Below are 143,896 nucleotides of genomic sequence, written 5' to 3'. Positions count from 1 at the left end.
ATTGGGAATCGAAACCAGGTCTTCGGCATGACGAGCGAACGCTTTAACCACTAGGCTACCCGACCGCCCCAGGTTTCAGTGTAGTCAATATATGCGAGCTTGTATAGGTGAGTCTGTAAACGGCGCTTAAAGATCTGGAAAGTTGGGAAAACCTTTTGTCCAAGGGGGAGACTGTTCCACTTACTTGCAGTGGAAAGATAACAGCACGGACGCTGGTTTGGGTCTGATAGATACTGTCAGTTTTAAGTGACTGGTTTAGTTCTAGGCATAAATGTGAGGCAGACATTTTAAAAGCACGCCACACTACTTCCCATGTTGCTTCAGTGTAAATGTCTATCAAATACAGAGAAAGTTTGACAGGAACTATTTTGAAAATTTGAAGTGCAATATATGATACTATAAATATACATCAGAAAATATTTTCCTCTGGCTGTAGAAACACTGTTCACTGGGTTTGTATGATTGTATCACCTTACAGAATTCACTCAAACAGTTCTCCAGCATGTTGGTCTCATGACATCAGTCTAGTGGCATATTACGTCAAATATTATTTAACCAGCATGAATTGTTGACAGAATCAATAGTAAAATCTACTAATTTCAACATCAGCACAGACTTAAACATGTGCTAAAAACTTTTTAAAGTTTCACAATGGACAAGGCTCTAAAAGTACATGCTGCTCTACTTTCTGTTTAAGTCAAGGGAGATAATCTGAAAAAAAACTCTTTCAAAACTGTTGTTACGACACTGGAGTAGTTCAAGTCCATACATGTACCGCTTATAACATGTAAACTTATATTTTTAATATAAACATTCCACTTTCGCTGTGTCATACTTTTTTAACCATCATTCAACGACCCACCCACCTTAAAATAAATGACCAGTCAATTCATCATTCCAGTTCCATCAGGGTGGCCGGAGCATCGTCCACGGAATAAACAAACAAGTGGTGATCGTAAACAACTGAGTCACTCTCAATGTTTGATTATCCATCCGGGTACTAACCAAGTATTGCTGTGAGTGTCGGGCAACAAACATCTTTTCATGAAAATTGTGTGATTGGCGGTTGTTTCTGGTGGGGCAAGACATGCTTACCCGATTCGCGAACACCTGGTGTCATCACTGATTTTCAGTGATTCTTGCACATGATTTTCACTTCTATTTACATTTTGCGCGGAATGAAATCTTTTTAGTAGGGTAATCGAGACGGGTGACGTGCAAGGTTTTCTTACAATCTAAACCGAAAGTAACTCCATTTCGACCTGGATTAGAGTAGATTCCCAGCACTCGATGTGACTAAACTGACCAGTTTCACGCAGTGGGAGATTATTTCTGTAAAACAATAGACCTCTACAGTTTGTGGAACGATTGAATGTTCCAGCAGAATGCTACATACCTCTGTCTCACTGTAGCGTAACACTCCAACTTACCCTGTGTCTCAATAGCCGTCTCTCCACCCGCGACAGTGTGACTTTGTGACGCAATGCGGGCTGGGACAGGTTTGCTGATACGCTAGGTAACAAGTCAAAAAAGCCATACGTCAAACCGGAAAGATCAAAACGGCAAAGTCAAATGTAATTCTTATCATGCATATACAAATAATACCTATATTAATACTAATATTACATAAAACTGGTATGCGCTGGTATACTCTGACCCGAACAAAAACACATTTTATAACCTGTGCTGATATGTATTACACTCACTCACTCATTGAAATAATCCCCTTACTCTCTCACTACTCTCACTCACTCTCACACTACTCTCACTCACTCACTCATTGACATAATCCACTTACTCTCTCACTACTCTCACACATTGTTATAATCCATTCACGCCCACTCTCCACTCTACTCTCAATCACTCACTCCACTCTTATTCACTCGCTCATTCACTCCACTCATTTATTCCCCTATTTGCCTCTGGCAGTCATGGAGTAGCGATATTACATGCACTCACTGTAAACTGTAGAACACACTTAAGACCCCGTCCCATATAGTTCCTACAAAACGTTTTAATCGACATGTTATTTTGTTGACAGAATGAGGCACACACTTTGATTAGGAGACAAAAGGCAATTGGAAGGAATATTGTCATAACGACCGTTTTGGGACAGCCTTTGTCTGAATAATCAAAGGCTAATTACCCTGTAGCCATGACATGTATAGAATCACTTGCTTGCCATAATTTTAAGATGTCGATCCCGATTTTGTTTCATATTGACTGTCCGCCAGTCATGGGCTTTTATTACTTAAGTAATGACTTCCCACGTTCATACAGTTTGGCCCTCACTCTCTGAAGGTTCACACTCCAATGAACTCACCCAAAGTGAAAGTCAATTCTTATTATTTTTTATATCACTATTTCATACCCCGAGGCATGTGGCGCCAGATCTATAGTGTGACTTAATAGTTTACACTGACAGCCATACACCAACCAGCTGTATTGTGCAATATAATAGTTCCCCACAAAAGAGAGGTGACTCTGACAGAAGAACATATGTTGTAGTTTGTTTACAACAAATGTATTTAAATACTATCATCATTGGGTGAGAAAGGCCTGTTAAGAACTACCTCAGTCTTAGATCTACATCAAGTAAAAGAAGTCAAAATGGCACACACAATAAATGTGACGGGAGATATTTTCGAAGTTGCTCATGAACTTGTGGCGGTTACATGTGTTAACCATCATTGATCAGTTGGCCGATCATGGAAATGTGATTATAGAGACGTGTCAGATAGATACTAGGGTAAATTCATAGATTGCTGTCGACTGTAACTGTTAGTCTCGACACGATACTTCGATGCTAATGTGTTCTACGTTTTGTTCACAAGGATTGGTCATAGCGAGGATAGTCATTAACAATCATGCAGACAAAGTGTCTAACGTTACTCAGTGTATACCAAAACGCTGAGTGCAGGATTAAAGGGTCTTAATGTTCAGAAAGAACGCTTTTTTGTATTCATGCAAAATAATTTTCAGAGTTTTCCCCACGAATGTGGAAGTAGTCCGTTAGGGTTTATGTCACTTCAAGAATATAGCCTCGTGAAAAACGTCATGTGACCGGCCTCTCCTCCTATAGAAATGCTGTATATCGATATTACATAAGGATACACAAACGCTTCTGTTATAATGTCATTCTCAAACTAATCGAAGCTAAAGTCTCAGTGCCTCTCATAGAATAAGCTGTTGTCCTATTGCTATTCTCTAAAGTCTCAGTGCCTCTCATAGAATAAGCTATTGTCCTATTGCTATTCTCTAAAGTCTCAGTGCCTCTCATAGAAGAAGCTATTGTCCTATTGCTGTTCTCTAAAGTCTCAGTGCCTCTCATAGAAGAAGCTATTGTCATATTACTTTTCTCTAAAGTCACTGAGATTGAATACAAAGTGCCAGTGAGTGAGTTGGATTTAACGCCACTTGTAACAGTATATCGCGGCGTGTCAGTTTAATATGGGAGGAAAGCTCGACGGATGCAGGTCTCAGACGTTTACCACTTCGGTGAAACCCACGAGCACGGGTATGATGCTGACAAACCTAGAAACATAATGGGGGCGAACCGGGATTTGAATTCACAATCATAGGTTCCTGGCGTGCCCAAGGGACGCAACTCTGCACAGCGAATCGCGGTGCCTTAGACGACTGGGTCACCCGTGCCCCTTCAAACTACCAGAGACACCCCCACCCCTATTTATGATATAATGTCAAATGATTTGCACCATGCTTGTTAACTTAAAAACACACACACATGGAAACCACTGTCTAATCATCAATGGAATTTATGGAATATATGAGCAGGTAGACAAGGCACTGAGCTGACTAAAAGTACTTCCTGCTTGGTGACCTCATTTGCATATTCATCGGATCGTGATACCACGTTTATCGTATTGGTTGATCACATCAACGTCACTGTCTGGCATCTGACAACCAGGGTCTGTAATGTCTCGATGGTGTAAATCAATAGCCCGTGTGCCACAGAGTCATGTAATGTATATTATGTACTTCAGATTGGACATTCCTTCTACTTGCTCATGCCTTCAGTGGCTTCACACAGCGCGGGTATAACAATTACACTATCTCAAGTAACAAAGTCATGTATACTTGGAACGCATACTCAAGTGTCACGCACATTCACTCACGTAATGTGTAATTTTTATGTGTAAGGTGTAGTGAAACAAGAGAAACACCCGCAACACCTAAAGTACATTCAGAGATAAACCTTGGACACGACAATAGACGCCCAATCACCAGCCCCGCCTGAAAGTAGCATGAATAACCATGTATAGAAACCGGCACGTATTGAAAACGTATTGAAAGGTATTTAACTCACGAGTCCTTATGTATAATGTTAATGATAGGAGTCTATGGATACGTCGGGTCAACCACTGACAGTGACAGTCTCCGAACTCACGACAAGCTGAGTGTAACGGATATGGTATCTATATCCAACAACCAGCAGTGATACAACCATTGTTTACATCACCTTGATCTATTGTCGTCTTCGTGTTTGAGGCAGAACGTCACAGTCGTACGACCTTTGGATGATATAGTATTTAACTGACCAATACTGATAGTCTTATAATTTTGTTCACATTTTGAATTCAAAACCAACCAGACAGAATCCATTTGTTTTGTTCTACAAAGGAGTGCTTGGTGAGAGTCCATTGGTAATTGATTCGGCTCACTCCCAGATTGGGTTAGAGTAGATTCGATGTGACTATATACTGACCAGTCTCACACGTACAGTGGGTGGTTATTTCTGAAAAACAGTCGACCTCCACAGTTTGAGGTCCAGCAGAATGCTACATATCTCTGTCTACCTGTATGTCCTTGTAGTGTGAGCAGGGCAGTAATGTATCTAGCGGCTGTTGGGTGTGTTGTGAGTAGAGCTGTAATGTGTATAGCAGCTATTGGTTGCGTTAGAAGCAAAGAAGTAATGCATCTAGCGGCTATTGGTTATGTCTAGCAGTTACATTTCCAGTAGGCTATTGGATGTGTTGTGAGTAAGGCGGCAAAGTATCTAGTGGCTTTCGGATGTGTTGTGAGTTGGGCAGTAATGCATATAGCGGCTATTGGATGTCTTGTGAGTGAGGCAATAATGTATGTAGCGGCAATTGGACATGTTGTGAGCAGGACAATAATCTATATAGTATATGTTATTGGATTGGTTGTGGATAGGACAGTAATGTATCTAGCGGATGTGTTGTGAGTAGGGCAGTAATATATCTAGTGGCTATTGGTTATGTTGAGATCAAGGCAGTTATATATCTAGTAGTCTAATGGATGTGTTGTGAGTAATGCAGTAATGTATCTAGAGGCTATTGGCTATGTTAAGATTAGGGCAGTTATATATCTAGTAGTCTAATGGATGTGTTGTGAGTAATGCAGTAATGTATCTAGAGGCTATTGGTTATGTTGAGATCAGGGTAGTTATATATCTAGTAGGCTATTGGATGTGTTGTGAGTAATGCAGTAATGTATCTAGAGGCTATTGGCTATGTTAAGATTAGGGCAGTTATATTTCTAGTAGTCTAATGGATGTGTTGTGAATAATGCAGTAATGTATCTAGAGGCTATTGGTTATGTTAAGATTAGGGCAGTTATATATCTAGTAGGCTATTGGATGTGTTGTGATCAGAGCAGTAATGTATATAGTGTAAGCTATTGGATGTGTTGTGAGTAGGGCAATGATGTATCTAGCCGCTGATGGATGTGTTCTGATTTGGGCAGTAATCTATCTAGTGGCTATTGGATGTGTTGTGAGCAGGACAGAAATGTATCTAGTGGCTATTGGTTATGTTAAGATTAGGGCAGTTATATATCTAGTAGGCTATTGGATGTGTTGTGAGCAGAGCAGTAATGTATATAGTATAAGCTATTGGATGTGTTGTGAGTAGGGCAATGATGTATCTAGCCGCTGATGGATGTGTTCTGATATGGGCAGTAATGCATCTAGTGGCTATTGGATGTGTTGTGAGCAGGACAGTAATGTATCTAGTGGCTATTGAATGTGTTGTGAGTAGCGCAGTAATGCATCTAGTGGCTATTGGATGTGTTGTGAGCAGGGCAGTAATGTATCTATATTGGTTGTGTTGTGAGCAGGACAGTAATGTATCCAGTGGCTATTGAATGTGCTGTGAGTAAGGCAGTAATGTATCTAGTGGCTATTGGATGTGTTGTGAGCAGGGCAGTAATGTATCTATATTGGGTGTGTTGTGAGCAGGACAGTAATGTATCTAGTGGCTATTGGGTGTGTTGTGAGCAGGACAGTGATGTATCTAGCGGCTATTGAATGTGTTGTGAGCATGACAGTAATGTATCTATATTGGATGTGTTGTGAGCAGGACAGTAATGTATCTAGTGGCTATTGAATGTGTTGTGAGTAGGGCAGTAATGCATCTAGTGCCTATTGAATGTGTTGTGAGTAGGGCAGTTATGTATCTAGTGGCTATTGGATGTGTTGTGACCAGGACAGTAATGTATCTAGTGGCTATTTAATGTGTTGTGAGTAGGGCAGTAATGTATCTAGCGGCTATTGAATGTGTTGTGAGTAGCGCAGTAATGCATCTAGTGGCTATGGGATGTGTTGTGAGCAGGACAGTAATGTATCTAGCGGCTATTGGATGTGTTGTGAGCAGAGCAGTAATGTATCTAGTCGCTATAGGATGTGTTGTGAGCAGGACAGTAATGTATCTAGTGGCTATTGGATGTGTTGTGAGCAGGGCAGTAATGTATCTAGTCGCTATTGGATGTGTTGTGAGCAGGGCAGTAATGTATCTAGAGGCTATTGGATGTGTTGGGAGCAGGACAGTAATGCATCTAGCGGCTATTGGATGTGTTGTGAGCAGGAGAGTAATGTATCTAGCGGCTATTGGATGTGTTGTGAGCAGGACAGTAATACATCTAGCGGCTATTGGATGTGTTGTGAGCACAGCAGTAATGTATCTAGCGGCTATTGGATGTGTTGTGAGCAGGACAGTAATGCATGTAGCGGCTATTGGATGTGTTGCGAGCATGACAGTAATATATCTAGTTGGCTATTGGGTGTGTTGTGAGCAGGTCTGCAATGTTTGCAGCGGCTATTGGATGTGTTGTGAGCACGACAGTAATGTATCTAGCGGCTATTGGATTTGTTGTGAGCAGGGCAGTGATAGATGAATGATGTACACTTGTCAATAACAGATGGAGGCTGAGGTTTTTGTTTGCATAAAATTTTGATCTGAATTTCTAAAAATACAACCCCCGGGCACCCCTCTAGAAATCAAATAAATGACTGAGTGAGTTGTGTCAACGCCGCTTTGAACAGGATTCCATTTATATCACGGCGTGTCAGCTTTCTGTGGAAGGGAAGTCCGAAGTGGTGCAGATCTAGGAAATTTACCGAGACTGTGAAGCCAACGATCACGTATATGGGTATGGTGCTGACAGACCTAGAATAAAACCGGAGATTCGCAACCACAACCATAGGTTTCTCGCTTCCCCAAGGGACGCAACTCTGCACAGCCACCTGTGCTCCCTGTACGGAATATATCCGTGTGTCCATATATATAAACACTAAGACATTAACATACCTTAATGACTGGTGTAGACATTCTGATGTGTTTTTTACCACAAACAACAATACTTAACACCATATCATTGTCCGTACTTGTACGTGTATACATAGTGTATGGCCATCAACACGGGGATCATCGAGAAGCTCTGCGGAGATACATGGACGTACCCCAGTCAGCAACATTTCAGTGATATCAGCCTGTACACAAACAGTCGAATACAGGACATGCAGACCACAGGCTGGCAGCAATAACACCGGTCCACGTGTGTCTTGGGCTCTATCACAAGAAAAAATACCCATATATACAAAATACACAATTTTGTATATTTGGTATTTCCAAAATATACAATTTTGTACAGTTGGTATTTCCAAAACTATACAATTTTTGTACATATGGTTAGATTGTACCACTGCTTCATTCAATTTCTTCACCCCTTATAGAAGGTTTCACATAATATGTGGTTGCAAAGTTTACTAATGATACTGAACAGTATTATTATTGCATGTGACAATAATGCTTTAATACTATTTTCATTAAGACAACTATATGATGTTATGAAATAATTTGTATTTCGTTATGTTTTACATAAGAAATAGAATATTGTACAGATCTTAATAACAGTTTGATCAATATAAAATGCGTACGCCAGCTGTTTATGATCTATATATACAAGTAGTTGAAAGTAGTTTGAAACATTGATGTTTATCGTTTCAAAGCTCTGTTCTCCAGCTCAGTTCATCTTTGTTTACGAGAACGTTTTTAATATGGGCAATTATCAAGCAAGTGATGTTGTGCATCCACAGATCTTATCCTCTCTCAATACTCCAACTTCTAAATTCCTCGCAAAGAAGATAATGATACTTGTTTTGAATCTTGCCATCGTACTAAAATATTCTTCGCACAATTTTCAAGAAACAATGTAATATTAATATCATATTACGCCATCAACATATGTTGTGCAATATTTGAGAGGTTGGCGCCTGTCGGGATGGTGTGAGATGCTAAAACTGTTCTTGTATAGTCTAGTATCCTTTGGCTAATGACAGCTACCACTGTTTATTCCCATTCAAGTTGCTAACGGTGTTTCATCTAAACAGTATTATGGGAACAGAAATTAAACATTACTTCATTCGTTTTGCTACCATTTTTGAATATATGTCCATGAGATTACATGTAATCTGTTCATTTTTCCGTATTTTTATTACGGAACTTATAGCTTTGTGTGGCATAAACGATCAAATAGTAAGATGACTACAATTAAAGGGCATTAATAACGAGAGGCTGTTCACATATATGTACATCATATATGTATCACGCGAATCATTTCTGATTTTACTCGACGTAAGACCTAGAAACGTTATAACCTACTTCCGGCGCAGCGGTTCAAGATGTTGGCGCTATCTAGATTGGGTCCCTGACACATGCAGCTCTATTTGATGGGTGTATTGTACTTAATAAGCTGAACTTTTATAAATCTATTTTTTGCAAATATATACTAGTCACTCCAACTAATCATTGTTACTAAAATATATAGGATTGTTGTCGATAACGTGTCCATTCGTATGTCTGTTTTACGTCTGTTCTACTAATTATTGACACTAAGAAACTCGTACAATTTTTTAAATCGTTACTAAACGTTTTGTACTTGTCTACATCTTAATTGAAAAGTGGGAGAAAAGTTGCTTACTGTATTTTGCGGCCTTTGATGGTTCTGATGATCAAGATGACAACGTCAAAATCGTAGTAATCAGGAGTCGATGAGGATTCAGGAGTTTTTGAATTGATGCAGAATCAAGGTTCATCCCTTCCTTACTTACTTACTTACTTACTTTGGAGATTTAACGTGCGCTTTCCGACTGATGCGTATTTCGCACACGGGCCGGTCAGGCCATTTAATGTGTTTCCGAAAGGGGCGAAAGTGGTCTGTGCAACCCAAGAGGGGGGTTTAGGGGTTGCTTATATAGAATTTGGGAATTTTGAGATTTGGAATAGATGCCGATGGGATTGGGGAGGAGAACTAAGGGAGCTGGGTATGGTGGATGTTTGTTTGTTTATGTGATTTTGATTTGGTAGGTTATTGTGTTTTTAATGCGTTTTATTAGTTCCGTTTTTATTAAGAATACGCCAAGGCCTTGAAGTTTTCTAGTTTATTTTGTGGGTTTAGTATTGCTTCTAGAGTTAGAGACTTGTTTAGATTGAGGGTGGTTTGTAATGCGGTTCGATGTGTTAGGTAGCGTGTGCAGTGGATGAGTGCGTGTTCTGGGGTTTCTGGTTGTTTGCAGTGTGGGCAGTTACCTGTAGGGTGTTTTTTTTAATATTTTAGGTGGTTATTTAGGTTGGTGTGTCCTGTTTGGAGTTTAGTGATTACTCTGTCGATTTTTTTGGATGGATGGAGAATTTTTGGTTTGGTTAGTGGTTTGCTGAGCACTTTTTTGATTTGGCTATTTGAGTTTAGATATAGGTTATGCCATTTTTTGGTTATTTTTTGCTTATTTACACTTTTAATTTCTGATTTTGAGATGGGTAAGTTTAAGCTTATTTCTGGGATTTTGAGGGATAGTTTAGCTGCTTTATCGGCGTTTTCATTACCGTATATTCCTACGTGGGCGGGTATCCACAAGAAGGTTATTTGTTTGCCTGCCTTAGTTAGGTCGTTGGAGCTTTTAAGTATTTGATTTATTAATTTAGGTCGGTTTTTGGTATTTTTGTTTTGGAGGGCTTGCAGTCCACTTAGGGAGTCGGTAAGTATTAGGATTTTTTTGTGTTGTTTGGATTCTTCATTATGGAGGGCTGAGGCCATGCCCATTAGTTCTGCCGTGAATATTGATTGGTTGTTTGTGAGTCGGAAGGATTGTGTGATTTTAGTTGGTTGTGTGGTATGGACTCCGAAACCTGTGTGTTTGGAGGTCGGATCTGAGGATCCGTCCGTGTAAATGTGACACCAATTTGGCCAATTTTCGTGTATGTATGCTAGTGTGGTAGTTTTAGCTATGTTTGGGTCGGTTTGTTTATTTATTTGGCTAGCTAGTGTTGTGTCTATTTTGGGTATTTTAAGTTTAGGGGTGAAGATATTTGATTGTTTGCAGTTTTGTTTAAGATTTTTAATTTGGTGTTCATTTAGGTAGTTTGTTATTCTTTGGGATATTGGGGTAAGTAAGGGGTGTTTACGAGCTAGAGCTTGGTTTTTGGGGCTGATGTTTTGGTTTATTAAGTTTTGGATGAGAGGGTTTGATTGGGACGCGGCCCAGAAATTTAAGCTTAGCTGTTCCCTGCGTAGACTTAGTGGCATTTCTCCTGTTAAGGCCTGAAGTGAGGTGTAAGAGGTGCCATGTTGGGTGCGTGTAATTAGTTTGAGAGCCTGATATTGTATTGAGTCAAGTTTTTTAGATAGAGAGTTGTTAAGGGTGTTGTATATGGCGCAGCCGTAGTCTTGTTTTGATCTAATTAGTGATATGTAGAGAGAGAGGAGGGTATCTTTGGATGCTCCCGAGTTAGAGCCAGTTAGGCATCTTAGGGTGTTTAGGTCTTTACTGCATTTAGTTGTTAGGTTTTGGATGTGAGCATCCCAGGTGAGATGTTCATCGAAAATAAGTCCTAAGAATTTGGTTTGTTTTTGAAATTTGATTGTTTGATTGTTTAGCTGGAGGATTGGGGAGGCGGGTTTCATGTTTTTATGTTTGAATACTATTCCTGTTGTTTTTTCTGAGTTAAGGGAGAAGCCCCATTTGTCAGCCCATTGTTGTATTTTATTAAGATATTTTTGGAGTAAATTTTGGACCATGTTCATGCTTTTAGTGCGGATCCAGATGGCTCCATCATCCGCGAATTTTGATGTGTTTACTTTAGGGGGTAGGCCCTCGAATAGATCGTTTATCATTATATTGAAGAGGGTGGGGCTGAGGATACTTCCCTGTGGAGTACCATTTTCTAGGGGACATTGGTCCGATAGAGTTTGGTCTATACCCACCGTTATTTTACGATTGTTTAGGAAGTCCTGGATGTAGTTTATTATCTGACCTTTGAGTCCTATTTTTTTAAGTTTTTGTATTAGCCCATCGTGCAATACCATGTCGAAAGCTTTAGAGAAGTCTAAGAAGATGCCTGTGGTATATTGTTTATTTAGTTGTCCTGTCTTAATATCTTGTTCTAGTCGGGCGAGGTTATCTAGGGTTGAGCGGCCAGGAGTGAAACCGCTTTGATCATGGGTTTATGATGTTATTTTGGGTTAAGTAATGTTGTAATCTATTTTTAGCCATTGATTCCATTACTTTACATAAGTTTGAAGTTAGGGATATTGGTCTATATGAGTTAGCTTGATTAGCTGGTTTATTAGGTTTAGGGATTGGTATGACTAGGGCCTGTTTCCAGGGAGTAGGAACCTGTCCGTTTAGGTAGATGAGATTTTATAGTTTGAGTAGTGCCTGGAGTAGTTTTAGGGGGAGTTTTGTAATTATTTGGTAAGAAGTTAGGTCTAATCCTGGGGCTGTGCCCTTTTTCCTGTTTTGGATTACGTAGAGGAGCTCCTCCATTGTGTAGGGTTGATTTATTTCTAGATTGTTATTGTTTGGTTCTTTTGTGGGTTTGTTTTCTGTTTTAAGTTTATCTTGGAATTTTTTACTGAAGTTGGTGTTACTGCTAACGGCCGAAAAGTGGTTGGCGAGATTATTTGCTTTTTGGGCGGGGTTGGTTGAGTTGTCAATGTTAGGGGTTTTTTTATGTCGTTTTAAGCCTCTGATGGCGTGGATTTTGCGCCAGACCATTCTGGCATCTGTACGGTTATTTATACCTTCGCAGAATTTTTTCCAGTCTCTACTTTTGGCTATTTGGACTAGTTTTTGAACCTGGTGGTTTAGTTCGTTGGCTATGCTTAAATATTTGTAGTCGCGTTTTGCTTTATTGAAGGCTGATTTACGTTTTCGTCTAGTCTGTTCTATTTCCTCATTCCACCATGGTACTGTCGGTTTGCCTGTCTTAGATGTTTTGAAGGGGATGGAGGTTTTGGCTGCGTTTATTACATAGTCTGTTAGGTTTTTACAATAGGTTTCTGGATAATTATTTTCTATTTCGTTTAAGTTAGCTTCGTTGCAGATATCTTGGAATTGGTCCCAGTTAGCTTTATTGTAATGGAATTTTGGTTCTTGGTTTTCTGTTTGGATTGGTACGTTTGTATTTCCTATGGTTATGTTTATGGGGAAGTGGTCACTACCTAGCGGGACGTCGTGCACTTCCCATTGAGTACTTTGGGCTAGATCTGCGGTGCATATGGTTAGGTCGATAGCCGACATTTTTTGGTTTATCTTATCGTACCTCGTGGGTTGGTTGCTATTAAGGAGTACTAGGTCGTTTGTTTCTATCCATTCGGAGATTAATTTGCCATGATTATCTATTTTATCATCTAGACTCCATGTATGATCGTAAGCGTTAAAGTCTCCTAGGAATATAGTAGATTTATCGCTTATTTGGAGTAGTTTGTTTAGATCCTCAGGTTGGACTTTTTGTTCCGCCCAGTGGTAAATATTTATGATGTTTATGTTTCGGTTATTTAATGTGATTTTAATGCCATTGGCTTCTAGGTTTGGCGTGTCTATTTTTATTTCTTCGTAATTTATATCTTCCCTGATAAATATGATTAGTCCTCCTGCGGCTCTTCTTGTTTTCGGTTTAGCTCTGTCAGTTCTAACTGAGTTGTAGTTAGGTAGTGTGAATTTGGATTTTTTTGAGAATTTGGTTTCCTGTATACAAGCAATGTGAGGGCCTTTATTTAGTTTAAATTTAGTTTTTAGTTCATGGCCGTGGGAGGTGAGTCCGTTGGCGTTCCACTGAAAAATATTTAGTCCTTCGAATATTGGGTTCGGGTGATTGGTGATTTAGTTTTTAGTTTTTATTTTATTCGGTGAGTTCTTTTAGATGGAGGTTAAAGAGGAAGAAGGGAAGATCGGTTAATTTTAGATTGAAAGCTACTTTGTAGAAGGATTTCATGCTAGCTTTTGGTGAGTTTTGACTATGCATGTATTCTAGGAGTAAGGTGAGGTTATTTAGGTTTTGGGTGTTGGCTGGTTGGGGAGTTTGGTTTGTTTTAGTTGGAGTAGTGTCTATTGTTTCCTCAGTAGTGGAGAAATCTTCGTCATCGGTTAGATTAGGTTTAGCTGATTGAGTTTCCATGGGGGAGGCATGTGATGTGGAGGATTGTGAAGGTGTTTGTGGGATGGGTGTAGCTGATGATTTCTTAGTGTTTGTGTTTTGTTGTTGTGCTTGCTTGTGGGAGAGTGTTGTTACCATATGGGCTGTAGGGTGCTTGGATGAGGGTCGTGTTGTGGTGGTCATTTTGAGGTTTGTTTTGCATGCGGGGGTTGATGTTTTGGCTATGTGAGATGTGGGAGGGTTCGTGGTTGGTTGAGTGGCTGCTTGTATGTGTGAGGTGGGTGCGGTTTCTCGGTAGGGGGCCCAGACAGAGCTGCCGGTTATGGGTGTGGTGTTTGTTTGTGGGATGGTGTTTGGGTGTGGTGTAGGGAGGAGTGGTTTAGATGCTGGTGTAGCAAATTTTCGTGTTTGGATTTTAGCCGGGTCTATGTTTATGTGTTTGTTGGCCTGCTGGGTGAGTGTGTGTCTGTATGGGCATTGGTTTGAGAGTGAAGTGTGTTGGGTGGATTTGCAGTGGATGCACCAGGGTGTGCATGTGCCTGGGCAGTCTGTTTGTGCCCATTTTTTACATTTAGTTTTACGGTATGTGCATTGGGAGGCAGTGTAGTTGTATTTGAGGCACTTTGTACATTGCTTAACCTGCTTTATATAGGGTTTGACTTCCAAGTTGGTGTGGGCTCCGAAGGATATGTGTTTGGGGGCTTCAGGGAATTTAGCGGTCTTTTTGAAGTTGATTATGACAATGGAGGTTGGAACCGTTTTTCCGTTTCTAGTTGAGGTTATTCTACGCGTGCTGGTGATTAGGGGTTGAGGGTTTTGGTCTTGGTTTATGTTAGCCTCTAGAGAGTATAATTGTAAGTCCTCAGTTGTTTCCCTTGGGTTAACCCTAATTACGCCTCGTGTATATTGTTGCCAATTAGGTGTTTGTTTGATTACTGTGACGTGGAATATTTGAGTTATTTTATTTGCTGCGTTGTAAGATTCTCGGTTAGGGAAGATTATCTGGTATCCTTTGTTGCCTTTTTTAATATTGTTGTAATTTATTTTTTCTCTTTTAAACCAAAGTCCTATTTTATCATCCCTTCCGACCCGTTGGGGGTTATTATAGGCCTAATAGTGCACCACGTGATTTATGTCCAGGCCCCCGTGACATGCAGTTGTCATGTGACATGTTATTAACTAATTGAATTGCAAAAACAATTCCGACAGCAAATAACCGCATCAACAACAACAATGCGTGGATGCAAAGAAAGAAACCATTTTAAACCCCTTTCTGTATATTTGTATTTGTATTCCTTTCTGAAACTATCATTCTACAAACAGTTGTGTTCACCGCCCATTGTGATACTTCTACTTAAGAAAATAAAAAAGGATCTTTATTTAGTCATTTGACATGCGTTCATTGTAAACAAAGATTAGTGTGAAAGGATTACTAAGTTTGTCATCCAGTATAATGCACTTCCTCGATTAGCATAATTAGAACAGAGTTTGTAATTAGTCATATCCTGACTTCAGTTAACCAAGGCAGCTACATCAGTTGTGATTTATGAATTTGTGGAATCTTAATAAATAAACGACCGCCTGTCGCAAAATTGCATTCGAACATTGAACACCCACAGTCGCAGATTTTCCTTTCGTACATTTGAGGGTGAACGTGAACGAAGCTGTGCAAGATGCTTTACAGCGATTTGTTTTCAGAACACATATTGAGCTCAAGTAAGTTTATTAATGATGATATTTTCATTCATTCATAGATATGGCGATCATGAGCGCTGACACTATATGTATTCGCAATAGAACATTTGGAAGACTAGACACAAATTGAGTCACAATATGACAACATCAAATCAAAGAATTTGTTTAATGCAACATTTGAAATTGTACATGATTATAAAATACATGAGTGTCGCTACGTCTCATGTCAAATACATCAATGAATTATTTATAAAAAAAAATAATTTAATATTACTATGACTTTATAGCTAAAATTATGGAGTCTTGCATGTCGAGCCAACAAACTATAGTACATATTATTCACCTTGGAATTTCTGTTTACTGTGCTTGCGTTGGGGTCCACCCAATTCCCAAAATGGACAGTTCCAAATACTACTGCGTAAAATATCAATGCCGATTTGGAGAAAATTACCAAATGAATGAATGCAAGTAAAACTTAATCCAGGGAAAAAGAAAACTGTACAATATCACGTCAAAGTGTGCCCAAGTGCAAAACCTAATCTTAAAATGAAAGGACTTTGGTATTAATATTTCAGTCAGATTCTGATATTGGCGAGTTAAAGAGGAAAGCCCTATGATTAATTGTCTTAAATACCTTTCTGGTGTCCACCGCCGTGAACCATACTCACTCACTCAGATAAATAACCCTTTTTACATGAACAAGCATATATATATTGCCAATATTTTGCTCCCATGTTTTGGATAATTGTACCAAAGAACAAGAATTAATCCTAGAATGTCTACACATAAATTCATTACGGACGCTGAAATAATGCCGATGAGACGTTAATTTTTACCTCGCCCACACACTGATTACGGACTATTTGTGGGGCGATAAGAGGTACAAGCCACGAGAGAATGTACAGTGAGACCAACGTAGCCATTACACCTTTTTACAAGATGGAAAACATCTTTGCTGTTAGTGATTACATATAAAGAAATCTAACCACTTCACAGGCTATACGTTGTAGAACTGAATGCTAGGCCAAGTCATTCCTACCTGATACCATTAATAATTGGAATAGTTACCGGAAAAAGAGGATTATTAAACTTGGTCAATGTTATATTCAGTTAAGCCATGATACCAGATTTTGTCACTTTAAACTTCCATCGGCTTAAAAAACACATCTCAGATAAAACATCATGCATGCTCTTGTGGCTGTCACAATGGTACACTGCATTAATTTTTTCACATGCCCCAACTATAATATATTAAGAAACGATTCTATTCTAAAGGTTAAGTGAGTTTCTAATCAGTGGTTTATTGGAAACAATTTGAACAGTGCCTAATTTAGCTATTTTGAAATCGGCCATGTACATCCGACGTTCTGGGTGGATTTGCACATATATAATAACTAGTAGTAAGACTTAATACATAGTTTGAGACTCGTATTAAGTATTAAACAGTTAAATAGCTTTTCTTAGGAAACCCCTTTCCATCAACCGCACTGTTGACCTACCTTTTTTGCTCTGTTTTGATGTATTGATGTATTATTTAATACAATATGTATATCTCCCCTCATCCCAATGTTAATAAAAGGAAGCTCGGTGGGGACTTTTGGGATATAAGAAATGAATACAGACTGCCATATTGTCTGAATGTCTTAACAATCACCGGGTGTGACCACGTAGACAGGATATCATTAGGGTTTCTCATAAATACTCCATGAGCATGCTTGGTATTGTAGCTTGGGGATATTAAATGTAAGTTTGTTATCAGAGGAGATTGATAGTGAACTTTTAGTACCAGTTAGATATGATATCTATATGACTTCTTTCTGTTTGTCAAAGGATTAAGGGTATATGTGTGGGTAATCCTTCCACGCTGATGAAAGAAAGTCACTCTACTAGTTCATGTAATCTACGTCAAATAAGATCAGAAACACATGCATTATTACAACATACTCAGGGTACCAATAACAACGAAATGTACAAATTAACAAACATGATCAATATTATTATTACATGTTAATGCCATGTATGTAAATATAGCTATATAAACATATGTTTAATTTTTCAGCTTGTGTGAAGTCGTCCATAAATACAAGAAAACTTATATTTTCCCAAAATTATATTACCCTCAAAAGGGCAATTATATTCATGTTACATTTTTTCAGTCTTTTTTTAAAATTCGAATTACGTAATATTTATGTTACTTTGATTTTATTAGACCCATGTTGTTGTTACAGACCCAGGGATTGACTAGGTTCATTACATGTCATAAAAGTGCCAGGACATAATGTGGTGGCAATACATTCTCTAATTAACGGGCACGGGGACGGGCAATTTGGGTTTGTCCTCAGGGAATGTGTTATGCAATTTGTGTATTCACGAAATAACATTCAACAAATTATGTACATGGTCCTGTGATGTAGGATTGATGCATTCGTACTTCTTCTAAATAAATGAATTGCATTTTTTTTCTTAACCGTGTGCGAAATACGCATAATGTCGGAAAGCGCAAGTTAAATACTGACTTCATCCCAAAATAAATCACAAACCCTCTCTTATAATTTGTATATTATTCTATATTTTAATTATGTAAATCACGTTCCTGTCACTTTTAATGTAGAATACGTTAGTCACTCAACCAATTCCATTATTATTTTCCCAAAGATCAAAGATTAAAGCAGTTATCAAGATTTATTTTCCATATCTTTAGAAATACTTAATCTCTACATTGAAACTGCCATCATGATGTATTATTATTATTATTATTATTGATGTACAAATGGTTTGCACCCAACCATGCGCGTGCCAAATTATACAGCGTCAAGCTTTTAGAGCGCCAACTAAGTTTTCCAAAATAGAAATTAAGCCAAATGAATATATATCAAGTTGCCTTTTGCTAGAACATATGCATGCTGTTGTGTTTTTTCAAGGTAATCTTCGTTCTCTCATTGATAACAATATTAAAAGAACAAGAATTATAAAATATAATACGGGAATATATTACACACCTTATTTACGCATCCGGTTGCTCATAATACAATTTTCCCAAGGACCAGCGTTTTACAAAACGCGATTTTACGCGTTTCCGCCGAGATTTCACATTATAACAATGTATATCTACTACAATGAAACCGACAGCTCAGAACAAACCAAATTCAACACTTTTAAGTAGTGATAAAATAGTTTTCATCCTCTGTGCAATCCACTCTGTTGGCATATGTGCACGAGAGCATGTTAAAAAACACATCGCGGCCTCCCCGTAAAACGAATCCAAGCTCAAACACTTTCAATACAGAAGTTACCGCCAATGCAATCACCCCCGACAGCTAATCCTCTCAGTGCATTTGACCATAAAGTCTTCTCACATACCAAGCACCCCGCCAGGAAAAGTACCAGACGCCTCAACCGCCCACCCGTCAATATCATTGCAAGGACAGTATGTACTCCCGCTGACAGTGTGGAGTACTAATTAAACATTCCAGTAATGTTACCCGCCACTATATATGTTTTTTGTAACTTCTGATACTATTTTGCACACACAAAACAATTATAGAGCAATACATAGCAATTATCCTCCTTTACCAACATATACAGAGAAACACAGTGCTCAACTTAAAACACTTCCATTTGCACATATATAATAATTATACACAAATACATAATAATTATCTCCCTTTACCAATATATACAAAGAAAACACAATATTTTCGTAGTATTTTTTAAAAATAATCTTTGATAATATTTTGTAGATGATTTTTCCAAGGACTACCGTTTTACAAAACGCGATTTTACGCGTTTCCGCCGAGATTTCACATTATAACAATGTATATCTACTACAATGAAACCGACAGCTCAGAACAAACCAAATTCAACACTTTTAAGTAGTGATAAAATAGTTTTCATCCTCTGTGCAATCCACTCTGTTGGCATATGTGCACGAGAGCATGTTAAAAAACACATCGCGGCCTCCCCGTAAAACGAATCCAAGCTCAAACACTTTCAATACAGAAGTTACCGCCAATGCAATCACCCCCGACAGCTAATCCTCTCATTGCATTTGACCATAAAGACTACTCACATACCAAGCACCGCGCCAGGAAAAGTACCAGACGCCTCAACCGCCCACCCGTCAATATCATTGCAAGGACAGTATGTACTCCCGCTAACAGTGTGGAGTACTAATTAAACATTCCAGTAATGTTACCCGCCACTATATCAGATTTTTGTAACTTCTGATACTTTTTTTGCACATACAAAACAATTATAGAGCAATACATAGCAATTATCCTCCTTTACCAACATATACAAAGAAACACAGTGCTCAACACTTCAATTTGCACATATATAATAATTATACACAAATACATCATAATTATCTCCCTTTACCAATATATACAAAGAAAACAAATTTGGATACACCATATATACACATTTGTATATTTTTGTATATGTCGTATATACAAACTTGTATATTTTTGTATATATCATCATTCCAATCTTGTATATCCTTTGGAAATATCATCTTTCCAAAGGATATACAAGCTTGTATATATGGATTTTTTTTGCAGTGTATTAACAACAATCCTTGCACTCCACTTTCGCGATCGGCAGCAAAGAGATACAGTCAGTGTTACACGTTGTAACACTCAGTCACCACTATAACAGAGCATGACTGACTCCCTCGGCCTCCCTCATCACAAACTAGAGTTTTGTTTGTTGTTTAACGCCCAACTCAGCAATATTCCAGCTGTATGACGGCATTCTGTAAATAATCGGGTCTGGAACAGACAATCCAGTGATGGACATCATGAGAATCGATCCACGCAATTGGAATACGATTGGGATACGATGATACGATCAACCAAGTCAGTGAGCCTCCAGTGACTCCAGACTCGAGTATTTACGGACCGCCGTTATACGGCTGGGATGTTTCTGAGTGCGGGGTAATACAACAAACAAACTCACCAATGGGATATTAAAACGCGTATATCACTGACAGGTTTATTCAATATACATGAAATATGACTTTCACATTATTGATAGTGGTTATCCTATCAGTCTACAAATTGGTAAAGTTTGTAGGCATCAGTAAATGTAAGAAAAGATCAGATGAGATATATTATATGGTAGTGTCAGATATTGTACATAATATAAATATAACATTTAATTCAAACAATAAAACTCTACAAAATCCAGTCTGGTAAAGCTTAGGATACATTTCTTGAAACATGAATAAAACATATAGATTATATTAAAACCCACCTAAGCTTGAAATGTAGCGGCATAGTAAAATACACACATTTTCTGCAGTCATTAAATACATACTAAATGTTGATAGAGTACTTAGGTGGATGCCTTAAGCACCAGTAAAAGTATTATCAGCGAGAGTTACTGATAGTAACGCAAGAAAACGGTCTTGCTGGATAATGAGTGAGTGAGTGAGTGAATTGGGTTTAACGCCGCTTTTAACAGTATTCCAGTTATATGACGGCATGTCAGCTTAATGTATGAGGAAAGCCCGAAGTGATGCAGGCCTCAGACGTTTACCACTTCGGTGAAACCCACGAGCACGGGTATGGTGCTGACAAACCTAGAAACATAATTAGGGTGAACCTGGATTCGAACCCACAATCATAGGTTACTGGCGTGCAAGGCGCAACTCTGCACAGCGAATCTCGGCGCCTTAGACGACTGGGCCACCCGTGCCCCCTGATACATAATGAAAGTGAACGTGTAGCTATTTGAGTAAGTGCATTATTCAGGGTTCGTTTACTTTACCTTAGAGAACGTATGTTGTACCCTGTGGCGCCGAGATTTGATTGCGTAATTGCGTCCCTTAGACGTGATAGGCACCTACAGTTGTGGGTTTGAATCCCAGACTGGCCCTGATTAATGTTCAAGGTTTGTCAGCACCGTTTTCGAGCTCGTGGGTTTCTCCAAAGTTGTAAACATCTACGACCTGCATTAGTCTTGTCTTGTCCCAACATTTAACCGAAAATAGCCACTACAACTAATCTAATAATTCCTTATGTGCTTGTCATGCGTATGCGGAAACAAACGTTCGCTCGTCCTGCCGATGTCCCAGGTTCGGTTGGTCAATGTGCCCCCTTTGTGGTGAGGGTATTGCCCGAATACTGCTAAAAGCGGCGTATTATCATATTCACTCATTCACTGTAATCTACACGTATGTTCCTGCTGGTGTCAGTAGTACCACCTTGGGTCCCCAGAAGTCCGCCACCAGGATGTGTCCTGTGCTGGTAGTTGTGATACCAAGTGGTTCTATCAGTCTCCTCTCTCCTGAAGGGGTGTAGGTGAACACAGCCTCTCCCTCTGGTGTGATACAGTAGACAGAGTCTGTGCCAATATCTGACACCAGGATGTTGCCCCTGTCTGTAGCACAGAGGCAGCTTGGGTTACATATCAGGTTCTCCCCAGAGTTGAATCTACTGATTGACCTCATCACTCTCCCCGAAACATCCAGGATGTCAACACAGGGAGGATCCCAACAACCTGCTGCTAATGTTGAAGGACTCAAGGCTGTTAGGCATATGTACTTCTTCTTTGTTGTGACACGTGACTGTAGTACAAGGTCAGGGGTCACCCGTACTATTACAATCTCACCGTGTGACCAGAATGATACAGCTACCTGGTTGTCCCTCAGCCTCGTCACAGAGCTTGGCTTCCTTGCAAGATCCAGTTTACTGTGTCGTGATATGTTATTCTTTGTGAAGAAGGATTTCAGACATGTATTGTTGCGGTCAGTGACCACCGATATCTCCTCACCGTCCACAACCAGGACTGTGACGTCATATGAATCCAGCTGCGTGATGTCGCCATCGACCCTAATGACGACTGTCTTGTGTAACACTGGTCTGCACATGACGTCAAATGTGCCACACTGTATCTTACCAAGTCGCGTATCCATGACGTCAAAAACGTTCTGTTGAATTCTTCCAAGTTGTATATCCTTGTAGAATTTCCTCTCATCAATTTCACTCACAAATATAAGTTTTGAATCACGAACACTGTCTGTGAAAGTGACATCCCTGTCTGTTGCCTCCTTGATTGCCCCAGACCGACACACCTGGTAAATGTCAAACATGTCCGTCTCACTCCCAGACTTCAACACCTGGGTGATGTACTCTATGTATTGTTGATACATCTGCATGTCTATTTCCCCTGACTTTATCCGCCCCCTCAGGTGTCCAGAGTGCTTCTCTGTCATCTCATTCAGCTCCTCCAGCAGCTCTTTCTCCTTCTGTTTAATCACGTCCATGGCTTTCTGTGAGGCCTGTCTGATCTGTGACTTTATTTTGTCTTTGTTGTGGATGACTGCATCAATCTGTGATTTGTGTTGTTGAAGTGATCTGCCCATGTCGTCAAAGCGCTGTGTGATCAAGCCCCTATTGTGTGTAAGAACACTTCTCATCTCAGACATCATGGACTGAATAGTGACCACAGAGTCGCATTTCCTGTGGTATATGACACAGCACTTGTGGCATATTGCTTTATTACAGTCTTTGCAGCAGAAATCCATGACTTCGTTGTGTTCCGTGCACATCTGTCGTCTAGTGACCTTCACTGCTCAACCAAGGTCAGCAATCACGTGGTTTGACGTACCAGGAAGAGACGTATGCATCTTGACACATCTCTCACAGAGTAGCACATCACAGTCTTGACAGTAGGAGTTGGCCGGATGACTTTCTCCAAGATCCTGGCAGGGATGGCAGCGGTTTTCTATATCTGAACAAGTCATGGATAAATCTGTCACATCAAACGTGCAATGTTTAACACAATAATGAGATAATGTTTGATGGAATATATAAATGTACATTGGGAGATTCAAGTGTAAATGTTAATTCGGATCATTGTGCGGTTCATCTTACACAGTGCCCGGAAAGTACCTTGGGATAATCTACATGTATAGATTTCAAAACTGAAATGATAAAGATGTATTCAAGATAATCCTGATGAATATAGGTGACCCTTCAGTTTCTTCTTGATTACTTTGATCTACAATAAATAGTTTTCCATCACCATTTTAATGACGCATGAACGTGCATAGATTGAACCTGGTTTGGTATTATCTCGGTCATTCAGGATAGAGAACCTGCTGTATGACAGTGTCACATTCTATCTCCTATAAGATATTCTACTTGGGGTTCTTGGTTTCAGTGGAAACTGAATCGGTGACGTTGTAATTTAAAATAGACGTATAATATCGCTTTCAAGTTTATTGCACTTATATAGCGAGGTGCGTGCGGTCCAGTTTGATGGTACCATAACCCCGCGCACGCACAGTTCGCTTACTTTAAAGTCTACCAGTCCCTCTTTTATCCTTTTAATCTCTGCACCAGGCAGAGTGACAACTAATACCGCCTTTTACTTCTTTTGGTATGATGCGGCCAGGGATCTTACGCCCCTGGGAAGAATATTGTCATCTTTCGGTTTCTTCTAGATCACATTTACTTACCATGATCAGTATTTTTCCCACAGGCTAGAGTGTCCAGAAGTCCCTGTATGAGGAAACTGGGCTTGATCTGTTTCACCCACTCCTCCACTGGTCTGTCAGGCTGGGGAGCTCGCGTCATCTGACGACAGTAGGGACACGGGATGGACTTGGCTCTGATGGCGTCTTGTCTGGTTTTCAGGAATTCCCCCAGGCAGCCCTTACAGAAGGTGTGGCCACAGGTCAGAGTACAGGGGTCTTTGTACCCCTCCCTACATATGGAACAGGTCAAGAAGTTCTCATTCAGACTCTCCAGCTTTCTGGCGGCTGCCATCTGAAACAAAGGAATAACTGTTTAATATCATTCATGTATTTCAGGGACTGGCGTTTGAATGTTAATACATTTTTATTGTATGTAGTGCAGGTTTGGAATTATTGAATATCTGATAGTTATGACAATATAAGCTATCATTGACAGTAGTGACCAATCATTATGCATGTAAACAGCAACTGCATATTTAACACTGAACAAGTGACTTGAACATGTTGAAAGCAAGGCGGGTTCCTCTGTACTGTCCGTCCTACATACATGAGTTGGTGAGTTGTGGTTAACGCTCCTTTGTTCAGTGTTTCACTTAACTGTTTGATTGGCGTTCTAGGCGTTTTTACGCCGCTTTTAGCAATATTCCAGCAATATCACGGCAGGGGAAACCAGAAATGAGCTTCACACATTGTACCCATGTCGGGAATAGAATCCGGGTCTTCACCGTGACGAGCAAACACTTTAACCACTAGGCTACCCGACCGCCAGCAGCAGTTGGTGAGTAAAGAAGAAAACATACAACTTTATTTATAACAACTACTGCATTTAGCAACATTCGATGTTGATCCTTACACCGTTATCAAGATGGAGTGTACAGTATTCCAGTTACATCTGGGCGTGTCAGCTTAATGTGGGAGGAAAACCCGAAGTGACGCATGTCCAGGACGTTCACCACTTTGGTGAAACCCACGAGAGCTCTCATCACTGTCACTGCTAATTTCAACAACAACTATAGATCCACTGATTTCGCTGATATTAATTCTAACCTTTCAATATCAGTTTCTAAAACGTATCAGCTCTACCCTTTTCATTTCACATTTTAATTAGTGATTTTGTATTCTTTCATCAGACAAAAACAAATATCAACATGATCGAATTGAGCTAATTAAAAGATTAATAGTCGATTTCAAAATTGGTTGAAATTGAAGAGAACATTTTGATGGACTCTATTAATAAACATTAATATTAATAATCGTTCACATATGTTTCACATAACTCCACACGCATTATATGAATATTGTTTTATATTGTTGAATATTCCAGAAATATGAGGGCGGGGGAAGCCACATTGTACCGATATCGGGAATCGGATGCTGGTTTGGGTCTGATAGATTCTGTCAGTTTAAAGTGACTGGTTGAATATTAGGCATAAATGTGAGGCAGACATTTTAAAAGCACCCCACACTACATCCCATGTTGCTTCAGTGTAAATGTCTATCAAATACAGAGAAAGTTTGACAGGAACTAATTTGAAAATTTGAAGTGCAATATATGATACTATAAATATACATGAATAAATATTTTCCTCTGGCTGTAGAAACACTGTTCACTGGGTTTGTATGATTGTATCATGTTACAGAATTCACGCAAACAGTACTCCAGCATGTTGGTCTCATGACATCAGTCTAGCGGCGTATTACGTCAAATATTATGACAAACAGCATGAATTGTTGACAGAATTAATAGTAAAAGCTATTTATTTCAACACCCCCACAGAATTACACATATGCTAAATACTCTTCAAACTTTCACAACGGACAATGCTCTAAAAGTACATGCTGCTCTACTTTCTGTTTTTAAGTCAAGGGAGATAATCTGAAAGAAAACCTCTTTCAAAACTATTGTTGCCACACTGGAGTGGTTCAAGTCCATACATGTACCGGTTTTACATGTAAACTTATAATTTCAATAACATTCCATGTTTGCTATTTTTACATTTTTTGCGTCAATAAGAACTGAAAATAAAATTACATTAAATAATGGTCAAGTTTTTTAATTTATTTTTTTTTTAAAATAGAACTGAAAATTTTGCCTAAACCATACAGCTCTATATAATTGTGATATAATTGCGTCCCACGTCTTTTGCTGTGTCATACTTTCACAGCAAAAAAAATGCAGTTTCCGGTATCCGGATACCTGCCGGATACCACCGGACACTTACCCAAAACGCGTCCGGGTATCCAGTGGCAGATACCTTGCCGGATACCAGATCCGTGGTATCCGGCATGGACACCTCACCTGAAAGTATGCCACCTGGAATCTGGGTATCCGGCACCGGATACCTCACCGGATACCTCAATCTGGGTGTCCAAGGATCCGGCACCGGATACCAAGGATCCGGCACCGGATACCTCATTCTGAGTTTCCAAAAACATGTCACAATTTGGGGGTGCGTTTTGTTCAATTAAGTGTGAAACACCTAAATATATATTGGAAACTAACCATGAAAATTGAACATTGCTGAAGGTATCCGGCAGGTATCCGGCAGGTATCCGGATGCAATTTTTCGAGATGTCTTATTTCTGGTAAATAATGTTAGCCTGGGCATATCAGATATCTGTAGTAATATTCTGTGTCATTTTAGTTGTAAATATCCCCTTAAAGTTGAGATCTATGGGCATGTACTTTGGGAGAAGACCATTTTTTTCAATTTCATCTGTAATTCTTTTTAGATGTTAAGCTGTTTAATGAACAAACATCAGTTCTAATACATGTATGATGATATCCTTAAATTTCATGTTCAGACTTCCAGATTATTCTGAGTGAAAGTATAAACTCATCGACCGTGTGCTCACTTGGGCCTTTGGTCCTAGTGAGATGATAATATGATTATTTGTAAAGGTACAAGTACTTGTTATGAGCATACCAGCTTCATTTAAGTTTGAAACACAATATGCCTCACTCTGAGGGTGACATGTACCAGATTTCATCACACTACAGAGAGCTGTTCCTCAGTTACTGTGAACATTTTTACTGAAAGACATTGAAAGCTAATTTGACCTTCAATATCGGTTGCGACTATTTCAAAAACAATTGTAAAGTGCTTCATTCAGTGTAATATTGACAAACATATGACAATGATATACAACTATATGTATAAGAGTTATTTAGACTTCTGCAGGAAAAGGCACATTAGAGAACAAGAGTCATCAGAAAGATGACATATCCCCCCGGCAGCTGTCTGTAAAGTAACCACTAGTAAATGTGCAATTCTGTATGTAATGAGTCAACAGTTGAATGTTCTTTAAGAAGCATGCATTGTTTACCCACAAAAGATCCACCATGGTCGCATCCATATGAATGCCAAGTTTCGATCAAATACATTGAATGTTTTTCGAATTCTGCCCCAGAAATGAACCTCATCCCCAATTGAGTCTATATCCAACTTCATTCCATAAAAAAATAAAAATTAGAAAAATCCCAAAATTTGAAAGGCACCACTTCAGTATGTGCCTGATAGCTTTGCCAAGTTTCGATCAAATACACTGAATGGTTTTCGAATTCTTCCCCGGAAACGAACCCCATCCCCAATTGAGTCTATGTCCAACTTCATTCCATAAAAAAATTACTAAATAAAAATTAGAAAAATCCCAAAATATCAAAAGGCACCACTTCAGTATGTGCCTGATACCTTTGGCAAGTTTCGATCAAATACACTGAATAGTTTTCGAATTCTGCCCCGGAAACGAACCCCATCCTCAATTGAGTCTATGTCCAACTTCATTCCATAAAAATTTTTAAAAATAAAAATTAGAAAAATCCCAAAATATCAAAAGGCACCACTTCAGTATGTGCCTGATAAGAGTTGCCAAGTTTCGATCAAATACACTGAATGGTTTGGGAATCCTGCCCCGGAAAAGGAAATGATTACGGACGGACAGACAGGCTCATCGCTATATCCCCCGTATTATATGCCGGGGGGATAGAAAGTAAGTGTATGACCTGTTGCCAACTTCTATCCCTGCCCTAAGGAAGAGTTTGGCCATTAACAATTTTTTTGTCTGGCTGTGACATTGACCTTTAACATAGCAGATCAATGTGTTATTCCAAAGATGTCCAAGCAATGCATGGTTTCATACGATAACTGTGGCTATCAAACTGAGGCAAAATATTGGAAAATCCCCATTTTACACAGCTGGCTAAAGAAACAAACAACAAACAAATTATCAATTTCTTTTATTTATATGCATATATCACACATTGAACAGTGTTCACATAATGGTTCCTGATGCAGTATGCACTTTCCTCCTATTCTTCAATACTCATAACAGAGCGGGATAACTGTTCGCTTGAAAGCATCAGCAGACCATGCTCACCAGTTCTGAGTTACTTGCCCTCAAACATCCTTTTCCTTCTATATTGCCATGGAAAAACAGGAACCAGGATGAGGGGAGGCCAGATGGGCTCTATCCCTGTTTGTATGTGTTAGTAGAATTGTGAACATTCTATTTGGTGTTTGGGTCCACATTTATAGACAAGTAGTCGCAAACATCATTCCTTGCAAGTGATTACCACATGGCCAAAGACAATAAATTCTTCAACGTCCTTGAAGGGTCCCACTCCGACTTGGCATTGGTTGGTCTTCTCACATTAGCCTGACCACCCTTTGTGAGTGTGTCCCAGTGTCAATTGGCATACAACTTCTCGGTAGGCTCACATTGAAATAACAGGACTCTCCTCATCGCTGTCTGCCAATCACTTCGGATATCTGGAAGGGTCCTTCCAGACTGTCAACCTGTCATCCAGGTATCTCAAGCTGGACTTCAGTTTCTGCAAAATTATGTATAAAGATTGTAGCAAAAGAAAAGAATTGTTGCAACATGTACTTACAGATAAAAGGCAGCAAATTCACTTAATTTATCATCTTTGAGTTTTGTTATATACCAAACATTTGAGATATATATTGTTCCATGCTGATGAGTTGAAACAATCATTAACTGACATCTCTTAAAAATGTTCCTAGCAACCTATGCTTGCCATACATGCCAAAGTAATAGATGAGGTAGCAAGTGGGCTCATTGAAAGCTCGTCATCGTACCCAATAACGTGGGATGTTGTCATAACAGTCATCATCGGTGCGTCTGGATCGAGCTCATAACATTAATCTCTGGTTTGTCTAGTTGAGATTTGAGATTTGATTAATTTATAATCCTTGTCATTTAGCCGAACTATTGCTGGATGTGGTGTTAAATGAGTGAATTGGGTTTAACGCCTCTTTGAACAGTATTCCAGTTATATCACGGCATGTAAGCTTGATGTAGGAAGAAAGCCCGAAGTGATGCAGGTCTTACATGTTTACCACTTTGATGAAACCCACAAGCAAGTGTATGATGCTACCCTCGATTCAAACCCACGACCATCGGTTTCTGTCAAGCCCAAGAGATGCAACTATGCACAGCAAGTTGTGGTGCCTTTGATAATTAGGCCATCCATGCCAACAGGTGATAAAGAACAAGCAAACTAAAGAAATATTTGCAGAATAGCTACATGATGAACCAAACACAATAATTTCAAATATTTACCACTCACTGCTACTCTTCTCTTGTTCCTCATTGCTTCCCTTTTTCCATTGATGCTGTGCAGATGACTGACTCATTCATTCATCCAGACATTCTGCAAACATAAGTAGCATTCACATTACAGAAATGTCCAAACTGTACATGCTGTACATTGACTTCAATTGAAAAGGCCCCAGTTGAGTTTCCAACTTAGAACTGTCCTTATTAAAATATTTCATCCCAAACATTCAGAGATAAAACATAACCCCATATTTAACAACTGTCAAACAATTATTTGACAACAAAGCCAGGGTCATTCAACATACACTTTACATAGGGAATCACTTGTTGCAAAAAAGATCCTCGCCAAGGTCAGAGTCATTCCATGAAATATTGAATTATTAAGTTATGAAGCTTATACAAAACAAAGACATAACAGTGTAATTATAACAATATCCTAAGCGTAAAAAAAATAAAGTCTTTGGTGGCCATTATTGTAAATTATAATCTGTATTAGCATCCCACGAAAGTTTAGAGTTAATAATCGTTCCTAGATCATGTAGATCTTGGTATTTTTCTTCATTATCTATAAAAAAGCGGATCTAATTTGGATCATCTTGTTTTGACCACAAATCCATTACGCCCCTTATGCTAACAAACAGTTGACCATATTACTAAAAGAAGGACCCTTGGCGTTTACGGTAAAGTATGTAGAGCAGGAAAATATCTACATCAATCCGTTCCATAAGATCTCTGCACAGAAATCACAAGGTCTCGAAGCCCTGCTACGTACCTGGCAATGCCAATCGCCTTTCCAAATACTGTTGACTTCCGCGTTGCGGATGGCTGAGAGGAACTTCGGCCGGCATTTCCGTGGTGGAGGTGAATGAGAACAATGTATCGATACACGAGGTAAGCTTATCGTAATCAAGCATCACAGTGTATATCGATACACGAGGTTTGTTTACATCCATGTTCTAAAATGGCGCCTTGGACCGTAGAGGAATATGGGTAAAATGGCTTGTTCCGGGTTAACACTAAGCTGGGACCCCGTCTCTAATATCACGTTATTGTTTGGCGCAAGTTGACGACGCGCATAGGGAGCCGGGAACCAGGTTAACACGACATAAGCTGGTTCCCGGCTCTCTATGCGCGTCGTCAACTTGCGCCAAGTTATATTAGAGACGAGGCCCAGCTTATACACTGAACACGATCGGTCATTTCATCAAAACTGGCCAAATATTGAGATTGCAGCTGAGGTCATGCTGGCAGCTGAAGTGACACATTAAGGTAAGGAATATGTGAATATTACAATGATCACGTATTAAAGTAATTTACCACATGTAAGCCTGTCATATGTGACACAATAACTTTTATAGCCAACATGTAAGTAAATGTATAATTATATTTTTATATGACAAGTAGCCTGTCTATCATATGTTAGTATTTGCTTATGTATATAATGTAGAAATATGTTTTCTTTAACTGGATAATTTGTATGCTAATGTGACTCACTGTCTTATTTCATATACTCCCTGTACTCTGTGAGAATGATTAATAGCCTCAACATATTTTTCCAGATGTGAAGAATCAAGAACAGCTTTAATAACAGGGAAGTTTTGCATCAGAGATCATCGTGAAGTGGAAGATAAGACACTTTAAGGGTATGAACATTTTCACTTGAACTAGTTGAACAATAACCATGATGACAACTTTATCATGGGGGAATTTTTGGTGGTGGGGTAGCCTAGCGGTTGAAGCGTTCACTCTTCGTGCTGAAGACCCAGGTTTGATTCCTGCCACATAGCTGCGATATCGCTGAGTGTGGCGTTAAACATCAAACAAAGCTAACAGCCGCATACTTACTCACGTGGGGATTCCAGGTTGAAGTTAGTCCCCATCAACATGATCAACCTATGCTAGTTGTGAGAGATAACTTAATGGATCGGGTGATCAGGCTCGCTGACTTGGTTGATCCATGTCATTGTATCCCAATTGTGTGGATCGATGCTCATGATGTCAGTCACTGGATAGACTGGTCCAGACTTGATTATTTACAGACCGCCGTCATATAGCTGGAATATGGCTGAGTGCAGAGTTAAACAACAAACACCAACATGATTCTACAACCTGCTCTTGTGGATACCATTTTGAAGATCCTACACATAACTTCTTTTCGGGTCTTAACTATTGCAATATGTTCTACTACATGTGTTTTAAACATATTTTTTTTTCATAGTGAACTGGATTTGCAAACAAGCCGATGGCTTATCTAAATGATGCTGAAATACAAAATAAGTATTAATAAAATACTAATTCTATACTATTGCAAACTATCAGTTGAGCAATAATGTAATCATCTGATTATAAGTAGATAATGAAGGAGAAGTCCATATTGATTAAATCTACCAGATTCTGAGATAAATGCACGTATTGATTGATTTATTTCAATGTTTTCCTGTACATAATTTTCAACAATTCCATATAAAGCTTTCTTATATCATATCCATGCTGTATAATAATACCTATTATTTCTAATAATAGCATAATTTGGACACACAAATAAGTAATGAATGGTATTTTTATAACAGGTCCCACACATGCGGGATAGGTCATTTGACATGAATCAGTTTGATGTGAATTTAAATCACTACAAGCTGATCTGAGTCATGAAAGGATATGCCTTTGATTCTGTGAAAATGGAAATGCTAAAACATCTCCCAATATTAACCACTTGTTTTTGTATGTAAAATATTTTTGAACGATTACATCCATCTAATGATTGTTTGTATGTGTGATATGCCAGTAGAGGTATATGTGTACAGGCATGTGCATACGCGTAAAAAAATTATGTTTGTTTGGCTAGGTACCAGTATATGAATAGGTTGTTTTGTGCAACTTGTATATTAGCATCATTATAGTTTCAACAGACAGTTTATGTATATCAAATGTTAAATTTCTTTGTAGGGAGAATTGCATATCAAAACTGTCATTATTTTATTACTTATAAGTAGAACTTTTTAATTATCTGGCATGATACATTTCCTTGGTCCACAGAAACATGTTACCAGTAAACTGACTAGATAAGTAGCATAGCAGTCAGTGTGGTTGGAAACTAACTAAGCCGTCACTACTCAATTAAGTAATTAACAGACAATTGCAAGTGATAATACCCACCTGACACTAATTGCCGTAACGAGATGATAAACATCAACGGTGGGGCAGGCTTTGATCAAGTGTTCTGTAGAAGAGATTATGTCACTTGTTTTATGTTTATTTAGGATTAGCTACATCCCTTGATGCGACCAAGACCATACTTGAGATTATCAGACAGTTTGTCTGGATACAACCTGATGTCTCAACTGTACTTATTGGATTCTGCCTTGTAGCAAACTATGTGTGTGACAAGGACTTTGACCACTCTGTGCAGATGCATAACAATGCATAATGAACTTGGGGTATGATTCAATTATGTCACACAAGTCAAAGAGAGGTTCCACTGTATTTAGAAACAGACGATAGATGCAATACTGTGTAACTTTATAACAATCAAATGAGTACCGGTATTCAAATAGGAATACACATATATTTACAATTACCCTTGAAAAGTTCCAAACCAAATAGAACTACTTAAATTATGATTACACTTGACCAATATATTTGGCAGTTTTGGCCGTTATTGTTAATCTTAATTAAAGATAGGATAAATGATAAAAATATGATAATGCATATCACACACAAGTGTGTATTATACGCAAATAAATAAGTCTTGTATACATTGATTAATTGGAAAGGGTGCTAATTGGGATTGTTCACTAGGCAATATATTAGCAAATATTCCCGTGGGCGCTTATTAGAGCGAGGCGCTTATTACGTCCAATACGTTAGTTTTGTTTTTATGTATAAGAACCTATTTTATGCAATTTGCATTGCCTTGTTTACCTTTCCTTATGTTTTGATGTAATGCAAACATTTGAGAAAAATTCAGGTGAGCCTGCCTTATGGCACTACAGGAATTGTTTTCAGAAGATCAATTACAATTTTGTATTTTCTGTAAAATTTACTGTTTGCTATGGCTTTTTTACATTGGTTAACATGGTTTGGTTAACAGTTGCTTGATAAATTGTCATTACCTTACTCATTGAGAAACCAACTTTTTACCCTTTGTCAATATATATGTGTGTTTCTTATATTTTTAATAACAAGCTTTTAAAGATGTTATAAATTGTTTCAGGCACCTGGATTTCACAATGACACCAGATCAGACAAGTCATACAAAGGACTCTCCGGATGATGAATAATCCTCCCCAGAACAACTAACAGGTTCACCTCAGAAAGTGATGATTCTGAATGAATAATGCCACATCAGTGTGATTCTGTAGGTTGTTTTATTACGACATTAATCAAGTCTAAAGGAATTAATACCACAGCAGTGAGACTATGTTTATGTGGTGTACACTGACGCTGACTATACAAATCTGAATGACTTTTGTGGTTTACTGCACAATCATAATTGACTTTAGATATTCTTCCACCTTGAAATTCTTCTGAGATTTGACTAATTTGTTTATTTAGAAAATGGCATTGAAGCATCTGTTTCTGTTTTTGAATGTTCTTGCAAACACCTCTGGTTACTGAACCAATGAAATGTCATAAAATCAATAAATATGATTTTTTATCTTAACCATTTTTTTGTTTTGCTTCTTTAATGAAATATGATATTGATCATTCATAACATAGGTGCTAACATATATCAAATATACTAATGCCCTGAATGTTTTCCTACAATTAATACAGCTCACTGAACGAAGTTTTTAGTTCCATGTCAGTAGAAAAGTTACATTGATATTTTTATGTACCAGAACTTTATTAGGTGTTTTCTGTGGATGCCATTAGTCTTATGCACCCATTTGGGTTAATGATATTCTGTTTCGAACTTCAATGAAACTCGTCTGTCAAGATGTAACAAGTATTGATACAGTTCCAAAATAATCTTTTAATCTCACCAGGAACAAAGGCCCAAGTCAGCACATAGCCAATGACTTTCATTTTTTTGTCAGAGTGAGTATGGTGTTATGCCACTTTATGAGAAAAATTCAAACAATATCATGATGGGTGACACCAAGCAATGTACCGATGTGGTGAATCGAACGCTTCAACTACTAGGCTAGAACAAACTGGGAATATGAAGATGAAATGTAAGGATACCATCATACCAGGACTGAATGCTTTTCATTTAATACTCTGAACATCTAAATTGAAATATATATGAACTTGAAAAATGTTTTCACCAAAAGTACATGCCCATAGATCTCAACTTCAAGGGGATATTTACAACTAAAATAGCACATAATATTACTACAGCTATCTGCTATGCCCAGGCTAACATTATTTACTAGGAGAAAGACATCTCAAAAAATTGCATCCGGATACCTGCCGGATACCTGCCGGATACCTTCAGCAATGTTCAATTTTCATGGTTAGTTTCCAATATATTTTTAGGTGTTTCACACTTAATTGAACAAAATGCACCCCCCAAATTGTGACATGTTTTTGGAAACTCAGAATGAGGTATCCGGTGCCGGATCCCTGGACACCCAGATGGAGGTATCCGGTGAGGTATCCGGTGCCGGATACCCGGATTCCAGGTGACATACTTTCTGGTGAGGTGTCCATGCCGGATACCACAGATCTGGTATCCGGCAAGGTATCTGCCACCGGATACCCGGACGCGTTTTGGGTAAGTGTCCGGTGGTATCCGGCAGGTATCCGGATACCGGAAACTGCATTTTTTTTGCTGTGTTTCATAACCATCACTCAACGACCCACCCACCTTATAATAAATGACCAGTCCATTCATCATTCCGGTTCCATCAGTGTGGCCAGAGCATCGTCCACGGAATAAACAAACAAGTGGTGATCGTAAACAACTGAGTCACTGTCAATGTTTGATTATCCATCCGGGTACTAACCAAGTATTGCTGTGGGTGTCGGGCAACAAACATCTTTTCATGAAAATTGTGTGATTGGCGGTTGTTTCTGGTTGGGCAAGACATGCTTACCCGATTCGCAAACACCTGGTGTCATCACTGATTTTCAGTGATCCTTTCACATGATTTTCACTTCTACACGAATTCCGTATAACTGAAACTAGCTTCTTACTGGAAGAGTTACTTCCCTTCAATTATGCAACTCATGACAGATGACAGAGCAAACAGATATATCCACTCAATCTTTATTCAAGACATACACGTTTCAAAAAATCTGTCATGGAAGTTTGAACTTTACCACATTTTGAGGTTTGAATTTTAAACAATAATTCCAAATTGTCCAGATCGCCTGTGTTCCCGTAATATGTAATCAAGGTCTCTATACAAGCACAAGCTTCCTTGTGAGTGACTGTAGTGGGTTGGAGTGCGTGTCGCTTACGTTTCGCTGGTTCACAGGCCATACTCACAGTTTGAAGTCACAACTTTGACCTCTGACCTCCACATACGCCATATTTGTCGAATGGGATTACAATAAACAAGCTCGTCTCAAACGTAACTCAGTGTCACTTGGTTAATTGACTTCTCACGAATCAAAGGATTACCACCAGCGGAAGGATTACCACCAGCGGAAGTGTATTGTTCGGGTAAGTGAGACAATTTTGTGTGCATTTCAGTGTTTTGTGTATGAAAATGACCGTCCGGTTCCGGAAACTGAATTTCCGCATATACGGGTAAATTTATATAGTAATTATGTCGTTTTGAATGAAAATCGTCCGGGAACAGTTTCCGGGTATCTGAAGTCCGTATAAGCGGGGCATGACTGTATTTACATTTTACGCCGAATGGAATCTGTTTAGTCGGGTAATCGAGACGGGTGACGTGTAAAGTATTCTTACAATCTACACTGAAATTAACTCCATTTCGACCTGGGTTAGATAAGATTCCCAGCATTTGATGTGACTAAACTGACCAGTTTCACGCAGTGGGAGATATTTTTGTAAAACAATAGACCTCTCCAGTTGGAGGAACTATTGTATGTTCCAGCTGAATGCTACATACCTCTGTCTCACTGTAGTGTAACACTCCAACTTACCCTGTGTCTCAATAGCCGTCTCTCCACCCGCGACAGTGTGACGTAGTGACGCAATGCGGGCTGGGACGATTTGCTGATACGCTCGGGAACAAGTCAAAACAGCCTAACGTCAAACCGGAAAAAATCAAAACGGCCAAGTCAAATGTAATTCTTATCATGCACATACAAATAATACCTATATTGATACTAATATTACATAACACTGAGAAATGCGCTGGTATACTCTGACCCGAACAAAAACACATTTTATAACCTGTGCTGATATGTATTACACTCACTCACTCATTGAAATAATCCACTCTCTCACACTACTCTCTCTCACTCACTCATTGAAATAATCCACTCACTCTCACATTACTCTCACTCACTCACTCCACTCTCACTCACTCACTCATTGAAATAATACACTCTCTCACACTACTCGCACTCACTCACTCATTGAAATAATCCACTCACTCTCACATTACTCTCACTCACTCTCACACTACTCTCACTCACTCACTCCACTCTTACTCACTCACTCATTGAAATAATCTACTCACTCTCACATTACTCTCATACTACTCTCACTCACTCACTCGACTCTCACTCACTCACTCATTGTAATAATCCACTCACTCTCACACTACTCTCGCTCACTCACTCATTGAAACAATCCACTCACTCTCACACTACTCTCACTCACTCACTCTTTGAATTAATCCACTCACTCTAACACGTCTCTCATTCACTCACTCCACTCTCACACTTCTCTCTCTCTCACTCACTCATTGAAATAATCTACTCAATCTCACATTACTCTCATACTTCTCTCACTCACTCACTCGACTCTCACTCACTCACTCATTGAAATAATCCACTCACTCTCACATTACTCTCACTCACTCTCACACTACTCTCACTCACTCACTCCACTCTCACTCACTTACTCATTGAAATAATCCACTCACTCTCACATTACTCTCACTCACTCTCACACTACTCTCACTCACTCACTCCACTCTCACTCACTCACTCATTGAAATAATCCACTTACTCTTACATTACTCTCACTCACTCACTCATTGAAATAATCCATCACGCTCACTCTCCACTCTACTCTCAATAGCTCACTCCTCTCTCACTCACTCACTCATTCACTCCACTCATTTATTCCGCTAACTGCCCCGTCGTGATATTGCTGGAATATTGCTAAAAGCGGCGTAAAACGATACTCACTCACTCCGCTAGCTGGCTCTGGCAGTCATGGAGTAGCGATATTACATGCACTCACTGTAAACTGTAGAACACACTTAAGACCCCGCCCCATAAAGTTCCTACAAAACGTTTTAAGTGACATGTTATTTTGTTGACAGAATGAGGCACACACTTTGATTAGGAGACAAAAGGCAATTGGAAGGAATATTGTCATAACGACCGTTTTGGGACAGCCTTTGTCTGAATAATCAAAGGCTAATTTCCCTGTAGCCATGACATGTATAGAATCACTTGCTTGCCATAACTTTAAGATGTCGATCCCGATTTTGTTTCATATTGACTGTCCGCCAGTCGTGAGCTTTTTTTACTTAAGTAATGACTTCCCACGTTCATACAGTTTGGCCCTCACTCCATGAAGGTTCACACTCCAATGAACTCACCCAAAGTGAAAGTCAATTCTTATTATTTTTTTATATCACAATGTCATACCCCGAGGGATGTGGCGCCAGATCTATAGTGTGACTGAATAGTTTACACTGACAGCCATACAACAACCAGCTGTATTGTGCAATATAATAGTTCCCCACAAAAGAGAGGTGACTCTGACAGAAGAACATATGTTGTAGTTTGTTTACAACAAATGTATTTAAATACTATCATCATTGGGTGAGAAAGGCCTGTTAAGAACTACCTCAGTCTAAGATCTACATCAAGTAAAAGAAGTCAAAATGGCACACACGATAAATGTGACGGGAGATATTTTCGAAGTTGCTCATGAACCTGTGGCGGTTACATGTGTTAACCATCATTGGTCAGTTGGCCGATCATGGAAATGTGATTATAGAGACGTGTCAGATAGATACTAGGGTAAATTCATAGATTGCTGTCGACTGTAACTGTTAGTCTCGACACGATACTTCGATGCTAATGTGTTCTACGTTTTGTTCACAAGGATTGGTCATAGCGAGGAAAGTCATTAACAATCATGCAGACAAAGTGTCTAACGTTACTCAATGTATACCAAAACGCTGAGTGCAGGATTAAAGGGTCTTAATGTTCAGAAAGAACGCTTTTTTGGATTCATGCAAAAGAATTTTCAGAGTTTTCCCCACGAATGTGGAAGTTGTCCGTTAGGGTTTATGTCATTTCAAGAATATAGCCTCGTGAAAAACGTCATGTGACCGGCCTCTCCTCCTATAGAAATGATGTATACCGATATTACATAAGGATACACAAACGCTTCTGTTATAATGTCCTTCTCAAACTAATCGAAGCTAAAGTCTCAGTGCCTCTCATAGAAGAAGCTATTGTCCTATTGCTATTCTCTAAAGTCTCAGTGCCTCTCATAGAAGAAGCTATTGTCCTATTGCTATTCTCTAAAGTCTCAGTGCCTCTCATAGAAGAAGCTATTGTCCTATTGCTATTCTCTAAAGTCTCAGTGCCTCTCATAGAAGAAACTATTGTCATATTGCTATTCTCCTAAGTCACTGAGTTTGAATACAAAGTGCCAGTGAGTGAGTTGGATTTAACGCCACTTGTAACAGTATCTCGCGTCGTGTCAGCTTAATGTGGGAGGAAAGCTCGAAGTGATGCAGGTCTCAGACGTTTACCACTTCGGTGAAACCCACGAGCACGGGTATGATGCTGACAAACCTAGAAACATAATGGGGGCGAACCGGGATTCGAATCCACAATCATAGGTTCCTGGCGTGCCCAAGGTACGCAACTCTGCACAGCGAATCGCGGTGCCTTAGACAACTGGGTCACCCTTGCCCCTTCAAACTACCAGAGACACCCCCACCCCTATTTATGGTATAATGTCAAATGATTTGCACCATGCTTGTTAACTTAAAAAAACACACACATGGAAACCACTGTCTAATAATCAATGGAATTTATGGAATTTATGAACAGGTAGACAAGGCATTGAGCTGACTAAAGGTACTTCCTGCTTGGTGACCTCATTTGCATATTCATCGGATCGTGATACCACGTTTATCGTATTGGTTGATCACATCAACGTCACTGTCTGGCATCTGACAACCGTGGTCTGTAATGACCCCATGGTGTAATCAATAGCCCGTGTGCCACAGAGTCATGTAATGTATATTATGTACTTCAGATTGGACATTCCTTCTACTTGCTCATGCCTTCAGTGGCTTCACACAGCGTGGGTATAACAATTACACTATCTCAAGTAACAAAGTCATGTATACTTGGAACGCACACTCAAGTGTCACGCACATTCACTCACGTAATGTGTCATTGTAATGTGTAAGGTGTAGTGAAACAAGAGAAACACCCGCAACACCTAAAGTACATTCAGAGATAAACCTTGGACACGACAATAGACGCCCAATCACCAGCCCCGCCTGAAAGTAGCATAAATTACCATGTAGAGAAACCGGCACGTATTGAAAACGTATTGAAAGGTATTTAACTCACGAGTCCTTATGTATAATGTTAATGACAGAAGTCTATGGATACGTCGGGTCAACCACTGACAGTGACAGTCTCCGAACTCACGACAAGCTGAGTGTAACGGATGTGGTATCTATATCCAACAACCAGCAGTGATACAACCATTGTTCACATCACCTTGATCTATTGTCGTCTTCATGTTTGAGGCAGAACATCACAGTCGTACGACCTTTGGATGATATAGTATTTAACTGACCAATACCGATCGTCTTATAATTTTGTTCACATTTTGAATTCAAAACCAACCAGACACAGAATCCATTTGTTTTGTTCTACAAAGGAGTGCTTGGTGAGAGTCCATTGGTAATTGATTCGGCTCACTCCCAGATTGGGTTAGAGTAGATTCCCAGCACTCGATGTGACTATATACTGACCAGTTTCACACGTACAGTGGGTGGTTATTTCTTAAAAACAGTCGACCTCCACAGTTTGAGGTCCAGCAGAATGCTACATATCTCTGTCTACCTGTATGTCCTTGTAGTGTGAGAAAGGCAGTAATGTATCTAGCGGCTGTTGGGTGTGTTGTGAGTAGAGCTGTAATGTGTATAGCAGCTATTGGTTGTGTTAGAAGCAAAGAAGTAATGCATCTAGCGGCTATTGGTTATGTCTAGCAGTTACATTTCCAGTAGGCTATTGGATGTGTTGTGAGTAAGGCGGCAAAGTATCTAGTGGCTTTTGGATGTGTTGTGAGTTGGGCAGTAATGCATACATATATCGGCTATTGGATGTCTTGTGAGTGAGGCAATTATGTATGTAGCGGCAATTGGAAATGTTGTGAGCAGGACAATAATGTAAATAGTATATGCTATTGGATACGTTGTGAGCAGGTCAATAATCTATATAGTATATGTTATCGGATGGGTTGTGGATAGGACAGTAATGTATCTAGCGGATGTGTTGTGAGTAGGGCAGTAATATATATAGTGGCTATTGGTTATGTTGAGATCAAGGCAGTTATATATCTAGTAGTCTAATGGATTTGTTGTGAGTAATGCAGTAATGTATCTAGAGGCTATTGGCTATGTTAAGATTAGGGCAGTTATATATCTAGTAGTCCAATGGATGTGTTGTGAATAATGCAGTAATGTATCTAGAGGCTATTGGTTATGTTAAGATTCGGGCAGTTATATATCTAGTAGGCTATTGGATGTGTTGTGATCAGAGCAGTAATGTGTATAGCAACTATTGGTTGTGTTAGAAGCAAAGAAGTAATGCATCTAGCGGCTATTGGTTATGTCTAGCAGTTACATTTCCAGTAGGCTATTGGATGTGTTGTGAGTAAGGCGGCAAAGTATCTAGTGGCTTTTGGATGTGTTGTGAGTTGGGCAGTAATGCATACATATATCGGCTATTGGATGTCTTGTGAGTGAGGCAATAATGTATGTAGCGGCAATTGGACATGTTGTGAGCAGGACAATAATGTGAAAAGTATATGCTATTGGATACGTTGTGAGCAGGTCAATAATCTATATAGTATATGTTATCGGATGGGTTGTGGATAGGACAGTAATGTATCTAGCGGATGTGTTGTGAGAAGGGCAGTAATATATCTAGTGGCTATTGGTTATGTTGAGATCAAGGCAGTTTTATATTTAGTAGTCTAATGGATGTGTTGTGAGTACTGCAGTAATGTATCTAGAGGCTATTGGCTATTTTAAGATTAGGGCAGTTATATATCTAGTAGTCTAATGGATGTGTTGTGAGTAATGCAGTAATGTATCTAGAGGCTATTGGTTATGTTGAGGTCAGGGTAGTTATATATCTAGTAGGCTATTGGATGTGTTGTGAGTCATGCAGTAATGTATCTAGAGGCTATTGGCTATGTTAAGATTAGGGCAGTTATATTTCTAGTAGTCTAATGGATGTGTTGTGAATAATGCAGTAATGTATCTAGAGGCTATTGGTTATGTTAAGATTAGGGCAGTTATATATCTAGTAGGCTATTGGATGTGTTGTGATCAGAGCAGTAATGTATATAGTATAAGCTATTGAATGTGTTGTGAGTAGGGCAATGATGTATCTAGCCGCTGATGGATGTGTTCTGATTTGGGCAGTAATCTATCTAGTGGCTATTGGATGTGTTGTGAGCAGGGCAGTAATGTATCTAGTGGCTATTGGTTATGTTAAGATTAGGGCAGTTATATATCTAGTAGGCTATTGGATGTGTTGTGAGCAGAGCAGTAATGTATATAGTATAAGCTATTGGATGTGTTGTGAGTAGGGCAATGATGTATCTAGCCGCTGATGGATGTGTTCTGATTTGGGCAGTAATCTGTCTAGTGGCTATTGGATGTGTTGTGAGCAGGGCAGTAATGTATCTAGTGGCTATTGGTTATGTTAAGATTAGGGCAGTTATATATCTAGTAGGCTATTGGATGTGTTGTGAATAATGCAGTAGTGTATATAGTATAAGCTATTGGATGTGTTGTGAGTAGGGCAATGATGTATCTGGCCGCTGATGGATGTGTTCTGATTTGGGCAGTAATGCATCTCGTGGCTATTGGATGTGTTGTGAGCAGGACAGTAATGCATCTAGTGGCTATTGGATGTGTTGTGAGCAGGAGAGTAATGTATCTAGTGGCTATTGGATGTGATGTGAGTAGCGCAGTAATGCATCTAGTGGCTATTGGATATGTTGTGAGTAGCGCAGTAATGCATCTAGTGGCTATTGGATGTGTTGTGAGTAGCGCAGTAATGCATCTGTTGGCTATTGGATGTGTTGTGAGTAGCGCAGTAATGCATCTAGTGGCTATTGGATGTGTTGTGAGTAGGGCAGTAATGCATCTAGTGGCTATTGGATGTGTTGTGAGTAGCGCAGTAATGCATCTAGTGGCTATTTAATGTGTTGTGAGTAGGGCAGTAATGCATCTAGTGGCTATTGAATGTGATGTGAGTAGCGCAGTAATGCATCTAGTGGCTATTGGATGTGTTGTGAGCAGGACAGTAATGTATCTAGTGGCTATTGGGTGTGTTGTGAGCAAGACAGTGATGTATCTAGCGGCTATAGGATGTGTTGTGAGCAGGAGAGTAATGTATCTAGCGGCTATTGGATGTGTTGTGAGCAGGACAGTAATGCATCTAGCGGCTATTGGATGTGTTGTGAGCAGGACAGTAATGCATCTAGTGGCTATTTGATGTGTTGTGAGCAGGACAGTAATGCATCTAGCGGCTATAGGATGTGTTGTCAGCAGGACAGTAATGTGTCTAGCGCCTATTGAATGTGTTGTGAGCAGGACAGTAATGCATCTAGCGGCTATTGGATGTGTTATGAGCAGGGCAGTAATGTATCTAGTGGCTATTGGATATGTTGTGAGCAGTGCAATAATGTATATGGTATTGCCCGTTGGATGTGTTGCGAGCATGACAGTAATATATCTAGTTGGCTATTGGTTGTGTTGTGAGCAGGTCTGCAATGTATGCAGCGGCTATTGGATGTGAAGTGAGCATGGCAGTATTATATCTGTTTGCCTATTGGATGTGATGTGAGCATGTTAGTAATGTATCTATCGGCTATTGGATGTGTTGTGAGCACGACAGTAATGTATCTAGCGGCTATTGGATGTGTTGTGAGCAGGGCAGTGATAGATGAATGATGTACACTTGTCAATAACAGATGGAGGCTGAGGTTTTTGTTTGCATAAAATTTTGATCTGTGTTTCTAAAAATACAACCCCCGGGCACCCCTCTAGAAATCAAATAAATGACTGAGTGAGTTGTGTCAACGCCGCTTTGAACAGGATTCCAGTTATATCACGGCGTGTCAGCTTACTGTGGAAGGGAAGTCCGAAGTGGTGCAGGTCTAGGAAATTTACCGAGACTGTGAAGCCAACGATCACGTATATGGGTATGGTGCTGACAGACCTAGAATAAAACCGGAGATTCGCAACCACAACCATAGGTTTCTCGCTTCCCCAAGGGACGCAACTCTGCACAGCCACCTGTGCTCCCTGTACGGAATATATCCGTGTGTCCATATATATAAACACTAAGGTGAGGTGAGGTGAAATTGGGTTTAACGTCGCGTCCAAGATTATTGCACTTATATAGCGACGTGCATGCACGTGTATGTGTGTGTGTGGCTGCTTGTACTAGTCGGGACTGATGCCGATTTATAGTGCTAGCTCACTGAGATACCATGCCGCAGTTTAACATGAATACCCCACTCAGACACAGTATACAGACTCCGAGCCGACCAGTCCTTGTTTTAGCCCCTTAATGCCGAACGCCAGACAGGGTAACAACAAGTACAATCTTTTAACGTCTTTTTGTATGACGCGGCCCGGGATCGAACCCCGGACCTTCCGCTCTCCGGGCGGACGCTCTACCACAAGACCACGGAGGCGGTCATAAACACTAAGACATTAACATACCTTAATGACTGGTGTAGGCATTCTGATGTGTCTTTTTTACCACAAACAACAATATTTAACACCATATCATTGTCCGTACTTGTACGTGTATACATAGTGTATGGCGATCAACACGGGGATCATCGAGAAGCTCAGCGGAGATACATGGACGTCCCCCAGTCAGCAACATTTCAGTGATATCAGCCTGTATACAAACAGTCGAATATGGGACATGCAGACCACAGGCTGGCAGCAATAACACCGGCCCACATGTGTCGTGGGCTCTATTAACAACAATCCTTGCACTCCACTTTCGCGATCGGCAGCGAAGACATACAGTCAGTGTTATACGTTGTAACACTCAGTCACCACTATAACAGAGTGTATAACAGACAATCCAGTGATGGACATCATGAGCATCGATCCACGCAATTGGAATACGATTGGGATACGATGATACGATCAACCAAGTCAGTGAGCCTCCAGTGACTCCAGACTCGAGTATTTACGGACCGCCGTTATATGGCTGGGATGTTTCTGAGTGCGGGGTAATACAACAAACAAACTCACCAATGGGATATTAAAACGCGTATATCACTGACAGGTTTATTCAATATACATGAAATATGACTTTCACATTATTGATAGTGGTTATCCTATCAGTCTACAAATTGGTAAAGTTTGTAGGCATCAGTAAATGTAAGAAAAGATCAGATGAGATATATTATATGGTAGTGTCAGATATTGTACATAATATAAATATAACATTTAATTCAAACAATAAAACTCTACAAAATCCAGTCTGGTAAAGCTTAGGATACATTTCTTGAAACATGAATAAAACATATAGATTATATTAAAACCCACCTAAGCTTGAAATGTAGCTGCATATTAAAATACACACATTTTCTGCAGTCATTAAATACATACTAAATGTTGACAGAGTACTTAGGTGGATGCCTTAAACACCGCTTTTAACAGTATTCCAGTTATATCACGGCGTGTCAGCTTAATGTGGGAGGAAAGCCCGAAGTGATGCAGGCCTCAGACGTTTACCACTTCAGTGAAACCCACGAGCACGGGTATGGTGCTGACAAACCTAGAAACATAATTGGGGCGAACCAGGATTCGAACCCACAATCATAGGTTTCTGGCGTGCCCAAGGGGCTAAACTCTGCACAGCGAATCTCGGCGCCTTAGACGACTGGGCCACCCGTGCCCCCTGCTGGATAATGAAAGTGAACTTGTAGCTATATGAGTAAGTGCATTATTCAGGGTTCGATTCCTTTACCTTAGAGAACGTATGTTGTACCCTGTGGCGCCGAGATTTGATTGCGTAATTGCGTCCCTTAGACGTGATAGGCACCTACAGTTGTGGGTTTGAATCCCAGGCTGGCCCTGATTAATTTTCTAGGTTTGTCAGCACCGTTTTCGAGCTTGTGGGTTTCTCCAAAGTTGTAAACGTCTACGACCTGCATTAATCTTGTCTTGTCCCAACATTTTACCGAAAATAGCCACTACAACTAATCTTATAATTCCTTATGTGCTTGTCATGCGTATGCGGAAACAAACGTTCGCTCGTCCTGCCGATGTCCCAGGTTCGGTTGGTCAATGTGCCCCCTTTGTGGTAAGGGTATTGCCCGAATACTGCTAAAAGCGGCGCATTATCATATACACTCATTCACTGTAATCTATGTTCAAATGTGGTTGGCGTTTGAGGCATTTTATACAAAACGAACTGTTCATTTTGGGCACATTTCTGAATTTTCATCATAAAAAGTTCCCCGCGACGTGATCCGAGTATGTTTTGCTTCCTGGCGTCTCATTGGGGAATACTGCAGTTGAATACCTTCACAGCATCTTCATAACATTCCGCCACATACAGTTTACAGTCACAGAACATCAAGCCGTATGGATCCTGTAGTCCATCATGTGACGTCAGCAGGTCTCTGACAAACTCCCCTGCTGGTGTCAGTAATACCACCTCGTGTGCCCAGCAGTCCGCCACCAGGATGTGTCCTGTGCTGGTAGTTGTGATACCTTGTGGTTCGCTCAGTCTCCTCTCTCCTGTAGGGGTGTAGGTGAACACAACATCTCCCTCTGGTGTGATACAGTAGACAGAGTGTGAGCCAGCATCTGACACCAGGATGTTGCCCCTGTCCGTAGCACAGAGGAAGCTGGGGTAACGCATTAGGTTCTTCCCAGTGTTGAATGTACTGACTGACGTCATCACTCTCCCCGATACATCCAGGATATCAACACAGGGAGGATCCCCACAACCTGCTGCTAATGTTGTAGGACTCAAGGCTGTCAGACCAATGTACTTCTTCTTTGTTGTGACACGATGCTGTAGCACCAGGTCAGGGGTCACCCATACTATTACAATCTCATTGTGTGACCAGAATGATACAGCCACCTTGTTGTCCCCCAGCCTCGTCACAGAGGTTGGTTTACTTGCAAGATCCAGTTTACTGTGTCGTGATATGTTTTTCTTTGTGTAGAAGGATTTCAAACATGTATTGTTGCGGTCAGTGACCACCAGTGTGTCCTCACCATCCACAACCAGGACTGTGATGTCATATGGATACGGCTGCTCCCTGTCGCCATCGACCCTAATGCCGACTGTCTTGTGTAACACTGGCCTGCACATGACGTCAGATGTGCCACTCTGTATCTTACGAAGTTCCGTATCCACAAAGATTTCGTTGTGTTCCGTGCACCTCTGTCGTCTAGTGACCTTTACAGCTCCACCAAGGTCAGCAATTACGTGGTTTGACGTACCAGGAAGAGATGCATGCATCTTCACACATCTCTCACAGAGCGGCACATCACAGTCTTGACAGTAGGCGTTGGCCGGATGACTGTCTCCAAGATCCTGGCAGGGATGGCAGCGGTTTTCTGTATCTGAACAAGTCAAGGATAAACCTGTCACATCATCAAACGTGCAAACACAATAATGAGATAAAGTTTGTTAAAAGATATATGATGAGGGTGAATCAAGTTTAAATGTGAATTCTGATCAGTGCGGTTCAACGTGTCCGGAAAGTTTCTTTACCCTGGGATAATCAACATGCATAGATGTCGAAACTGAAATGATAAAGGTTTGTTCTAGATAATCCTGATAAATATAGGTGACCCTTCAGTTTCGTCTTGATTACTTTTATCAACAACAAACAGTTTTCCATCACCATTTTGATGACGCATGAACGTACATAGACTGAACCAGGCTTGGTATTATCTCGGTCATGCAGGAAAGCAAACCTGCTGTATGGCAGCGTCACAGTCCATCTCCTTTAAGATATTCCCCTTTTTGATGTTCTTGGTTTCAGTGGAAACTGAATCAGCGACAGTGTAATTTAAAATAGACGTACATGTATAACATCGCTTTCAAGTTTATTGCACTAATGTAGCGAGGTGCGTGCGGACTTGTGCGTGTCGTTCCTTTACGGATAAAGGAGGGTTTTATAGTAGCAGCTCACTGAGACAGTGGAGTGTAACATGGATACCCCACGCACACACAGTTTACTGACTTTAAAGTCTACCAGTCCCTCTTTTATCCTTTTAATGTCGAGCGCCTGGCAGAGTGACAACTAATACCGTCTTTTGGTGAGATGCGGCCAGGGATCTTACGCCCTTGGGAAGAATATTGTCATCTTTCGGTTTCTTCTAGATCACATTTACTTACCATGATCAGTATTTCCCCCACAGGCTAGAGTGTCCAGAAGTCCCTGTATGAGGAAACTGGGCTTGATCTGTTTCACCCACTCCTCCACTGGTCTGTCAGGCTGGGGAGCTCGCGTCATCTGACGACAGTAGGGACACGGGATGGACTTGGCTCTGATGGCGTCTTGTCTGGTCTTCAGGAATTTCCCCAGGCAGTCCTTACAGAAGGTGTGGCCACAGGTCAGAGTACAGGGGTCTTTGTATCCCTCCGTACATATGGAACAGGTCAAGAAGTTCTCATTCAGACTCTCCAGCTTTCTGGCAGCTGCCATCTGAAACAAAGGAATAACTGTTTAATATCATTCATATATTTTAGGGACTGGTGATTGAATGTTAATACATTTTTATTGTATGATGTGCAGGTTTGGAAATATTGAATATCTGATAGCAATGACAATATAAGTTATCATTGACAGTAGTGACCAATCATAATGCATGTAAAATGGATTTGAATATTTAACACTGAACAAGTGACTTGAGCATGTTGAAAGCAAGGCGGGTCCCTCTGTACTGTCCGTGTTACGTAAATGAGTTGGTGCGTTGTGCTTGACGCTCCTTTGTACAGTCTTTCACTTAACTGTTTGTTTGGGGTTCTAGATATGTGTGATGGAGTGAGTATGTTTTTACGCCGCTTTTAGCGATATTCCAGCAATATCACGGCAGGGGACACCAGTAATGGGCTTCACACATTGTACCCATGTAGGGTCTAAGGCGTGACGAGCAAACACTTTAACCACTAGGCTACCCGACCGCCAGCAGCAGTTGGTGAGTAAAGAAGAAAACATACAAGTTTATTTATAACAACTTCTGCATTTAGCGACATTCGATGTAGATTCTTACACTGTCATCAAGATCGAGTGTACAGTATTGCAGTTACATCTGGGCGTGTCAGCTTAATGTGATAGAAAAGCCCGAAGTGACGCATGTCCAAGACGTTCACCACTTTGGTGAAATCCACGAGAGCTCTCATCAGTGTCACTGCTAATTTCAGCAACAAATATCGATCCACTGATTTCGCTGATATTAATTCTAACCTTTCACTATCAGTTTCTAAAACGTATCAGCTCTACCCTCTTCATTTCACTTTTTAATTAGTGGTTTTGTATTCTTTCATCGGACAAAAACAAATATATACATCATCGAATTGAGCTAATTAACAGATTAATAGTCGATTGCAAAATTGGTTGAAATTGAAGAGAAAATTTTAATGGACTCTATTAATATATATTAATATTAATAATCGTTCACTTATGTTTCACACACATTATATGAATATTGTTTTATATTGTTGAATATTCCAGCGAATATATGATGGCGGGGGAAACCAGAAATGGGCTTCACACATTGTACCCATATCGGGAATCGAAACCAGGTCTTTGGCGTGACGAGCGAACGCTTTAACCACAAGGCTTCCTGACCGCCCCAGGTTTCAGTGTAGTCAATATATGCGAGCTTGTGTAGCTGAGTCTGTAAACGGCGCTTAAAGATCTGGAAAGTTGGGAAAACCTTTTGTCCGAGTGGGAGACTGTTCTACTCACTTGCAGTGGAAAGATAACAGCACGGATGCTGGTTTGGGTCTGATAGATACTGTCAGTTTTAAGTGACTGGTTCAATATTAGGCATAAATGTGAGGCAGACATTTTGGAAGCACCCCACACTACATCCCATGTTGCTTCAGTGTAAATGTCTATCAAATACAGAGAAAGTCTGACAGGAACTAATTTTAAAATGTGAAGTGCACTATATGATACTATAAAAATACATCAGAAAATATTTTCCTCTGGCTGTAGAAACACTCGTCTCTAGGTTTGAATGATTGTATCATGTTACAGAATTCACTCCAGCATGTTGGTCTCATGACATTAGTCTAGCGGCATATTAGTCAAATATTATGACAAACAGCATGAATTGTTGACAGAATCAATAGTAAAAGCTATGTATTTCAACATCCCCAGAGACTTACACGTGTGCTAAATACTCTTCAAAGTTTCACAACGGACAAGGCTCGAAAAGTACATGCTGCTCTACTTTCTGTTTTTAAGTCACAAGGGAGATAAAATAAATATAATCTGAAAGAAAACCTCTTTCAAAACTGTTGTTGCCACACTAGAATGGTTCAAGTCTATACATGTACCGGTTTTACAAGTAAAACTTATATTTTCAATAACATTTCATGTTTGCTATTTTTACTTTTTTCGTCAATAAAAACTGAAAATAAAATTACATTAAATAATGGTCAAATTAATATTTATTTTGTTTGAAAGAAAAGAGAACTGAAACTGTTGCCAAAACCATAAAACTCTATATAATTGTGATATAATTGCGTCCCACGTCTTTTGTTGTATCCTACTTTCTTTACCATCACTCAACGACCCACCCACCTTATAATAAATGTCCAGTCCCTTCATCATTCCGGTTCCATCAGGGTGGCCGGAGCATCGTCCACGGAATAAACAAACAAGTGGTGATCGTAGACAACTGAGTCACTGTCAATGTTTGATTATCCATCCGGGTACTAACCAAGTATTCCTGTGGGTGTCGGGCAACAAACATCTTTTCATGAAAATTGTGTGATTGGCGGTTGTTTCCGCTGGGGCAAGACATGCTTACCCGATTCGCGAACACCTGGTGTCATCACTGATTTTCAGTGATTCTGTCACATGATTTTCACTTCTATTTACATTTTACGCCGAATGGAATCTGTTTAGTCGGGTAATCGAGACGGGTGACGTGCAAGGTATTCTTACAATCTAAACCGAAAGTAACTCCATTTCGACCTGGGTTAGAGTAGATTCCTAGCACTCGATGTGACTAAACTGACCAGTTTCACACAGTGGGAGATTATTTCTGAGAAACAATGGACCTCTACAGTTTGAGAAACGATTGTATGTTCCAGCAGAATGCTACATATCTCTGTCTACCTGTATGTCCTTGTAGTGTAACATTCCAACTTACCTTGTGTCCCGACACCCGTCTCTCCACCCGCCACAGTGTGATGTAGTGACGTAATGAGGACTGGGACAGGTTTGCTGATAAGCACGGGAACAAGTCGAAATAAATTATATCAGGTTCACGACATGCTCCTTGGTCATGTGACAGTTAGTTGTGGTCGAGGTCATATCGTCCTGAGACCACCCTAGTGTTGGAATGAGTGTTCCGCGGACCTGACCAGCTAATCAGATACCCTGTCCCCATTTTAAGCTTCTCATAGCAACGTTTAGGAAATGTCATCTATAGATCTTAAAGAAATATTTGGAGAAAACCGCATCATGTAAGTCTAACCTACAGATGTACCCACACATGGGTATTTGATTACGCCATCGAGACATTAGAGATCCTGGTTGTCAGAGGCCAGACACTGACGTTGATGTGATCAACCAATACGATAAACGTGGTATCACGATCCGATAAATATGTAAATGAGTTCACCTAGCAGGAAGTACTTTTAATAGGCTCAATGAGATCCCAGCAAACAATTCTATGTTGTTACAACGTTGTATTTTCGTTGCTTCAGCATTGTGAGGTTACGTTGTCACAAAGTATATCTGTAGACTCCCAGATTGGTTGCTACAACGTTGTGAGGTTACGTTGTCACAAAGTATATCTGCAGACTACCAGATTGGTTGCTACAACGTTGTGAGGTTAAGTTGTCAAAACGTATATCTGCAGACTCCCAGATTGGTTGCTACAACGTTGTGAGGTTACGGTGTCACAAAGAATATCTGCAGACTCCCAGACTGATTGCTACAACATTGTGAGGTTATGTTGTCACAACGTATATCTGTAGACTCCATAGCCATATTGGTTTCTACAACGTTATGAGGTTATGTTGTCACAAGGTGTAACTGTAGACTCCATAGCCAGATTGGTTGCTACGTTGTGAGGTTACGTTGTCACAACGTATATCTATTGACTCCATGGCCAGATTGCTTGTTACAACATTGTGAGGTTACGTTGTCACAACGTAAATCTGTAGACTCCAAGCCCAGATTGGTTGGTACAACGTTGTGAGGTTACGTTGTCACAACGTATAACTGTAGACTCCGAGGCCAGATTGGTTGCTACAACATTGTGAGGTTATGTTGTCACAACGTATATCTGTAGACTCCATAGCCAGACTGATTGCTACAACATTGTGAGGTTGCGTTGTCACAACGTATATCTGTAGACTCCATGGCCAGATTGGTTGCTATAACGTTGTGGGGCAAAGTTGTAACAACAAATATCTATAGACTGCCAGATTGGTTGCTACAACGTTGTGAGGTTATGTTGTCACAACGTTTATCTGTAGACACAATAGCCAGACCGATTGCTACAACATTGTGAGGTTATGTTGTCACAACGTATATCTGTGGACTCCATGGCCAGATTGGTTGCTATAACGTTGAGGCAACGTTGTCACAACGTATATCTATAGACGTCCAGATTTGTTGCTACAACATTGTGAGGTTATGTTGTCACAACGTATATCTATATCTATATCTTTTTCTTACGTTGTTAAGACGTTTAATCAAAATATTGTGACGACGTATGTTTCTTCGCATACAATACAACCAAGGTAGGAAGTCAATGTCATGTCAAATCACTATGACAACATATATATCTGGTGTTGTGGCTGAAGAAAACAAACTAATCATGATACAAAATCCCAGCCCCTCCTATTCCCCAGAATATCAAATGGTCGGTCTCTGAAACTAACCTGGCACGTCCACACATATTCGTCACCAAGTCCAGATTTTCCTGGTGTGACATCAACGACATTTGAAACTAAAGTGGTTTGTACCCATTGGAGGTGTTTCGGTAATACACAAGTGGTCCAATATATGTTGTCAGTTTGCCTTAACAATGTCTAGATCATGTATAGGTTACTTTTACACCACGCTAATTCCAAAAATTTTAATAAATGAACAACGTGAAATTTTCCTGCATCATCCTCCATTAGTAAAATGTTTCGAAATAGGGTTTTCTACATGCATGTAAAATGAAAACAATAAGGAATCTAAATTCATAAATTTAATTCATTGTATTTTATGTGGATTTTATGTGGAGTGCTAAATTTAGTCTTCATTTGTTCCTGTAGAAGATATCTCACAAAAGACTCGGCGCAATGTTCCCACTATGTAAGAGGCAGTCGTTTTGCGATGTTTGAAAGGTGGAAACAGTTCCAAAGGCAGGAATGATATAAACATTTAACATGTCAATGCAAGGTCGTGGTGGCAGTTTCAAATTTTTTTAACTGTTCGTACATCTTGTTACTTGTGGGTCATTTTTTGTAGCAGCTATAGTAGTCCGTGGAGCAGGGAGCAGGGTCAACAGATATAGGTTCAGAAATTCTAGGGTTTACAGCCCAGTGGGGAAATGGGTGACGCCATGCCTGCACACACATGGAAGACCCAAGCTGGAAGCGATTAATATGAGATAGTTTTATACACATGTGATTATCGTCTCTATGCAAGTGTTGGAAGTTATTTTATAACCTTATTAATTGCAAACGGATTTTAAACCACACCGTTTTAATTAAAATATGCAATTATATTGTCCAATAATGTAGTTATGTTACTGAGAACAACAAGATAGTGCTGATACAACACTTTGTCATTTAACCCGACATTTTGTTTCATGACATGAGAATGAAAACAATTTATCCATCAAAAACAAATACATAAAGTAAGCAAAATCAAGAGATCTACAGCAGCTTTCACGCAGACGTTTTGGCAATATAGTTTCAATCACATGATAAAATTGTAAAGTAGTTTTTATTCACCACATAATCTATGCTGTGTCGATCGCGAGTACTCTCCTGAGAGTATTCCCTTTCGACTAGCAACGGTTTCTCTCACGCCCGCGCCAAAAATGCGCCAACAAATGTTTGACTGTAGCTGCGTGTGACACTATCTATAAAGCTAAAGTTGTAAACTAATGAAGATCGTTTAGTTTGCTTATTTATTTGATGTTTATCACAGCAATCATCAATATTACAGCTGTATGACGGTAGTCTGTAATCGAGTCTGGAACAGACCATCCAGTGATTGACACCTTGAGCATCGATCCTCGCATTTGGGATACGATGACATGCATCAAAAAGTTAGAGAGCCTGACCACCCGATCCCGTTAGTCGTCTCCTACGACAAACATAGTCGCCTTTTACTATTGAAGGTGTTTTGAAAAGATTAATAAGGCCTCAATTCACAGTTCATTGGCCAAGCAGGGCAAAAAGATCGGACTTGACTTATGTTGCATTTGTGAAATTTGGGGTGATGTCACCTGATGAGTATACCCACAGGAAGAAAGAAAATACATTAAACGTTTAACAAATGCCTACATCCTTTAAAATCAAGGATGTTATCTTTCAATCTTCCATAATACGTCTTTCTCCCAATATTTCTCAGATTTATAGATGGCAACTTCCGATTGAAAATAATAATATTATTATGTCTACTTAGATACATCACACAAACATCAGTATGTTTATAGGTACTTCAACCAAATGAACATAGTGCAGAATTCGCATGAAAGTCAAAAGTGTATGTCATGTATATTGTAGGAAGGCCACCGGCCCATACACAATGCATAGAAACAGATGATACTTCAGTTCACACACATTTCGTTGCACTTCATGTAAGCATACCTCTCTCTGACTCTCTCTGTCTGTCTGTCTGTCTGTCTGTCTGTCTGTCTCTCTCTCTCTCTCTCTCTCTCTCTCTCTCTCTCTCTCTCTCTCTCTCTCTCTCTCTCTCTCAAAGAGCCATACAAAATAGACATGCATTACTGTAAGTTAATATAATAAAAAGTAAAAGTAAATTTTAAAAATATTGGCCAAATGTAACTAAGCTTTATTATCACCCAGTGCTAAATCGGAAAGGTTGCACTGAAAAGTTACGTCTGTCCGTCTGTCTGTCTATCTGTCTGTTTGTCTGAATTGATATCCTACTTGTTTCAGTGTTATCTTCAAGGGGAAGTGTTCACGAGTATGCAAGACATTTGGCATACTTTGGACGCAGGGGAGGTTAGGCCAATGAATAAAACCGACAAAACCCTTTCCATATCCATAAGAAATATCTTCTAAAAGCAGAGTCGATTGTATCATGAGCATGTGTTTCTGGATCTCTGTCAAATAGTGATAATACCAGGTGGTCGCGAAAAGGTGAGCGTATACCTCCCCACCGGTGGCACCCGTCACAAACACATGCAAATGCAAGTCAATTCTTCACCTGAAAAAAACATGGAATATATGGTACATGTCAAAATAACAAGTCATTTGGAAATGTCCTCCACATGTCTACCATAAAACTCAAAGGGTGACGCTCTTTGAAATCTTCTTAGTAAGAGCATGCTCCATTGTATCTAGAAAGTTGTGAAATATATAAACTTTGACAATTTTGGGGGAACGGTTTCCCGGAGGTTTCTGGGAGGTATCCGGAAGTTTCTTGGTTTCAGTTGAAACTGAATCGGGAAGTTGAACTTTAAAACAGAGGTTTAACATCGCTATCAAGATAATTGCACTTATATAGCGACGTGCGCGCGTTCAGGATTGTGTGTGCCGCTCCGTGTACCAGTCCGGATTAATGCCGGTTTTATAGTACCAGCTCACTGAGATAAAAGAGTTCAGCATAGACACCGAATCCAAGTTTCGTTGAAAACTTAACACTTTGAGACTTTGTATATAAACTGCAAGGTTGCAATAATTTGCAGAAACACAGAGCTGCAATTTGTGGACATGTTTAGCGAGTAAACAAATATTAAACATAAGACAATGAATAAACGAGTATTAGTTAGTTTACACAGCAACATTCTTGTATTATCACGACGAGTTTGTTTCTTGTTAACACTACGTTCAGCAATATTCTTCCTTTTATTTGGCGGCGGAGTCGGCGGACTGTAAATAATCAGAAGGCCACGCAATCCAGTTAGTGATATTATGAGCAACTAACCACGCCGTCGAGTTTCGATTATACACAATCAACCAAGTAACCGGGTCTTACCACCCGATTCATGACGTCGCTGACCCGTGAAGATCCGGGGTAGAATAGGTCTTCAGGAACCCATGCTTGCCGTCAAAGCTAACTATGCTTGTCGTAAGGGGCAAATAACGGGATCTGGTGATGAGGCTTGCTGACTTGGTAGATGCATATCATCGTATCCCAATTGCGTGGATCAATTATTATGATGTCAATCACTCGATTATTGCCAAATCGAAACAGGTGATTTGGAACGTATTCACATTTTGTTTTTGCACATTAAACAAACAGTCAGTGAGATAAGTGGTGATATACGTTAATTCATACAGCAATAGCATATACAACGTGTACAATATGATTCATCTCACTGTCAACTGACCGCAATATACATAAGAATTAAATATGCTCTTCAAAAAAAGAAACGACACCGTCTTTCAAAATTTATGACAAAAACAATGTTTGAAAATAGGACACAGAAACCATAACTGAAACACCGTTTGAGGATCAATGTACACAATGTTCAAAACATTAATACTGTCGCACAGACAGACACACGTACACAACAGAGTTAATGTCACAGGGGTACAGGAAATGTCAGAATCGGTTGTGACCACCACGTGCATCAATTACCGCTTGACACCGACGACCCATTGTTGCTGGAATTGTCCACCCTGAACGTTGAAGTGAGGCAGAACGCAAGGCTGTAGGGTCGAGTCTCTGTAACGCACGCCTGTCAATGTACCTGCACGAGAAGCGCCTGACCACCGTGATGAATTCCGGCCCATACCACGACATCCCCGCCGCCACACAGTTGGGGGCGTAACGTTCACCCCGACGTCTATATAGACAGGTGTGCGCCCATCAGCACGTGTGAGTAGAATGCGGGACTCACCAGTGAACAGTACATTTCTCCACCTTGCGGGTGCCCATCTAACCCTCTGTTGACACCAATACAGACGGTCTGCCAGATGACGTGGGGTCAATACATGACGTCTTCGTGCAAAAGTCCGGCCGCTCTCAATATGTTGCGTACTGTTTGATCTGAAATTCTGCGTAGCCCATGGATCTGTGTGGTTGTAGACGTTGCTGTGGTAGTGCGTTCTCGGATTGTCGCAGCCGGATTTATCGATCATGTGCTGACGTTGTCATCCTTGGTCTCCCTGGCCTTGGTCTGTCGTCAACCCTGTTGGTGTTGTTGTACCGGGTCCATAATGCGGAGATTGTCTGTCTGGATACGCCAAGGTGCCTGGCCACAACTTGCCGAGTCACTCCAGCTTGTAATCTGCCAATGGCGTTGTGACGCTCAGCTGTATTCACTCTCGGCATTTTGTCACGTTCGTTATAAGGTCTGCATGAACGCCCGTGTTTTTTATACTCCTTTGGCAGGGGTGCGTGCATGCATAAATGCAGGATCCTGGGCTGCACGTTTTTTACAGCCAGTTGCGTTTGGATGAATCTGTAAAATTGATCCCCAAACGTTACGTTTATGTGGTTTGGGTGTGTTTCCGCGAATTATGGAAACATCATCCATCTGTTTGACTAATTCTAATCACATTTCATTTCATGATTTTGGATATTTTAAGAAAAGTGGTTTTACATCCATGTCAAGTTTCTTTTGTTTTGAAGAGTTTATGTATTCCGTGACTTTAGAAAACCAAACTCCTGAAGTGTTATCATACCCACTATATAATTAAATATGACTTGTATATTCATTTCTTACTAAAACCCATTGGGCTTGTGGTAGCCAAGTGGTAAATGACACGCTGAAGAGTCGGGTTCGATTCCTCCACATGTACACAGTGTCTCAACCTCATTCTTTGTTTCCTTCACACCCGATGGGTTTTAGAATACTTTCACAACAGCCAATATGCCTTTCGCCCGAGGCGACGTAATGTTTGTTTGTTTGTTTGTTTGTTTAACGCCGAACTCAGCAACAGTCGAGCTTTATGACAGCGGTCTGTAAATAATCGAGGCTAGGAGTTTGCGACTTGGTTTTGGCAAGAATGTCACAGATCTGGTGACACAGATAGCCGACCTTACCCTGGTGCGAGTTGCTGAAGACTTTTCTCGATATTAGTGATGGAGTCATCATGGTTCCCTAGTGGTATGGTGGGGATGTACTTCAGGCCCTTGGAGAGGGCGTCGGTCTGGTCTGTGGTGAGTCCCTTGTTGCTGAGGTTGACAACAGTGCTTCGGTGGTCACCCGATCTATTTACTCCCCGAGCCTGACCACCCGATCTATTTACTCCCCGAGCCTGACCACCCGATCTATTTAGTCACCGAGGCTGACCACCCGATCTATTTACTCCCCGAGCCTGACCACCCGATCTATTTACTCCCCGAGCCCGATCACCCGATCTATTTACTCCCCGAGCCCGACCACCCGATCTATTTAGTCAACGAGCCTGACCACCCGATCCATGAAGTCGCCTCGTACGACAAGCATGGGTTGCTTGGGACAAGTTCGAATCCGGAATGCCCACTTGGGTCACCTTCATGGGACAGAGACTATGGTGACAGCATACATCAAGGCAGTGGATTCAGCAACGATGACGACATGCTGAATCGTGGCAGTTGCTGTTCTGCTGTTATCTTTGTCAACAAGTCTGGCTTTCCAAGTCTCATCTAGTTTCGCCTAGTTACGTACGTGTGCTATAGTGGGAGAGGCTTGCATAACGTGTGTGTGTTATAGTGGGAGAGGCTTACATAACATATGTATGTTACAGTGGGAGAGGCTTACATACTCATGTGTGTTACAGTGGGAGAGGCTTACATAACATATGTCTGTTACAGTGGGAGAGGCTTACATACCCTACGTGTGTTACAGTGGGAGAAACTTGCATTACGTATGTGTGTTACAGTGGGAGAGGCTTACATAACATATGTCTGTTACAGTGGGAGAGGCTTACATACCCTATGTGTGTTACAGTGGGAGAAACTTGCATTACGTGTGTGTGTTACAGTGGGGGAGGCTTGAGTACCATATGTGTGTTACAGTGGGGAGGCTTACATACCGTATGTGTGTTACAGTGGGGGAGGCTTACATAACGTATGTGTGTTACAGTGGGGAGGCTTACATAACGTATGTGTGTTACAGTGGGGGAGGCTTGCATAACGTATGTGTGTTACAGTGGGGGAGGCTTACATAACGTATGTGTGTTACAGTGGGGGAGGCTTACATAACGTATGTGTGTTACAGTGGGAGAGGCTTGCATAACGTATCTGTGTTACAGTGGGGGAGGCTTACATAACGTATGTGTGTTACAGTGGGAGAGGCTTGCATAACGTATGTGTGTTACAGTGGGGGAGGCTTACATAACGTATGTGTGTTACAGTGGGAGAGGCTTGCATAACGTATCTGTGTTACAGTGGGGGAGGCTTACATAACGTATGTGTGTTACAGTGGGGAGGCTTGCATAACGTATGTGTGTTACAGTGGGGAGGCTTACATACCGTATGTGTGTTACAGTGGGGAGGCTTACATAACGTATGTGTGTTACAGTGGGGGAGGCTTACATAACGTATGTGTGTTACAGTGGGGAGGCTTACATACCGTATGTGTGTTACAGTGGGGGAGGCTTGCATAACGTATGTGTGTTACAGTGGGGGAGGCTTACATACACCTTTGACGCTTCAACGACACGCCTTTAACTTGGTGGGTTGTGTAATATCCAGTAGCATGCGAACTTTGGTAGATTAGTTGGATACAGGTGCTATGCGTTTAGTTGACACAAAGGATTTTTTTTAGTAGTGTAGTAACCTGAGTATGAATGCAGTCTTTAAAGAGCACAAAGAAGACCGCCTGTGATCGAAAAATTATGATGGACCTACTATAACTTGTTGTGCTACACATTAAACCTGGTCAGTTGTTTGTTTCACTCTTACGTTACTTAGACTTATCTACAGTTTATGCAGGATGATGCACTTGCAGGTGTGGTCGCTGTTGCTGACCATAATCTGTAGTGCACGGGGTCAGGACCATAACAATCTACACTACGAGACCCTATTCTCAGAAAGAGGGAAGCTCACGGCATTCGACGAATCCTGGACCCACATGATAAACACTAACTGACAGAACCACTTCACTTCACCGCTATAGACAGATCAACGGTTACACATTCGAACATGAACTAATAAGTATCAAAATCTGTAGAATAGTATGTATGACATTTCTTTGAAATAGTGCACAAGCAATGTTGTCAGTTCTTCTATGTTTACATTAGTTGCATAGGTAAAGGAGAATTGTTTTGTTACTGTAAACAGAGTGATAAACTAGGTCACATACCAGCATTGTCCACTGAAGGCAATCAGTTGTGTAAACAGACCTTTGAGGATGGCTGCGCAGTCCTCTGTATCCACGGTTTAACATAAACACACACGCACGTTTGTTATTGAAGGTAACCCAGGCCCGTCTCTGTAGTTTTGATAGGCTACATGTATGTAGTGGATAAACATATAAGCTCTATTTACATCGTGTAGGCTTCATTTCACGTGTAACCATGCCTGCTGACGGATGGAAAGCATATTTTATCTAGTATTTATTTGAATCCGAAACACCCAGCCTCCTTTTCTGGCCCTGCTAAGTTGTATCACATTGTGAAAAAGGAGGGGAAATTTGATATTAGTTTGCATCCCATAAAGAAGTGGTTGACATCCCAAGATGCCTATTCGCTCCAGCGACCTTTAAGATACAAGTTCAAGCGGAACAGAGTGGTGGCTTCAGGCCTCAATGCTCGATGGGATATTGACTTGGCTGATGTATCTAATAAAGCCTCGGATAATGACGGTGTGAAATACTTACTCATAGCTATAAATGTATTTACACGTTTTATGTGGGTCGAGCCCCTAAAAAATAAAACACCGGATGCAATCTTTAAGGCCTTGAAGAATTTGATAATAAGAAAATGAGGTCTTATTTAAGAAACAAGGACACAGAATGAAACCAAGGCTTCTTATGCTGAGAGAGTGATACGGACCCTCAAGACCACGATGTACATATATTTCACCTACAAACAAACGTACCATTATCTGAACCTTTTGCAAGATCTCGTCCGGGATTATAACAACAGGCCTAACAGATCATTGAATGAAAGTTCACCCTCAGATATTAATCTGACTAATGAAGCTTTAGTATGGAAAGAACAATACATTGACACTTTGATAAAGCCAGTAAAATCAAAAGCTGAAATCAAACAGAAGTCAATGAAGAAACCCTTTAAATTTAAAGTGGGCGATCAAGTGAGATTCTCTCATTTGAGACATACATTTCAAAGAGACTATAAAAAAAATGGACTGAGGAAATCTTTAATTATCAGAAGAAGGTTCTATCGTGATGATATGCCTATCTATCTGTTGAAAGATATGGCTGATGATCTAGTTCAAGGTAGTTTCTATGCAAATGAACTACAGAGAGTAGACAAGCCCGCAGACACAGTGTGGAGAGTGGAGAAGGTTTTGGAGAAAAGGAAGCGAGCTGGCGTAAAAGAGGTGTTTGTGAAATGGATGGGTTATCCCCAAAAGTTTAACAGTTGGATCCAAGAAACTGATCTTCAGAGTATATAAGGGTCTTCCTCTTGTTCCAGTGTCAGTTGCATTTCTATCATCATGGAGTCCACATCGTGTTCTGATTGTGGGAGACAGTTCTGTAGAAATGATAATATGCATACACATAGGAGACAGATGCATTCATATCCTCATCCTCATCCTCCTCGAACCCTACCTCCTCCTCCTCCCACGTCTCCTCCTCCCCCACCTCCTCCAGCACTAAAAGAACAGTTCTACTTTACCATTCCATCCAATACTGTGGTGGTGGGTCCAAGTGGAAGTGGCAAGACTATGTTTGTGTGCAACATTTTACTACAGAATCGCATCCAACCTGTACCCAATAACAATTTCTGGTGTTGTACGGAGTGGCAGCCTCTGTATCAGATAATCAGTGGACAGTTACCCTATGTGACGTTTGTGTAGGGGATTCCTTACAACCTGCACGAGGATAACTATCTGGATGCACGGAATAACAACATGATTGTACTGGATGACCTCATATCAGAGGCTAAAGATGATAAACGCATCTCCCAACTGTTCACCCGAACCTCTCACCATAAGAATGCCATTATTTTCTTACTGTTACAAAATCTGTTTCCCAGAGGTAAGGAGTCACGTGACATTGCTTTGAATTCTCATTACGTGACACTGTTTGATTCCCCTGTGGACAGACATCAAGTCAACTTGTTTGCCAGGCGCATCTATCCCAACAATACCGGCTGGTTTATGTCTGTGTATAAAGAAGCCTATGGCAATCTGACAATCGACTTGCGTCCTACTACCTTGGAATCAGGAAGACTACAACCTAATGTACTTGAAACAGTCAACACCCCACAACCCATAAAAGAGGAGCAGGCTGTCAATCAGCATCATTTGAAGCCAGACACCAGAAGAGATCACATCTCAGAAGTAGCCGCTCCAGTGGACAGTGAATCAGAGGACGACACTAGTGATACAACTATGCCTTCCTGTGATGAGTGTGGTATTGTGTTTGAAAATAATCATGACCTTCAGCGTCATGTCAGACCGTGGTGCCCTGAGAATGGAGGGGGACCCCTAAGGAAACGACTTAAAATTCAGACAGCTGATGAGAGCGATATTCTACAGCCTACAATGACCTCTAGATTCAGTGAAGTTGATAAAGAGAGGGAGGTGAAAGGCTTAGAATACATGTGGGAACAAACACTAGAAACGTGCAGGGAAGAAATCTGGAAGAAGAAAGAAGAGTATGAAGATGAAGGGAAGAGTGAGAGATGGATTGAAAAGAAATTGACGAAGTGCTGGAAAACTACTTTTCTTGAAAGACTCGTGACAGCCATTAGATATATAGGCTACTTTGGAAATGGGCCTCTCTTCAAACCTATTCTAGAGAATATGAAACAGTTAGACCCTGACATGGATCGCAGTGAAATGGGTCATAAAATCACTCGGTGGATGAAACCAGTGGTCAAAGATATCCTCTCTTATGTGGACATGTCACTGGCCGAAGATTTAGAACTGGTCAACCAATCTGATGATGACCAAGATAATGATAATGAAGATGAGGATATTTGATAATAATTGAACTATTGTACATTAAAACACTATTCTGTAATTATGTCACTGTACATATCATATTGATATATGTATTGTATTTATGTAATAAAAATATGTATATAGAATATACTAGTTCTTTGTTCTTTTTTTGTTTGTTTTTTGCAACCTTTCAGCATTTTATTTGAATTGTACCTGTAGTTTAAACAAAAAGTGTATGTATGTGAGTGAGTGAGTGAGTATGGTTTTACGTCGCTTTTAGCAATATTCCAGCAATATCACGGGAGAAGACACCAGAAATGGGCTTCACACATTACATTGTATGTCGGGAATTGAACCCGGGTTTTCGGCGTGACGAGCGAACAGTTTAACCACTAGGCTACCCGACCACCCCTGTATGTATGTGAATCAGTCTGTATCATTGCTCTGTTACCAAGTGGGTCTATTCACATCAATCACACTATTGTCAATTGTGTACTGTCTTGTAAATATAACTTTTTGAGTTGAAGTTTCATAAAACAATCACAAACGCAATGGATATATTTAACATATTTATTCAACAATAAGTATTCATAACAACATATAATTATACAGTTAACACAATATATATCATTTTCATTCAACACATCTGTACAATGGACATATATAAGTGTCTATAAGAATATACATAATCAATAAAGATTGACATTGAACCATTAGTAATGTAGCATGAATATTCAAACACTATAAAATCGGTATTTACAATATAACATTGCTGGGCAAATCTAACACTGTTGAGTCATACTACATCATACGCAAAGGGTAGATATGAAATGTTTTTTGTTAAGAATCAATTTTATAATGACCATGGGCCAGTGTGTGGATTCCATCATTGAGGACATATCTCTTATCATCAAATGGGAAGAGGCTGATTGTATTGATAGAAGCTGTGTACAGTTGATGATCTCGACTTTGAATTTGTTTCACCTGGTGCCTAAATTGCTTCTCTTTAAAGAGACACTGTTTGTACAAAGCATGTCGAAGTTGTCTATCACGACCAGTTTTAGAAATACCCTTGGCTCTTGCATGTTCTTCTTTTTCGGGAAGTTCTTTCATTTCAAATTTTGTTTTATCGTCCATGAAATCATAAGGATAACAACAAAATTACGCAATTATTCATCATTACGAAATGCCACGCCTGTCCGTAAATGAAAATGACCATGCACAAAATGTGTGGTCTGCATTCCACATTCAGGACATGGGGCAGTATCATGACTTGTACATGCTAACTCACGTTTTACTTTTGGCTGATATGTTTGAAAACTTTAGAAGAACAGCTTTAGAAAACTACCAATTAGATCCAGGACACTATTACACGCTACCTGGGTTTGGATGGGATGCAATGTTGAAAGGGGGAATGGAGAGCTAGAGCGGCTGACAGATGTGGAAATGCTGCTCATGATAGAGTCAGGACTCAGGGGTGGTATCAGCATGATATCCAAAAAGTATTCTGAATCAAACCTACCAGGTCAAAAACATTACAAAACTGATGAAGTGAATAGACACCTTATTGACCTTGACGCGAATCATCTTTATGGGTGGGCTATGTGCCAAGCCCTCCCTGAGCGAGATTTCCAGTGGGTAGATAACTTTGAGCATTTAGATATAAGGTGTATTCCAGCTGACGCAGATATAGGTTACATTCTTGAGGTTGACCTTGACCACCCATCTGGTTTACATGACAGTCACAGTGACTACCCTTTAGCACCCCAGTCTATGACAGTGACACATGACATGCTTGTGAGCTCCTCTCAGTGATCTATCATCTCCACACACAATGTCGTTGAATAAGCCAAGGGATGTTGAGAGTTTTCAAAATTTGTTCGTGAAACGTGTTCCGAGAGCACATAAGCACGCGTTTTGGTATTACACAATGTGTAATACAACTGTATATTTATTAAACGGGTAATAAATAAACTTATGTTATGCTTAAAATTGGAGATTTTTGCTGATGAGAATAGTACGTCATAATCGGACTTCGAGGGTTCACCATTTAAATATTGGAATATGTTTGGTCAGAAATGCGGCACAAAGTGCAAGGTTCGAGTGTTGTTTTATATCACTATTTTTGTACCTTGAAGGATGTAGATCTATGCAAAATTTTATTTAGTATGTATCCATCAAACCCATCATACTCCATGAATTCTATTGTCCAGCGGCCTCAGTGCATAGCCATGCAAATTATTATTATGGTCAGCACTGGTCAGTACACAACACTGCTGATAGTGACCTGCTTGATTGATCGTTCCCCACCTTATTAAGCCAAGAAACATTTTGTTATTTGATGCATTATGTCTTATGTATATATATATTCTAGATGGTCTATGTTTTTACATCTGGTGTCGTACTATTCATGACAATGGTGCTTGTACGTACAGCAATCCACGATGGTCATATGTTTCTAAGGTATAGCTTCATATAAAAAAAACGCCCAAAATTAGTTCATATTGGGAATCATATGCAATTCCTGTCATCGCATGCATTGCCTGCTTATTTGAGCTTGTTCCAATGATGTCAAATCTGGCTTTTGGTCCTGTGCTTGACTTGTTTGCGTGTTTATTACAATAAAATCAAAACTGTTCTAGTCTCCGTGAATTTCGTTTCATATTTTGAAGCATTCGAAATAATTAGAATTATTTTACAGACACAGACACAGACACACATGATATCACAAAAAAATAAACAAAATCGCTTTTTTATTTCCTTAAACACGTTAAACACGCTGGAGGTTGGAACTGCTCATGCTTTGGTCGAACAAACCCTGGAACTCGAACTATGTTTGGAGCCTGAAGGAATGAGAGATGTAATTTGCCGCAGTTTTTATTACAATTTACCACAGTATTACAGTTTACCACAGTGTTATAACATTTTCCGCAGTTTATTACAATTTACGTTGTAACAGACGGGTGCCACCTGTGGGGCAGGATACGTTCACCTTCTCGAGAACACCTGGTATAATTATTATTTGAAAGTGATTCATAAACACATGCTCATGATATACACTCTTCAAAAACAGAAACACACAGGTCGTATGTAGTTCACTGAACCTGACTACACAAAAAGTCTGGTATATTATTTGGATATATGTTATTGGAAAATGTCTGTGGCCTCATTTTCGACAAACGATGCATCAAAACGCAGCCATTGTCGATTTGCAATGTCTTAAACGGCATTGTTTTCACACTTGTTCAGAAATGCCATGCATGAAAACAGTAAAGCAAAGTGCACGTGCAGGTTATGGCTTTCGTAATCCGTGGTAGTAGCTTTAAAAAGGCAAGCATTAGAGGTAATACAGGGCATGATAGGAAATACAGGGATTAGAGGTAATACAGGGCATCAGATGCAATACAGGGCATTAGAGGTAATACAGGGCATGATAGGAAATACAGGGCATTAGAGGTAATACAGGGCATAATAGGAAATACAGGGCATTAGAGGTAATACAGGGCATCAGAGGTAATACAGAGCATTAGAGGTAGTACAGGGCATCAGAGGCAATGCAGGGAATTAGAGGTAGTACAGGGCATCAGAGGTAATACAGGGAATTAGAGGTAGTACAGGGCATCAGAGGCAATACAGGGCATTAGAGGTAATACAGGGAATTGGAAGTAGTACAGGGCATGATAGGAAATACAGGGCATGAGAGATACTACAGGGCATAAGAGGCAATACAGGACATTAGAGGTAGTACAGGGCATAAGGGGTAATACAGGGCATTAGAGGTAATACAGGGCATTAGAGGTAATACAGGGCATTAGAGGTAATACAGGGAATTGGAGGTAATACAGGGCATGATAGGAAATACAGGGCATGAGAGATACAACAGGGCATTAGAGGCAATACAAGACATTAGAGGTAGTACAGGGCATAAGGGGTTATACAGGGCATTAGAGGTAATACAGGGCATTAGAGGTAGTACAGGGCATCAGAGGCAATACAGGGCATGATAGGTAATACAGGGCATTAGAGGTAATACAGGGCATGATAGGTAATACAGGGCATGATAGGTAATATGGGGCATTAGAGGTAGTACAGGGCATGATAGGTAATACAGGGCATTAAATGTAATACAGGGCATGATAGGTAATACAGGGCATTAGAGGTAATACAGGGCATATGAGGTAATACAGGGCATTAGAGGTAGTACAGGGCATCAGAGGCAATACAGGGAATAAGAGTTAGTACAGGATATCAGAGGAAATACAGGGCATTAGAGGTAATACAGGGAATTAGAGGTAGTACAGGGCATGATAGGAAATGCAGGGCATGATAGGTAATACAGGGCATCAGAGGAAATACAGGGAATTAGAGGTAATACAGGGCATTAGAGGTAATACAGGGCATGACAGGTGATACAGGGCATGAAACGTAATACAGTGAGTGAGTGAGTTTGGTTTTGGGTGAGTAAGTGAGTGAGTGAGTATTTCGGTTAAATCACTGCGTGTCAGCTTAATGTGGGAGCAAGCAATCCGTTTTTGGACAAGACACCATGGAAACAGGAGGTGTTTGCATACGGATGTCGTAATATGTGGCACAGTTGCAAACAGAAATGGTGAGTGTTGTGTGAGGTGAGTGAGTGAGTTGGGTTTAACGCCGCTTTTAACGGTATTACAGTTATATCGCGCGGTGACAGCTTCATGTGGGAGGAAATGCCGAAGTGATGCAGGTGTTAGACGTTTACCACTTCGGTAAAACTCAAGAGCACAGGTATGGTGCTGACAAACCTGGCGAACAGTGATTCGAACCCATAATCATAGGTTTCTGGCGTGCCCAAGGGACGCAACTCTGCACAGCGAATCGCGGCGCCTTAGACTGGGCCACCCGTACCCCCAGAGGAAATACAGGGCAACTACTTTGTTGGACAGATACTTAGGATTATATTTTTTACTAGGGGGAACAGCCAGACAGATAAAAGATTCAACAAGGTCTTTTATCTGCTTGTTTTTTCTTGTTTTATCAATGATCTAATTACAGCCCTCGGACAAACAAAATGTGGCCTTCGTGCATAAGTATGGATATTCCTACAGTCGTGCATGGTGACATTTCTACTCTTGTGGGCGCATCACCGAGAGGCTTACAAAGGTCCCTTTGATATTGTACATACATATGCCTAAGGGTGGCACCTAACGTGTAATTCATCAACAAGCTAAATAATTGTTTTCACTAAAGCAAAACGTAAGGGGCATAGCTTCGTGATACATATATTACTACCACTGATGGTACAGTTTATGGTGGGATACTCATTAAATATAATCTTACCTCTAAAACCAGAATTTAGACATGCCGTCAGAACGCAAGACAATTTTCCTTATAATCGAAAAAGGGCCGCAATACTGTAGATGTGATGTAAAATGTTAACTCACTCCCTCACATATCATTATACCAGCAAATGATAAGAGGCTGGAATTCGGTGTTTTCAGACATTGGCACAAGTGGAAAATGTCTCGAACCGCCCTCCTTTCGCTCTGTTTAGGTACAGCCTGCCTTCCAGAAGCGTTCCCATCCCAAAACCTCTTGAATGATCAAGCATATCCTGGTATTTTAGTAGCCCTTCAATCATTTACTGCCACTGACAACACTCTCTACTGCCACGTAACATGACAGACAGCTTTCCATGACCACAAGATATATATGGCTTAGTCGTGCAACGTATTACTTAGGCTACATTTGAGAGTATGGTCCCTATTCATGGTTCATTGCTGCATAAAATGCCACTCAGGTCTCGACTGTACATCACCAGATCATGTGCCCCTGTTGTCTGTATATAAATATCAGAACTCTTTAGAAACTTGGATGGAGAATAATTTCTCTTGGCACCAATATCCAGCAGGATAACCTGAGTGTCCTCACGAATACTGATGACGCGTGTTATCATCTGCGCCATGACAAGGACTGCGACCTTCTTGGCTTCAGGTCTTCCTCCGCGGGCACCTTCAAACAAAGAGTCCACATCCTGCAGGACTATTGCGAGATCAGCAGGCCCTCTCAGAGGCTGGAGACTATGGATGGATCTGAACAGCTCCATCTTGGTAGTGTAGCTGTTAACTCGGACCTGGGACACCGTCTGCTGACCAAATGTGGCCACGCTGACGGGGAAGGTGTCGGAGGCGCCAATGAGGAAGTTGAGGACGTCGTTCCATGCAGAGAAGGTCTGAGTGCTGGCCTCCACGAGTACACCAGGTCGATGGCGGGGTTGAAGCCACATGCTGGAACAGCAGATTTCACGGTACATAGTAACTCCCTCGAGCTCACCCCAGTCATAGAGGGGGGGTGAGATTGGAACAGTAGATAGCGTGGTACCGAAAAACACCAAGGACACAAACTCGGATCTCTTTCAGTCTAGTAGCTTGTCTTATTCATATCAGTCAGTGAATTGGTTAAAAACAGAACATAATTTTGGTTATTGAATAATGAAATAGTTTGAGCTTAAAGGACAATCCATGATGAAAAATGCAAAATAATCCCAATATCACCTGATCACTCGTCAACAGGTATGTATTCTTGAATATTTAGAAAATGATAATTCTTCAGTGTATAGTTTTCTACTTGACCATTTTAACATGGTACGAGCGTCAGCAGATAATGTGTTAAACAACTTTGGAAAAAGTTTGATAAATTTATGCAGTATATTAAATATACATATCATGAATGGAAGATGTGGGTCAGACTCAGAAGTTGGAGACTATACGTTTATTGGCAATCAAGGTGCTAGCGTTATAGCGTCACAATCTGTTCATTTGGGTTGTTTGATGTATGCTATTATTTCAACATTGTATCACGCACGGAATCCTGTCATGGCGAGCTTACATACTTCTGTGCAGACTGAACCCGTGCAAGCTCATGGCAATAAGAAGGCTTCCAAATTCGTTTTGGTCAATGATAAAGCTGACCAATTTATGTACAACTTGTTGAGCAGTGAATACTACTCTTTATTAGATAAGGCTGTTGTCGAAGTGTTACCCAATATAGACGAAAGTGTTAGATACATGGCAGAGGCCTTCTGCACGGCAGCAAGCGACATGAAAAGAGTTCTAACACATCTAGTCAACAGTGGTTTCACCGTGAATGTGAGCTATTCAAAAAAGAAAGATGTAAATATTTAAACAATTTTAGGAGAAAAAAAGGATAATAACTCATTACATGAGTATAATTATATTAGAAATAAATATAATAGTGTATGCAGAGAAAAGAAAAGGAATGTTTTCAAAGAGAAGCAGGAAAAACATGAACATTGCATACGCGATTCTAAACAATTTTTGGCCACTCTTAAAAGGCGAAATACTAATCGTTATACACAAAACAATATTCCAATTGATGATTTGTTTAACCATTTTAGGGGTCTGTTTTCAACTTCTGCAGAGAACGAGCAAAAAAATTTTTAAATATTCGTCAGAAATTCTCCTCCCCTACCTTAAAATGATTTTTAACGTTAAGCTTGAAAAGACTTATTTTCCAGAACAGTGGACTTTGGGGATTGTAATTCCTCGGGCCTCTGGCCTTGATTGTGGGTCTGACAATCCAGTGATTAGCATCATGAACATCGCTCGCTGACTTGGTTGGTGCATGTCATCGCATCCCAATTGCGTGGATAGATGCTCATGATATCAATCTCTGGATTATTTACAGACCGCCGTCATATAGCGGGAATATTGCTGAACTCGGCGTTACACTACAAACAAGCAAACAAACAACTTATTAACCGGTTCTGTTATTTAGTAGATGCCCATAGTGTCCGGTCCAGTTACAATACACCAGAGCCATGCCATATGTCTCTGTTTCCGCGATCACAAGTGTTCTCCGCGACTCTCCATCACACGGTGTGAAGTCTCCGATGTGAGAACCACAGGTGGCGAGGACCAGGAAGGTGTTTATTGCTGTCGGGTCATTGAAGAATGGCTGCCAGAGCTATAGCCATGTATCAAAGCCGTCGTGATCAGAGATACCCGTCTGGTCTGTTTTCCTTAAGCGGGAAATTCTACTTATTGAACATCAATTAGACTGCAGTACGAGCGTGATGACATTTCAGGATATTCTAGCATGGATATTGTTTACAGCTTTTAGGAGGTCAATGTCAAGGTCACCTGTTTCCAAAACTTACCTTTAAAGTTGTTACGATTTTAGAGAACGATAAATTCTATTATTTTTGCAAAACATTTCCTGAGGCCATACTTTAAAACCTATCGGTCTTGCACATAAAAGGTCAAGGTCACCTTTATGGTCATTGTCATGTGTTATCCCGATGTATGGCCTTGAACTCACGGGTACGGTTGAGGTCACTGTGAAGGTCGTTGGTTAAGTGGAGGTGTCTATTTGATTGCTTCACCATGTTCTGGGTAGTGTGTAAAGACGTTTTCCTTAAATAGTTATATAATTATATCAACATCTGCAGAACAGAACGTACATAAGGGTTACTTCACATTTACAGAAATGAAACTGTAGATAGCATATTCCAGCACCAGACCAAGAACAGAACCCTGTCCACGTATTACCGGATCCTGATGATCCCGTTAGGAGGTGTGGTCAAGCTTGCTTTACAGGGAGGAACGGGGGTCTCATCTGCCTAAGGCGCCGCGATTCGCTGTGCAGAGTTGCATCCCTTGGGCCCGCCAGAAACCTATGATTGTGGATTCGAATCATGGTTCGCGCCGATTGTTTCTCGGTTTAACAACCACCGAAGTGGGAAACGTCCTGCATCACTGCATCACTTCGGGCTTTCCTCCCACAATAAGACACGCTGTCCATTATTACTGGAATAATGTTAAAAGAGACGTTAAACCCAACTCACCCACCCACTCACTCACTCACTTACTCACTCACTCACTCAAGGACCGCCTCCGTGGTCTAGTGGTAGAGCGTCCGCCCGGAGAGCGGAAGGTCCGGGGTTCGATCCCCGGCCGCGTCATACCAAAAGACGTTAAAAGATTGTAATTGTTGTTACCCTGTCTGGCGCTCGGCAGTAAGAAGGTAAAACAAGGACTGGTCGGCTCGGAGTCTGTATACTGTGTCTGAGTGGGATATTCATGTTAAACTGCGGCATGGTATCTCAGTGGGCTAGCACTATAAATCGGCATCAGTCCGGCCTAGTACAAGCAGCCGCACACACACACACACGTGCATGCACGTCGCTATATAAGTGCAATAATCTTGGACGCGACTTAAACCAAATTTCACCTCACCTCACTCACTCAAGGAGTGTGAACAGGCCACCTTCATATTGGTGAAATATTGGTGAAACACCATTCACCCATTCACCGTGACAATTACAGTCCAACACACTGCCCAATAGCGTTAGTGATGTACAGGGACGCAGACCTGTGCCCTCGTTTGCACGGGGGTGTCAGTGATGTACAGGGAGGTAGACCTGTGATCTAGTTTGCCCGTGGTGTCAAGGATGTACAGGGACGTAAAACTGTGCCCTAGTTTGCCAGGGGGTGTCAGTGATGTACAGGGACGTAGACTTGTACTCTAGTTTGCCCGGGGTGTCAGTGATGTACAGGGACGCAGACCTGTACCCTAGTTTGCCCGGGGTGTCAGTGATGTACAGGGACGTACACCTCTACCCTGGTTTGCCCGTGGTGTCAGTGATGAACAGGGACGTAGACCTGTACCCTAGTTTCCCGGGGTGTCAGTGATGTACAGGGACGCAGACCTGTACCCAAGTTTGCCCGGGGTGTCAGTGATGTACAGGGACGTAGACCTGTACCCTAGTTTGCCCGGGGTGTCAGTGATGTACAGGGATGTAGACCTGTACCCTTTTTTGCCCGGGGTGTCAGTGATGTACAGGGACGCAGACCTGTACCCTAGTTTGCCCGGGGTGGCAGTGATGTACAGGGACGTAGACCTGTGCCCTAGTTTGCCCGGGGTGGCAGTTATGTACAGGGACGTAGACCTGTGCCCTAGTTTGCCCGGGGGTGGCAGGGTTGTACAGGGACGTAGACCTGTACCCTAGTTTGTCCGGGGTTGTCAGCGAGGTACAGTGACGCACACCTGTGCTCTAGTTTGCCCGGGCGTGTCAGCGAGGTATAGGGACGTACACCTGTGCTCTAGTTTGTCCGGGCGTGTCAGTGATGTACAGGGACGCAGACCTCTACCCAAGTTTCCCCTAGGGTGGCAGTGAGGTACAGGGACGCAGACCTCTACCCAAGTTTGCCCGGGGGTGTCAGCGAGGTACAGGGACGCACACCTGTGCTCTAGTATGTATGTTGTAGACATCCTCTCTCGTTGTCTGGTCCAGAGGCGACTAACGGGCTCTCTGATTTGGTTGATGCATGTAATCGTATTCCAATTGCGTAGATCGATGCGTATGATGTCAATCACTGGATTGTCTGATCCAGACTCGATTACTTAAAGTCGGCGATCATAAAGGTGGAATAATCCTGAATGCGGCGTTAAACAACAAACAAACAAAAAAAAGCAAATGCTGGATCCGCGCTTGGTGATGTCGCGGCTCTTCCTGAATCAACATGTCACGTCACTTTTCCTTCTCGCAGGTGAGCGGCGAATATTCTTTGGCGACCCAGGGGCACGAGCTTATGAAGAGATCGACGTCATCCGCAGCGGCAGGAACTACGGCTTGAACATCAAGGAGGGGAACGAGTGCTTCGACAGCTCCAGGTGCAGCAATGGAACAATAGGTAGGTAGCCTTCGTCTCTCTCACCGTCAACACTTCACGAGACTGCCTCCTTGGTCTGACTAGAGTCTGCCCGGAGAGCGGAAGGTCGGTGGTTCGATTCCCTCCGCGTCATACCGAAAGACGTTAAAGATGGCACTTGATGTTGCCCTGCCTGACATTAGGGGTATAACACAATTACTGTTCGACTCCCGCGGCAACCGCGTCTACCAGCCTTTTTATCAGTGTCTTGTTTCCACTCTTGCCACATAAAGCCCACTTTCCTGTGTTAAATATGATTGGACTATCGCACACTCGATAGTCCAATCAGATAACGTTTTACAAAATCAACTTCCACGACTGGTACACCTTCGTATGAAAGTGATGTTTTTTTTGTGTCAGGGATGAAATCACGAATGTTTTCGTTATCTGATCGACTAGCCATCTTTGCGAAGCTCTACGAGATAAGAACAGCGATCTGATTGGATATCGAGTTTTCATTACAAGGGGGACAACTCGTGATCTTCGCGAGGTGGCGCCAGGGTGGAGCTAAGAAAAGTGGCGTTGATGTGGCAAGGGTAGAACCTAGGCTATGCTTGCCTCGGGAAGATGGTGTATACGGTGTTTGAATGGGTATGCATGTTAAGCTGTGGCATGGTATATCAGTATGTACGTAAAGACCGACATGCATATAACAGTATGTCACAAACTAAGAGCAGATCAACATTCAATTACAATTTGTCAACTATCTCGAAAACTAAACAGTAGTTCATGATACTAATTGTGAGGACCATGCACACAAGTGAAAGGTATACATACTGTGAATAACGATGGTACAGATACAAGAATAAGTCTCCATTTTGAAAACAATGCCCAAAATTTGAATTTCCTACCTGTCAGTCAGATATCAACAATTATCATTACAACATCTTGAGAATATTTTGTATGTTTTGCTTGCCAGTTTTTAAGGTAAAGACTCGATCATGTTTTGTTCAGGTTGAGGTGGGGTGGAGTGGGTGGTCTGTGTCCTTCGGGTAAAGACTCGATCATATTTTGTTCGGGGTTAGGTGGGGTGGAGCGGGTGGTTTGTGTGCTCCCGGTAAAGACTCAATCATATTTTGTCCAGGGTGAGGTGAGGTGGAGCGGGTGGTTTGTGTGCTTCGGGTAAAGACTCGATCATATTTTGTTTGGGGTGAGGTGGGGTGGATCAGATGGTTTGTGTGTTTAGGGTAAAGACTCGATCATATTTTGTTCGGGGTGAGGTGGGGTGGAGTGGGTGGTTTGTGTGTTTAGGGTAAAGACTCGATCATATTTTGTTCGGGGTGAGGGGGGGGTGGGGTGGGGTGGAGTTGGTGGTTTGTGTGCTTCCGGTAAAGTTTGGGGCTATTCCAATTCTGTTTGAAGAAAAGACAACATTCTGTAAACTTGTGGTTACGGAGAACGAAGCGCTGCCGATCTACGTGTACAATCACATCAACCTCTTTCATGCCGTCGTCGGGGGATATGTGTACAGAGGCAAGTAGCTTCCTGATCTGTACGGGCGCTATCTGTACGGAGACGCCATGACAGGGTGAGTACATGCAGGTGTGTGGCCAGAAGCTAATTTTACATAGAGGCACCACGGGAAACTTGAAGGAGGTCACTCGGATTATGTGAAGGAGGTCACCCGTATCATTTGTAGGAGGTCCCCCCTACCACTTGAAGGAGGTCACCCGTATCACTTGAAGGAGGTTACCCGTATAACTTGAAGGAAGTCACTCTTATAACTTGAAGGAGGTCACTCGTATCACTTGAAGCTCACCCGTACCATTTGAAGGTCATCGTATCACTTGAAGGAGGTCACCGTATCACTTGAAGGAGGTCATCCGTACCACTTGTAGGAGGTCACCAGTATCACTTGTAGGTGGCTGTGATATTTGCATTGTGATCACCCAGCAGCCTCTACTTCCTTGTGATCCATGATTCCAACCATTTAGGTAGAGATATATACCCTTATGCGTGTCTGTGTCTGCGTCCGTGTCTGAATCTGTGTTCGCGTATATTTACATCTGTGTCTGAATCTATATCTGTATCTGCGACCTTTTCTGTATCTCTGTCTGTTTTCAGCGTCATGTCAGCATTGACCGAGGGCAGCGACGGCTGGACATCGTCCCCGCTTCCGGTGTGTGACCGAAAAAAATTGTCCGTGCGGTGCCAGGGCGCGACCTAGAAACTTCATACTGACCTTTGGTCAAGATGAACAAGGTTAACGAGGGTTAAGTCTTTATTCATCACCAAATGCCGAGTATACTGAAATAAACGTGTTTGTCTGTTTTTCTTCAGATTGACATTCTGTGTTTCTTCAGGGGAGATGTACCTTTTGACGACGTCTTCAGTAACGGCGTTCAAAGACGACGGCGTTGCTTTGAAAATAGTGTCACCACTTGGGTAGGTACTTTCTTATATCTCGCCAGGACAACATTCTGTGCGGCTTAGTCAGACGTCTGTGTGGTGCGGCAATGTTTTAATCTACCTGTGTCACCCCCGACTTATATACATATGAGGATCTGATCTCCATAATGACGTTTAGTACTTGGATGATGACGTATCTGACGTCGTTCAACAAGGAGATGCGATATCAGATATCTCGTATATTAAATACAGATGAGCGTAGTCGTAACTCTCCGACACATAGGCCGTCGGATGACTGTCCTTGATTGTTGCAGGTAACAGTTGATCAAGCATTGCCTACCACGGCTGAAGGTCTGATAACTGTTTTAGGAACCACACCACGTTTGTTTCAGGATCAAGTGAACAGTCTGTCTGTCTTTTGAGGTCAAAGTATTGTTTCCAGTATTTGCAGAACAATATAACAAGCCTCTCCCCCTCACCACCCCCACCCCCTCCGCAACCCCCCCTCCTCCCCATCCCCTTTACATCCATCTCTCCATCCCCTCCTCCTCCACTTTCTCCATCCCTCCACCCTCCATCCCCGGAGCATCAATGACCTGTCCCTATAATCTGTATTGTATCCCATAGTTATTAGCAGTAGATATTTTCTGATGTTCTGTTTCAGGGAGAAGGCGGTCTATAGTCGTGGTGGTCATGCTGATGATGTCGGTGCTGACGTGGTTCGGTTCTTGGAGTGTTGAAGACGTCGACTGAAGACTTTATGTATTTGATAGATCGTAATCCGAACTTATGTAACTCTTATAAATGAAGATGTTTGGTAACGGGAACTGTACGTCATATGCAGACCTCGACACACCAGGGTTCTGCATTCTTATATTGGAATATGTTTGGTCAGGAATGTGTCACAAAGTGCAAGGTTCGAGTGTTGTTCTGGGGTAACCATGAAGAACTTGTATATTCACAGAACGTAGGCACGGATGTTTACAAGTGGTTGATATCGGCATGTATCAGGTAGTGTGGCTCAAGACGCGGGCAGACTTTGAGGTGCATCACTCTGTGGAGACTTTTCTGAGTGTAGTAATACACTTCATGATACGTGGACGGAAAAGTGAGGTGAAGCACCGTGACAAAAGAAATTAAGTTTTTATTTAGATAGTTCGAAGCTTTGTATGTGTTTGTAACGAGGGGTGAAAGAAATGACACAAGGACAATAAAATTATTTATTCTTCAACATGACCCCTCTTCAATATTGGCACGGTTTTGCCAGTGATGTTGGCGCTGTGTTATCACATTTGCGTCCGACTCCTCATTCGCCGGTGGTATCACCTCATCGTGGATCAACCTTTTGGATATCCACTCAGCGACGAGGCATAACACGTTCTTCGCATATTTTAATATCATGAAGAATCATTCATTTATTATTCAATGAGGAACAGCTTCAAGTCAAAAGCACTATGCGTTTTTATTTGACAACTCTATTTTACAATTGTCATGCTTTGTTCTTCATTAAAATTATAACTTCTTGCATTTTTGTAATACATTTCTTGGTGACACTTGATATCAGCAATTGCATACCCATGATATGTCAGGCATTGCATGTGTTGTGAGTAGTTCAGTAATGTATCTAGTAGGCTATTGGATGTGTTGTGAGTAGTTCAGTATGTATCTAGTAGGCTATTGGATGTGTTGTGAGTAGTTCAGTATGTATCTAGTAGGCTATTAGATGTGTTGTGAGTAGGGCAATAATGTATCTAGTAGGCTATTGGATGTGATGTGAGCAGGGCTGTTATGTATCTAGTAGGCTATTGGATGTGGTGTGAGTAGGTCAGTAATGTGTCTATATTGGATGTGTTGTGAGCAGGGCAGTAATGTGCCTAGTAGGCTATTGGATGTGTTATGAGTAGGTCAGTAATGTGTCTAGTAGGTTATTGGATGTGTTGTGAGCATGACAGTAATATATCTAGTTGGCTATTGGGTGTGTTGTGAGCATCACAATAATGTGTCTAGTAGGCTATTGGATGTGATGTGAGCAGGGCAGTAATATATCTAGCGGCTATTGGATGTGATGTGAGCAGGGCAGTAGTATATTTAGCGGCTATTCGATGTATTGTGAGCAGGACAGTAATGTATCTAGCGGCCATTGATATGCCTGTTTGACCACAAACAACAATATTTAACACCATATCATTGTTCGTACTTGTACGTGTATACATAGTGTATGGCCATCATACAGGGATCATCAGAGAAGCTCTGCGGGAACATGGAGATACATGGACGTCCCCCAGTCAGCAACATTTCAGTGATACCAGCCTGTATACAAACAGTCGAACATGGGACATGCAGACCACAGGCTGACAGCAATAACACGGGTCCACGTGTGTCGTGGGCTCTATTAACAGCAATCCTTGCACTCGACTTTTGATGACGGCAGCAATGACACACAGTCAGTGTCACACGTTGTAACACTCAGTCACCATTATAACCAAGCATGACTGACTCCCTACCTCACCACAAACTAGAGTTTTGTTTCTTGTTTAACGCCCAACTCAGCAATATTCCAGCTGTATGACGGCAGTCTGTAAATAAGCGGGTCTGGAACAGTCAATCCAGTGATTGACATCATGAGCATTGATCCACGATCCACAATGACATGCATCAACCAAGTCAGAGAGCCTGACCACCCGATCCCGTTCGTCGCCTCCTACGACAAGCATAGTTGCCTTCTGTTTTGTCACGAGTGAATGTCGGGTTTACAGGATCGATATCAGGTAGCCCGTTACTAATGTATAACATAATTCCGCATTTAGAGTGCCTTTCTTTTGTTGTCAAACCAAGTCGTGAATGGTATTTGTTGACAGTTCAAACACGTTTCGCTGAAAAATGATAACATACATATATATAATCAAGATCCTTTCTGTTTTATATCCTGGAAACATATATGAAATGTGTTGCCTCAAAGAACATTGGGCATCAACTACTACAGTGGTCAAAGGGAGACAATTCATGTTTCTTTACTTACTCAGATGGAATTTCAATTACGAAGCGCGATCATGAAAGAGAAGATATATGTGGCTAAACACACAACAATGGAAGAAACATTGTACAAAGTTAAAAGTGAAACTTGACTTCATCAAGGGCTCATCAACCCCGTGAAGATTCCTGTTAGAACTGGTCTTCAGCATGCCTGCCGATAGGGGCGACCCACGGAATCGGGTGGTCAGGCCGACTGACTCCAGACTCGAGTATTTACAGACCGCTGTTATATGGCTTGGAAGGTTCTGAGTGCGGCGTAATACAACAAACAAACTCACAAATGGGATATTTAAACGCGTATATCACTGACAAGTTTATTCAATATACATGAAATATGACTTTTACATTTATGATAGTGATTATCGGATCAGCTCTGACAAATACCTGACGTATGTAGGCATTAGTAAATGTAAGATAAGATAAGATATGATATATTTTATTATGGTGTCACATATTGTACATAAAAAAAATATAACATTATATTCAAACAATAAAACTGTACAAAATCTAGTCTGGTAAAGCTTAGGAGACAATTCTTGAAACATGATTAAAACATATAGATTATATTAAAACCCACCTAACCTTGAAATGTAGCTGCATAGTAAAATACATACATTTTCTAAAGTCATTCAAACATACTTAGTGAGTCCCTAGGTGGATGTCTCAAGCACCAGTAAAAGATTAAGTTTCTAGGTTTGTCAGCACCGTTTCCGTGCTCGTGGGTTTCTCAAAACTTGTAAACGTCTACTACCTGCTTTATTCTTGTCTTGTCCCATCATTTAACCGAAAATAGCCCCTACAACTAATCCAATAATTCATTATGTGCTTGTCATGTGTATGCGCTCGTCCTGCCGATGTCACAGGTTCGGTTGGTCAATGTGCCCCCGTTGTGCAAAGGGAATTGCTCGAATACTGCTAAAAGCAGCGTATTATCATATTCACTCATTCACTGTAATCTTTGTTCAAATGTGGTTGGCGTTTGGGGTATTTTACACACAAAAAACTGTTAATTCTGGGCATATTTCTGAATTTTCATCATAAATATTTTCCCGCAACGTGATCCGAGTAGGTTTTGCTTCCTGTCTCATTGGGGAATACTGCAGTTGAATACCTTCACAGCATCTTCATAATTTTCCCCCACATACAGTTTACAGTCACAGAACATCAAGCCGTATGGATTCTGTAGTCCGTCCTGTGAAGTCAGCAGGTCTCTGACAAACTTCCCTGCTTGTGTCAGTAGTACCACCTTGTGTGCCCTGTAGTCCGCCACCAGGATGTGTCCTGTGCTGGTAGTTGTGATACCTACTGGTCCTCTCAGTCCCCTCTCTCCTGTAGGGGTGTAGGTGAACACAGCATCTCCCCCTTGTGTGATACAGTAGACAGAGTGTGAGCCAGCATCTGACACTAGGATGTCGCACATGTCTGTAGCAGAGAGGTAGGTGGGGCTACATATCAGGTTCTTCCCAGAGTTGAATCTACTGACTGACCTCATCACTCTCCCCGATACATCCAGGATATCAACACAGGAAGGATCCCAACAACCTGCTGCTAATGTTGAAGGACTCAAAGCTGTTAGGCATCTGTACATCTTCTTTGTTGTGACACGTGACTGTAGTACAAGGTCAGGGGTCACCCGTACTATAACAATATTATTGTGTGACCAGAATGATACAGCCATCTGGTTGTCCCTCAGCCTCGTCACAGAAGTTGGGTTACTTGCAAGATCCAGTTTACTGTGTCGTGATATGTTATTCTTTGTGTAGAAGGATTTCAGACATGTATTGTTGCAGTCAGTGACCACCAGTGTCTCTTCACCATCCACAACCAGGACTGTGACGTCACATGGATCCGGCTGCTTCCTGTCGCCATCGAACCTAATGCCGACTGTCTTGTGTAACACTGGTCTGCACATGACGTCAAATGTGCCACACTGAATTTTACCAAGTTGCGTATCCATGACGTCACAAACGTTCTGTTGAATTCTACCAAGTTGTACATCCTTGTGTAATTTCCTCTCATCTATTTCACTTACAAATATAAGTTTTGAATCACGAAAGCTGTCTGTGAAAGTGACATCCCTGTCTGTTTCCTCCTTGATTGCCCCAGACTGACACATCTGGTAAATGTCAAACATGTCAGTCTCACTCCCAGACTTCAACACCTGGGTGATGTACTCTATATATTGTTGATACATCTGCATGTCTATTTCCCCTGACTTTATCCGCCCCCTCAGTTGTCCAGACCGCTTCTCTGTCATCTCATTCAGCTCCTCCAGCAGCTGTTTCTCCTTCTGTATAATCACGTCCATGGCTTTCTGTGAGGCCTGTCTGATCTGTGACTTTATTTTGTCTTTGTTGTGGCTGATCGCATCAATCTGTGATTTGTGTTGTTGAAGTGATCTGCCCTTGTTGTCAAAGCTCTGCGTAATCAATCCCTTATTGTGTGTAAGAACACTTCTTATCTCAGACATTATTGACTGAATAGTGACCACAGAGTCGCATTTCCTGTGGTATGTGACACAGCACTTGGGACATATTGCTATATTACAGTCTTTGCAGCAGAAATCCATGACTTCGTTGTGTTCCGTGCACCTCTGTCGTCTGGTCACCTTCACTGATCCACCAAGGCCAGCAATCACGTGGTTTGACGTACCAGGAAGAGATGCATGCATCTTCACACATCTCCCACAGAGCGGCACATCACAGTCTTGACAGTAGGAGTTGGCCGGATGACTTTCTCCAAGATCCTGGCAGGGATGGCAGCGGTTTTCTGTATCTGAACAAGTCATGGATAAACCTGTCACATCAAACGTGCAATGTTTAACACAATAACGAGATAACGTTTGATGGAAGATATAAATGTACATAGGGAGAATAAAGCGTAAATGTTAATTCTGCCCATTGTGCGGTTCAACGTACACAGTGTCCGGAAAGTACCCTCGGATAATCTACATGCATAGATTTCAAACTGAAATGACAAAGATGTATTCTAGATAATCCTGATAAATATAGGTGACCCTTCAGTTTCGTCTTGATTACTTTTATCTACAATAAACAGTTTTCCATCACCATTTTGATGACGCATGAACGTGCATAGACTGAACCTGGTTTGGTATTATCTCGGTCATTCAGGAAAGCAAACCTGCTGTATGACAGTGTCACAGTCCATCTCCTTTAAGATATTCTAGTTGGGGTTCTTGGTTTCAGTGGAAACTGAATGGGCGACAGAGTAATTTAAAATAGACGTATAACATCGCTTTCAAGTTTATTGCACTTATAAAGCGACGTGCGTGCGGTCCTGTTTTATAGTACCAGCTCACTGAAATAGTGGAGTTTAACATGGATACCCCACGCACACACAGTTTACTGACTCTACCAGTCCCTCTTTTATCCTTTGAATCTCTGCACCAGGCACCAACTAATACCGTCTTTTACTTCTTTTGGTAACATGCGGCCAGGGATCTTACGCCCTTGGGAAGAATATTTTCATCTTTCGGTTTCTTTCTAGATCACATTTACTTACCATGATCAGTATTTCCCCCACAAGCTAGAGTGTCCAGAAGTCCCTGTATGAGGAAACTGGGCTTAATCTGTTTCACCCACTCCTCCACTGGTCTGTCAGGCCTTGGAACTCCGTTTATCTGACGACAGTAGGGACACGGGATGGACTTGGCTCTGATGGCGTCTTGTCTGGTCTTCAGGAATTCCCCCAGGCAGCCCTTACAGAAGGTGTGTCCACAGGTCAGAGTACAGGGGTCTTTGTATCCCTCCGTACATATGGAACAGGTCAAGAAGTTCTCATTCAGACTCTCCAGCTTTCTGGCGGCTGCCATCTGAAACAAAGGAAAATATACTCTTTAAGATCATTCATGTATTTTAGGGACTGGTGATTGAATGTTAAGAAATATTTATTGTGTGATGTGCACATTTGGAAATATCAAATATCTGATAGTATATATGACAATATGATTAATTGACCCACATCATTGACAGAAGTGACCAATCATAATACATGTAAAATGCATCTCAATATTTAACACTGAACAAGTGACTTGAGCATGTTAAAAGCAAGGCCTGTTCCTGTGTACTGCCTGTCCTGCGTAAATGAGTTAGTGCATTGTGCTTAACGCGCCTTTGAAAGTCTTTCAATTAACTGTTTGATTGGCATTCTGGAAGTTGGTGAGTGAGTGAGTCAGTGAGTATGGTTTTAGGCCGCTTTTAACCAAATTTCAGCAATATCATAGCGGGGAAACCAGAAATGGGCTTTACACATTGTACCCGTGTCGGGAATGGAAACCGGGTCTTCAACGTGACGAGCGAACACTTTAACCACAAAGCTACCTGACCGCCTGCAGAAGTTGTGAGTTAAGAATAAAACATACAACTTTATAAATAACCACTTCTGTTTCTTGCATTTAGTGACGTTTGGATGTAGATTCTTACACCATTATCAAGCTGGGTTGTATGGTATTTATCTGGGCGTGTCAGCTTAATGCGGGAGGAAAGCCCGAAGTGATGCATGGTGCTGATAAACCTAGAAACATAACCACAGTGAACCAGGATTCGAACAGCGAATAGTGCCACCTTAGACCGGCGCTTAAAGATCTGGAAAGTTTAAGAAACCTTATGTTCAAATGGGAGACACGAAAAGAATAGAGGCAAGTTTGGGTCCGATAGTGTCAGTTTAAAGCGATCGGTTTAATAATAAGCAAACTGATGAGACAGACATTTTGGAAGCACCCCACGCTACATCCCATGTTGAATCAGTGATGCTAAATGTTGAATCAAATACAGAGAAAATATGACAGTAAACTATTTGAAAATATTGAAAATAAAATGGAAGTGCAATATGTCATATTGACTTTATAAACTATAAATATACATCAGAAATTGTTTTATCTGTCTATTAAAACTCTGGTCACTAGGTTTGTGTGATTGTTATTCACACAGGAAGTATTAGGATAAGGTTAATTTTGACTGTTTCTCTAGAAATATATATCTCACTTAGCTAAAGTTAACCAGTCTATATTTCGTAAGGATAAGCAGAGACCATATAATAGAGGGACGGCCCTCCCCAACAGTTTATCATAAACCATCAGCGCTACGGTCTGGCATGTAACTGATACACCCCGATTATATGGTCTCTGGGATAAGCTATTGCACATTGAGCGATTAATTCCTTTAGCTGTAGGCGTAGTATAGAGCTTTATCACCACTGACCTTGCTATGTTGTACATCGTATCTTATTCAAGCTGTATCACTGAGAGTGAGTTATTATCTCCCTGCTCCGAACAGCTCTATTGCGCACGACCTTTGCAATGTATCCTATGTTATTCAGGCAGCCATCCAGAGAGCTTAGGTCAAGCGTGTAACACAAGCCCAGTTAATCAAACGGAACCGTACGCAAGAGTGAGTGAGGGAGTTTCGTTTAACGCCGTTTTGTATAGTATTCCACTTGTATCACGGCGTTTCAGCTTGGTGGAGGAAAGCCCGAAGTGATGCAGGCCTTAGACGTTCACCACTCTGGTGAAACAACGAACACGGTTTATGTTATCTAGGCAGTCAGCGAGAAAGCTTCCAGGTACGAATTTAGGTCAAGCCTGTAACCCGCACTCAATCTTAAGTTGCTATTGCAACTTATTGTTCAACACGATTAAATACAAGGCTTCTATAAAGTTGTACTTTGTTCAATCAAAAACACATGTAAAACAACGGGTTTGATATCAGAAATTTGTAATTAGTTGTCTTCATAATCACATGTATGGCGCTTGCTGTGCAGAGTTGAGCACAGTATTGTTTCAAGTAGTTCACTGTATGCAATGTATGATTCATACCGTTTCATGCGGCGGTATACGGTTCCGCATTGTTTATTGCTTTGACATTTTTTGGTATCTCAGCAGAGATTATACAGCCGTATATGTTCGTTGCTTCTAGATACATAGGAAGTCAACATGCTGGTCTGTAGTTTGCATTTAATTTTGTTATACATAATACGGTTGCATGATATATTCCGATGTTTAGGTTGAACATGGTTACATTCTTCTAAACATAAGCAAATCTAAACCGGAGAGGAAAGCACGAAGTGATGCAGGTCTTAGACGTTAAGGACTTTGGTGAAACCCATGAGCACAGGTTTGTGCTGACGGCGAACCGGGATTCAAACACACTGTCATGGGACACAACTCTGCATAGCCAATTGCAGCGCCTCAGGCGATTGAGCCAAACCGTGCCCCCGTACACAACTATAGGAAACTATCATACAACAAAGACGTTTTAGATGAGGTATGTATTCCGTCACATTCCATGAAGAAACAGTGGCAATAGTCAATTTTTACAAACTAGTGAGTGAGTGAGTTTGATTTTACGCCGCTTTTAGCAATATTCCAGCAATAACACAGCGGGGGACACCAGAAATGGGCTTCACACATTGTACCCTTGTCGGGAATCAACCCGGGTCTTCGGCGTGACGAGCGAACGCTTAACCCCCTGGATGCCAGAGGGACATATATGTCCCTCCTCTTCAACCCCCGCTTTGAAGTCGAATAAATAGCCACACAAATAGACTTCACAGTTTTGAATAAGGTGGGAAATTTCCTGTTCTGTGATATCATCCACTAGCATTTTAGGCCAAGCAAAAGTACTGAAAATGACCTCTGAAAATTAGGTACATCGTAAATGTCGCCATTTTTTACACATTACTGAATCACCACTCACGGCGTTATTTACAGCATGTTTTGAAATCTAAATTTAGGATATTTACTCGGAGAAATGAATTTCAAAAATAGCATATTAGTGATCACGGGTATCTGTCTTTTATGAAATCACCAATGATCATTCCAAAACGTCTCCGATAACCAGAGAATCGTTTCGAATGTTTTGGAAAATACGCAAACACGAACGCCGAAGTGAACTTTCCGCCATATTTGCTAGTGTTTACAAAATCACGTTTCAGGTACACCGGTTATGAGGCGCCTGTAACATCGCGTATATTTCAAACTTAGCTGCCATACACACATCCTTGAATTCTTCATACATGTTAGAATCAAATGACCAATGGTCTTTGTCACCAATACAAAGTGGATGGATGAAATCAAGCAAAATATGTTAGGTGTGAAAACGAACGCTGTACTCGAAAAACTGCACTTGTTTGAAATGTAAACAAAGCAAAATACAGATTTTACACAGTGTAGAATTTTCTCCTATTTTGAGCTATCCATTCGTCTGTTCTTTCAAGACATTGGCTCAACATTTTCAGAATATGCACAGGAAGCGAATAGTAGGAAAAAATAGGGAATTTAAAATAGATACATTGCAATTATTTGATATTTTCAACAGAAATTGTCTAAGTTACCGTCCTGTGTGACGCCATGACTGACGCAAAATCACGCACAACGACAACGGTATTTATCGGAATTTCTTACTATTTCGGTTCTTTTCAATGAAAATTATAACAACAAATAACAGTACATAGATTGTCAGAATGTTTCTGATTTCTTACATGTCACATTTATGTATATGCGATCCCTGAATCAACGAAAGTCCTCTCGGAAAATCCCGCGTACTGTTGACAGTGAACACGCCATTTTGTAAAAGTCGGTCACAGGTAGTGATGTCATACGTCAACATTGTTGTACATATTTGGTAATTTCTTTGAGGTGAAGGTCCTTGGATGAGAGTGCACGCGATCATTGTATCATGCTGTTCACAGTGTCAGTAATGATGTAGATTTTGCATATGTTATATACAATTTTTCACACAATTAATTTCCCTTTGGATATTTGTCAATGTTCAAAATGATATCATACGCAAATATAAGCCACAACATGTATGAACGAACCTTTGAGTGAGTGAGTGAGTTAAAATTTAACGTCGCATCGGCATTATTTCAGCCATATAGCGACCAACGAACCTTTGATAATCTCCTGTTTGTTTGAACATTGTTTACATTAAAATTGATAGGTTTTTATTGTCGAATCATATATTTCTTTCCTTTGGACAAGTGTTACAAGATGAAGCGTAAAGGTAACTGCAGCATGTACGTATTTCTTGGAATGTGTAATAGTCAATATCATAAGTTCATATAACCAATGTCTTTGAATAGCTGTTTCATTTTATTTTATAACTAAAACTGAATAGATCTATATTACTTTAACAAAATGGATAATATTTTTCGTAAAAAGATATGCACACATTTCTGAAAGAATTGTCTTGGTCTGGGAATTTTTTTTTTTTTTGTCGTTTGATACACAGAGCCGTGATATCTAACGATTCGCCAGGTGCGTGTTAGCCACAAACAATTTACGAATTATTCCTCTCGTTTTGCATTATATAATCAATGGGTTCATTCTTTTTTTAATATTGTGATCACAGGATATTAAACTGTTCACTTTATTTCTCCAGGAATTGTAAAATGTATAAAATTAAAACCTATGCCAAGTACCCTAGCTGTTGGTTCAACCGTATATACAATTATCCTGATAATTCTTCGCATCTTTTAGTGTGTAATTCTGAGACAAGGTGAAGAGAAATAATAACAATATCTGTCCAATATTGAATATAATTTGGATGTTTTGAAATATTCTTTGGGGTATTTCATTATGTAAATTGATGCCAAACAGGTGCGTGTCTTGTCCAATTAAGACACACGATAAACTAGCTAATTGTTTACATATTCAAGACATTATTTAATTGGTGAAAGCAGTCATTTTATGTTGTGTCGAAAAAGCGTCAAATTCCGTTTCACACATCGAGATTTTCCATATCATGAACGAAAATTTGGGGATATATATATTAATCAAAATACCAGTCATCTTTCTCCGACGTTATGAAAGACATAAAACCAGCCATGACGTCAAATAGAACGGTGTTAATTTTTTGGGGTCTTTCATTACATTTGATGATAAGGCTACTGCTCCATTAATAATGATGCAACATTAGTCAAATTACACTTACACATTCAGGAGAATGTTGGAATCTGAGGACTAAGTTATAGGTTATATAGGTCCACCCATTTTTTCTCTTTTTTTATGAAGCACGATTTCATAATTTCTTATGGGGTTTTTTTTACAACTAAACGTATACAGTTTCTTTATCGATATTTGTGTTGGAATAGTTTGGTTCCTCGTGAACAAAACCCCACGAAAATATATTATCCTTACCCACAGCTAATTCTCATCAAGTGACCTGAGTAACAATTAACTAGTGCTCAGCTTAGCGTAGTTATGCCCCTTTTCTTTGTACGTGTGTAACCTCTCTGTCGCCTTTTGACGTCATAGAGAAAAATCAGTTTGGGTCATTTACGGCAAGCTATTTTTGGCATTGCATGTTTGTCGTAATACATACGCGTATAACTCCATTTGGAATATAGTTATGTCGTTCAGATATTAGGCAGTATTTTGTTCGCTCACAGATTCCGTAAAGTTTGTAAATTAAAAAAATCGTCGCACAGTACTTTACACAGGGTTTACGATAAAAAGCGGAGAAATTTACTGTTTTTCAAGGCAGTGGGAGATTATTTCTGTGGGAGGAACTCTTGTGTGTACCAGATGAATGCTTTATATCTCTGTTTTAGTGTAACACTTCAACTTACCTTGGGTCCTGACACCCGTCTCTCCACCCGCGACGTTGTGACGAAGTGACGCAATGCGGGCTGAGACAGGTTTGTTTATAAGCAAGGAAACAAGTCAAAATAAATCAAATCAGGTTCACGACTCCTTGGTCATGTGACAGTCATGTGGTGGTCGAGGTCATATCGTACTGAGACGACCCTAGTGTTGGAATGAGTGTTCCGCGGACCTAACCAGCTAATCAGATACCCGGTCCCCATTTTATGCTTCCCACAGCAACGTTTAGGAAAAGTCATCTCTAAACCTGATAAATATTTGGAGAAAGACGTATTACATGAGTTTGTGCTACTCCTACCCACACACAGGCTATTGATTACACCATGGGGACATTACATACCACGGTTGTCAGATGCCAGACAGTGACGTTGATGTGATAAACCAACACGATAAACGTGGTATCACGATTCGATAAGCGTGCAAATGAGGTCACCTAGCAGGAAGTACATTTAGTACTTTAGGCTAAATGAGATCCCAGCAAACAGTTCTACGTTGTTACAACGTTGTATTTTCGTTGCTACACTATTTTGAGGCTATTTTGTCACAACGTAAATCTTTAGATTCCCAGATTTGTTGATACAATTTTGTCTGTAAACCAAAATATAATCAATGCAGAACGATGTCTCGACGTCTTTTTCTTACGTTGTTAAAACGTTTTTATAAAAACGTTGCGACAACGTATGTTTCTTCACATATACATGGACGATTATACAACCAATACAGGACGTTGTCCATGTCAATAACTATGACAACATATATAGTTTTATATATTGCAGTGACAGACCAGTTGTTATACACCTGGTTGTGTGGCTGTGGCTGAAGAAAACAAACTAATCATGATACAAAATCCCAGCCCCTCCTATCCCCCCGAATATCAAGTATATGTTTGCAGAGGTGCCTTAAGAATGTCTAGATCATGTGTGTAGGTCACTTTTACACCACGCTTTTCCCAAAATTGTAATAAATGGATAGCGTGATATATTCCTGCATCTGCCTCCGTAAGAAAGATTTTTTTAAATAAGCTTTTCAAAATGTTCGTTAAATGAAAACAAAACAGGAATTCAGATAGAGCAAGTTTCGGATACTCCATAAGCTCAAACACAACCTTCTTCAGTCAGGAATCTGAAATAAAATATGTGTATTCATTGTGCTGTTTTATAAAACATTATTATTATTATTATTATTATTATTATTATTATTATTATTATTATTTATTTTATTATTATTATGTTTGTTTGTTTTTATTACATATTATTATAACATATACACACACACACACTAACACACACACACATGCTTAAAAGTTTCAGTTTCGCCAGAACTAATAGTGTCAACAATTCTGATCAGTTGCATTTTCATTGTTATTTCTGATGTGCCAACCATGTCTGTGTGAGCTGATAATTCTAATGCTGCATTCTGGCCTCGTTGCTAGGGATGCTATCATTCAGACCGTTTACAGTGATACATTCGAGGAACACTGACAATGTCAGTTTTAAGTATAGAGCCCACTTACCTAAGGAATTATTGTGTAGTTGAAGATGACGTCAGGAGAAGTTGGATACAGGTGATGTGCGTAGGAGTGTAGTCAAGACAAAGGATGTGTTTAGTAGTGTAGTAAATTGAGCATGAATTTATAGAGCACAAAAAGACTGACTATGATCAACAAACTATGATCGGCCTATACCTTGTTGTGCTACACATTAAACCTGGTCAGATGTTTGTTTGACTCTTACGTTGCTTAGACTTATCTACATGTTGATGCAGAATGATGCACTTGCAGGTGTGGTTGCTGCTGACCATAATCTGTAGTGCACGGGGTCAGGACCATGGCCTTCTACACTACGAGACCCTATTCTCAGAAAGAGGGAAGCTCACGGCATTCGATGAATCCTTGACCCACACGTTTGCCTCAGAATTACCGTAACCCTACCTCTCCAACAGATCATAGGAAATGCCATCATTCCTTCATAAGGAAAACACAACATGCAAAAACACACTCTTCTATGTAAGCTTCATCCTAACGTTTGTGCTAAAATTACATTCGCAATCAAACACAGAACACATTCAAATTAACAAACACACTCATTCCTGACAAACCAGAAATTAATAATAAAACATGCCAAACACGCAGTTTGCTTCCTCGATATGGTCAGTTAGCCAAGGCAGCATTCAGTCTCGCCACAGAATGTGACCTCAAATTTATTAAACAGACAGACCCGATTAAACTCCTCACATCATAAGTACACATACGCAACGTCTGCTTCAACACATCACAACACCAAATGGTATCTTACATGACACAACAAATATCCCAACAAACAATATAATCAAAGCCATCAAACATAACCACAACCAAATCATTCAGACAGGCTAAATAGAATGAGAAATTATTTTCCACTACTCCTTATGGTAGGCAGAGAAAACCAGTTAGCCCCCCTAGCGCACGCACAAATACCAGACACTAATAGCAGGCATATTCAAGTTATTACGAGGTCGACTGTCCCCAAATATTGTTCATTACTGACCCTAGTATCAATAATTAAATCTACGACAGCTCAGTTACATGCCAATCACCCTAACTTCCAACTTTGATATACAGATGCCACAATGTTCTACCTCGATGTACTACACCATTGTCGATGTACATCCAGCTTGTGACGTTACCAGAACCTGAAGTATCGGACTGCAATCGGGCACAGTCGTACTGCAAAATGTTAAAAAATATCCCCTTCAAGTGACCAACAGGCGTGTACATCGCCTATGTATTGCACCTGCTCAATTCACACAAACAATAAAACTTTCCCTACCCGCTTGAACAATTGCCAGATCCGTTGCCGTTCACATACCTGAATATCGGGGTGTTGGGAATATTGATTTTGATTTGGCTGCCTGCCATTCGCCATGAATCGCACAATCGTTATGCTACGAGCACAGCTACTAGCCCGGGGTAAACTAGATTCACCTCATCAGTCATATTATGCCTTTCGTCAGGGAACGACTCAATTTGTTTAAAAATAGCCAACACTAACGTCCCACCCCTGGTTTTGTCTCTCTCCAATTCTCACTATTCCCCGACGTCAGTAGCCATCCACCATGCACCCACGTTGGTTTTCGACCATGAACCGAGCACCTGGCCGGACAACAACGTGTCAGTAGTGAATATGACCTCTGGAACTCGCCTTCATGAAGAAGAACCGATATGTTCTCAATTTATATATGTTACATGCCAAAGTTCCTGTGACATTGAATAGTGAGTGAGTGAGTGAGGTTTATGCCGCTTTTAGCAATATTCCAGCAATATCACGGCGGGGGACACCAGAAATGGGCTTCACACATTGTACCCATGGTGACATTGAATAAGATTTTATGCAAAGTTATGTTTTTTACCAAATCTGAAACAATTTCGGTTTGCAACAGATAAAAGACTCCTGTAAGTCTTCAAATGGTTTAATTTGCCTTACTGACTTCAGAAAATGCGTGATTTCATAAAAAACATGAACATGTCAAAATGTCAATTTACAAATCAATAGCGCCTGTGTCCACCTCTGGTTGCAATCCATCTCATCCCACACGTTGACTCGACCCTGCTTCAAGCAAACCAATGGCTAGCAGACGCTCATTTTCGGACAGGCGTGGCATTTCGTAATGTTGATTAATGTTAATTTTGTTGTTTTTCTGAATGGTTGTTGTCAGCACGATGCTAAAAAATGCATAAGGTATCCCGTTAGCGCACATGTTTTTATACCCATCCTGGAGTAGTGAAATGCATGGGGCTTGCATAAAAGTCAACTTTTGCATGGAATGCTTGCTTTTCTCTAGCAGTTGCGTTTTTGTGATTCTCTTTTCTTGATTCAATACATGTACTACAATATTGAAAACCAAACTTTACTTGTTTGAAAAATACACTAAAATATTGGTGTCACAGGAACTTTTTGTTGTTAAGAATACATATTTGGACTCAATACACATTTTACACACTACCTATAGATATACCTTTATGTCTTAGAAAGAATGTCTGCGTAGTTATTTGTAAATATGTTATAAGGTTATGATCTGATAAATACGGGTCCACATCATGTCACAACCCCCTCTCAAGGGTGTATGGAACATCCTTACGTCACAGTGGGGCAGTGTATCAGGGGTAAGGGGGATCTTGTCTCACAAATACGCAGATTGCTCCCCCCCCACAAACTCTGAGCTGGCAGGACAAATCCATGTCAGAGCACTGAGCGTATAGCCATCCCAAGTGATCATCTAGTGTGACAGAAAATGATTCACATGTACGAAAGTGACACCCAATGGAACGTCAATATCAATGTGCCCGCCAGATCGATGAAGTGTATGCTTATGTTGCTCGATGGCTCTCCAAATATACTAGATAATAAAACATACCTAACTTGAGGTCGGTTGACGAAGGATCCCGAGGTTTACAAAGTTGTATGGATATCCTTTCTTATTTAACGTCTTCGGTCCTGGTGTTTCTAACATAAGCTCTTGGGAGTAGACACATTGGATTGCAATATTTTACAATAGAGACCATGGTAAAGACCAAAGTAATTTCTTAAACACCTGTGGGTGAGTAACCCATTTGAGATAACTGGTATCAAACATATATGTGTGAGATCGAATTCCAGGCCCGTGATTGGCTACTCCATGGTGATGATCTGAGGTCAGATGATGACGGACTACTTTCCTGAGTGTAAGTCATTCATAAGTGCTCGTGCTTCAGTCGAATGTTCACCTACGCCTGTCGTGAACAACAGGACCGTGTAATTAATAATAAAAAATAACAAACTCGTCCTCCTCTGCGAGTTTGTTTGGTATTATTATCAGTTACATTATCTGTTGTTATGTCAACGTTATCGATTTTTCAGAGTGTAACCCCCTGGATGCCACAGCGACACATATGTCCCTTCTCTTCAACCCTCACTTCTAAATCGACTTAATTCAAAATACATCACGCAGACTAATACACTTTATGTGCACAGTTTGGAATTCTTCTTCTGTTTATCATTTACTGTCATTTTAGGCAATTCAAAATTACTGAAAGTGACTTCTGAAAATTAGATACATTGAAAACCTCGCCACAGAAAAATAGCATATTAGCGATCACGGGTATCAAATCACTAATGATAATTCTGAAATGTCGCTGATAAGCCGAGGATCGTTTAGAATGTTGGAAAATACGCATACACGAACGCCGAAGTGTACGTTCCGCCATATTGGATTTGATTGTGTTTACAAAATGCCGGTTATGAGACGCCTATATTCGATCAGGTATATTTCAAACTCAGCTGCTATACACGTATCCCTAGGCCTGAATTCCTCATACATTTTCGAAACAATGGATAAATGGTCTTTGTCACCAATGCGAATTATCTAGATGAAATCATGCGAAATAAATTAGGTATGGAAACGCAAAACTGTGCTCGAAAAACTGTAGGCCCCTACTTCTAAATTGTAAACAAAGCAAAATTCATATTTTACACTGTGTAGCATTTTTAGGGGTACTTTCGTCTAATTGTTGCATACATTGGCTCGATCAAGCGTTTGAGACTATTCATGGGAAGAGTATCGTTGCACTAATTATGGAAATACACATATACACATTACAATGATGTGGTAAATTCAACAGAAGACGTAAAAGTTTCCGTCCTGTGTGACGCCATGACTGACGCGAAATCATACACAACGATGACGGTAGTTATCTGCATTTCTGATTAATTCTCTTTGTTACATTGGAAAACATGGTAAACAAATAACAGTACGCAGATTGTCAGAATGTTTCTGATTACTTACATGAAACATTTATGTGCATACGATCCCTCAATCAACGAAAATCCTCCTCTGGAAATCCCGCGTACTGTTGTCAGCGAACATGCCATTTTGTAAAATTCGGTCATCAGTAGTGATGTCATACTGAAGTAAACATTGTTGTACATATTTGGTAATTTCTTTGAGGTGTAAACTTTCAACTTGGCACCCAGCGTGTTCTTTGTTTTTGTCTGCTTTACATTTTCAACATCGCCTTGATAATCCAGATATGACGGAAACCTTTTTGTGTATTGTCACATTATTTATGAGAAGTAAGCAGCACATAGGATGACGTCACATATGACAGTGGTGTCATGTATTAATGCGCTACTGCAATCTTGAGAATAGACAAAATTCATCGGTTCGATGCTAAAAAGGTGCAATTTTAGGGTGTGTAAGAAACAGATTACTGCACTCGTGCCTGTCAGATACCATTGATCTTACAACTCGTTGTTACAAAGCGTATCTAACTCGCTTTCGCTCGTTAGATACGTCTTGAAACAACTCGTTGTAAGATCAATAGTATCTGACAGACACTCGTGTAGTAATCTCTATATCTCCGTGAAAATGACATTGTTCCTACTAGGACTGAACAAGATTAAGTTCGAAAAGGGCTATCAGACACTAAACAAACCAAGCTATTATTGAAAACCCTCCTTGATAACTCAAATCAGAGATTAATACGATGAAGTAAATATTATGGCCTGAGCCTGTCATATCATCATACCTAATTTCACAGATATTGGTTTTCTCTTTTGACGTGACAGGTCATCATTTGATAACACACAGTAACTGTTGTAGAGTAAGTTAATGAGGACTGGTCACAGGGGTCTACACACATCTGTTGTAGAGTAAGTAAATGAGGACTGGTCACAGGGGTCTACACACATTATCTGTTGTAGAGTAAGATAAGAAGGACTGGTCACAGGGGTCTACACACATCTGTTGTAGAGTAAGTTAATGAGGACTGGTCACAGGGGTCTACACACATTTGTTGTAGAGTAAGTTAATGAGGACTGGTCACAGGGGTCTACACACATCTGTTGTAGAGTAAGATAAGAAGGACTGGTCACAGGGGTCTACACACAGTAACTGTTGTAGAGTAAGTTAATGAGGACTGGTCACAGGGGTCTACACACATTTGTTGTAGAGTAAGTTAATGAGGACTGGTCACAGGGGTCTACACACAGTAACTGTTGTAGAGTAAGTTAATGAGGACTGGTCACAGGGGTCTACACACATTTGTTGTAGAGTAAGTTAATGAGGACTGGTCACAGGGGTCTACACACATCTGTTGTAGAGTAAGATAAGAAGGACTGGTCACAGGGGTCTACACACAGTCACTGTTGTAGAGTAAGTTAACAATGACTGGTGACAGAGGTCTGCACACGGATCTAGGAATATAGTGATTAGATATTTGATAACTGAGTTTGAAGAGAAAATGTTGCTGCACGTGCAGAATGCCAGCACATAAAGATAAGGGTATGACAGGAATGATGAACTGTTGATTCATACCCAAACTTTTGGACAGTGATAAATGACATGTCAAGATGAAGGCTACAACAGAGTGAACAAGACGTTAGTTTGATACGTCAAGAAGCAATGCTTGTCCACATCGCAAGGAGTTATGGTTGTAGCAAAACGCTAGCCACCCATCTCATGGCCCATTAGTGGCAGATTTGGTGGATGGGAGACAGACCTTGGAGTTGCAGACCACCTGGGTACCATTGTACAAAGCGATCTTAGCGCAAAGGTGACCGTAACGCCCATACCTTAACATAGAGTTACGACAGTCGTAGCTCTAAGGTTGTTTTGTACAACGGCACCCTGGTCACAATCACACAGGAAGACCGATACTTGGGTATCCTCCTTCGGTGGAATCGGTTTCTCACAATGATATCATCAGCGGCTACTGACACTGGCCATTCTGTCAGTCACTGGACAGTGTCCAGAAGAACACAGTGGTACTTCACTGTTAAAATTATCGTGTGGATACATTGTTCCACCTTGGTTGTGCAAAGGTCAAACAATACGTCTCCGAAAGAAAGGTGATTTGACTTACCCTAAAAACTTCCACCCTATTACTTGTCTGAATAGTACAAAATATTTACAGGGTGTTTTACAGTCCTTGTTTCATCATACCACACTTCCAATGACATTATTAACATGGAAGAGAAAGGAGCAAAAAGGGGTGCTTGGGTTGTACGGATCAATTGCCAATTCAGAAAATGATCCTTGAAGAGGCTAAGTCAATGTGTTGGATAGACTACAGAAAAGCTTATGATTCTGTACCTCACGAATTAATTTTGAAGTCACTGGAATGTATTGACCTCCAAAGTTTTTAATGAACTGCTGGTCATCTCAACTTGAGATGTATTCGCAGGGGCAGGTGGTGACTTTGGAACCCATTTCTATCAGAAGAGGAATATTTCAGGGCGATTCTTTTGGCCCTTTGCTTTTCTGTTTGTCACTAAATCCATTAAGCGTTTTGCTCAGCAAAGAGGAAGGCTATCATCCTTGACCACCTCAGCATGGATGGCCTTGAACTATTTGCTAAAGGAGAATCAACACTAACAAAACCAGATTCTCCTTGTCGAGTCCATTTCTAATGATATTGCCATGTCCTTTGGGCTCGACATATGCAACCTTCTCAATCCTTCAAATTTGGAAATGTCCCCCAGATGTGCACCATAAAACTGTTTGGAAGCCCTAAGACACTTGACAGTGACAAATTCTAGCCATTCATGAGAGCACTGACATATATTATTTATTGTTGCTGCCGATTATAGGACCAACCGTAATCTTCATTATGATTGTAAGCCTATAACTGTTTCATTATTATTTCTTTGATTCGCACATTCAGCCAGGTCACAAAGTCTTACCACCTGAACCCAGTTAGTTGTCCCTTACAACATGAGGTTCTAGGGCCCTGTTCTGACCAAGAATCCACACTGGCTGTTTGGTTGGTTATCTACTGACTCCACTTTACAAAATGTCTCTGCCACGACAAGGACTCTTCTTTCTTATACATACACAATGTTTCACGGCTACTTCTTGACCTTTATCCTGTGTAGGTCCAGTTTTTTAAGACACTCATCCGTCGCTTAACATGTTTATGGTTGTGTTTGCATCTAAAAGTCTGTTTAGCGTCTGAGCGTGTGAAACTTGCAGTCCAGTATTGTCAGGGGTATATATTTTATCAAATTGGTGGCAAAACAAGACTTTTCACCAGTTTTAGCTTTGTTTCTGACTGTGCTGAGACTATCCAACAGAACATTGGGAATACAATGAAAATATTCTGGATTAGAAAGTTTGGTGGGAGCAGCGAACACAACCAGCACAATGTCGTAAAATCTACATTGAAATTAAATAGGTGTACAAACATTTATATTTATTCTTGAGACTTCTCTAAAGTAACTGAATATTAAATAGTTGTGAAATAGACCCTGTACATATATCTATTTCTGATGTAATGTAACTATTTGTATGCATAAGAATAACTGCTTGCGATGTGGACAAGCATTGCTTCTTGACCTATCATACTAACGTCTTGTCCACTTATTATTTCTTATAATGCCCGTGTGGCTGCGACATGCCTTCAGCTAAATTCAAGCCACATAATACCTTCCGTATTCATAATCAAAACAGCCAATACAACACTAACCTCCCTTTATGTTTTTTAACAATAGCTTTGTCCAATAATTATGAATTTGATATGTTGATGTGATTTGTTGTAAAATTTAAGTTAATTAAACATCTTATCGATATTTGACATAATGCCCAAAGATACGCTTTTTGTCGTAAACATTTTTAATAGTGTAGATAATACCTATATCGCAGTCGGAGTCTTATGAGTATTGCACAGTAGTAAAATGTGATCAAAAACACAGGACACTTACTCAATATAAAGACACCCGACAGCTCAGAATAGATATTTATGCCCTGAGATAAGCTGATCGCACGTACCCCGACTCAAGTGACTCCAGAGTATAACCTAAGGTTCCCCAGGAAAACGCACTTCAAGCAATCACACCACTGGTAACATACAGGCAGCCTAGGCGTGACATAAAGACGAAAATCGATAAGCACGTTACTGCAATTATTTAATCAGTCCTCGTCTTTGGGTATTTCAGTTGTCCTGTGATCTACCCTACACAGCCTGCTGAGTGGGTGTATTTGCACCTGTGTCACAGGAAGCAGTGTGCCGCCATGTCTTCCCGCCATGTGCTCTGGGTTGTTACCATATGGTGCCTCTCACTTTACTTGATGTCACTCCCTGGTTTCGTGGCAGCCTCGCAGACGTGTGTCTGTCTCAAGAATGAAACCTCGCAGTTATATAATCCAATCCATATTGAATTCCGGGACAAGAGGTACTATATCCCTGAACAACGCGGGATTGTGCGATATTTTGAAACACGTGACAAGAAAGGAGGTGTTTTGTTGAATATTTCAACAGGGTTGTTTTAACAGACACTCTAGCTGATCAAAGAGGTTTACTTGGTTTTACCCTGCATCCTCATTATAACGAAAATGGTAAACTGTACGTGTATTATATTGGCATCAGTTCGGGCGTTCAGTTCTCCCATGTCAAGGAGTTTACCGTCGTTAACGATATCGCAGTACCCGTCACAGAGCAGATTCTGCTGAGGATGGAACAATTAACAAATGCTGGGAATGGCGGACAGGTAAGTTTTCCAAAACTAAAACAACGATTCAATCTGGTACAGTGATATTTTGTATATCGGGATAGTTAATTGACAGTGATCGACATTACCTTCAAGATAAAGACTATGTAACGAAAAGCTGTAACCAATCTGGAATAGTGTCACCTATAATGACCTATAAGGTCAAAAGTAAAGGACAAGGTCATGTACATGGAGTTACGACAGTCGTAGTGCTAAGACGGTAATAACTCGTATTCATTCGCACAGACTTATGACAGTCACAGCGATAAGACAATCTAAACTCGTATGTTTTGCAATCGTAGCGTGTAGTCTTTAACATAGACTTATAACAGTCTTAGTGCTGAGATCGGAACGAGGCCCTGGAAGTCGTTGTACAGAGTTGAGTTCCTTGGGCATACAAGAAGCCTCTGCTCGCTAGTTCGAATCCCGGTTCGCCCTGTTTATGCTTCTATCTGTGTCAGCACCATACTCGTGCATAGGTTTTACTAAACTGGTAATAACGTATAGTTTAACAAAGACATACCACAGTTAAAACACTAAGCTGATCGGAACAAGTATTCTCTAACATAGACTCACAACAGCCACACAAGACCTACACCTACATTCTGTGAGATACAAGGGAAAGTTGTTGAAGGCGGCACTAAACCCAGCTCACTCTCCCATACAGAACCAGCCTTCTCGGGAAGATATTGAGAGTTGATGTGGTTGAACCGGGTTTTGTGGGCAGCTCAGCGCTCCGGTACGGCATTCCCGCAAGCAATCCGTTTTTGGACAAGACACCATGGAGACAGGAGGTGTTTGCATACGGATGTCGTAATATGTGGCGATGTAGCCAAGACACAGTTGCTAACAGAAATGGTGAGTGTTGTGTGAGGTGAGTGAGTGAGTAGGGTTTAACACTGCTTTTAACAGTATTCCAGTTATATCGCGGGGTGACAGCTTAATGTGGGAGGAAAGCACGAAGTGATGCAGGCCTCAGACGTTTACTACCTCAGTGAAACCCACGAGCATGGGTATGGTCCTGACAAACCTAGAAACATAATCGTGGCGAACCGGGATTCGAACTCATAATCATAGGTTTCTGGCGTGCCCAAGGGACGCAACTCTGCTCAGCGAATTGCGGCGCCTTAGACGACTCGGCCATCTGTGCCCCCTGTTGTGTGAAGGGTCACTTAGTAGGAACCCATGTGAATAAAATGAATCTGCATTATCAAGTTTTAGGAATGCCCTTTAAAAAATACCTTTTTTTCTACAATAGTAAGCAATACTTACACAATACACACTGAGTATTCCAGGCAGAATAGATGCCACAGGATTGAACCGCCTAAAGACCCACGTGGAGCAAATGGTTGCAATGTGTCACCTGGATGCGAGGCTATCAATTACTGGATTGACACAATTATGTACAGGCACCGTTACATAGCTGGAGACCGCCTCCGTGGTCTAGTGGTAGAGCGTCCGCCCGGAGAGCGGAAGGTCCGGGGTTCGATCCCCGACCGCGTCATACCAAAAGACGTTAAAAGATGATACTTGTTGTTTCCCTGTCTGGCGCTCGGCATTAGGGGGCTAAAACGAGGACTGGTCGGCTCGGGTTCAGTATACTGTGTCTGAGTGGGGTATTCATGTTAAACTACGGCATGGTATCTCAGTGAGCTATCACTATAAATCGGCATCAGTCCGGACTAGTACAAGCAGTGACACAAACACATACACGTACATGCACGTCGCTATATAAGTGCAATAATCTTGAACGCGACGTTAAACCCCATTTCACCTCACCTCACATAGCTGGAATATTGCTGACCAAACACAACATTTGCTCACACAACGATACGTCATGGGTTGTTATCATTATTAATTTGTAGTACAGAAAATGGGGATTCTGGAATAGAATGCAGAAAATAAGCAGCCTGCTCAACAATATTTGAAGTACCTATGATGAAGATATAATTAGCAGCATGTCTGTCCAAAAACCCATTCCTCATACTCATTTATCGAGGTGCCTAAAGATCCACGCATGATCACATGGTTATAATATGTCACCTGGTAAAAGCAGAATAAAACCCAACTCACTGACTGGTCGATGGCATAGAATGTTACTAATGCACAGTCAATCACTGGATTGTCGGACCCAAACTTTATTGCTGGAATAGTACTATGACATCGCATGCTTCGTTAATCACGTCATGGTGATGACTCAGAGAACACAATCATGACACTTTTCAACATAGTGACTGATGTTACATAGAAAATGCATGTACACGCAAATATGTGGATATCATCAACTGACAGGGTGTCATTGGCAACAACATGTTATCTGAGCACTGCCACTGCCGGAGAAGTAGCCATGGTGATAGTTGTCGTAATAGAATCAAATTATCACTTCTATTCAGCGCTGAATAATACATGGATTCGTGGATTAAGCATAAATACTATAACTTACGGCTGTTCCACATATGACCATATCCATTCAACAGAACTACAAAGCTCCATAGAGCTCCCTGGTATCCTGTCCTGCACCAACACATTGCTACAGCAGTGTTATGACATTTGTCACAATGTCATCCGCCAGATCTGTGGCATGTATCATGATATATAAGCTATGCCAGAGTCATCACATGTGCCATGATATCGCTGTACTCAAATAAATATAAGCGACAAAACCCTTTCCAAATTCAAAGCGTAAAGCAGAGTCGATTGTATGATTCTGACTATATCATGAGCATGTGTCTTTGAATCACAATCAAATAGTGATGATACCCGATATTCCCGAAAAAGGTGAGCGTATCTTATCCCAGCGGTGATATCCAAAAGAACATATGCAAGGGCAAGTCAATTGTTCATCTGAAAAATTATGTATGGTACAAGTCAAAATAGGGAGTTGCATCGGACATCACTTTTGTCACTGATGTGTAAAATTTAGAAATGTTCTCCATTTATCTACCACAAAACATTTAGAAAGGGGCCTCAATTGTTGTAACACTGATCAAACAACTTTGGAGCAAGAGTCGTATGATGCTCTTTGAAATCTAGGTAGAAACAGCGTGCTCGATTGTACTTCCAAAGATGTGAAATGTATACACCAAAAGCTGCATCTGCTGGAATATTGCTCGACATGAAGGAAAAGTTGACCATTGGAAAGTTGAAGTAATTTCCTTGTCATAAAGGCTTGTGTCAATTTTTTTAATCTCTGAAGCACGAACAGGGGACGTGGACCTGCATCCTCGCTTTCCCCGATTTGTCAGTGTTATACGGTCATGTGGACCTATACCCTAGCTTTCCCCGATGTGTCAGTGTTATACGGTCATGTGGACCTATACCCAAGCTTTCCCGGGTAGTGCCAGTGATGTAGAGGGGAGCAGACATGTGCCCAATGTTTCCTCCAGGGTGTGTCAGTGATATCATTGGATGTGGACCTGTACCCCAGCTTTTTCTCGGGGGTGCCAGTGATAAAGAGGATCTGGACTTGAACCCTAGCTTTCCCCACATGTGTCAGTGTTGTAGAGGGGAGTGGACTTGCACCCTAGGTTTTATCGTGTGTGTCAGTGACGTCGACCTGTACCCTAGCATTCCGTGGAGGTGTTAGTCTTTTGTGGGGGTGGATATGTGCCCTAGCATTCCGTGGAGGTGTTAGTCTTTTAGAGGGGAGGGGACCTGTGCCCTAGCATTCCATGGAGGTGTTAGTCTTTTAGAGGGGAGTGGAGCTGTGCCCTAGCATTCCGTGGAGGTGTTAGTCTTTTAGGGGGAGTGGACATGTGCGCTAGCATTCCGTGGAGGTATTAGTCTTTTGGGGGGAGTGGACTTGTGGCCTAGATTTCCCCGGGTGTGTCAGTTATATACAGGGGAGTGGTCCTGTACCCAGTCTACCCTGGGGCTGTCAGTGATGTACAGGTTATCTGGTGGTTCTCTTTCTTAATTAACTTTATGTCACTTCACTTCTCGCAGGTGAGCGGCGTATATTCTGTGGCGATCCAGGAGAGCGAGCTTATGAAGAGATCAATCTCATCCACAGTGGGAGGAACTACGGATGGAACATCAAGGAGGGGAACGTGTGCTTGGATAGCTCAAAGTGTAGCAATGGAACAGTAGGTAGGTAGCCTTCGTCTCTCTCACCGTCAACACTTCACGAGGCTGCCTCCTTGGCGTAGTGTATACAGTCTGGCTCGGGAGCAGAGGATCGGTTGTCCCAGGCCACGTCATAGATAATATCTGAATAGTTTGAGACAAACTGTGTTTCAGTCAGATGATGGCCCACATTGTTTGTACACTGCATACAGCTGATTGCCATGCTTAACTATGGCATAGACTGAAAATATAGACATTCCTAGTTCAGGTCATGTATGACATTATTGGCAATTTCATAAATAAATACGCCTTTATTCTTCTCGGATATATACTATGCAAAACAGGTAGGGGATGTTTTATTTGAGGTGAAACTACAGGGAAATACATCAATGTCTGGCAATGCAAGCGACTGATTAATGTGGAAAAGAACAAAGCTCCCAAACAACATTGTGACATGTCATCAAGCACGAGATCTCAGACAACTCGTGCTGGGGGTGGTATGCCGGATTTACCATTGTCACTCAGGTTTGGTTGTTAGCAGACCCATATTGATTTTATGGAACCAAACGCTCAAATATTCTTTATTAAGCAAATTTAATCATTAAGGAAGCAACAGCATTGATCATGTGACGTTAGCAACGTGCTGAACGTCTCCGTGTCACAGGCATGTTGCAGGTGGGCACATGTCAGAATATTGTTGCCCGAACACTGCATATTTCTCAATCTGTAATCAGTAGAATACAACAAACACAGAACGTCAATGATAGACACCGCTCTTGATGCCCAAGGGCAACAACTCAAGCCCAGGATAGATTAGTGAGAACGATGGGATTATGAAATGGATTGCAAACTGCCTGTCAGATAATCGAGAGTACATGCACAGACGGTGCGAAATCGCCTGCACAGATGACATTTCGTGCACGACGTCAATGTGTCATCCCAATCAGAGGCGTAAGTGGTGTAGCAATGGGATAATCGATGTTGGTCTAATGTCATTTTTCCTAACGAATCGAGGTTCATCCTGACTTCCGTGACCGAAGGAATCGAGTTTCGAGACGTCCTTATGAACGCTTTATGGACGTTAACATTTTGGGGTGCGTATGATTAAGGGTGGTATTACAATGACTGTCCGAACTGCGCTCCTTATTGCTAATAGCAGAGTCACAGGTCAATACTATCGGGACATCATTGCGCCACTCGTGTTGGGCAACGTTTCAACTTTTAAGATGACAGTGAACGCGTTCACTGTGCCAGGATTGTGACCCAATTCCTCCAACAGGAAACATTCCATGGCAAGCACTCTGTCAGAAGCATGCCTCCAAGGAATCGTGCATGTCTGTCTGACAAACAGAGGTGGTTTTACCCGATATTAGTGACGTTGGCTGCAAAATTTCGAATATGCCCTCACGCCTCTTTATATCCGCACATGTGGTCACGGACTTACGGTAAAATACAAAGCCACAGAAAAGTCCGGCATGAGAATATATAAGAGGGAGGGTAGGGGTGTTTCCTCCCAATATGGCACCAACATGTCTCGAAAATTCATTTGCATTTCATGAGAATAATTTGTCTGGCCCATCCACACGGGTGATAGGAATACCTACTATCAAAAACGTTCTTATATTTGTAATCAAAATTTTAATTTCCCTCACGTCAGTCATATAGCCAGAAAGCGATGAGTTTCTATAGCAAATTGTGAGAGGATGAAAGGTAGATTACTTCTTTGGAATTTTCTTTTAAATGATATAGACGACACAAATGTCATTACTCCTTTCTGTGTGATGTTGAGGTAAGGTGTCGGGTAGAGTGGTGTGGGGTGGGGTCGGGTAGGTTGGTTTCTATGTTTCCTTTGGGGTTGGTGAGTGATCCCACACCTGTTTGGAAACAAAGAGTGCCTTCTGTAAACTTCATCCTGAATGTGGTTACAGAGAACGAAGCGCTGCCGATCTACATGTACATGCACACCAACCTCTTTCATGCTGTCGTCGGGGGATATGTGTACAGAGGCAGGAATCTTCTTGACTTGTACGGGCGCTATATGTACGGAGACGCCATGACCGGGTGAGTACATGCAGATATGTACAGAGTGTAGTGATTGAGTTTGTGATTGAGTCATACAACTGTGTGTCAGCTTAATGTCGGAGGAATGCCGTAAGTGAATCTTGTCTTAGACATTTACCTCTTTGGCTAAACTCATGAGCACCGGTATGGTGCTGACATCCCAAGAAACATCAGATGTTTCAGCCGAAGTTGTCAAAGGAATGCACCTCTGCCCAGCGAATTACAGTTAAAGGTAACTGGGTCATCCATGCCCCCACAGAGGCAGGAAGTTAATCTATTAATTTAAAAATTAACGTTAATTGGCAATAAAATCAAACTGCCGAAGATGTTGTTGGGTTTTCAGACTGATACCACAAGACTTGAGGTTAATGATTGGCTGAGTGAGTTAACGCCGTCTGAACAATATTTAGTTATGTGAACTTATTCAAACAGGATAAAATGAATATTTACTCATGTCTTCGACATTTACCACTTCAGTGCCAAAAGACCAAATATCATAGTTTGGGCGACGCTTAGATCTAAACCCAAGACCAGAGGATCCTAGAGACAGATAACAGATGAAAATGCATTATGCCTCCAGACCACCCGTGCCATTTGAAAGTCACATTAGTCACCTGAAAGGGTATATGCCAGTGACACTAGGATGAGATTATCTGTGACAATTGACAGAGGTCATAAAGAGGATGTTATAATGCATTGTGGAGTGTATCTACTTGATAACCAATGATTCCTCCAATTATATATGAATATGTGTCTATATCTGCCTGAATCTGCATCTGTGTTTGTACCTGTAGCTCTCTCTGTGCCCACACCTGACTGAGTCTACGTCTGCGTCTGCGTCTGTCTCTGCGCCTGGTCTGTCTCTGCGCCTGCGTCTGTCTCTGCGCCTGCGCCTGTGTTTGTATCTGTGTCTGGTTTTATTCCAGCCAAATGTCGGTGTTAACCGAGGACAGCTACGGTTGGACATCGTCCCCGCTTCCGGTTTGTGATGGAAATCAGTGTCCGTGTGACGCCAGGATGCGACCCAGGGACTTCCTACTGACCTTTGGTCAAGATGAACAAGGTGACATTGCGAGGGTTAAGTCTATCCTTAAAAAAAAACGATCGCATATATTGCTATAACCGTGTTTATCTGTTTTCGTCCAGATTGATCCTAGCATATGCATTCTGTGTTTCTTCAGGAGAGATATACCTTCTGACGACGTCTTCAATAACGGCTTCCAAAGACGATGGCGTTGCTTTGAAAATAGTGTCATCACTTGGGTAGGTACTTTCTTATCTCACGCCAGGATATCAACATTTTGTGCGGCTGTGTCAGACGTTTCGGAGGTAAGCCAACCTTAGGTTTAAGCAAAGGTATGCCTGCACCAGGACGGAACTCACATTACAGGTAACAGTTGATCAAGGCATTGCCTACAACGGCTATAGGTCCGATAATCTTGTTAGGAACCACAAAAAAAATTGTTTCAGGACATCCCCCGTGTCTGGTGAACAGTTATAATTTAAATGTAAACTCTGCGGTCAAAATATTGCCTCCAGTATTTGTTAAACAATGAAACAAGCCTCTGTCCCAGACCCCTCCTCCTCCACCTCCAAAACATCAAAGGCCTTTCCCTTAAAAACACTTTAAGTTCACATTGGTTCCAGCAGTAGATATTTTGTGATGTTCTGTTTCAGGAAGAAGGCGATAACTTGTGGGTGTGGTGACAGGAGAGAGTCTACAGGAGTCGTGGTGGTCTCTCTGATGATGTCGGTGCTGAAGTGGTTCCGTTCATAGGGTGTTGAGGACGTTGACTGAAGACGTTGTTTATTTGCTAGATATGAATATAAACTTATGTTATGCTTATAAGTGGAGATTTTTGCTGATGGGAATAGTATGTCATAATCGGACTTCGAGGGTTCTCCATTTTAATATTGGAATATGTTTGGTCAGGAATGCGGCCCAAAGTGCAAGGTTCGAATGTTGTTTTGGAGCATGGTTTTGTGAATGCACCTTTATGACTTGTGTAATGTCCACAACAGTTTTATGCAATTCCTTCTGCGTGGTGCATGTTATGTTAACTTAAAGTAGACATACATGTGAATCATTTTCAGGGTGCTTAATAAGCACGTTTGTGTACGTTTGCAGTGTTTTTGAACCACTATTTTTATATCACTATTTTTTTACCTTGAATGATGTAGATCTATGCAAAAAATGATTTAGTTTGTATCCATCAAACCCATCACCCTCCGTGAATTCTATTGTCCAGCGGCCGCAGTGCATAGTCGAACAAATTAGTATTATAGTCAGCATTGGTCAGTACACAACACTGCTGATGGTGACCTGCTTGATTGATCGTTCCACTCCTTATTAAGGCAAGAAACGTTTTGTTATCTTATACATTTTGTCTTATGTATATATATTCTAGATGGTCTATGTTTTTACATGTGGTGTCGTACTATTCATGACAATGGTGCTTGTACATACAGCAATCCACGATGATCATATGTTTCTAAGGTATAGCTTCATATAGAATAAACGCCCAAAATTAGTTCATATTGGGAATTATACGCAATTCCTGACATCGCATGCATTTCCTACTTATTTGAGCTTGTTTCAATTATGTCAAATCTGGCTTTTGGTCCTGTGATTGATTTGTTGGCGTGTTTATAACAATAAAATCAAAACTGCTCTTGTCTACGCTTAGTGAATTTCGTTTCATATATTGAAGCATTCGAAATATTTAGACTTATTTTACAGACACAGATACACACATAAGATATCACCAAAATTTAAACAAAATCGCTTTTTAATTTCCTTAAACATGTTAAACACGCTGGAGGTTGGAACTGCTCATGCTTTAGTCGAACAAACCCTGGAACTCGAATTATGTTTGGAGCCTGAAGGAATGAGAGATGAAATTACAATTTACAGCAGTTTTTATTACAATTTACCACAGTATTACATTGTACCACATTTTCCGCAGTTTATTACAATTTACCACGTTATTACAATTTACGTCGTAACAGACGGGTGCCACCTGTGGTTTAGGATACGTTCAGCGTCTCGAGAACACCTGGTACAATTATATGATATACACTCTTCAAAAACAGAAACACACAGGTAGTATGTAGTTCATTGAACCTTCCTACACAAACAATCTGGTATATAAATTAGATATATGTTATTGGAAATTGTTGGTAGCCTCATTTTCGACAAACGGTGTGTCAAAATGCAGCCATTGTCGATTTGCATTGTCTTCAACGGCATTATTTTCACACTTGTTCAAAAATGTCATGGATGAAAACAGTAAAGCAAAATGCACGTGCAGGTAATGGCTTTCGTAATTCGTGGTAGTCGCTATAAAAAGGCAAGCATAAGCCAATAATTTGTCATTCAATTGTCAGCATGTTTAGTTCGAAAATGCCGAGACATCGCCATAGGACGTATTCAAAGAGGGGAATCGCAGTCTTCCGTTGCACGCCACTTGAACGTCCACCACAGCACCATTTGCCGCCTTTGGGACCGATACACACAGTTCAGTTCCACTGGAGACCGTCCGAGAACCGGCCGACCAAGAGTTACCACCCCTGCACAGGATCGCCACATTCGACTGTAACACCTACGTCATCGCACTGCCACAGCTACGGAGACTGAAGGACGCCTCCCTGTATTGAGGAGGATATCGGACCAGACTGTCAGGAACCATCTTCGCGAGGCTGGAATCCAACCAAGAAGACTAGTTATCGTCACTGTTTTGCAACAGATCCATCGACAGCAACGCTTGTGTTGGTGCCATACCTTACAGCCTTGGAAACTGGAGACGAGTGTGGTTAAGCGATGAATCACGATTTCTTCTTCACCGGCGAGATGTAAGGTAACGTGTTTATCGTCGTCGACATGAGTGTTTTGCCCCACATTGTGTACGTGAATTGGACAATTTCGGTGCCGAAGAGATGCAGAGCCGTGATTGCTGCCCGGGGGCGGTCGCACGAGATACTGAGCTCAGTGCAACCTTGTGGCCTTATGTGACATGATGATAATGGACAGTTTTCAATGCCTTTGTACAACGACAACATGTGACTGTCGAGCTCCAAAGTTGTTGTACCTATGATATTAAATTAAATATATCGACTTTATTGGGTATAATAAATTTACTAAAATCTACCTGTGCGTTTCTTTTTTGAATAGTGTAGTCGGATTCTTACAATCGACTCTATTGGATATGATAAGGATTTTGTTGCTTTAATTGACATCATATCTCTGTAAGCTCTTTGACAAATTATTGCTCAAACGCATAGAAGACAAATTGTTCAGGCTTAAGACCCATTTACCATATAAGCTACTGTTTAGTTTTAAAAAACACACGGAGCTATCATGTCAATATTTACTTTGATAGAAGGCAATTAATATTACACACATAGGGACTATATATGCTCCTTTCTTGGATAATGAAAACACATTCCAAAGAAAATGTAACTATTTTCAAAACATTAGAGGTAATACATGGGCATTAGAGGTAATACAGGGCATGATAGGAAATACAGGGCATTAGAGGTAATACAGGGCATTAGAGGTAATACAGGGCATAAGAGGTAATACAGGGCATTAGAAGTAATACAGGGCATTAGAGGTAATACAGGGCATGATAGAAAATACAGGGCATTAGAGGTAATACAGGGCATTAGAGGTAATACAGGGCATGATAGGAAATACAGGGCATTAGAGGTAATACAGGGCATTAGAGGTAATACAGGGCATGATAGGAAATACAGGGCATTAGAGGTAATACAGAGCATTAGAGGTAATACAGGGCATGATAGGTAATACAGGGCATGATAGGTAATACAGGGCATTAGTGAGTGAGTGAGTGAATATGGTTTTACGCCGCTTTTAGCAATATTCCAGCAATATCACGGCAGGGGACACCAAAAATGGGCTTCACACATTGTACCCATGTCGGGAATCAAACCCGGGTCTTCGGCGTGACGAGCGAACGCTTTAACCACTAGGCTACCCGACCGACCCACAGGGCATTAGAAGTAATACAGGGCATTAGAGGTAATACAGGCCATTAGATGTAATACATGGGCATTAGAGGTAACACAGGGCATTAGAGGTAATACAGGGCATATAGCTAATACATTGGCATTAGAGATAATACAGGGCATGATAGGAAATACAGTGCATGATAGGTAAAACAGGGCATTAGAGGTAACACAGGGCATGATAGGTAATACAGGGCCTTAGAGGTAATACAGGTCATGATAGGAAATACAGGGCATGATAGGTAATACAGGGCATTAGAGGTAATACAGGGCATGATAGGAAATACAGGGCATAAGAGGTAATACAGGGCATTAGAGGTAATACAGGGCATGATAGGTAACACAGGGCATTAGAGGTAAAACAGGGCATTAGAGGTAATACAGGGCATTAGAGGTAATACAGGACATGATAGGTAACACAGGGCATTAGAGGTAATACAGGGCATTAGAGGTAATACAGGGCATGAGAGGTACTACAGGGCATTAAAGATAATACAGTATTTGTAATACACTGAGTGAGCGAGCACGGGTTTTGGGTGAGTTAGTGTGAGTATTTCAGTCCAAGGGACGCAACTCTTCGCAGCGAATCGCGGCGCCTTAGACTGGGCCACCCTTAGCCCCAGAGGTAATACAGGGCAACTACTACAACTTTGTTATGCAAATAGTTAGGATTATATTACTTACTAGGTGGAACAGCCAGACAGATATAAGATTCAACAAGGTGTAAGCTAAGGTAGTGACATCTCTGCTTGTTTTTTCTTGTTTTATCAATGATCTAATTACAGCCTTCAGGCAAACACAATGTGGCTTTCGTGCATAAGTATGGATATTCCTACAGTCGTGCATAGTGACGTTTCTACTCTTGTGGGCGTATCACCGAGAGGCTTACAAAGGTCCCTTTAATATTGTACATACATATGCCTAAGGGTGGCACCTAACGTATAATTCATCAACAAGCTCAATAATTGTGTTCACCAAAGCGAAACGCAGGGGGCCTAACTTCGTGATACACACATTACTACCACTGATTCTACAGTATATGGTGGGATACTCATAAAATATAATCTTACCTGTAACACAAGAATTTAGACGTGCTGTCAGAACGCCAGACAAAATATTTCATTTTACAAGAAAATTATAAGAGGCTGGAATTTCAGTGTTTTCAGACATTAGCACAAGTCGAAAGTGACTCGAATCGCCCTCCTTTCGCTCTGTTTAGGTACAGTCTGCCATTCATGGTTCATTGCTGCATACAATGTCACGCAGGTTTCGACTGTACGTCACCAGATCATGTGCCCCTGTTGTCGGTATATAAATATCAGATTTCTTTAGAAACTTGGATGGAGAATACTTTCTCTTGGCACCAATATCCAGCAGGATAACATGAGTGTCCTCACCCGCACTGATGACGCGTGTTATCATCTGCGCCATGACAAGGACTGCGACCTTCTTGGCTTCAGGTCTTCCTCCGCGGGCACCTGCAAACAAGGAGTCCACATCCTGCAGGACTGTTGCGAGATCAGCAGGCCCTCTCCGAGGCTGGAGACTGTGGATGGATCTGAACAGCTCCATCTTGTTAGTGTAGCTGTTGAACCGGACCTGGGACACCGTCTGCTGACCAAATGTGACCACGCTGACCATGACGTTGTGTCTGCCGACGGGGAAGGTGTCGGAGGCGCCAATGAGGAAGTTGAGGACGTCGTTCCATGGAGAGAATGTTTTAGTACTGGCCTCCACGAGGAACACCAGATCGATGGCAGGAGTGAAGCCACATGCTGGAACAGCAGATAGAGCGGTACATAGAAACTCGCTCACCCCAGTCGCATGTCTTATTCATATCCATCAGCTAAATTGGTTAAAAACTAGATAACATAATTTTGGTTTTCGAATAATGAAATAGTTTGAGCTTCAGGGACTACCCATGATGAAAATGCAAATTATCCCAAATATCACGTGATCACTCGTCAACAGTTATGTAGGAGCGTTCGGGTAGCATAGCGGTTAAAGCATCCGCTCGCCACGCCGAAGACCCGGGTTCGATTCCCGACATGGGTACAATGTGTGAAGCCCATTTCTGGTGTCCCCCGCCATGAAATTGTTGGGATATTGCTAAAAGCGGCGTAAAACCATACTCACTCACTCACTCACTTCACAAGTATGTGTGAAGATTATTTCTTACACAAATATTGATACATATAAAAGACATATATAGATATGGAAATCAAAACGAAGTTAACATTTAATAATCTGACACAATAATAGTCACCTATTCCGTAAACAAATATTGATGATATTGAGCTAAATTTAACCTGGAGATATGTTCATACGTGATTTGGAAGACGGGGTGCGATCAAATGTTTTTGCACATTTACTTATAAAAGACAAAAGTCCAATTGTAAGTTATATCAGTGAAATAAGGTAGGTCATACTTTGTCTTGATCATGCCGCTGTATGTTCATTTGGACAGAAAGCACAAGTTAAATGTTAAATGATGTTTAATATAAGCATATTAATAAAGACCAATTCAGTAGCTAGTGAATCAGACAGAGGTTATTGACTGGGTCGATTTACCGTTTATCGCCGCACTCAGCACTATTCCAGATAAATGACAGCGGTTTGTAAATAATCGAGTCCTGGACCAGACAATCCAGTGATTGACATCATGAGCATCGACCAACGCATTTGGGATACGATGACATGCATCAACAAAGTCTTACCACCCGATCCTGTTAATCGCCTCTTAGCATAAGAAAAATCGCCTTTTAAGACAAGCATGGGTTCCTGAAGACCCATTCTAACCAGGATCTTCACGTGTCTCATTGACTGGACTTCAGCCTGCTGTCCAAAAATTAACGTTAAATCAGTATTTGTACCGGTTCTCCGGTATACAAAGGGATAAAACGTACCTTCACAATACCTGTTCCACATGTTCTGTGCGATGTCGATATACCAAACGGATCTTGAAGAAAAGGCATATCTTGGCACTGAAGCAATTCGCTCTGTCACGTAATTGTTGACATCATCGCCAACTCCAACGGACATAACCTTTGACCCCGTGTCAGCAAGACGCCATATTTGCCGGAAGAGGGGTGCAGGAGCTGTCACTTTCTCGTCACTGACGATGATGACGCAAGTCGCGCCGTTGACGTCAGTCGGGAACTTGACCTCCTCAAGCATTTCTAATAAGGTGGAGCTGACAGTTTTGTGAGATCTCACGTCATTTGGTAACGTAGAGGAAATGTGGAAAGGATGCAAAACACTGATATGTGGATGATTGGATAGTGGCTTGGTAAAGTTTACAAATTCTCCCACGTACGTCTGAATGATATCTTCACTTTGAACATTGAATATGAACGTAACGTTGGCTGGTTCATAGCTGCAATCTGAAAAAAATTGGTCCACCTCAAACATATACAAAGAATTATTGTTAAAACATAAAAACAGAGCAGTCACCGAATTTTGTGTAAGAAATAATTTACTTGTTAGTACATGGTTTAATTTTGAATGTTTGTAGCTCCGGAAAAATGCATGATGTGATGTAAACATATTTTGAACTTACTACTTTCAGCTGCGGAGTTGTGTCCCTTAGCCGCTTCTGCTGAAACTGGAGAAAGCTGTTAATGAGATTAATCTTTCATGTACATTCAGTACAACACAGAAAAATTATCTTTGGCTATCAATTTAGTTTGGTGTTTTTGTTTGACAGAAATCTACTTCTTGTAAACCCCGAGAACTAATGAACGTACTTATACATGTTCATAGACAAAAGATCACTCACCATTCACAATGTCGGAGTGTAGTTCATTCAGAAGGGTAGAGTTCATGGACCGGTTAAAAGAATGAAACGTGTAATGGTTCGAGGTCATAGCCTCGTTTTCGTAGACTGTACTCTCGACTCCAAAGGACACCAGCGAAATCCTGACACCGACACGTTTTAAGTTCGTTGCTGCTTTCAGAACATCAGATCTACTCTGAGACAAGCCGTCGGACAGAATAAGAGCCGCCAATGCTGGACAAGACTGACCAGTGTCCATATAAAGCCGAGGTGACCTCTTCACGACATAAAAGGCCTCAGTTAAAGCTCCGGACATATCAGACACTCCCATCTGAGGTTTCAGGTCGTTGATGGCGGCGAGGAGGTCAGATATGTTGACACTGTTCTCCAAGACAACTTTGACATTAGACGAGAATGTTATCAAGGTCACGTGTTGGTCCTTGTCTTTGACGCTGAGCGTCTTCAGGAACGTCGTCAAGAACGTCTTCATGGGTGGAACATATCCCGTCATGCTATGCGAGAGGTCAACGAGGAGTGTGGTATCTGTTCTTGATTCACAAGCTTGACAAAGCAGAAAGACAAAGAAGTGCCATGTGAGTCCCAAGACAAAATGAAGTCAGTACGACTTTTATATTCACACAGACTGCAGCCACTTCCATTTTTAAAAGATGGTATTTAAATAATAGGTGAGGTGAAATGGGGTTTACCGCCGCGTCCAAGATTATTGCACTAATATAGCGACGTCCATGCACGTGTGTTTAGCTGCTTGTACCAGTCCAGGCTAATGCCGAATGAAGTGTTAGCCAACTGAGCTACCATGCCGCAGTTTAACACGAATACCCCACAAAGACAAAGTATACTGACTCCGAGCCGCGCATTCCTTGTTTTAGCCCCTTAATGCCGTACGTCAGGCAGGGTAACAACAAGTACCATATTTTAACGTCTTCTGGTATTACGCGGCAGGGGACCTTCTGCTCTTCGGTCGGACGCTCTACCACTAGACCACGCAGGCGGTCATTGGAATAATACAAAAAAACATACATCGAAAGTATGTTGATAACATATGTTTATAACATACAAGGTACATTTTTGCCTCGTCAAGTGTGTGCTCAAAATGTATAGAACTCCTTGAAACATTTTTGGAGGACTGATTCAATGTTTCAATGATTTGTAGCATGATGATTAGTTGTCAAGGGTGCAGTTTGATGTAAACGGATGTCACGTGATCGCTACCTGTGGGTGTAACAACACTCTGGTGGTTCTTGTCGTCTTTCGATCCGACACACGAGAACTCCACACAGAGTGAGTGAATGTGTGAGTTGGGTATCGCCGATGTTAGCACTATTCCAGCAATTTTATCACGGCGGTGACACCAGAAATGTGATTCACACATTGTACCCATTAGGGGAATCGAACCCGGGTCCTCCATGTGACGAGCGAATGCTTTAACCACTGGGCTACCCCACCGCCCCTTCATTGCTTGCAGAGGTTACCTGTCACGGTCACAAACACTTACCCACATCGTTCCGTTGTAGTGACATATCTGCAGAGGAAATATAAAAATACGTCAATAATTATTACAATATATACATTCGTAATAAGAACCAAAAAGTACCAACATATGTATTTGTAAAAGGGACAAATATCGACATACGCTATACCTTTAAAACCGTCACGTACTAGTATTTGAGGGTTGACATACCATAGCATACGAGGTGCCTGAGTTCCGGGATGAGCCCTGTCAGGGAACTCCAGTTCTCCAAGGTGAAGGAAACGTTGCTGGATGTCGCCAAGGCCCGTAACTCTTCTTGACTTCCGGTGTTTCCAATTTCCACTGTCACCACAAGAACATTGTTGTCACGAAATATTTGTGTATCTCCAATAGAAAATCCAATACGCCTGTCGGTGATTAAGACGACCACATTCGGATATTCCGGTCTGAGGTTTGAGAATCTGTTAATGATGTTTTCATAGAGCAGAGAAGGACTTAATTCCGGCCATTGCGACTTGTGGCAGGAGCAGGTTGTGGAGAAGTCTCGCCAGTTCATCTGACAGCCATTGGCGTTGCCATCTGGCAACCAGTCGACTGAGGTCACCTCCAGCTGGTTGTCGATAGTCTTGATGAACTCGGATATAAGCCCCCCAGAGCACCACCCCAAGGATTGGCGACCAGGAGAGACTTCGTCCCAAGCCATAACAAATGTCACATCTTTCTGACATGCTGATAAAAACAAACAAAGAATGTACTAATAAATCAATCAGTGTCCGTGTTCGAACAAGAAAGGTAATAGGAACTGTGGAGGAGAGAATGCATGATCGTTAAATTAACTGACGACCTAAAGAAACTTTACCACTTTAAAATGGAATTGAAAATATTTGATAACACCAGTTCAAACTAACTCAATGCAAAACATATCGTCCAAAAACAACAATGCCCTATTTAGAGAGTAATACACGCCCGCAGCACGTTTTTTCTTTTAAGAAAATGCGAAAAGGTGAAAAACACGTGTCGCTTCGGCAGCCGAAACAGCCTGCAATAAATGTATATACAGGATACTGACGGCATGTCAGACACTCACACTGACGAAAACGAAACACTACAGAAATGCCACGACTTACACCCGAACAATTCTAGAGGGCCCTGGGTATGATACAGATGGGAGTCGATCATACCCACATTGCTAGAACTTTGGGTTGCTCCCGTGTTGCTGTAACTAACCTGATGCAACAGCAGACAGACCGGGCAGATATAAGACAAGCCTAGAAGGCAGACCCAGGGTAACTATGCCCAATGAAGACCGGTACTTGTGTATGTTGTATATACATCTCCAGAATCGATTCCTGATAGCGACGTCATTTGGTAAGTCGACAAGGAATTGGGGCTTTCAGACATTACAGAGGACAGTTATTGACAGCGCAAAATTGTCGTCAGAGATTGAGATGAGTCGAGACTGTACGTCGTTGGCACGAGGTAACTGGCATTAAAGCCTGTTCTGTCTTTTCAGAGCTAATGACAGACTACGTTTTTACCGCCAAAGGGGAGAACGAACGGCATGTTACGTTCAGGAGGTCGTGTCGTATGGTGGGGGGAATGGTATGGTGCGGGGAGATCTTTGTGGGTAGGAGAGAACATCACTGATCATCGTTAACGGAAATTTGACAGCTAAGCTTTGCATGGAGGACTTTCTTCGTCCAATTTGCTACCACGCGGTGTTCTTTATCAGCATGACAACGCCAGACTCCATACAGCCCGCATCGTACAGAACGTCCTTGCAGCAAACAACGTCAACGTGTTGCCGTGGCCTGTACGCTCCCCAGACATGTCCCCCATAGAACACCTCAGGGATGTCATGGGTTGTCGTGTTCGACACCGACCACATCCTCCAGCCAACAGACAAGAACTGATCCAGGCCCTCCAAAAAGCATGGCAACATATCCCACCTGACGTCATCCCACTACCAACTTTCATACGCACTATTTATGTGACGTGTCATTGAACTTGAGCGATTTTAGATATCTGTTCCCTTTGTCCGTTACCTTGTAAGCTTGCTTTTGCGACCCAAACTCTATTCCGGCAACTGTCATGCCAATATCGGATGCTGTATGACTCTCCTTTTTAGTATTAATATCGTTAAGATATCTTTTACATCATACTTCAAAACTATGGCAGTATACTCTCTGGGGCACGGGGTGCCCAGCTCCAAATAATCGCAAGTAGCTGCACAGGTCATAATAATATCCCCTGATCTTGGGTTCGAATTTGAGAGCCACTAATATAACCCACCTTGTAAACTCCCTTATTCACCGAGATATAACTCACATACTGTGAAAAGAGCGTTAGCGACAACTCACTCACTCGTGCACATGCAATCTATATTATCTGACAGAACAGATTCAATTGAAGAAAACGACAACATAGCCGAAACATTATATGAATGGACCACTGAAAATCACTGATGACGCAAGGTTTGTACACGTGTAGAGATTAAAATATTAATAGAGACAAATATTAACTGTTGGTCGCCTTCTCCATGAGGCCTGAAAGCTAACCAATATTAGACGCAATAACTGAGACAGATATGTGTGGGGTATTCTATTTGAGAAGTGAAGTTAGCATGAAATCAGGTCGGGAGAGGATGAGTGTATATACGCAGGACAGAGGCGTTGTATAAGTGGGATAGAGGCGTTGTATATGCATGATAGAGTCGTTGTATATGCATGATAGAGGCGTTGTATAAGCGGAATAGATGCTTTGTATATGCATGACAGAGGCGTTGTATCAGTGGAATAGAGGCGTTGTATATGCATGTTAGAATCGTTGTATAAGCGGAATAGATGCTTTGTATATGCATGACAGAGGCGTTGTATAAGTGGAATAGAGGCGTTGTATATGCATGTTAGAATCGTTGTATAAGTGGAATAGATGCGTTGTACATGAATGAAAGAGGCGTTGTATAAGCGGAATAGATGCGTTGTGTATGCATGACAGAGGCGTTGTATAAGCGGAGAGAGGCGTTGTATTAGATGTTAGAATCGTTGTATAAGTGGAATAGATGCGTTGTACATGAATGAAATAGGCGTTGTATAAGTGGAATAGAGGCGTTGTATATGCATGACAGAGGCGTTGTATAAGTGGAATAGATGCGTTCTACATGAATGAAAGAGGCGTTGTATAAGTGGAATAGATGCGTTGTATATGCATGATAGAAGCGTTGTATAAGCGGAATCGATGCGTTTTATATGCATGATAGAATCGTTGTATAAGCGTGATTGAAGTGTTGTATATGCATGATAGAGTCGTTGTATATGCGGAATAGATGCGTTGTATATGAATGAAAGATGCGCTGTATAAGCGGAATAGATGCGTTGTGTATGCATGATAGAGGCGTTGTATAAGCGGAATAGATGCGTTGTATATGCATGATAGAGTTGTTGTATAAGCGGAATAGAAGTGTTGTATATGCATGATGGCGGCGTTGTATAAGCGGAATAGATGCGTTTTATAAGCAGGATAAAAGCGTTGTATATGCTTGGGAGTGCCATTGTTGTACACAGGCCAGATAAAAGCGGTATGTATTATTGATAAACGTGTAGGTATATGCTTGATAAAAACGTTGTATAAGTGTTACAGAGGTGTTGTATCAGGATGATCGAGGAGTTGTATATGCTTGATATTGGCGTTGAATGAACTTGATAAAGGTAATGTATAATGCGTGACTGAGGCGCTGAATATGCTCGTTAAAAGCGTAGTATATGCTTCATAGATGCGCTGTATAAATTGAAGGAGATGTTGTATATGCTTGACAGGTGCTTTGTTTTATGCTTGATACAGATGTGTATGTTTGACGTTCACTTTATATGCTTGAAAGGGGTGTTGCATATGCTCGAGAAAGGCGTTGTTTATGCTTGATAAAGGCGTTGTAAGGGCATGAAAGAGGCAGGTATATGTGTGGTTATTTGCATATTGCAAGGGTTATGTCATTACATAATGTTGTATATTATGTGGCCATGCTCTGTAGAAAACTTAACACGTTCCTCATCCTAAATATGTTGTCCTCACCACGTTTCGAATTGTCACAGTGTATATGCTTTATACCGGCGTTGGGTATGCTTGACAGAAGCATGGTATATGCTTCATAAAGGTATGATAAATGATTGATTTCGGCGTTGTATAAACTGATAAAGGCGTTGTATGTGCTTGATAAAGGCGTTGTATGCGATTCAACACTCTTCAGGAATCTGACCATCAGATTGACATTAGATCTGCTGTAAACACATTTAGGTGCCATGGAATGTCAATATTAAGTATATTCTACACGTTCTTGTGACAAAACCCAACTCACTCACCCATGTATCCGTGTTTAGTCCTGAACACGCTTACGTTTTAAACATGTTTAGATTTAACACCCATGTAATGAGAGCATAAGCCATTTCACATGTTTAGAGAAAGGAAATCCTTTTTCGGTCTAAACACGACAACAGCTTAAGATTTCTAGCACGTGTTAAATACCCTAACACATATTTGATGCTGTAAACGTGGGTGTGTTTGTTTTCCTTTGTTGAATACACACGCGTACGTCTCTTCCACCGTCTTCCATGTCCCGCATGCTCCGACACCCCACCTGTAACCTAGCAAGTCCCCTGTGTCTCTGTTTGCAGTGTGTGAAGCTGGAACTGACTCAAGATAAGAGGGGCGATACTGGGCACAACAAACATAGCGAGTACTTATATAACAACTCCTACTGTGTCGTCTCCAGGGGCTCATAGGGTGTTTGGATAAGACACTTTATTCAATTATTAATACCGTATTTGTTTTATCTGACACACCGGGCCTCCAAAACATGCCAATTTGATCAAAGGTTTGCTCTTAAATAATAGACGCCCAGGCGTCCAATAGATGAAATACGGTATATCAAGGGGTGAAGAGTTGTGTCCCTTAACTGTCAGTTTCCTCTGTTTGTAAGAGATTTCATCTGGTGGACAAGAACGGTGAGTTGGTTGATTCCGGGTTATCGTAACTGACGTCCGGGGACGGTGCTCCCAGTGACACGTGCTATCTTGTTTGTCATTGTCGGTCCACGCCTGGTTCAGTTTTCCTTCCGAAAGTTCACTCTTTGGCGGAGGTGTGCATACCAAATACGGTTTAATTTACAAAACACTCCCAAACCCCACCCGCCCCCAAATGCGTATATGCTCACGCACACGCACACGCACACGCACACGCACACGCATGCGCATGCCCACGCGTACACGCACGCTCGCATACGCGCACGCACGGGCACACACACGCACATACACGCACACGCACACGCACACGCACACGCACACACATGCACACGCACACACACACGCGCGCGCACACGCACGCGCACACACACACACATACACGCACACACGCGCACACGCACACGCACACGCACACGCACACGCACACGCACACACTGCTGTGTGTTGTTCCGTAACGACGCGAGAATTCTTCCTGGTTACTCACAGTTACACGCCTTCTGGCGAATCTCGGACACAGACTCCTGAAGCCTGTCTCTGTGCTCCACCATCACCAAACGGTTTTCATCCGTTGCTAAGGGAAGCAGCTCGCGGCGACTGACGTCATTGCCAACGCCGACCACGACGACGACAGCACCACCATCAAGCAGGGAACTAACGACGTCCTTCATCACATGAGACAGTCTACTCTCGACAACAAGAACGACCACACCGCCAACATCTGGAATCGTTGGCGTATTGGACATAGTCCGTACATTCCAACACTCCGTTCTACACCTGGTTGTTTTAAGTTGAGGCAAGTCGAATGTACAATCATACAAACGTAAAGCACTGACGTCACTGACGTACATGTTGACCTTGACGCCACTCACGTCACCTAGCTCATCTAGAAAGTCGTCGTAGAAGGGGTTCCAACAGGAGTAGCACCAGCAGCAGCTTCCGACGATGTAGGAGCCGGGTTTGCCGTCACAGTTGCAGTTAGTCGGGTCAGTAAAGGGGAAGTTCTTGTATTCCATAACGAATGTGATATCTCCGAGACACTCGGCACCTGCACAGGTAACAAATGGTTAGCAACCATAATCCACGAATTGTGCACAGGCAATACACAGCTACCAGCCATGTAACCAATCCAATATCGCACTATTTTCAGTTGCAATTATATTTAATAATTTTGATTTTAATACATTTTGTTTCATTAATGTAGATGGTCAATGTGAAACAAGCTCTTTCTTTCGCACCATGTAGACGATTTGTTAACTTGAATAACCACAACCCATTGTTAGAATTGATCTTCAGCAACCCATGGCTGTCCTAAGGGGCGAAGAATGGGATCGGGGCCAGGCTTACTGATTTGGTAGAAGCATGCGGCTTGCGGCTTATCGTATCCCAATTGCGTGGATCGACGCTCATGATCTCGCCCAGACTTGATTATGTACAGACTGCCGTCACACAGCTGGTATATTGCTAAGTACGGCGTTAAACTACAATCATGGGTTAATCATGAAAACCCTACTCAGACACAGTATTCTAACTTCGAGCCGACCATTCCTTCTTTTATCCCTTAATCCCGTACGCCAGACAGAGTAACAACAAGTACCACTTTGTAACGTCTTTTGATAACGTGAATATCCCACTTAGACTCCCAGCCGACCAGTCGGGAATGGAACCTCGGACTGGCCACTCTCCAGGCGGAGATCTGGGACTGGGACTGATAAATACTTTGCAAATAAGCTTTACGAAATATAGCAAGGTAGCCTACAACAATCCCTCCATCTGCTGAAGTAGGGAAGATAATAACTGACCTGGTCCTGTTGAACACATGCAGCTCCTGGAGATAATGAAAGAAATAAACGTAACATATTTGGCCAGCATGTCGAAGGATATGTGTATCTGTGAGCTTCCAGTGTGTCTGTGATTTCAACTGAACGTGGGGAGTTGAATAATGGTGTATTGACTTTACATTTCAATGGTGTAGGCAAGCCATGACAGCCCTATGGCGTGATGGTTGCTAGGCTCCAGGGTGGCGTGCATTCTCAGGCTAATGCACAGATAACGTTGTCACAGTACTGGCGTGCATTGGTGCTCAATGTATATTGAGTGAGTTCATAATGATAACTTAAACTGCTATGTTGTTATTTTCTCATATCTTCCAAGTTCAAATGTAGCATACAAGTATATTTTATGTTGGGATTGATTCCAACAACGTTCGGTATTGGCACGTCATTAATTATATTCTATGGTGTCAGTATCAGGTAAACATAAAGTCAACATTAATAGCAAGAATACAACCTTCTTGCAGTTTTATTACCGGATAAGTGTAACACTAACCACCCGGTTATGTATTAATATTATTATAAGAATCTACAGTCAGACAAACGTCAGTAATACATACATGTATCATGCGTGAGCTATTTATAGTAACTTAGATAAGGCAACTTCCCAGCATGCCAAGTACGAGCATGTGCAACAACGCTTCAAGGTCAGCCATCTTGTACAGGTTTCATAATCAATGACAAGCAATTTACTCCGATTTTGGGTATATTTACCCCTGCAGTCATTAGGATGGGATGCATTGGATGCCTGTTGTCAAAACACAGGTCAGGCTTGACCTCCATGGTATTTAGCATCTAATGCGTTCAATCTGTAGTGTACATGTAGAATGATAGATGTGTAGTTAATTGTCGAAATCCTTGTGTTCAATGTATGACTCTCGACACTTGATCCCAACAGCTTGGGCCTGACCGATGCTCAGTCAGATACACATAAGTCAGGTACATGTAGTCGATTCTCCTGTGTTTATACCAAATGCTTGGGAAGGTTGTCAGTTGGGCAAGGCGAATCGATTCCCTAGCTGGGCATGACTGATACTCAGTCATGTACATGTACAGTCAGGTATTAAATCGTTGTTGCAAGTTTTGTGTTGAATTGTCATTATAAACGCACTTATTCCTGGTAACCAAAATGTGTTGTGCATATCATGGTATGTTTCCTTCATTGACGTTTCACAACACGATAGTCACTACTCATGGCATACATGTTACTATATGTTTCCTACATTGGTGCATTATTACACGATATTCACTATCCATGTCCTACACGTTATTATGTTTCCTACACTGTGCGTTATAACATGATATTCACTACTCATGGCATACATGTTGAAATATGTTTCCTACATTGGTGCATTATTAAACGATATTCACTATCCATGTCCTACACGTTATTATGTTTCCTACACTGTGCGTTATAACACGATATTCACTACTCATGGCATACATGTTACAATATGTTTCCTACATTGGTGCATTATTACACGATATTCACTATCCATGTCCTACACGTTATTATGTTTCCTACACTGTGCGTTATAACATGATATTCACTACTCATGGCATACATGTTACAATATGTTTCCTACATTGGTGCATTATTACACGATATTCACTATCCATGTCCTACACGTTATTATGTTTCCTACACTGTGCGTTATAACACGATATTCACTACTCATGGCATACATGTTACAATATGTTTCCTACATTGGTGCATTATTACACGATATTCACTATCCATGTCCTACACGTTATTATGTTTCCTACACTGTGCGTTATAACATGATATTCACTACTCATGGCATACATGTTACAATATGTTTCCTACATTGGTTGCATTATTACACGATATTCACTATCCATGTCCTACACGTTATTATGTTTCCTACACTGTGCGTTATAACATGATATTCACTACTCATGGCATACATGTTACAAAAATATGTTTCCTACATTGGTGCATTATTACACGATATTCACTATCCATGTCCTACACGTTATTATGTTTCCTACACTGTGCGTTATAACATGATATTCACTACTCATGGCATACATGTTACAATATGTTTCCTACATTGGTGCATTATTACACGATATTCACTATCCATGTCCTACACGTTATTATGTTTCCTACACTGTGCGTTATAACACGATATTCACTACTCATGGCATACATGTTACAATATGTTTCCTACATTGGTGCATTATTACACGATATTCACTATCCATGTCCTACACGTTATTATGTTTCCTACACTGTGCGTTATAACACGATATTCACTACTCATGGCATACATGTTACAATATGTTTCCTACATTGGTTGCATTATTACACGATATTCACTATCCATGTCCTACACGTTATTATGTTTCCTACACTGTGCGTTATAACATGATATTCACTACTCATGGCATACATGTTACAAAAATATGTTTCCTACATTGGTGCATTATTACACGATATTCACTATCCATGTCCTACACGTTATTATGTTTCCTACACTGTGCGTTATAACATGATATTCACTACTCATGGCATACATGTTACAATATGTTTCCTACATTGGTGCATTATTACACGATATTCACTATCCATGTCCTACACGTTATTATGTTTCCTACACTGTGCGTTATAACACGATATTCACTACTCATGGCATACATGTTACAATATGTTTCCTACATTGGTGCATTATTACACGATATTCACTATCCATGTCCTACACGTTATTATGTTTCCTACACTGTGCGTTATAACATGATATTCACTACTCATGGCATACATGTTACAATATGTTTCCTACATTGGTTGCATTATTACACGATATTCACTATCCATGTCCTACACATTATTATGTTTCCTACACTGTGCGTTATAACATGATATTCACTACTCATGGCATACATGTTACAAAAATATGTTTCCTACATTGGTGCATTATTACACGATATTCACTATCCATGTCCTACACGTTATTATGTTTCCTACACTGTGCGTTATAACACGATATTCACTACTCATGGCATACATGTTACAATATGTTTCCTACATTGGTGCATTATTACACGATATTCACTATCCATGTCCTACACGTTATTATGTTTCCTACACTGTGCGTTATAACACGATATTCACTACTCATGGCATACATGTTACAATATGTTTCCTACATTGGTGCATTATTACACGATATTCACTATCCATGTCCTACACGTTATTATGTTTCCTACACTGTGCGTTATAACATGATATTCACTACTCATGGCATACATGTTACTATATGTTTCCTACATTGGTGCATTATTACACGATATTCACTATCCATGTCCTACACGTTATTATGTTTCCTACACTGTGCGTTATAACACGATATTCACTACTCATGGCATACATGTTACAATATTTTTCCTACATTGGTGCATTATTACACGATATTCACTATCCATGTCCTACACGTTATTATGTTTCCTACACTGTGCGTTATAACATGATATTCACTACTCATGGCATACATGTTACAATATGTTTCCTACATTGGTGCATTATTACACGATATTCACTATCCATGTCCTACACGTTATTATGTTTCCTACACTGTGCGTTATAACATGATATTCACTACTCATGGCATACATGTTACAATATGTTTCCTACATTGGTGCATTATTACACGATATTCACTATCCATGTCCTACACGTTATAATGTTTCCTACACTGTGCATTATATCCTTCATTGACGAAACGTGATAAATCTGATCCTTGAAATTATAGTGACATTACTTTGACATCATATCTCAGCAAGCCCTTTGAAAAACTCTTGCTGAAACGTATTAACCCCGATTTTCCAAATAAGCTACAGTTTGGGTTTAGAAAAGAACACGGAGATATTATGTCAGTATTTACTTTGATAGAAGGCAATCGATATTACACACAAAGGGACTATAGTTTGTGCTCCTTTCATTGAGAAGGAAAACATATTCGATAGAAAATGGCACGATGGATTATTTTGCAAACTACATGGATTAGAGGTAATACAGGGCATTAGAGATAATACAGGGCATGATAGGTAATACAATGCATTAGAGGTAAAACAGAGCATGATAGGTAATACAGGGCATTAGAGTTAATACAGGGCATGGTAGGTAATACAGGGCATTAGAGGTAATACAGGGCATGGTAGGTAATACAGGGCATGGTAGGTAATACAGGGCATTAGAGGTAAAACAGGGCATGATAGGTAATACAGGGCATTAGAGGTAATACATGGCATGGTAGGTAATACAGGGCATGGTAGGTAATACAGGGCATTAGAGGTAAAACAGGGCATGATAGGTAATACAGGGCATTAGAGGTAATACAGGGCATGGTAGGTAATACAGGGCATTAGAGGTAATACAGGGCATGGTAGGTAATACAGGGCATAATAGGAAATACGGGGCATTAGACGTAATACAGGGCATTAGATTAATACAGGGCATGATAGGTAATACAGGGCATTAGAGGTAATACAGGGCATGGTAGGTAATACAGGGCATTAGAGGTAATACAGGGCATGGTAGGTAATACAGGGAATTGTAGGTAATACAGGGCATTAGATTAATACAGGGCATGATAGGTAATACAGGGCATAAGAGGTAATACAGGGCATGGTAGGTAATACAGGGCATTAGAGGTAATACAGGGCATGGTAGGTAATACAGGGAATTGTAGGTAATACAGGGCATTAGAGGTAAAACAGGGCATGATAGGTAATACAGGGCATAAGAGGTAATACAGGGCATGGTAGGTAATACAGGGCATTAGAGATAAAACAGGGCATGATAGGTAATACAGGGCATTAGAGGTAATACAGGGCATGGTAGGTAATACAGGGCATGGTAGGTAATACAGGGCATGATAGGTAGTACAGGGCGTATGAGGTAAAACAGGGCATGGTAGGTAATACAGGGCATTAGAGGTAATACAGACCATGGTAGGTAATACAGGGCATTAGAAGTAATACAGGGCATGGTAGGTAATACAGGGCATGATAGGAAATACAGGGCATGGTAGGTAATACAGGGCATTAGAGGTAATACTTGGCATGGTAGGTAATACAGGGCATGATAGGAAATACAGGGCATTAGAGGTCACACAGGGCATATTAGGAAATACAGGGCATGATAGGTAATACAGGGCATTAGAGGTAATACAGGGCATGGTAGGTAATACAGGGCATGATAGGAAATACAGGGCATTAGAGGTAATGCAGGGCATGATAGGTAATACAGGGCATTAGAGGTAATACAGGGCATGGTAGGTAATACAGGGCATTAGAGGTAAAACAGGGCATGATAGGTAATACAGGGCATTAGAGGTAATACAGGGCATGGTAGGTAATACAGGGCATGATAGGAAATACAGGGCATTAGAGGTAATGCAGGGCATGATAGGTAATACAGGGCATTACAGGTAAAACAACAATTAAGCAGTACAATCAAAAAGCAAGTCACAAAATAATGTAATTATATGCTTCCTATATAGGTGTGTTATAACACGATGTCCACTACTCATGTCACACACATTACAATGACTCGTGAAGATCCGGGATAGAAAAGGTCTTGAGCAACTCATGCTTGCCGTAAAAGGAGACTATGCTTATCGCTAGGCATAGTCTGGTTGATACAAGTCATCAATCCCAATTGCGTGGATCGATGCTCATGATGTCAATCACTGGATTGTCATATCCAGACTCGATTATTTACAGACCGCCGTCATATAGCTATAATATTACTGAGTACGGCGTTAAACAACAAACAACATCATGTTACTATATATGTTCCTACATAGGTGCATTATAACACGAGATCGCCTCCGTGGAGTAGAGGTAGAGCGTCTGCGTTCGGGGCTCGATCCCACAATAGTGTGTGTGTGTGTGTGTGTGTGCGCATGTCCTCTTGAACTAGTCAGGACCAATGCACATTTTATAGTGCTAGCCCACTAAGATACCATACCTTAGTTTAACATGAATACCCCACTCAGACACAGCACACTGACTCAGATCCCAGGCTGCGCCATACCAAAAGACTTCAAAAGATGGTACTTGTTGTTACCCTGTCTGGTGCTCGACATAAATAGGCAAGGACAGGTTGGCGCAGAGTCAGTGCGTTATAACACGATATTCACTGCTCATGTCTTGCATGCTATATATGATTTCTATATGGGCTTTTCAAACAACGATATTCACTATTCATGGCATTCGTGTGCCTATCTGTTTCATACACATATGACGAAAATACTCACTTACTCATGCAACTGGTCATATAACAGGAATATCGCTCAGGTATTCCACACACTAAATGTTGACAACGTCAATACATTCTACCATAAAACTTTGATCAAATCTCAACAAGGGTCTGCTAAAAGCTTATCCACTTAGGATCGTATAACAAGAATACATAATGTCAAACACACATTGTCTATATTGTCAGGAACTTATTAAAACAATCCAAAGTTATTGTTCAGACAATATTTCCTTTAAAGAAACTCTTTACCTCAACCGATATTAGGATGCTTGGTGTTTATCACATTTGTGAGCATGGTCCTTATTCATGGTTCATTGCTGCATACAATACCACGCAGGTCTCGGCTGTACCTCGCCAGATCATCTGCCCCTCTTGTCTGTATATAAATATCAGAACTCTTTACAAACTTGGATGGAGAATAATTTATCTTGTCACCAATATCCAGCAGGATAACATGAGTGTTCTCACCAGTACTGTTGACGCGTGTTATCATCTGCGCCATGACAAGGACTGCGACCTTTTTGGCTTCAGGTCTTCCTCCGCGGGCACCTGCAAACAAGGAGTCCACATCCTGCAGGACTGTTGAGAGATCAGCGGGCCCTCTCCGAGGCTGGAGACTTCGGATGGATCTGAACAGCTCCATCTTGTTGGTGTAGCTGTTAAACCGGATCTGGGACACCGTCTGTTGACCAAATGTGACCACGCTGACCATGACGTTGTGTCTGCCGACGGGGAAGTTGTCGGAGGCGCCAATGAGGAAGTTGAGGACGTCGTTCCATGGAGAGAATGTCTGAGTGCTTGCCTCCACGAGGAACACCAGATCGATGGCAGGAGTGAAGCCACATGCTGGAACAGCAGATAGAGCGGTACAGAGAAACTCCCTCATCCCAGTCAGAGAGGGAGAGACTTTACATCAAACTTATAGTTTTCATTATAAAGCGATGGTGGAGGCGAGCCCACAGTCTAAAGCAGTCAATGTACCTTTATTAACAAGCACGAGTTGAAAAAAAAGAGAATTACATCCTAGTTATAACTACCGTATTAGACGTAAATTGCGCCCCGCTCTAATAAGCGCCCACATCGATATTTGCTAATATATTGGCTAGTGAACAATCCCAATTAGCACCCCTTCCGATTGATCAATGTACACAAGACTTATTTATTCGTATATAATAGGCACTCGTGTGTTATATGCACCCTTAATTATGGGCAATTACATTCTGAAAAAATATATCCGTCGTACATAAACATTTCAGGCTGTTAGCCTAAACCACGAAATTGACGATCTTTCAACTCTGTTTTTTTTACCAAATTAATATTCTAATAAGAGCTCTCTATTTCTTACTTTTGAGAGCGCCCTACGCGCTTCTTACATCGAATACGGTATATATTCAATTAGGGATTAACTGTGTATTTTTTTCGGTTCATTGAGGTATGAATCGAAAAACCAATGTGCAAACTGTATGAATCCGCGTAGCGCATTTGCACATTGGAAAAAAATACACAGTCAATGCTTATAATTAAATTCGACAGCATTAAACATGTTTTATCTAAATAGTTTAACCAAAAACAGTTGTATATATCAAAAAACACAAAAATGACGAGATTGATAAACATTCCAGGTGTAGGAATACATACTGTGGCGTGACATGAATCAGGTGATTGTTTAATTTATGCACATAACTTGACACGCCTACACTGTCAGTTGCCAATCAACGGAGAGCAGGATCAAAACAATGTTCATTGGACCTGTCAGTTAAGACAAGAGGCGAAAAGAACTGCAACAGTCAGACTGTAACGAACTGGAAGAAATATGTCCGGGAGAAGGCGGCTGTTTCAAATAACATGGTCAGTTACCGCCAGATTCAAACATTACTTCCCTGATTACGGTAAAACACAGTTGGAAAAATGCTAGTTCGAAAGGAAACCCGAAGACATGAAAGTTGAACCGAGGCGAGCGGGAAAAAAACAGGCGAGCGAGCCTGCACGTTTGCTGTTTCATTCATTCTCGGCCTTCGGTTTCAAAGGGTTTTTTGGACAATGAATATGCATGTAAGTCGCTAAATGTCCTGTACATGAAGGGAATTCACTCGACTGTAATATTGGGATTCCCCGACATTCCAAAGTAATAAAAGTAGTGCGCCTCGGTCGGCGTGGCTTAATGTTTTACATTCATTGGGAAATGAATGCAAAAACACGTGACCAATTCAGCTAATCAGAATACAGGAATTTCAATGAACACAACGAAAATTTATTTATTTCACATTGACAATAGTTTCACCTACATTTACCTTCACAATACCTGCTCCACATGTTCTGTGGGATGTCGATGTCCCAAACGGATCTTGAAGAAAAGGCATATCTTGGCACTGAAGCAATTCGCTCTGTCACGTAATTGTTGACATCATCGCCAACTCCAACTGACATAACCTTTGACCCCGTGTCAGCAAGACGCCATATTTGCCGGAAGAGGGGCGCAGGCGCTGTCACTTTCTCGTCACTGACGATGATGACGCAAGTCGCGCCGTTGACGTCAGTCGGGAACTTGACCTCCTCAAGCATTTCTAATAAGGTGGAGCTGACAGTTTTGTGAGATCTCACGTCATTTGGTAACGTAGAGGAAATGTGGAAAGGATGCAAAACACTGATATGTGGATGATTGGATAATGGCTTGGTAAAGTTTACAAATTCTCCCACGTACGTCTGAATGAAATCTTCACTTTGAACATTGAATATGAACGTAACGTTGGCTGGTTCATAGCCGCAATCTGAAAACAAATATTAATCCACCTCAAACATATATCAAGCCTAAGTTTCTTCATAAAATAATGCAAGAATAGTTATTGAATAACTATTTTGTTATAGGAACATGATTTTTATATCGAATGTCTGTAATTACAGTGAGTGAGTGAGTATGAGTGAGTATGGTTTTACCCGGCTTATACCAATATTCGAGCAATATCACGGCCGGCCGGGAACATCAGACATTGTACCTATGTCGGGAATAGAACCCGGGTCTTCGGTGGGATGAGAGGACGCTTTAACCACTAGGCTACTCGACCGCCCCTGAAGCTACAGGAAATGACAACTATTGTGCATATGCAGTTTGAACTCACCACTTCCAGCTACGGAGGACTGGACCTCACTCGTTCCTGTTGAAATGGTAAACATGAATATCATATGAAGAGAAGTACATTAAAACGTCACGATGAAGTGTTTTGAGGTGCTATCAATTATATTTTGTGTTAATTGCATGACAGAACTTTATTTTCGTAAACTTAATATGATCTCATACACTAATGAACGTACTTACAAATGGACGAAATGTCGCTCACCATTCACAATGTCGGAGTGTAGTTCATTCAGGAGGGTAGAGTTCATGGACCGGTTAAAAGAATGAAACGTGTAATGGTTCGAGGTTATAGCCTCGTTTTCGTAGACTGTACTCTCGACTCCAAATGACAGCAGGGAAATCCTGACACCGACACGTTTTAAGTTCGTTGCTGCTTTCAGAACATCAGATCTACTCTGAGACAAGCCGTCGGACAGAATAAGAGCCGCCAATGCTGGACAAGACTGACCAGTGTCCATATAAAGCCGAGGTGACCTCTTCACGACATAAAAGGCCTCAGTTAAAGCTCCGGACATATCAGACACTCCCATCTGAGGTTTCAGGTCGTTGATGGCGGCGAGGAGGTCAGATATGTTGACACTGTTCTCCACGACAACTTTGACATTTGACGAGAATGTTATCAAGGTCACGTGTTGGTCCTTGTCTGTGACGCTGAGCGTCGTCAGGAACGTCGTCAAGAACGTCTTCATGGATGGAACATATCCCGTCATGCTGTGCGAGAGGTCAACGAGGATGGTGACGTCTATCCTGCTGTCTCCACACGCTGACAATAGACACAGCAGAGAAATGTGTTACAGTTAGAAATGAATGAGGATACACGTAAGGTATAGCGCAAGTATCAAGGATAACCGATATTCAGATCGATCCTGATTCACAGGTTAACCACATGTATCATATTGAAGACCCCACCGACATTTGAAAAGGTTGAAGCTTTTCAAACTGAAGTCGAATTATGAAACATCCAGATGAATACGCTTTTCCTGTGTTACATTGAGATGAAATCTGTAAATCAGCTGCTAAATCTTACCTACAATCTTCGGCTGAATTGATGAATCTGTCGATTAAAAACAATTTTTGTATTCAAAACACGTCAAATTCTAACAACTTTAAGCTTATCCATCAAATATACTCATATTTCGACTCAATGCCGTGTCAGATTACCATCGATTTGATGCATTTACTTATATGATATGTTTATACATATATATTTAGGAGATAAACATACTGGGTCGTGAGGATTCAAAGTTTGCGCGGTTTAATCGATAGGTGGGGGCACGGGTGGCACAGTCGTCTAAGGCGCCGCGATTCACTGTGCAGAGTTGCGTCCCTTGGGGATGCCAGAAACCTATGATTCGAATCCCGGTTCACCCTGATAATGTTTCTAGGTTTGTCAGCACCATACCCGTGCTCGTGGGTTAGCCGAGATACAGAGTTCGGCAAATTCATATTTTGTAACCTATTTTGTACATGTAATTATTTGGTAATGCCTACCGACAATGAAATACTTTTCTATACATATTAGCTTCCGAGGTGACACGGTCGTCAAATCGGCAGTTTCAATCAGAGGTGGTAATCGTGGTTTGATACCTCTGATTGACCAGTCAATTTCATGGAAGAATCTATAGTTATGTTGGGTGGTAGTTCATGTAGCATAAAGTTATTTCAGAAAGACATTATTGTCAAATTATATGAACAAGCGAGACATGTGCAATGATATACTGTGGCATACGAGGTGTGACATTAGATATACCTTTAAAACCGTCACGTACTAGTATTTGAGGGTTGACATACCGTGGCATACAAGGTGCCTGAGTTCCGGGATGAGCCCTGTCAGGGAACTCCAGTTCTCCAAGGTGAAGGAAACGTTGCTGGATGTCGCCAAGGCCCGTAACTCTTCTTGACTTCCGGTGTTTCCAATCTCCACTGTCACCACAAGAACATTGTTGTCACGAAATATTTGTGTATCTCCAATAGAAAATCCAACACGCCTGTCGGTGATTAAGACGACCACATTCGGATATTCCGGTCTGAGGTTCGAGAATCTGTTAATGATGTTTTCAAAAAGCAGAGAAGGACTTAATTCCGGCCATTGCGACTTGTGGCAGGAGCAGTTGGTGGAGAAGTCTCGCCAGTTCATTTGACAGCCATTGGCGTTGCCATCTGGCAACCAGTCGACTGAGGTCACCTCCAGCTGGTTGTCGATAGTCTTGACGAACTCGGATACAAGCCCCCCAGAGCACCACCCCAAGGATTGGCGACCAGGAGAGACTTCGTCCCAAGCCATAACAAAGGTAACATCTTTCTGACATGCTGATAAAAATAAATATAATGCATTCATGACAATGTAACTTGTTATTTGGAAACACAGAGTGATGGTATAGAATTCGATGTGTCACGTCTCGGACTCCTGCTCTTTCAGAAATCATTTTAAACGAGTCGTTTTCCCCTCAGTTAGCATTGACGGTCGGGGGCACGTATGGGCCAGTGCGATTCGCTCTGCACAGTTGCGTCCCTAGGGCACGCCAGACACCTATGATTGTTGGTTCGAATTCCGGTTCGCCCCGATTATGTTTCTAGGTTTGTCAGCACCATACCCGTGCTCGTGGGTTTCACCGAAGTAGTAAACGTCTGAGACCTGCATCACTTCGGCCTTTCCTCGGATATTAAGCTGTCACGTCGCGATATAACTGTAATACTGATAAAAGCGGTGTTAAACCAAACTCACTCACTCACTCACTCACTCACTCACTCACTCATTTGCATTTGTGTCGTAAGTAAATGAAACCAAAATTGATGCAAAACTTCTGAGATTGTGGTTGGTTAATCTTGATCTTCATTGTAGCTGCATTGTGTCTACATGATGTCAGCAATGTATCTTTAATTGTATCTATGTTGTATCTGTATTGTATCTGTATTGTATCTGTATTGTATCTGCATTGTGTCTACATGATGTCAGCAATGTATCTTTTATTGTATCTATGTTGTGTCTGTATTGTATCTGCATTGTATCTGCATTGTATCTGTATTTTATCTGCATTGTATCTGTATTGTATCTGCATTGTATCTGTATTGTATCTGTATTGTATCTGTATTGTATCTGCATTGTATATGTGTTGTATCTGTATTGTATCTGCATTTTGTCTGCATTATATCTGTATTGTATCTGCATTGTATCTTCATAATGTCAGCAATGTATATTTAATTGTGTCTATGTTGTGTCTGTATTGTATCTGCATTGTATCTGCATTGTATCTTCATGATGTCAGCAATGTATCTTTAATTGTATTTATGTTGTGTCTGTATTGTATCTGCATTGTATCTGCATTGTATCTTCATGATGTAAGCAATGTATCTTTAATTGTATCTATGTTGTGTCTGTATTGTATCTGCATTGTATCTGCATTGTATCTTCATGATGTCAGCAATGTATCTTTAATTGTATCTATGTTGTGTCTGTATTGTATCTGTATTGTATCTGTATTGTATCTGTATTGTATCTGCATGATGTCAGCAATGTATCTTTAATTGTATCTGTATTGTATCTGTATTGTATCTGCATTGTGTCTACATGAAGTCAGCAATGTATCTTTAAATGAATCTGTATTGTATTTGTATTGTATCTGCATTGTATCTGTATTGTATCTGCATTGTATCTTCATGATGTCAGCAATGTATCTTTAATTGTATCTATGTTGTATCTGCATTGTATCTGCATTGCATCTGCATGGTATCTGTATGATGTCAGCAATGTATCTTTAATTGTATCTATGTTGTATCTGTATTGTATCTGTATTGTATCTGTATTGTATCTGCATTGTATCTGCATTGTATATGCATGATGTCAGCAATGTATCTTTAATTGTATCTGTGTTGTATCTGTATTGTATCTGTATTGTATCTGTATTGTATCTGTATTGTATCTGCATTGTATCTTCATGATGTCAGCAATGTATCTTTCATTGTATCTGTGTTGTATCTGTATTGTATCTGTATTGTATCTGTATTGTATCTGCATTGTATCTGCATGATGTCAGCAATGTATCTTTAATTGTATCTATGTTGTATCTGTATTGTATCTGCATTGTATCTTCATGATGTCAGCAATGTATCTTTAATTGTATCTGTGTTGTATCTGTATTTTATCTGCATTGTATCTGCATTGCATCTGCATTGTATCTGCATGATGTCAGCAATGTATCTTTAATTGTATCTATGTTGTATCGGTCTTGTATGTGTATTGTATCTTCATGATGTCAGCAATGTATCTTTCATTGTATCTGTGTTGTATCTGTATTGTATCTGTATTGTATCTACATTGTCTTTACATGATGTCAGCAATGTATCTTTAATTGTATCTGTATTGTATCTGTATCGTATCTGTATTGTATCTACATGGTAACATCATCGTATTTTTAATTGTATCTTTAATTGTATCTGCATTGTATCTACATGATATCAGGATTGTATCTTTAATGATATCTGTATTGTATCTGCATTGTATCTACATGATGTCAGCAATGTATCTTTAATTGTACCTGTATTGTATCCGTATTGTATCTGCATGGTAACAGCATCGTATCTTTAATTGTATCCTTATTGTATCTGTAGTGTATCTGCATTGTATCTGCATGGTATCAGCACTGAATCTAAATGATGTCAGCATTGTATCTTTAATTGTATATGTATTGTATCTGTATTGTATCTGCATGGTATCAGCAATGTATCTTTAATTGTATTTGCATTGTATCTGCATTGTATCATCATTGTATCTTCAAATGTATCTGTTTGTATCTGCATTATATTTACCTGGTGTCAGAATTGTATCTTTAAATGTATCTTTAAATGTATACGTATTGTATCTGTATTGTATGTTTAATTGTATCTGTATTGCATAGTCATGTTATCTTGTTTTGAACTGGCAAATTGCCTATATTATTCAGTAATGTGAATTTCTAACTGTCGCCAGTTAGACGACTATTTATCATACCTATGATATAAGGTGGTTTTCTGCCCATTCATTATCTGGATTAACATATTTAACCCAAGCGTTAACATTTTAAAGTAGAGTGCGATAAGGGAGGCTATATTGAAGGCAGCATGACACATTTCTGCTGTAACGAGGCCTTGGTTATCCTACTGATCTGCATGTGTCTACAACTCCTGAAAAAACAAACATGATTTATCAAGGTAAATGGAGGCGATTAGGGACGCTTGGTGTGTTATTTCTTGAGCTCTATTTGTTTTTACACCGATGTTTGCCAACCCGGTTTATGAAACAAAATAATGTGCATGTTGATATTGAATAATTGAATAACCTGATATATACTGAACGAAATTAAAAACTTCACAATCCTAAACTTTTAACATTTTGACCAGTTATCATTGTTGGCCCTTATTGTGTATTTAAACAGTAATGGCCACGTATAATTGTCTTCAGATAACACACGCTTTTGTGCAGGTGAATCGATCAAAATCATGTGCACAGCACTATAGTGGCAAAAGTAGTTTTACACGTGCAACTGGTCACGTGGCCATAATACCGCACGTGTTTCAGCCATACTTGTTAGCAGTCATTAACAAAAAAAGAAAAACACAAGAAAACAAAAGTCTTTACGGCCATTTGTCATGCCACGCCTTTCAAATGTGCAACGTGAACGTGCCATCGGCATGTTGCAGACGGGAACGTCCGTAGCTGAAGTCGCAAGGACGATGGGTTGTAGTCGACGGACAGTTTATGATTTACAGACGCGTCTACAGCAAACGGGTACCACCGCTGATCGCCCTCGGCCAGGTCGACCACGTGTGACGTCATATGCAGAGGATCGTCAGATTGTCTTACGTCACCTCCGTAACCGATTTTTGACGGCTACATCAACCAGAAATGAACTGTTTAGGGGTAGACTGAGTGCGCAAACTGTTCGAAACCGTCTGAGAACTGCTCACCTTCGAGGCGGAAGTGTCATGGTGTGGGGTGCTTTCGGTGGCAATGCACGTTCCAGGCTTCTTGTCATCCGTGGCAACCTCAACGCTGCTGCTTACCGCGATCAGGTACTGGCAGCAGAACTTCCGCCTTTTATGGCAGCTCATGGACCCGGTTTGATCTTCCACCACGACAATGCCAGACCCCACACAGCAATTTTGACAAGGGATTTCCTTCAGAATTCGGGATTCAACGTCATGGACTGGCCGTCAAGGTCTCCCGACCTCAATCCCATCGAACACGTCTGGGATGGTCTTGGGGGAAGTCTGCGCACTCTCCAGAACCAACCACAGAATTTGCAAGATCTTGGCACCATTTTGCAGCAACAATGGCGTCGTCTTCCCAATCATGTGTTCACAAGCATCACAAGGTCCATGCGGAGGCGTTATGTGGCAGTTGTCAACGCACATGGTTTGCCATACACGCTACTTAACTTGTGTGCCATCAGATTCTCGTGCTTGGGACTTGGATGATTTAAACTGTTGATGTTATTACCGAATACCGTAGGTACTTGGAACAAATTATGGTTACCACCGTTAATTAAAATCCTTCTTTGGACATTAATGATTAAAAATTACCTTCTCTGATACATTTGTCCGTTGTATGTCATATTTGGGATTACTTTTAAAAATTTGAAGTTTTTAATTTGACTCAGTATAGTTCAGTGATGGTTTCACCTGATATTGTTCAGTGATGGTTTCACAACGCTTGAGGTATGATCGTTCATGCTGTTTCTACGAAGATTTCAAATCACGGCAAACGACTCCGGTTGAGAAGTTCTGTGATTAGAGTTCAAGGCAAACATCAATGGTTTCCCCAACAGTGAACCTTACAAGCAATAGGGTTAGGGTCAGGGTCAGGGTCAGGGTCAGGGTCAGGGTTAGGGTTAGGGTTAGGGTTAGGGTTGGGATTAGGGTTAGGGTTAGGGTTAGGGTTAGGGTTATGTTAGGGTTATGTTAGGGTCAGGGTTAGGATTGGGATTAGGATTAGGGTTAGGGTTGGGATTAATGTTAGGGTAAGGGTTAGGGTAAGGGTTAGGGTTAGGGTTATGTTAGGGTTAGGATTAGGATTAGGATTAGGATTAGGATTAGGGTTGGGTAAGGACTAGGGTTAGGGTTAGTACTTACAACTGCACGCCATCTCGCGGATCTTGGGTATAGAATGCTTCAGTTGGAGTCTATCATGGACCATCAACAAATACGTTTCATCTGTGGCTAACAACAGCAGTTCCGACCGGTTTACGTCATCACCAACGCCGACCACAACGACAAGAATGCCGTTGTCACGGAGAGACTTTGCGACGTCATCCTTCACGTCTAACGTTTTGCTCTCAGCGACAAGAACGATCACGTCAGGAACATCGGGTCTTCCTGTCATGAAATTACCACTCACAACCTGAAGAAGGCCGGACAGAGTCTGGTGATGAGAGTGCCAGTTTTGTGCTCCGCATTGGCCGCTTGTTGTCCGAGGCCAGGTCAGTTGATAACCGTATGTATGACCATTGAAGAGTACGTGAACGTTAGCAGTCAGGTCACTGACGTCAAGGACGCCGTCCAGGAAGTCCTCCGTGCAGTAGCAGCAGCCGTCCCAGATGTGCCAACAGTTCCCGTTATACCAACAGCCCCCGTTATACTGACAGTTCCTGTTATACCAACAGTTCGCATTGCACGAACATACACTGTTGTACCTGCAGTTTCCGTTACACCAAAAATGTCCTACCCAAGGTGATGACTTGTATTCCATTACGAAAGTAATATCTTTGCGGCACTCGGTATCTGCAAAAGTAATATGCATTGTGAACATTGGAAAGATTTGGATGCTTTCTTTCATGGACTATAGTGAGTGAGTGAGTATGGTTTTACGCCGCTTTTAGCAATATTCCAGCAATATTTCGGCGGTGGACACCAGAAATGGGCTTCACACATTGTACCCATGTCGGGAATCGAACCCGGGTCTTCCGCGTGACGAGCGAACGCTTTAACCACTAGGCTACCCGACCGCCCCTCATGGACTATAGCCCTACCTATTCTCAACCATGGCTTTCTGGAGACATTGTCATAAGCCCGCCCCAGTATATCGAGGCACAGGTGTGCAATGTACTGACAAGTAGAAAAATACAATACCTTATACAGTAAAATACGTTTACAACAAACACGCTTATACCGAACTGGCGGAAATAACGGACTGGTTTTTTTTGCCCTAGTCATTTGCTGTATATATGCTGTATATATGTGTTTATAACGAACTACGATTATGACGAACCCAAATTAGCGGTCCCTTTGAGTTCGTTATAATCGTAGTTTACTGTATATAATCATGCCAAGACGACATTGAGAAGAGAGAGTACGTGTTACCAAGATGTGCATAAGGTATACACCAGCACATTAATAAATTACCAACTTCAATACAAAGGACGGCTCCAATATGATATTGCCATTTGTCACCCAAGGGTTTGAAATACTGCAAATAACGCTTCACGCGCACCAGCGTATTGTTTACGTCATCCGGACGACATTGTTGACGCCACTGGAATGTTATTGTTGACATCATTCGACAGTTGTAGTCTGTCGTGATCAGTGCATTATTCTAAACGGGAGCTCAGACGGATAAAGAAATAATGAGTTAAAAAGAAGTGCTCGCACTCGAATGTGTCTCCTACTAATTTTACGAAACTCGTGTGAGAATTCATGCCTGACCACGCTCTCACACGGTTGGTTGGTTGGTTGTTTTGTTGTTTAACGACGCACTCAGCAATATTCCAGCTATATGACGGCGGTCTGTAAATAATCGAGTCTGGACCAGACAATCCAGTGATTAATATCATGAGCCTCGATCCACGCAATTGGGATCGATGACATGCATCAACCAAGTCAGCGAGCCTGACCACAGGATGCCGTTAGTCGCCTTTTACGACAAGCATAGTCGCCTTTTACGGCAAGCATGGGTTGCTGAAGACCTATTCTACCCCGGAATCTTCACGGGTCGCTCTCACACGGGAAATATAAGCATTCTTCATATCATAAAAGCAGTGTGACACACATGCCTGTATACTAATAATCATCTCTATATACTCAGAAAACCATTAACGCTGCGGGGGAATCTTCTAGTTCCATGTTTGGGAATTCGTGATTGTGGTTGTGTTTCACGTGGGAGCGCTCCAGTTTTGTTAACTCGTGATATATCACGTGACAGGCTGTTGTGAAGCCAACTGCCCATGTCGCCCTATCATTGCTGCTTTGTTGAAAGCGGCGTAAAACTCTACACCCCCATTCACTCACAAACAGAAGAGAAATATTGCAAGGATTCTCTTGATGAAGCTATCTTAAATGACGTACCTAATTCTGTACTGTAGAGGGCGTTCGTGAGAAGAATGACGACAATACGCTGCACAGTGTGTCCCATGTTTGTCAAGTAATTCAAACATGCGCTGTTCCTGTTTGAGAATGTGATTTACTGCTGGACTCGAGCAGTTGATTAATGGGTAATGTATTTCACTTCAAACACGTCTAAACGTGTGTTATAGTGGGAGAGACTTGCATAACGTACGTGTGCTATAGTGGGGGGAGACTTACATAACGTACGTGTGTTATAGTGGGAGAGACTTGCATAACGTACGTGTGTTATAGTGGGAGAGACTTGCATAACGTACGTGTGCTATAGTGGGGGGGAGACTTACATAACGTACGTGTGTTATAGTGGGGGGAGACTTGCATGACGTACCTGTGTTATAGTGGGAGAGACTTGCATAACGTACGTGTGTTATAGTGGGAGGGACTTGCATAACGTACGTGTGTTATAGTGGGAGAGACTTGCATAACGTACGTGTGTTATAGTTGGAGGGACTTGCATAACGTACGTGTGTTATAGTGGGAGAGACTTGCATAACGTACGTGTGTTATAGTGGGAGAGACTAACATGACGTTCGTGTGTTATAGTGGGAGAGACTTGCATAACGTACGTGTGTTATAGTGGGAGAGACTTGCATAACGTACGTGTGTTATAGTGGGGGGAGACTTACATAACGTACGTGTCAATGTGGGTGAGACTTGCATAACGTACGTGTGTTTTAGTGGGTGAGACTTGCATAACGTACCTGTGTTATAGTGGGAGGGACTTGCATAACGTACGTGTGTTATAGTGGATGAGACTTGCATGACGTACGTATGTTATATAGGGAGAGAGTCTTACATGACGTACGCGTGTTATAGTGGGAGAGACTTGTATAACGTACTTTTGTTATAGTGGGAGAGACCTGTATAACGTACGTATGTTATAGTGGGAGGGACTTGTATAACGAACGTTTGCTATAATATAGTTGCACCATATAGTATACACCTTCAAGGCGTCGTTGACAAGCCTAGCCCTCGGTATGTTGTGTTCCACTATCGTGGGAGATTGAGAGTCTGTAGCAGATTTCTGAGATCGACCTGTAGTGAGCTATAATATACAGATAATCCAATGAATCCATGTTCATGTTATGTTTAGATAGATACACCATTCTAAATCTCTATATTGTTTACATAGCTCGAGCATAACATTAGTTGAAACAACTTGATACAGGATTGACGCACTATTTGATGACCGTGTGTAGTTCGTAGTTTAATGCCAGCCATGATCACTCTAGATCACGTATCCTGTGTTGTTTGGGGATTAGTCATTCTTTATGGGGGAAGGTGGTAGGGGGTGCGGAGTGGGGTAAATAATAAATAAATGAATAAATAAAATGGCTTTTGATTTAGAATAAAAACTCTGAAATAAGTAACTTCGTATATATAAGACAATAGAAGACTAAACACAGACGAACACTCAACGTTCAATAAAGAGCATCCGCGAGCGTGTTTAGGCGTAGGCCTGTTTACCGTACCGGGGACAGCCGAGTCTTTTTAGCGGTTACGGAAAGGGGCGAGGTTGGCTGATTGAGTCGCCAGATGAGATGTGCAGCCATCGAGTTGTTTCATTGGTTATTTCGTTCGCCCAGTTGGAGACATTCGTTTAGTTGTCTGACTTCCCTCACTCGCCATTTGGTGTCACCAATAACACTGGTATCTAGTTCAGAGAAGAAAGTGCGACGACGTCCAGCTACTTGTGAAGCTTGTGCCCCTTTCCTATTCAGAACGGATTCGAACACAAGTAGAAACAAATCAGCATCCTAATGAAAAGTTTCAGTGCAATTGCGCATTTATATTTGTGATTAACTTTGCAAGAACAAGAATCAGACATGGTGTATTACATACTCCAATAGGGTGATTACATATTTCCAAACCTTGACTATAACCTTTCATTGTAAATATGAGGCCATACTTAATATTGATAAATTTGAGAACCTTGTAGGTTTGTCGGGTATGCTCAAAGAGCAACCTTTGATACGTTCGTTATTTGTATTTATTTTATAGTTAATACAGCTCCTAAATAAAAACAAAACACCCAAACCAACCCCCCGACCCTTCCCATCCCTATCCCAATCTCCAACACACACCGAGGATCAGATGGCTGCTACCTTAAAGTAAACAAATAACACCACTGTATCTAACTCATTTGGCGATATATTTGCAACAGAAAACATGATTACAGAACGTGAACTGCCAAAACACAACATGCACAAAAGCTGCATTCCCGCTTGATAAGTGAGTGAGTGAGTATGGTTTTTCGCTTCTAGCAATATTCCAGCAATATTATGGCGGGGGACGCCAGAAATGGACTTCACACATTGTACCCATGTCGGGAATCGAGCCCGGGTCTT

General features: G+C 41.0%; 7 protein-coding genes and 1 long non-coding RNA gene across 11 annotated transcripts; 2 read left to right on the top strand and 6 right to left on the bottom strand.

Moving 5' to 3' along the window:
• Positions 1 to 21,068: 21,068 nt before the first annotated feature.
• LOC125376741 lies at positions 21,069 to 22,941 on the bottom strand. Its single transcript, XM_048388501.1, has one exon. It carries the CDS (start codon positions 22,939 to 22,941, stop codon positions 21,559 to 21,561), a length of 1,383 nt encoding a protein of 460 aa, XP_048244458.1. The 3' UTR covers positions 21,069 to 21,558.
• Positions 22,780 to 36,572, bottom strand: LOC124127993 (E3 ubiquitin-protein ligase TRIM56-like). Of its 2 annotated transcripts, none has more exons than XM_048388502.1 (3): positions 35,264 to 35,541; positions 23,854 to 24,163; positions 22,780 to 23,123 (listed from the first exon to the last, which is right to left on the bottom strand). In XM_048388502.1, exons 1-3 carry the CDS (start codon positions 35,291 to 35,293, stop codon positions 22,966 to 22,968), a joined length of 498 nt encoding a protein of 165 aa, XP_048244459.1. In that variant the 5' UTR covers positions 35,294 to 35,541; the 3' UTR covers positions 22,780 to 22,965. The 2 variants fall into 2 exon arrangements, with proteins under 2 accessions (XP_048244459.1, XP_048244460.1); XM_048388503.1 differs by lacking the exon at positions 35,264 to 35,541 and adding an exon at positions 36,514 to 36,572 and having other exon boundaries at positions 22,782 to 23,123.
• Positions 36,573 to 45,646: 9,074 nt separating this feature from the next.
• LOC124126247 (E3 ubiquitin-protein ligase TRIM32-like) lies at positions 45,647 to 51,358 on the bottom strand. The gene is made up of 3 exons (XM_048388500.1): positions 51,219 to 51,358; positions 48,226 to 48,535; positions 45,647 to 47,444 (listed from the first exon to the last, which is right to left on the bottom strand). The coding sequence occupies exons 2-3, from the start codon at positions 48,533 to 48,535 to the stop codon at positions 46,363 to 46,365; spliced, it is 1,392 nt and encodes a 463-aa protein (XP_048244457.1). The 5' UTR covers positions 51,219 to 51,358; the 3' UTR covers positions 45,647 to 46,362.
• A 24,025-nt stretch (positions 51,359 to 75,383) lies between these two features.
• LOC125376739 lies at positions 75,384 to 77,839 on the top strand. The gene is made up of 4 exons (XR_007219224.1): positions 75,384 to 75,517; positions 76,054 to 76,191; positions 76,293 to 76,374; positions 77,003 to 77,839. It is a non-coding gene; the product is annotated as an uncharacterized LOC125376739 (long non-coding RNA).
• Positions 77,840 to 79,654: 1,815 nt separating this feature from the next.
• On the bottom strand, positions 79,655 to 89,597 carry LOC124128612 (protein wech-like). Of its 2 annotated transcripts, none has more exons than XM_046492061.2 (3): positions 88,960 to 89,597; positions 82,894 to 83,203; positions 79,655 to 82,167 (listed from the first exon to the last, which is right to left on the bottom strand). In XM_046492061.2, the coding sequence occupies exons 2-3, from the start codon at positions 83,201 to 83,203 to the stop codon at positions 80,456 to 80,458; spliced, it is 2,022 nt and encodes a 673-aa protein (XP_046348017.2). In that variant the 5' UTR covers positions 88,960 to 89,597; the 3' UTR covers positions 79,655 to 80,455. The 2 variants fall into 2 exon arrangements, with proteins under 2 accessions (XP_046348017.2, XP_048244446.1); XM_048388489.1 differs by having other exon boundaries at positions 79,655 to 82,146; positions 88,960 to 89,584.
• A 9,120-nt stretch (positions 89,598 to 98,717) lies between these two features.
• On the top strand, positions 98,718 to 108,304 carry LOC124124634 (HHIP-like protein 2). Of its 2 annotated transcripts, XM_048388490.1 has the most exons (7): positions 98,759 to 99,492; positions 100,160 to 100,350; positions 103,438 to 103,581; positions 105,486 to 105,618; positions 106,545 to 106,681; positions 106,800 to 106,881; positions 107,296 to 108,304. In XM_048388490.1, exons 1-7 carry the CDS (start codon positions 99,473 to 99,475, stop codon positions 107,393 to 107,395), a joined length of 807 nt encoding a protein of 268 aa, XP_048244447.1. In that variant the 5' UTR covers positions 98,759 to 99,472; the 3' UTR covers positions 107,396 to 108,304. The 2 variants fall into 2 exon arrangements, with proteins under 2 accessions (XP_048244448.1, XP_048244447.1); XM_048388491.1 differs by lacking the exon at positions 103,438 to 103,581 and having other exon boundaries at positions 98,718 to 99,492.
• A 2,289-nt stretch (positions 108,305 to 110,593) lies between these two features.
• LOC124124633 (collagen alpha-4(VI) chain-like) lies at positions 110,594 to 122,867 on the bottom strand. The gene is made up of 8 exons (XM_048388515.1): positions 122,728 to 122,867; positions 121,413 to 121,973; positions 116,124 to 116,642; positions 115,938 to 115,964; positions 114,425 to 114,982; positions 114,206 to 114,250; positions 113,553 to 114,029; positions 110,594 to 112,421 (listed from the first exon to the last, which is right to left on the bottom strand). Exons 1-8 carry the CDS (start codon positions 122,795 to 122,797, stop codon positions 111,880 to 111,882), a joined length of 2,799 nt encoding a protein of 932 aa, XP_048244472.1. The 5' UTR covers positions 122,798 to 122,867; the 3' UTR covers positions 110,594 to 111,879.
• A 5,269-nt stretch (positions 122,868 to 128,136) lies between these two features.
• LOC124124632 (collagen alpha-4(VI) chain-like) lies at positions 128,137 to 141,592 on the bottom strand. Its single transcript, XM_046487850.2, has 8 exons — positions 141,492 to 141,592; positions 139,284 to 139,931; positions 133,968 to 134,486; positions 133,204 to 133,230; positions 132,379 to 132,939; positions 132,160 to 132,195; positions 131,335 to 131,811; positions 128,137 to 129,889 (listed from the first exon to the last, which is right to left on the bottom strand). The coding sequence occupies exons 1-8, from the start codon at positions 141,556 to 141,558 to the stop codon at positions 129,348 to 129,350; spliced, it is 2,877 nt and encodes a 958-aa protein (XP_046343806.2). The 5' UTR covers positions 141,559 to 141,592; the 3' UTR covers positions 128,137 to 129,347.
• Positions 141,593 to 143,896: the final 2,304 nt, after the last annotated feature.

This window comes from Haliotis rufescens, unplaced genomic scaffold, assembly GCF_023055435.1.
Source record: "Haliotis rufescens isolate VD_foot unplaced genomic scaffold, xgHalRufe1.0.p SCAF_72, whole genome shotgun sequence".
Lineage (NCBI taxonomy): Eukaryota > Metazoa > Mollusca > Gastropoda > Lepetellida > Haliotidae > Haliotis > Haliotis rufescens.
The sequence above is the reverse complement of the archived record's forward strand: the minus strand, read 5'-3'. Positions and strand labels throughout refer to the sequence as shown.

Coding starts and splice junctions, on each gene's coding strand:
- LOC124128612 (XM_046492061.2), bottom strand. CDS start 83,203: ATGGCAGCCGCCAGAAAGCTGGAGAGTCTGAATGAGAACTTCTTGACC. Junction 82,168..82,893: donor TGGGGGAAATACTGATCATG/GTAAGTAAATGT, acceptor TTGATGTGACAG/GTTTATCCATGACTTGTTCA.
- LOC124124632 (XM_046487850.2), bottom strand. CDS start 141,558: ATGGGACACACTGTGCAGCGTATTGTCGTCATTCTTCTCACGAACGCC. Junction 134,487..139,283: donor CCGCGAGATGGCGTGCAGTT/GTAAGTACTAAC, acceptor TATTTTTATCAG/CATGTCAGAAAGATGTTACC. Junction 133,231..133,967: donor CAGGCACCTTGTATGCCACG/GTATGTCAACCC, acceptor TTTAATCGACAG/ATTCATCAATTCAGCCGAAG.
- LOC124127993 (XM_048388502.1), bottom strand. CDS start 35,293: ATGATGAATGGACTGGTCATTTATTATAAG. Junction 24,164..35,263: donor GACTGGTCATTTATTATAAG/GTGGGTGGGTCG, acceptor CCTTTGTTTCAG/ATGGCAGCCGCCAGAAAGCT. Junction 23,124..23,853: donor TGGGAAAAATACTGATCATG/GTAAGTAAATGT, acceptor TGACTTGTTCAG/ATATAGAAAACCGCTGCCAT.
- LOC124124633 (XM_048388515.1), bottom strand. CDS start 122,797: ATGCTGGCCAAATATGTTACGTTTATTTCTTTCATTATCTCCAGGAGC. Junction 116,643..121,412: donor TCGCCAGAAGGCGTGTAACT/GTGAGTAACCAG, acceptor TGTTTTTATCAG/CATGTCAGAAAGATGTGACA. Junction 114,983..115,937: donor ACTACAACGGAACGATGTGG/GTAAGTGTTTGT, acceptor TGCTTTGTCAAG/CTTGTGAATCAAGAACAGAT.
- LOC125376741 (XM_048388501.1), bottom strand. CDS start 22,941: ATGTGCACGGAACACAACGAAGTCATGGATTTCTGCTGCAAAGACTGT.
- LOC124124634 (XM_048388490.1), top strand. CDS start 99,473: ATGCTGGGAATGGCGGACAG. Junction 100,351..103,437: donor CACAGTTGCTAACAGAAATG/GTGAGTGTTGTG, acceptor CACTTCTCGCAG/GTGAGCGGCGTATATTCTGT. Junction 103,582..105,485: donor GTGTAGCAATGGAACAGTAG/GTAGGTAGCCTT, acceptor ATGTGGTTACAG/AGAACGAAGCGCTGCCGATC.
- LOC124126247 (XM_048388500.1), bottom strand. CDS start 48,535: ATGGCAGCTGCCAGAAAGCTGGAGAGTCTGAATGAGAACTTCTTGACC. Junction 47,445..48,225: donor TGGGGGAAATACTGATCATG/GTAAGTAAATGT, acceptor TGACTTGTTCAG/ATACAGAAAACCGCTGCCAT.